At 40.2% G+C, this 136,279-nt stretch overlaps 5 protein-coding genes across 9 annotated transcripts; 3 read left to right on the forward strand and 2 right to left on the reverse strand.

Annotated features, from left to right (window-relative positions):
• Positions 1–9,534: 9,534 nt before the first annotated feature.
• On the reverse strand, positions 9,535–36,504 carry radil2a (Ras association and DIL domains 2a). The gene is made up of 16 exons (XM_071466365.1): positions 35,790–36,504; positions 34,548–34,886; positions 33,994–34,229; positions 31,146–31,474; positions 27,732–28,427; positions 27,474–27,511; positions 26,366–26,535; positions 26,161–26,273; positions 22,836–23,055; positions 22,350–22,522; positions 18,832–18,976; positions 16,611–16,792; positions 16,111–16,489; positions 12,023–12,153; positions 11,567–11,706; positions 9,535–11,486 (listed from the first exon to the last, which is right to left on the reverse strand). Exons 1-16 carry the CDS (start codon positions 35,915–35,917, stop codon positions 11,396–11,398), a joined length of 3,510 nt encoding a protein of 1,169 aa, XP_071322466.1. The 5' UTR covers positions 35,918–36,504; the 3' UTR covers positions 9,535–11,395.
• An 8,175-nt stretch (positions 36,505–44,679) lies between these two features.
• On the forward strand, positions 44,680–63,757 carry grap2a (GRB2 related adaptor protein 2a). Of its 2 annotated transcripts, none has more exons than XM_071466390.1 (8): positions 44,680–44,942; positions 53,643–53,777; positions 53,875–53,966; positions 54,406–54,525; positions 58,506–58,695; positions 59,990–60,082; positions 61,952–62,068; positions 62,997–63,757. In XM_071466390.1, exons 2-8 carry the CDS (start codon positions 53,700–53,702, stop codon positions 63,174–63,176), a joined length of 870 nt encoding a protein of 289 aa, XP_071322491.1. In that variant the 5' UTR covers positions 44,680–44,942; positions 53,643–53,699; the 3' UTR covers positions 63,177–63,757. The 2 variants fall into 2 exon arrangements, with proteins under 2 accessions (XP_071322491.1, XP_071322499.1); XM_071466398.1 differs by having other exon boundaries at positions 44,720–44,942; positions 61,952–62,014.
• Positions 63,758–65,063: 1,306 nt separating this feature from the next.
• On the forward strand, positions 65,064–79,106 carry fam83fa (family with sequence similarity 83 member Fa). Its single transcript, XM_071466377.1, has 6 exons — positions 65,064–65,215; positions 65,725–66,371; positions 72,458–72,625; positions 74,211–74,332; positions 76,998–77,797; positions 78,007–79,106. Exons 1-6 carry the CDS (start codon positions 65,194–65,196, stop codon positions 78,054–78,056), a joined length of 1,809 nt encoding a protein of 602 aa, XP_071322478.1. The 5' UTR covers positions 65,064–65,193; the 3' UTR covers positions 78,057–79,106.
• A 1,915-nt stretch (positions 79,107–81,021) lies between these two features.
• On the reverse strand, positions 81,022–90,331 carry LOC139611606 (cytohesin-4-like). 2 transcript variants are annotated; one of them, XM_071466413.1, is made up of 13 exons: positions 90,185–90,331; positions 89,482–89,564; positions 89,164–89,216; positions 86,792–86,858; positions 85,468–85,586; positions 84,897–84,977; positions 84,622–84,734; positions 84,211–84,359; positions 83,799–83,910; positions 83,628–83,704; positions 83,430–83,501; positions 83,068–83,216; positions 81,022–82,297 (listed from the first exon to the last, which is right to left on the reverse strand). In XM_071466413.1, exons 1-13 carry the CDS (start codon positions 90,222–90,224, stop codon positions 82,219–82,221), a joined length of 1,194 nt encoding a protein of 397 aa, XP_071322514.1. In that variant the 5' UTR covers positions 90,225–90,331; the 3' UTR covers positions 81,022–82,218. The 2 variants fall into 2 exon arrangements, with proteins under 2 accessions (XP_071322514.1, XP_071322523.1); XM_071466422.1 differs by lacking the exons at positions 89,164–89,216; positions 89,482–89,564; positions 90,185–90,331 and adding an exon at positions 87,085–87,212 and having other exon boundaries at positions 82,076–82,297.
• Positions 90,332–110,292: 19,961 nt separating this feature from the next.
• Positions 110,293–128,966, forward strand: LOC139611615 (somatostatin receptor type 5-like). 3 transcript variants are annotated; one of them, XM_071466434.1, is made up of 2 exons: positions 110,293–110,425; positions 126,602–128,966. In XM_071466434.1, exon 2 carries the CDS (start codon positions 126,663–126,665, stop codon positions 128,088–128,090), a length of 1,428 nt encoding a protein of 475 aa, XP_071322535.1. In that variant the 5' UTR covers positions 110,293–110,425; positions 126,602–126,662; the 3' UTR covers positions 128,091–128,966. The 3 variants fall into 3 exon arrangements, with proteins under 3 accessions (XP_071322535.1, XP_071322543.1, XP_071322552.1); XM_071466442.1 differs by having other exon boundaries at positions 110,294–110,425; positions 126,599–128,966; XM_071466451.1 differs by lacking the exon at positions 110,293–110,425 and adding an exon at positions 120,117–121,631 and having other exon boundaries at positions 126,599–128,966.
• The last annotated feature ends 7,313 nt before the right edge of the window (positions 128,967–136,279 follow it).

A 136,279-nucleotide genomic window follows, 5' to 3' on the forward strand; every position in this document is an offset into this window, starting at 1 on the left:
AGTCCCATATGGTCTTATAATACGTCCATGATGTGGACAGTTTACAGACAGACTGTCCAACTTCCGCTCTGTCTTTCACACCAAAAACGAACCGTTCCAGTTGTTTAAGACCAGACACTTTACTGTTTTCACACCTGGCCAAAGGAACCGAGCCAGGGTTTGATTTAACCGGACTAAAAAGCGCAGGTGTGAAGGCGCCTGTAGTGTCCATGTTATTACCAACCACAGTATTTTCTCTTGTGAGAGGAGCAAGTGGCAGGATTTTGGTTTCAAGGTCCATAATTTAGTGAAATGTATGTATGTAAGTATAAATGCACCAATAAAGGATAAATAAAAACATTTTGATACAGTTACTTATTAAAGTGTTATTATTTATGTGTATGTGCAGTGCAGGTGTAAAAGTGTCAGAAAGTCTAAGATAAGGAAAAAGGTGTCAGTGCATTTACTGCTGCGCGGCTGCAGCTGTGGCCCCCACAAAATCCATTTCATATTCTGTAAGAAAAAATATGTAACTGTCACTATTCAGGTTTTTTTATCCTGCATGTGTAAAAATGAGGCTGGCTCTCAGTCAGACACATCAACTCCTGTAACATTTTCACATGCATTAACATGCAGGTGTATCAGATCACCTCTCCCCACAGGTGATCTGGCCGTGAAAGGCAGGTTGGTTGAGGATAGAGATAATACCTCAGTCCCAGTCAGACTCTGATGTCAGCGCAGTAGACTCTGTACAGTCGTGTATTCAGTGCTCTGGGGTCTGTACTGGAGTCGGACCTGCTCTCTGTGGGTCTGCGGGGAGGTTGTAGCCTCCCACTTGGTCCCTCTCGGCCTCCCCGGCCAGCAGCAGGTCGCAGGGGCTCATCCTCCCATCAAACTCTCCCCCGTCGTCAGAGTCTGTTGCAAGGTGAATCTCTTCTTCCCAGTCCTGCTATCTGGTTAATTAAAAGGTTAAAAAAACAAGATTTCACACATTTACATTTAACAAAAACAGAATCACTAAAAGCACTTGTGTCAAATTGATCGTGTCCTGAAAGCCCCACCAGAGGGCAGCGTTATCATGACTATTGGACTCATCGTCTTTACAACTTCAAACACCTTTCACTGACCTGTCAGCTGACACTGAGTCCTGTATCAGAGGCTCTGGCCGCTATAATCACAGGCTAGAAAACATACGTAAGACCTTTGTAGAGAAATGTAAGAATATTAGATACATTTATTTTGAGGAAACTGATTTCAGATGTTCTGCACTACACTTAATATATTTGACATCTGTAGCTACTTTACAAATTCAGATTTTTCATATAAAACATATAATAAATAATCCTGAAAATCATTTAGAAGAAATTTTCAACCATACTTTGGTTCCAACTTCACCGATCTGAGACTTTACTCTGTTTTACACCATTTTAAATCGAATATCTTTGGTTAAAACACATTTTAACACATTTTTGGTATTTTCTTTGCTTTTATAGACGAAATATTTAATAATAAAAATAAATGTGAAAATAATTGTTAAAGTTGGCGACAGTACTAAATGAACTACCCAGCAGTTTTTAAAATACTCATAATTAACTCCACCTTTGCAACATTAGTTTTACAGTGCATTTATGTTTGATACGTAAAGTACATTTGCTGATAATACTAGCACTACTACATACTTTGACCTAACATGTTCAGTTCACTCCATTACTCATCATGGAGTCTGTTAACACTGTGGTAATGTTACTTGCACCACTTTTCACTGCGGTGATGTAAAGCTTTTTAAGAACCTAAAAATATACAGAATGACTCATCAATGAACACGAGTGACTGTAAGAAACTAATCTTGATTTCCGTGCTGTGACTGCACACTTCAGCACTCACAGTGAATAAGAGACGCCATGAAGCGACAGCCCACTCCTCAACCCCCACCCTGCTCCCCACCCTGCTCCCCACCCTGCTCCCCACATTCCACAGCACACCTGTGCTCCTCCGTCTGAAGAGGAGCGGTTGGTAAAACCTGAGACTGACTTTGAAGTGATCTGTCTGTTGTAGAGGCATGAATATGCATAAGACTACAGGAGTTTTATAACAGCGAAGATGAAAAAGCTCGTCACATTTTATGAGCTCCTTTTCTTTCTGGGGTGAAGGTAAATACTGCAGATTGACTCAGGAACAGTTTTGTCAGGTAAAACCTTTGTGGTCAGATGTGGAAGAACACGGACAGATTACACTGGGGAACACAATCTTTGTTGAGTTCGGTCTGACAGCTGTTTTTAACTAATTTTTGGGTGCGGAATCCAAAACTGATCTCAGTTTTTCCCTATCACGTCAAGTTTTTGAACTATAGGATCCCCGTTTTCTTAAAACATATGAAAAATACTGTACTAAGATGGAATAGTTACAAGCTTTGAAAACTAAAAAAACAGCATAAAACGAAATAGAACTAAAACGGTATGCCCATGGTTACAAGGTTAAGAGAAAAGCCAGCACGAATCCTCTTAATTCCTACTATGCTAGCTTTCTGTTTGCAGATATTGATGGTACTGACCTATGGGGAGCTGCACACACCTCTCACCGCACTGTCTCATTGTGACGGCACAAACAAGTCGCCAGGTCGGTGCTGATGAGTCCAATCGTAATCAGCTGGCAAGTCTCACTACAGCTGATCAGTGGAACTTATCTGGAGGGTGAGCTGTGGAGAAAAAACTGGACGTGCTAGAAAAAAACTGACTGCAATTTTGGAATCAGCTGCCAATTTTAGTTTTAATCAGCATAAAAATCTAACTCAACAGAAAACAGTGTTATGGGTAAAAGGTAAAAGGACGCCCATCTGAAATTCCATGAAAAGCTGAATCCATCCAATCAGATCCAGATCCAGATCCAGATCCAGACCGTCCTTTCTTTCACAGTTCTGCCCCCAGATCAGAGTTATATATATATATATATATATATATATATATATATATATATATATATATTGTGTTTTATCTTGTTATAGTCACTTATTGTCTCTTCGTTGTCATTTTGTGTCTTTGTAGCTGAAAAAACACACAAACAATATGTGTATAAGTACAGTTTTTACTTCACTGGAGTATTTCCATTTCCTGTTACTTTATACTTTTATATTTTTACGTCCATTATATTAACTTGAAAAGTGCAAACACTGCGAAGGTTTGTCGACGTGTAGACGATGAAAGCGTTTAGATTAGAGTTTAAGGCTTCCAGGCAGGATAAAAGCAATTCTTTATTCTTTTATTCATTTCTCTTCCTACAGCTCCAACTTATTTATTCTGCAACTGGACTGAACTTTTAAATAAAAGCGTCTCTGTTTCCACTGTGGTATTTCTACTTTCACTTCTTTCAGTAAACCTCGGCTCAGACTCAGAGGCATCCTGACTGGCTTCCCTCCAAATCAGTCTTTCCTCGTACACCTTCGTCTCCAGATGGGATTTCCTGTGTGGCGCTGAAGGAGGGGCTGGATCTCAGGAGCCTCCCCAGCTCCCGGCCCCCTGACTGGGATAAACCGGACCCTTACTTAACCCGGACTGAGGAAGCCAGCAGTGAGCTCACTCGCCCTCATCGTGTTTAACTGGTCGCTGCCTTTGTTTCCTGCCTTCATTGTTTAAGATGAGCAGGAAGGATGAGCCATCGTGAAACCATCGTGGCCGTTATTTCTTCCCGTCACTGTTGCTGTAATGTGGAGGCTGCTGGGTTTAGCAGGATTAATCACTCAGCTGATTCCTAAATCAGGGTGTCAGTAGATCCTTACGTATTTGTGGTGTATGTCCAGTCATAGATGAACAAATATCAAGATTAGTAACAAAATACACTTCAAATCTACTGTACAATACACGGCTTCATCCTTGGACCATGTTTCAGTGACTCCCAACCACAGGGGTCACTTCTGCAGATTCTTGGGGCTGCATGGAAATGTTGTGAAGTAGCTGTTTGAAAAAAGTAGAAATTAAAAGTAGAAACTAAGATTTGAATTTAGAAAAAAGTCCACATTTTGAATCAGCTGTAACTTGCACAACAAGAGTGCAAGGAAACTATACAGCAAGTGAGCAGAACAGTTGAAAAAGCTAAAAAAAAATATGTATAAATGGTTTAAATAGATAAAAGCAATTTATAAAGCATTGAAACAGCTAATAATAAATAAAAATAATGAATTGGTAAGATGGCTAAAAGTCCTGGATAAACAGTTTGATAGGTAAAAAGTAGTTAGCTAAAAGTAAAACAGTTGAAATAGTTAGAAGTCAAAAGAAGCTAATGGATAAACAATCTAGCTAAAGCTAACAGATAAATGGTTGAAATAGTTAGCTAAAAGTAGCTAACAGATAAACTGTTTAGCTAAAGCTAACAGATAAATGGTTGAAATAGTTAGCTAAAAGTAGCTAACAGATAAACTGTTTAGCTAAAGCTAACAGATAAATGGTTGAAATAGTTAGCTAAAAGTAGCTAACAGATAAACTGTTTAGCTAAAGCTAACAGATAAATGGTGAATAAAAGTATGGACAAATAGTTGAAACAAAAAATATGTTAAAATATATATTTATATAGCTAGCTAAAGCAAACAGAAACAGTTGAAATAGTAAAGTAATGGATAAGTTCTTGAGATAGTTTGCTAAAAATAGCAAACAGATAAACGGTTGAAACAATTAGCGAAAAGTAACGGTTGAATTAGACCTTTAAAACTGATTAGAGATGAAACTGTTCACTTGATAAACAGCTGAGGTAGTTAGCTGAAAGTAGCTCATGAATAAACAGTTAAAATAGTTAGCTTAAAGTTGCTTATAAACAGCTGTAAAAGTAAGCTAGGATAAACAGTTAGCTAAATGTAATGGATAAATAGTTAAAACAATTAGCTAAAAGTCTAATAATAATGGTTGAAATGGATCGATAGCTTCAGATAATTAATAGATAATAGAATAATAAAAGTGGTGCTGATGAAAGTCTGTGGATTAATGTTTAATTCTGAAAAGAAAAGGTTGCAAACTGCTTTTCTCGTTTTTAGTCTCAAAGTTTACATGAGACCAGTTAGTTATAAACTGTTTGTGAACGTGTTTCCTGTTTAAAGGTTAAACTAACCTCACATATAACTAAGACTGTGTAAATTTGACAGTAAATCACCTGTTCTTCCACAGTAAAAACTGAGTTATCGACCTCGTTCTGTAAACGCAGAGCTGCTCCTCGTACTGGACGAGACGACATGTCAGCCCACGAGAAAAGCAAGAGAAGAGAAATAAAGTAAGAGTCTAAGACAGAGAAACAGACATCAGATGACTTGTTTCATGTTATTAAACTGAAATAAGACAAAAAAGATTAAAAAAACGTGTCCATAGGATTATGACAAGTGCAGATTGTCCATATAATCTCTATGAGACATGTCTCCATGGAGAGAACCTGTGAGGCGTTCAGGTCCAGGCAGGAGTTTGAGCGTTGAGGTGATTCAGTGGTTTTCGCAGCAGCAGCAGGTCGATCAGCGTCTCAGCCTCAGACCTGAAGGAGTTCGAGTTTGTTAATCCACCTTCTCTCTGCACCGTCGTCCCCACATCTGTGGGAAATGTCCCCCCGAACTCCTTCTTGCTCTCTTCTAAACAATTATGTTATTTTCTGGCATTATACTCCAGAGATCTGTGGGAGCTCTTAAACTGCCCTGTCATTCTCAGCTCCTTTGAATGTCAGATAAAGAGATTCTTGAAGGAAAAGATTGCACAGAGATAAGTGAGTCAGCATTAACCGAAGTATCCTGAAGTATTTGTGGAGGCTACTGTGAATCAGACGTTTGATAATAGGAGCAGTGGCTCATTTCCTTTCATCCCCTCACAGATCAGAGCAGCTGGCTCTGGGAAACTGGACCAGGACAATGTCCCTTTTGTCGGTCAAGCTTCAGACTCACACAGTGAAGTGTACATGTGCACTGACGGACGTGTGAGGGGCTCAGACCTGCAGGTTCATACCGCAGCTCGGGAGGCGCAGGCTGTGATTCACCGACTGGGAGTCATCTCTTTTCAAAGAAGCACCGTGTGTGGTGCAAAGTTGTTCAGTTTGTCCGGGTATTTTCAAACTACACTGGAAAGAGTGTGGTTAAATGAAGTTCCTCCTTAACCGTAGAATATTTTATATACATGTACTTCTCCCAAAAAACATCATACAAAATCATAATATCAATGAACATCAGTATCTTTGTATCAGTTCAGACGCCACAGAACACGAGCTCCTCAGAAGATATTTTTTCTCCTCTACATTATTTCATTTATGAACTGGACGTATTTCATCCTGCAGAGACACAAACTCAAAACAGATCATAACATTTGAGACACAAAGAGGCCACCGTACATCCGGCACGCTTTCTTTCAAACCAGCTTTTCATTCTTCTACAAATCCTCAAGAGAAAATGAAAATCTCCACAGTTCTGCCTCTGTCAGTTTATCTAAAAATTGTTAACAAAACATTTCTTTGCAAAATAATGAATCATAATTAGTTTTAAAAGTTTTCTCATGACGGTTTTATCAGTGAATTTTTGACAACGGCTTTCCAAAAACTGAATCTTTCACGCTGCCAGCAAAAGGTTTGTAAATGTTCCCTTTAACGTGTTTTGTTAATGTTTCAGACGAGGAGTTAAACGTTGTTTTAAAGTCGTTCCTGCGTCCCGGAGACTCGTCAGATTTAGGCAGGATGTGTACGAGCTGGTTGCAGGTCTGATGAACCTGGACGCCGTCTGTCTGCAGTTTCAGCTCCACATGCTGAGCAGCTGAAAACCACCAATATGATCATTTACCAAGACTTAAACAGACAAGTACAGAGATTAAGGTGAAAACTATTTACTTTGAGTGTATTTATTAATGAACTGTAGGGATTTTTGTCGTCAGAGGTCCAACCTGAAATATCAGACGTCTTCAGCTCATGATCAGCTGTTAAACCCCGACAAAGACAGACTGAGATCAAGATTTCCCAGCTTCTACTTTTACATTTACTCCGATACCAGACAGTTTTAAGGTGCTTGTATTTGAATATTGTGGTGAACTAATTGCATTTAAAGCTGCAATGATTGATGCGTCACTATAAACAATCTAATGTGGTGCATTTGCTCAAGTGGAGGATCTGAATGCGTCCTCCGCCCCTGCTACACACACACATAAAGTCACAAATCACTCACTGGTATTTAGAGTAAATGGAAGGAGCAGCAGCTTGTTTCAACATCATGTAAAATAAAACAAAGCCACAGAGTCAGACGGACGTTAAATGTGTCCCAAAGGAAAACAGCTTCAGCAGCCTCCGTGTTGACGTCCAGCCACAAACTGCAGCGACCAAACCTCCGTGTCTGAGGTCAAGCAGCCGGTTATTTCTGACCCTCAGTCATCAGCAGTAAATCACACCGTGACTCACCTCCCCTCAGGTCCCCAAGATTAGAGTAGACTCAACAGCTCTGCAAACAGAGGAGGCCTCGCTGAGACCTTCAGACAGGTGCCGCTGCTGTCATTGTTTTTTTTTTGAGTGTGTGTGTGTGTTTATTTATGCAGGAGCTGCCACACATGATGCTGTGTTTTTGCTGGCGTCAACATCACAAAGGAAGAGACTCAACAAACACACTTAAATGAGCTGATCCTGTAAGTGATGGATGTGTGAGGACAAATGAACAGAACATGCAGAGGGGCCCAGGTGCTCCCAGTCTGCTCAGGTGGTGGCTCCGCCCACTAATTACCTGTACCTGCAGGAGACAAGGAAACAAGGTGCAACATAATGAAACAAAAACAAAAAAAAAAAGAAAAGTTGTATTGATCAAAGCAAAATGCAACAAAGTACAATGGAAACTGGCTTCGTGGATAAATCATTAATCACCAACTAGAGGATGTAAATGTGCTTTGTTTGCATTTTTCTTTTTGGTTTTCTAAACAGTAAAATTTGTTTTACATTTCGAGGGACATCTGGCTCAGGTTTCAGAAAACTAAAATAAACTGGGCCAGTTAGAGACAACTTGAGGAAAACAAACACTTTGCAGTCCAGACTCGTCCTGTTAAATCAAATACCACATTTGTCGACCTTGATCAGTCACAGACTCTTTCTTCAGTCGGGCGCTTGAAGTGGTCATAAGAATAATTCAAAAATTCTTTTTGAGCTCCATCGTGACGTCCGTGGTCTGTTTGACAGATGATTCGGTCCCGAGTCTCTGCTGCAAAGACATCGTCAGACACTTTTTCCTTTTTTTTCATCAGTGGCTGTAAAACATGAGGCATCGCAAATTCATATAAAAGATATTTTAATTAAAATGGATGAGCTCATTGAATTTGACAGAAAATCATATTATATTTTCATGAATCAAGATTTACAAAGAAGAAGCCAAACGTCTTCATCTAGAGCAAAAATTCTTGCTATCTATTGTATGTTTTATTAAATGCACTGGAAAAAAACATGAAACCCCAAATAATTTCCAGATAAAAATCAGTAATTTTCTGTGCAGTTTATTTGATTTGTGAAATGTTGTGTTTATGCAAAGTGATTGATTTATTTTCTGAAGTGCTGTTTTGTTTTGCACTTCAGGGCCACCGTAGATTCCCAATGTTAAACAGCACAGACTTGACTTCACTGAGTAACTATTAATGTGAACAATGTGAAGTGAATTCAAGGTGCAGACACGAGAAATATGTCAGGCTCTATAAAACATGTCGGTTTGTACCTATAATTACACAAATACTCCACTCTTATTTCCAAGCAGCAATATGAATACCACCTTAACAATATAAATACCACCTTAAAACCCACGAACATAAATCTGAATGTGTGTGAGCTAAAATCTGATTTTAACTAATTTTAACAAAGTCCACAATTTTTTAGGTTTTTTTGCACTTGTTGAATTACAAACATTATATCCTCAGAGGTTCTTCATGACTCAGAGCCAGGAGACATAAATTAACGGAAGGTTTCTTCATGTCTCTGATGGGAAACGCTCTCAGACCAGGGTTCGGCCTGGTCAGCAGCTCTGTGGCTGGTCAATAAATAACTTATATCTGAATCAATCATCACAAAAATGACAGCTGGATGAGTAAATATGTATAATCATCCCTAATGTGAGGAGCAGTTCAGACCTGAGCATTAAAATCTGCTGTGTCAACATAAAGTTGAACAACAAAGTTTGGTTTTAACAGAATATTTATGTCAGAGCAGCTGGGAGCTTCACACTCAGCGCCCTGGGGCCTGTTTCCACTTTAATTACACTTAGGGATATAATTTCAGCCAGTGTTCAAATCTTTATTCCAGCATGAAGCCGTGTTTTTAGCTGTGGCCTCGGGGGCCACAGAGGCTGAACTGTGCTGTGCTGGAGTCAGTGGAAAGTGCTTGGCTGGTGGAAACCACAGAGCAGCTATAAACAGTGGCCGGTGGCGGCCGCTAAAGCGTGCCATGCAGCCGACACACCCAGCAGCTCCTCCGCTGCTCCACCCAGACGAGCACTCAGCTGGAGCTCACGGCCAAACCTGCTGCTGCTTCGATTGTTGACAGACACACAGAGCAGGAGAAGATTCACACGTCAGGACACAACAACTAAACTAAAGGTTTCAAAGTGAAAATAGTTTTTATTCAATAGGTTCAAAAATACTGCACAATATAAATATTAAAAAAAACTGAATACTTTTTGTGTTTCAATATACTTGAACTTTAACACTGTTTACATGTGGGATAAAAAGAAAATATAAAGGAATAATATCAATATAACTATTGTACATATGTGTGTGTAGATGAGTGTAAATGTCAACATTATGACAGACTGTCTCTTTGTCTCTTTATCTCTTTCATTTCTGAAGCTTCAACTTTTCAGAGACTAAGATACAAACTCATGACAAAGTCGTTTTATTTCTATGGAAGAATATTTTTGGCGTAATTGTCCAGTTGCTTTCAGTGAACACAACCCTGACAGATCTTCTTCTATTTACACATCAAGCAGTTACAGAGCAACGTGTTCGCTCTCTTTCAGCTCTGTGTTTGGTCTCCACCAGCTCCTCAGGGAAACATCTGACTGTGGACTGAAGCTTGGATACTGCAGTTGTGTGTCAGTTACACAATGAGCTGAGACTCACTATAAAGCCTCATAAAGCTGCAGTTTCATCAGCACGAGTGACCTCGTTCACATACATTTACTCATTTATCACAATAAAAATATCGACTATAGCCTCTTTAAATTTAAGGCTCTAATCATTCAGCTTTCAAATGTGAAAGCATGAAAAATCACAGAGAGAACAGATTAAATTTGTTCATTCAACTGTCTAAAGATTCCTGTTGAACCTTCTGCTGAAACACAACAATACGTTTCATGTTTGGTGTTTCATGCTCTAAAGGCCACAATAAAAACATCCGTCTGCTACAATGCAAAGAAAATCATACTAACTTACATCCAGTCTCATTTTTTTTCTGAAATCTCCCAGTACAATGTAATATTCCTGTTTTTTCCTTGCATAGTTTCCCTTGTGTGGAAATGTGTAAAAGAATATTAATGTTATTATTACAGCAGCATATTTTCTATTGGAAACAGATGAAACTGTGTCACCCTGAAGCCTGATGACAGATTTACTCTATAAAGTCAATAATAAAGCCTCATTCAGACTGGATTTATTTCTCTTGGGGGGTATCTGCCATACGTCTTGCATCCCCCCTGGGAGGCTTTTGTCTTTCTCTTTCATCGTTGTCCTGCTGAATGTCTGTGTCCATTACAGACCATATCATGTCATTTCCTGATGGTTTAAAAATTAATTTAACAGTGAATATTTTATTCCCCACCCCCCCCACCCACAATATTAACCTTGTCCAGATGAGGCTCACAGGCTCATGACTGGGTGAGATGATGTTTTTTTTAAAAAAATATTCTTTCACAGTTTTCAATATAGCCCTAAAAGCCATAATTCAAAAATGAATTTCAAAATAAATCCAGTCGATCCCAGACATGAATGATCCTGCAGCAGCTCTTCAGACAGAAGACTTTGTTCTCAAACAGATGTCGGCTGCAAACAGCCACAGACAGCAGCTATTTTCTTCTCCACCAGACCTGCACTGGTTTATGAGAGCAGAGCGCAGTTTGTTTTTAGCAGGAAAGAAGCTGGGGCAGCAAAATGAGCTTTTAAAAACTCCTCTTCTGCCAGCAACAACCCCATAGTCTGTTTGGTGTGAGTGAAACGAGTCAGTCCTGCTGCTTTGGTTGATTGTCTCCATGCTTTTTACACACACACACACATACACACACACACACACAGCTCTATCTCACGGTGAGAATGAGATAAAAAGCAGGGAGTGTGTTTTCCTTTGGTCGGGGAATCCGTCCTGTGAGAAATACTGACTCTGGATGCAGCAGGAAGGACGAAGCTCACGTCCTCCAGTGTTCCCAGTGGCACTTGATCGTTCGCTGGTGTTTTTTCCTCCTTCAGCATTAAGTCGAACCTTTGCTGCTTGTTTTTGAGTCGATCTTGGCGACGAGCAGCCTGAGCGAGTCTCCCGATGATCGGATCAGTTCTCTACCACTGAGATGAAAACACAAAGAAGTGTGAACACACAGCAGCACAGAGAGCAGATAAAATCACATAGTTTATTAAAAACTTACGTGTTATACTCCATTCCAACCAGGCTGATGCCGTTAACAGCCAGGATGCGATCGCCTGTTCTCAGTTTCTGACACTGAGCAGCAGGAGAGTCTGGAACCACTGACTTCACATAAATCCCGCTCATCCTCAGCGGTGTTTTCTATGTGAAGAGAAAACAGGGAAATGACAGATTATCGTCAGCTGTGCAGGCATCACTGTGGCTTCTTCCAGCCAACAGCTGTGCAGTGATAACGCTGTGAGACGTGGTCTTCGCTCTGCTTAAAGCTTAAAGTCGCGTATCTCAGTTCAAACTGCTTCGTGTTTGGATTAAACTGTGTGAAAACATGAGACTCCTGTAGCTGCTGATCTGAGACAATCCACATGAGCTGAAACTTCACTGTGATTAAATCAGTGTAACAGCAGAGAGAGCACTGAGCAGGTGGATGATGGGTAATATCAGGAAGAAGACGCCGTACCGTTCCATCTACGAGCGCCAGCCCCAGACCATGAGGTCCTCGGTGAAGCTCCACTGTGAACACCTCCTCCCTCTCTTCTTCTTCTTCTTCTTCTTCCACATGTTCGGTCTTCCTCTCAGCACTTCCACTGGCTACACAAACACAAAGAGACACAAAATCAGGACACAACAAAGTGGTGTTAAGTAAACTGTGTGTACAGACTGAAGAGGATTAAAAGTCAGTGAGATACATAAAGATTCTTAAGTTTTAACTTCTGTGTCAGTTCGGAGCAAAAAGCCATTTATTCCTTCAGGTACGAGTTTAGTTCTTATTCTACATTTTTAACACTAACCTCTAAAAATGTAAAATAAGAACGACACTCGTACCTGAAGGAATAAAGAGAAGGAACCAGTTTCTGACTAATCAGACTTTTTTTGTAAGTTTTATACATAATGACCCAGAACAGTGTTTTTCTATGGACCACTGTAGAGACACAGCGACTCTCAGAACTCAAATACATGTATGTAAACATTTGGTTTCTCTGAGTGTTTACCTGAAATCTGCTGTGTTTTTATTGGATCACTCAGAAAACATTCAGCCAATCAGAAGAGAGGCTCAGAGCATGTGTTTAAATTAAATAAATCACCTGCTGAGCTGAGTCCAGACCAGACTGAGACCAGGTCTGGAGGTTACTGTGTTGTAACAGGGACTTCCAGGGACACTAGCATTCCCAAACAACCTGTTCCCACCCTTGCAGCTCCTGCTCCCCTGCTCCTCCCCACCCCCACTTCCCTCCGCCTTTTCCCAACATGCAGCCTGTCTGCCCCCCACGCAGGACCTGACCCGAACAATGCCGCCCCCGATTAAGATTCCACGCACCAAACCAACTGTAAATTCCCATGACGGATCGGCCACTGCTCTTTTCTCTCCTGACATCACCACCTCTCTGTAACTTTTGGGGCCAGATTAAAGGATTACCAAACTTTGAAAATAACATTAGCTGTTAGCCAAAACCACAGAGGTACACGTACTGCAGGCCTGTGTGACAGAGTTCCCATCAGGGGGTAAAACTCCAGGACTCTCCTGAACCAGTTCCATGACATAAACATTACCTTCAGTACAGATTAGGATTAATTTGGTTTCAATTACAGCTGTAAAGTTGTGTATAACTATCTTAACATGACAATTTAAAGCATTTGAGATATTGTCTTTGTTCACATCAAACTCCCAGTTACATTTTAAACCTGGTGAATTAATGACTAGTTGGGACCACTGGAAATAAAATAAATGAACCAGATAGTTACACCTCTACATAATATGCACAGATAGAGAAAGTATTAAACTACTGAATATACAGCCCATCAGCACAGATATACAGAGATAGAGCCAGATGGCTTTGTTTCAGTGTAATCCTCAAAACCTTTCAGCAAATTACTTTTGATAAAAGCATTAAGAGAGAAAACACAAAGCAACAAGTGACCAATGAGAGTAAAGATATCTGATTAAGATCAACAAAATCCTTTAGATTAACCCCCTCCGCCCCCGTAACTGCACACAAACCCCCTGGGGGGTCTGTTGGGGAGCACATTAACACAGGTTGAACCTCTTAACACACAAATTCAATCACATGTGATGAAAAGTGGTTTTGAAGGTTGAAGGTCTGAGCTCAGCGTCTGGACCAACCAGAGGCTCCACAGACAGCCGACCCTGAGAAACTCGTAGTGAAGCACCCAGGCTCAAGTTCAAGCAAATTCAAACTGAACTTAATTAATTAATTAAGAATGAATTTAAACTAATTTGAACACAATCCTGGCTCCATATCTTAACATAAATGTTTCTGTTTCACCAGTGAACCGTCTTTTTATGACCGAGTGTGGAGAAGGGTCAGACAGTCAGACGAGGTTGTACAGTCGATGCTGCTCTGCACAGTAAAGCAGCGCTATTCACAAAGTCATTACGCTTTGTTGGTAATTTAAAACCCAAAACACTTGGTTTGTTCACTAATGTCCTTCACTTTTATTTATGAGTTCAGTTCATGAGTTCAGAGTGTCCCAATGGTTAGGGCCCATAACATATGGGCATACAGGTTCCTGGTTCAACTACTGACCGGTCACACTCTTTGCTGCATCTCTTTCCTGTTTCTCTCCACTTTCCTGATCAAATAAAGAAATAAAACGTGCCCAAAAAATAACTTTAAAAAACCTTTTTAATCTCTAAAAATGATCCTTCTCATGAAATGTGGCCTAGAACTGTGACTTTTATTTGTGTTTATTACCAACAAGAGCAACCTGAAGCTCAGAGACAAAAAACGAAAAGAAATTAAGTTTAAAAAAAAAAAAGGATAAATAAATGTCCTTGGTTAGAAATGCTTCAGTCAGTGAAACCACAGAAATTGACTGAAACATCTCCTGACAGTAACGTCCCTCAAACTCAAGCACAAACTTGTTTGCATTATTAAAAGTTTTTTGTCTAATTTCCGGTGTTGATCTTTTTTGTCTCACAGACACACACTTCCTGTCCGGGGAAACGCTTCCAGAGGCCTGAAGCTTAGACACTCTTTGTCCAGAAATGATGGAAAAATGGAAAATTGTGCAAAAAAGCTGCAGTTTAATTTGAGCGTGTATATGACTTTAAAATTAAAGTAGTCTAACACTGATTCCCTCTGACTCTTACAGATGACCTAATGACGGAGACGTCCAAAAACAATAGGGGTGGGAGAGGAAACACTCCTTCCTCTGCACAGCGAACCCACCCTTCACGGCCTTCCACTTGAAATTCCTGACCTCCAGAGTCAGTAAAAGATGAAGCACTCCACCTCTTTTAAGTCTGGGCACCTTTATGTGGACCTGGAACCTCCAGCGACAAATATGCGGCAGGTCCACAGGGTCAAGTCACTAAATACTTTCCTTAATAGATTCAGTCAGTCAGAGGAGGGAAATGAGGGTCTGGGAGGAACGAGCGCCGGTGACCTCATTCCAAGACGTTAGAGCAGAGGAGGAGGTTTGAGCCGAAGCAACAGAGCTGTGTGTTATTGGAATCAAAACCTGCTGTGTGCATGTGAAGCCATGAATGGGCTTTTTCAGACGCTGTCAGTTTGTCATCATGTGTGGTGGCTGAGTGGTTTGCTCTTTGCTTCAGGGTTTCTTTACAAACACTCTTACTCCCAATTATCATCTGTTGTTCCCAGGTTTTAGTTAATGTCTGTCAGCTGTTAGTGGGGGCACTTTAAAAGACTTCTGAAGCTTAACTATTTAAAAATGAGTAAAGATCCTCTGATAAAAATCAAGTGTTTCAGTCTTGAACTGCAGTGAACCAATGACAGTCTCATAAAAACTGATTCAGGCAGTCAGGGATTCATACGTCATCTAACCTGAGGAACCAACCCTGTCAACTTGTGGGGATGAGTGGGCGGGGCTAAATACACCTGAAACCTTGTCAGTACAGAGAGCCAGAGTTAGCATTAGCACAACCGCTAACACTGTGTCAGCCACTGCCAGTTACAATTTAACAAACAACATAAACAAATAAAAGATGGTAATTACGCTAACCGTTCTGATCTGTCTGCTAGTCTCTGATTCTGGTCTCAGGCTCCTCATCTGAGTCTGGGTCTGACTGAGGCTCCAACATGAGGCTGAGTCTCTATGATGTTTCCTCCTCTAACCATCTTCATACTCTCTGCTCTCTCACCTGGACACCTGGAGCCAGCAGGTGGTGGGCGGGGCACCAGGAGTGGCAATTTTGATCTGTCAGTTGATCCCCCACTTCTGCCCAGATTGAAATATGCCAACAACTGTTGGATGGTTTGTCATATTATTTGCTACAGATGGTCACAGTCTCTAAAGAATAAGTTCTGGTTTGTACCTTGTGTATTTACATGTGTGTTCTTTAGTGGGTCCCAGAGAAAAGCAGCAAATCCTCACATTTAAGAGGCTGTTTTCAACATGTCTCTCAAAAGAGTTGATCGCATTTGAAAAATGTCTTACACGATTTTCCAATTATCAGAACTAAGAACTACAAGCCCAGTGGGGTCCAAAATTCTGAGACCATGTCTATAAATCTAAATGTCTGTGTGGATCTTCTGCTTTTGTCTGATGTTTGCCTTTAGCTACCTTTCTTTTGCTGGCGGGCTCCCTCCTGCAGATCGGCCTCCAGCTCAGCCAGCTCCATACCCTGGGGGGTGTTGGGTGGCGTGAGCAGGCAGGACGGGTCCAGGGCCAGGCTCTTGTGGTAGCCCATGTCGGCCTGTCCTGGGAGAGCGTTCTGCAGCTCCAGGCTCTTCAACTTCTGGGTCAGGACTGCCTCACAGCTGCTCAGGTCCCCGTGAGATCCTCGGGCCTGAGCGGGCTCCGCAGGGGCAGTCGAGTCCAGGTCTGCCTCAGGGGAGGGGCAGGTAACCGGGTCAGAGACCACCTGATGGGCAGGATCCTGGAAGACTCTGACGGAGGGTGAGGGCGCAGACTGGCTGTCTGTGGTCGTCCCATTGAGAGCCTGAGTGTGGGGAATATAACGCCAATCAATAACAGATGTAGAAACATCAAAGTGTCTCGTTTCTTGACTGCTGCCGGCTTCTCGTTATCTTGTTGAGCTCTGGGGTCAGAGAGCTTGTTACCTGTTCCTCCACATCCGGTCTAGCTCCAGTTTCCCTGCAGGGGAGCTGGCGAATGAACTCCTGCAGATGATTGAGCTGCTCGAACAGAGCTGGCTCCACGATGGGTTGACCTAGCTCCAGGTGAAACGTGCTGCTGGGCAGGATGAGCGGCGGGTGGCTGTCGAAGCTCTCCAGGATGTCACCTGCAGGAAGAGAGATAGGCCTGCATGTTATCGTCCATCACAAATGACCCAACCTTCCCTACAGGTTTCTAATGAAATTCAATCCCCAGGTAAAGCTGCTGTATTTGGGTAACACCTAATTAAGAGCTGTAAATAAAAAGTGCAGGACTGTTGCTGGATCAGTTGCTGGTATTCTTTCACAGCAGGGTGCCATCAACCTTAAGTGAAGAGGTGAAGTGAAGCCGATTGGTCGAGACATGCAGGACTAGATTACTCTGGAGGACTTGTCACTAAGCTGCTTAAATTTGTAACCTTATATTTGTCTCTGTGTTTCAGCCCTCCCTCCAGACTAAAAACCTCAAAACTTAACTTTTTCTAAACAGCCTCCAGCGTCTATAAACTTAAAACGCCGGCTGGTTTTTATAATGTAAGTGAGAGTTTGTGGCTCTGATTCATGGAGTTATTTCTGAACAGCGATTACATTGTTATTTCATACTTGTTCAGCAAAATATATCGTGAATTCAGCAGCATTAAAACACTGTATATGTGACCACAGAGATGGATGGAGGTGTAACGGGCTGAAACCATGAAGTAATGATTTGGACAGCTGCCACCTTTGCCAGATGTTGGCTGGCTTTGATGTTTGCCAGTGAAAAGAGGCTGAAGAAGAGATTTAGCTGTTTTCACTGTGGACTTTACAAAAACAACCTGAAAACACAAGTGTGGACACATGACTCAGATGGCAGTTTGTGTTAGTGTAATTCTCATCACAGTTAAAACACAAGGTTTTTCTTTCAGATTTAACTGAAAAAAATGCACAGATGTTTTTCAAAAGGAGTAAATTTGTTTCAAGTGGTTACAAACAAAAGTATGAAATCACTTTAAACAATATTAAAATGAAAGTGTAAATCTTTATAATGAAATGTTTCATTATTCTTACAGTATTTCAGTCATTTGAATTTTTAAAATTTCATTACAGAAATCTTTATTTTAAAGGTCTGAAACAACCGAGAATGTAAAGTAAAATAAGTTGACAGAAAGCAGAAGCACATTAGATTATTTATCATATAGATGTCGTACTATGATATGATGATGAGAGCCTCTCTTTTATTTAATGAAATTATTATACTTGTTGCATTCTCTGTTATTTATCATGACGTGATGTGTGCAGTCAAGCATGCCGACAGTCGAGTTAGAACATGTGAAGCTGCACAATAGTCTGTCCCTGCTGAAAGAGGAGTCTGGTTACAGCAGTTTACAGTAAACACGGCAAAAGCACAGCTCAGAAAACACTGCCGGTAACAGAGAAAAAGGGAAGAAGGTAGTTTCATAATCTCATGTTTAAATGACTCTGTTTTTTAACTTTAATCAGGGTTCCCACATCTTCTTAAACATCAAATTTAAGGACAGTACCCTCAAATCAAGGACTCTACACAGCACTGACCAAGGTTGTTGTTACAACATTAACATACATACAGATGCTCAAAGAGTTGCTGCTTTTCTTTGTCGCACAAAACAGTAAATGAAACATCTTTGGGTTTTTACTGTTTGTTGTATAAATCCAACATCTGAAGATGCTGCTTTGAAATAAGGTGATTGGCATCCTGGGACTATTATTTAATAGTTGATTAGTAGATCAGTCAAGAAAATGAATGGCCAATTAATTGATGATGAAAACAATCCTTAGTTGCAGCCCAAGTGCAGATACTGCCAGATGGTCTGTTACTCACTGATTGATCGGCCAATTACCTTATCGATCAATTGATAAATCATCTGCTCTATGAAATGTCAAAATATAGAAAGAAAGTCTCCATCACAGTCCAACATCACATCTTTTAAATGCTTGGTTTGTTCAGAACTGAAGTGGCTCCTTGGAACAGTTGTAAATTACACAAAAGTCCAAAACCCAAAATATTACATTTACAATGATATATGAGAAGGAAAATCTCCTTAGTTTCCTCTGAGTTATTGACATTTTTTTGGGGCAAATGACTAAAACTATTAATTAATTATTAGAATATCTGATTAATCAGCTGTAAAATGGTCTGTCTATTCCTCACCTGTCCTGATGGCGTCCTGAGCATCATCCGGTGATGGGGTCCACCCAGTGGGACAGGCTTTACCAGAGTTATACTCCCTCAGCATGTGGTGGAGCTGAGCAGGGTTCAGGGCAGCGAACTCAGTCCTGAGGGACGTCCAGGACGCCTGAACCAACAAGACAGCAAAGAAAACACAAATTACGCCAAAACCCTTCATGAACATAAAATGCAGGATTGTAAAACTGATGCACTGATGTTTTCTTTCAAGGAAGAGCCACTAAAGCACTCTGTGAGAATGACAGGGGAGAAACCAACATGTTTGTTTCCATATAAGGAAAAAGTCATTGCTACTCTCTCATTTGCATTCAAAGCATTTTATACCGATTATATGACCTAGTAAAAAGTCTTTGTCCCTGTCACCACTGGGGCCAGATGTGGGAACAAAGGCTCTTGGGAAAATATTTCAGTCTGAATCTAAACAGTAGCTTTTCTTCAAAGCCTGATCCTGTGTTTATTCTGCACTCCACATAAAAGCAGAGTGCTGCTTCTGAACTTTAACTTTAATTCACACCTCGTCCTCTTTCTTTGCATCGTGAGAAATGTAAACTGTGCATTTTCTCTCCTCTCAGCCTCTCAGGTTGCTGTGAAAGTCCTTATCATCAAATATGATTATTTCCTCACAGCAGTGACTTGAGAAGGACAATATTTGATCCTTTAATGATTGCGGAAAAGTACCTCAAGGACGAGGAAACAGGTGAGTCATGGTCATGTGATTATTAAAAGACAAACATTACAAACATTACCCAGTTCATTCAGTCTGTTTCCAGTTGAATTGGTGGAAGTAAGACTTTGCCCAGACACGCCGGTGCCACAACAAAACCATAAGTTAAATGTTGTTGAGTCCCTGCCCTTCTCTTCTAACACACACCCCACACTCAGCTCAGCAGAGGGTGAAGTTTAAATGCTGCTTATAAACAGCAGAAACTTTAAATGTCTCTTTTTGTTATGTCTGAGTGTTGATGTTTGGAGGCTGCATTTTCCTAAAATAACTCCTCAGATGTTGTGTTCTCTTTAACTGCTGGCAAAACAAGCCACGCCACATCCCTCTGGTGTAATTTACAACTGTTCCAAGGAGCCACTTCAGTTCTCAAGAGCCCAGAAAGCTACAGATGGAAAACTAAAAATCTGTGGAGGGTGTGTGCTCCGCCGCTGCAGCCACAAAGTGACCTCTTTGTGCCAGGGAAGAGATACATAAAACCACCAGCTTCCTAGCAACCGTCCAGCCCCACGAACAGATGAGACACAGCCGTCGACAGCTGTGCTGTGGGTGGGCTGGTGCTGTGTAATGCCCCCCGAGATGTCTCACACTGGAAACACGACTAAGAGTCATACACTGAAAACAGGTGTCAACCTTAGAGCGTGAAACTCAGCCTCATACCTGACCCAGTTCCTCCAAATATAGTACGTACTGCTACATGAAGACCAGCTGCAGTTTGAAATGGGTCAAAACTAGTTAGCAAGTGAGCAGAGAAGCTTGAATAGTCAACTACAAAAAAAAGGACAGATGGTTGAAAATGTAGTAAAAATTAATGGATAAAAAGTTGAAAGAGTTGGCTAAAACTAAAAGATAACAGTTCTGATGTACAGTAATAAATATCCAGTAATGAAGAAGCAGCTGAAATAGTTTGTTACAAGTAGGGCTGGGTATCGAGCTTCAATACTTTTATGGACCAACCGCATTGATGTAATACCATAGACAATCAAGACCTGCTTGGACCAAGATCTATTCGTGCTGGTGATTAGCTGTTGATTTACACAAACACATTTGAGTTTGAAAAGTGTGTAAAGAGGCCGAGCTTCAAAATAATACTAAAGTAAAACTAACTGTACTGTAATGAGCATTGTAATTTTTAAATTTGATAAAATCGTTTGATAGAATCATTAAGAATCTGTATTAAAGTCAAGGTATCAGTATCAATACTGATATTAAAATGATTTTTAACAAGTCACCACATGAGATTGCTAAAAGTATGGCAAAAAAGTTATATACAAATAAAAGATAAATAGTTGTAGTAAACTAATGCTGGTATAAGTTGTGGATGAATTGCTATATGTTGTTTATATGAAACAATGTGTAAATAACGTGTGAGTGCAGATGGAAGGAAACCAAAGCTCTGTTCTACATTATCATAGATGTTTAAAGACGTCTCTGGAAGCACGAGAAGCCTGAAGTATAAATAAAGCACCAGATCACCTGTCCACCCATATTAAATACAACTGTCTTCCTGTCCTCCTTCCTGTGGTTCACGGTTCTCAATGATCCCTCACTGAGTTGTGAGCCATGTCAACATGCTGTTTCAATAAATACGTCACATTAAGCAGCAGTGAAACCCAAGAGGAAAAGGCTTCCGCTGCATTTGCCTTGTAAAAGGATTAAGATTTACAGACGAGCTTTGATCTGAATCTGAACTGAAGGTTTTACTGTATTTAAGATACATGGATCGATTTGGAGTTACGTAAAGTACATCTAAGAGGTTCTTGCTATTTATAGCACGTTATACTATATATAACTACTTCACCACAAAAACATCCAGCAGCTTCCACGTCATCTTTCCAGCTGCCATAAACATGTGAATCAGGGAAAAGGTTTGTATGACCTTTGTTCTTCAGGCGTCATACCTGGGTAGTTTTATGTGTTAGTGTCTCTTTATGACTCTGAATACCTGAGTGTTCAGTAACCGGCCAGGTGAGAGCTCAGCTTCCTTCTGCGGTGCAAAGTGTAAACAAGATTTGAATAGGTAACTAAGAAAGGAGGGATTAAGTGTTAAGTTGGCACAGTGAAGATTAATCACAAGTGAAAGCAAACGTAAACCTGTTGTTCTAGTGATGTACAGAGTGTTTGATGTTATTCCTGAACATACAGAGGGTATGAAAGGCTTTAAGATGCCTTTACTCTAATGTATTTCTGTCTCTGATTATTAACATGCCATTAATGTTTCCACTTGGCTTATATGAGCATAAATAGGATTTAAACTGATAATATATTACTTACATACTCTGGCTAACAGGATATTCTCAGGCCTGAATGACTCTGATAAGTTATGGTCAAACCCTCATTAGCAGCATGACATCATGATGTGATCATTTTAGTGTATTTACTCACTCTGTCCTCAATGAGTGTTGTACTATGGAAGCTTAAGTGCACCTGTTCTCAGTGTTGTCATAACCATAAACTGATAACGTGCTTCCACACATTTGTCAGATTTTATCGCCTTATCAGTCAGACTTTGTTTAGCAACAATAAGAAGCTAATGAAAACAGCAGGAGTTACATTACTGCTGTGGAAAAGGTAAAGTGAAGTTCAGATTTCCCAAAGATAGAAAGTTTTGCACCTAATACATAAACATAAGAAATGAATGTTGCAGTGAAACCTTTGAGACAATGAAACATTCATGCTCGTGCAAACATGACTTGACTCGTGAGGCTGCGCCTGCCTGTGGTTAAGACAAACAGGGAAGGAGAAGCGGATGTCCTCTGACCTGCAGGAGGGTTTCTTTGGGTGTGGCCAGCAGATTGACAGCAGCAGAAAGCTTCTGGAAGAATTCAGTGGCCAGATCGCCCAGTCCAATGTTCTGGACCCAGTCCATCAGCAGGTCCAGGTTGGCCCGGATCTGAACACCTCGGGACCACTGGTAGAACCCAGCGACAGATCCTGAACAACAAAGTGGTCTTAGATTAGTCTCAAATTAGAAAATTGTGTTGCATGACGTCAATGTGCAACCAAAGGCTCGACCAACGTTAGATAATAAAGTAATTAGCCTTGGATACATTGGAGCACTTAAATGTTGCCATACTAGAGGCTGTTGGTCCTCCAGGCTTAAATATCTTTACATCTACTGGATCGATGGTCATGAAATTTTGAACAGCATGGAAATCCATTGTACTAACTGTTGAGATATTTCGGTGCAGATTAACAGATAAACAAAATATAAGACAGGTGTCTTGATACAGGAAGCTGAGCTTACCTCTCTCCATCAGGGAATTGAACAGCGATGCATTGATGAAGAAGAACAGGTAGGCACACAGCTGTAATGAGATGTCCGGATGCACCTGGAAAGCCGTGAGGAGCTTCAGCGCCTCCTTCAGCACCTCCAGGATGCCGCTGAGTCCGTCAGGCACTCGCAGCTGACCGCTCTCTGAGAACGGGTTCCCGTCCAGCAGACTGGGCAGTGCTGAATACATACTCTGTGGACATAGATGGGGACATTTTACGTTAAACTGGATTTTACAGGAAAGAAAATCCACCATCTCCACTGCTCATGGACCATGAGAATCGAGCAGTGATGAAGCTTAGTGTTGCCAAACACACAACATAATGACATAATGATTCAGACATTGACTGAGTCGACAGGAAACTTTGCAGGAGAGCTTGTGTTTTGCACCACAAAGAGCAGCTCTAAGAAGATGAATAATGGCAACTACAGTTACACTGCAGAGTCTTTATAGAAGCTAAACACTGTACATAAATACATAAAATGATTGCGGCACAGTTTAGTTTCACACAGAGAATTAGAATAAAGGATCCTGGTACCTTAAACAGTTACAGTGTTAATATTAGGAATAACTGGGTGTGTGCTCAAAATAGGCAGCTTAAAAAATGCTGACTATAGCATCTTAAAAGGGTAAGTGCTTGACAAAGAATCTATATGAAATAGAGGAACAATACAGTTCTGCTAACACTGCAGAACCGGCTTGTAAGCTGTTTGATTGAACACCACCTCCCTGACAGATCTGGCTCTTATCTCGACTCCTTCTTCTGGCACAGTTCTGCCATTGTCTCACATGCATGACATCATCCTGATCGGGGCACATACACACAAACACACTCTCCCTCACACACCATGACTAAGATAATGACCTCAGACAAGCTGAAAGAGGTCATAAAGATGACAATAACCCTGCATGCCTGAGGCAGACGGTCAGCTGATAGTTTCCAGCGAGACTCAGCAGATCTACAGGTGCTGCTGTTCCTTGTTATCATAGAGACAGCAGATGTCAGAGGAGTTTTATAGACAGAAACACAGCATCTGTGTCATATTCTAACTTTAAAAAAACTTGGCCAGAAAAAGGAGAAGTGGAAAAATGGTATGTGTGCATTACCATCATTCAGTCATGTTTCACAGGAGGTTAACAGAAAGACCTTCTACTTCCTCCCCCCTGTTGGGTGTTTCTCTGGTGACAGTTTGTCTTCCTCTGCAGGAAACAGACTGCTGCCCATAGCTGCTAATCCTTCTCCTGTGTTTCTATCTAACACAAAGACAGTTACCAGCAAACATATGCGTATATACTACACTCTCTGTGATTACCAGGATGTGTTACTGCTGTAACAGAGCTGGAGCTGAATGATTTACAAGCTTTGGAAGTGAGAAATAAACATCATGTCTCAAACCGCCATATAAAAAAGAAACCCTTAATTACACTGAAGAGCACATACTGTGCAGTGAAATAGATTTTTTTGCTCTGCATGAGCTATTTTGCAGCACAAGCAATAAAAATATGAGTATTCAAAACAAGAGCACAGGCTGTTCCTGCTTCCTTCCCTCACTGTGCAGGGTGGTGGTGTTTCCACAGTCTCTGCTGTTTTGTCTGTGCTGTGACGTCAGCTTTTAATGAGCCACGTTAACATGGGAAAGCTGCATAAATCTAGCCTGGGAGCCTGGGAGTGTCCTGTTGGGCTGTAAAACAACTTCACTGGTGTCATTCACATGTGTCACAAAGCAAACCCAGACACACTAAACTGAAGTTCTGTGAAGTCTAGATCAAACGTGCAGGTCCAGATGTAAGATTAATATAAACTGTATTTGCAACAAAGATCAGTGTCAGTGAAGATTGATTATTCTTTCTATTCTTTTCTCCTGTGTTGTACCTCAAGGCTCCATCTTAGGTCCTTTTTTATTTTTAGTATATAAGCTTCAGCTAAGGTTAGTTTGGACTCCACCAAAGATTGTCTGAGTAAGAAAATCTATCACTCCATAAAATCCCTCAATAACCAATCGCAGATATTGACCAATTAATCAGTAATCACTAGTTTGTATCTTCTTAGCTCATTTTTAAAATTGGAGCTACAGGTTGTGGAAATTAGCAGCTAGCTTAGCTTAAAACCTGCAGAATTTTTGGGCTCCAAGCTGATCACAGATCTAAACTGTATCTTCATGTTATTGTTATTTATAACTTTTATTACTCGCAAATGTTGAAAGCTCAATAAGACTCTCAGGAAGATTCAGTTTGATACTAAATTGGGATTTGATGAAATATCCGTTGGAAATCTGGAGTTTTACATCTTTTCATTACTTCAGGTCTTAACTACCACAACTCTCTGTACGTGGGAGTCAGTCTTACCTAACTCGGCTGAAACAAAATTAGTCGGTTTAAAAACATTAAAATGTAATGATTCCATCATCTGTGCTGAATTTCAATTTTGTATTATTCAACAAACCAGCCAAGCCTTGAAAGAAAAGATTGTCTGTGTTTATATTCCAGTCGGTGGAAAAGACACCGTGCTCACTATCTCACGGGCTTTTCCTGACTGAGACTCTGTGTTTCCATTCTCTTATTGTGTTTTCAGTCTGGAAAACACTCCAGGAAAACAGAACGTCGTGGTTATACAGTCCAGTTTCCTGGTTCACATGTGACCGATACTCAGATTTTACAGGTCAAAGGGTGTGAAACACGTTGATGTCATTACATGAAAGTATGTGTGGACATGTATCTTCTTGGCCTGGATAAAGGATGACCATGATTACAAGACGACCTCCCCTTGTGTTGAGAGAAAGACCTTCTGAGGATTGGAAACTTTTACACTCATCCTGTTGGAAAGTTTCCCTTAGATATGATTAATCCAAGGACACACTCTCTCCTGTTTGGCTCGTGAAGTGGTCAAAATACTTCTCTCTGACGTTAACATTTGTCAGTTCTCTAGGACAGTTATAATTCTTGACTGTTTGACAGATTTTCTTCTTGATTCATTACTTTTTTCACTCCTCATTAATTTATTTCCTCTGTTGCAGTAAAAACACGTCACACCAGCCTTCAGAAACTCCTACAGACTGACCAGACTAACGGAACACTTGAAGTGCAGACTGACTCTGAAAGACTCACTATAAATGGACAGAAAACACTCATGAGCAACATTAAGGCTACAAACAACACATTTTATCCAACACTTGCTGTAAAAGAATGTGCTCCATTTAAAAAGAATCTGATGTTCTGAACACTAAACTGTCTTGTCCTCGAACATAAGACGACCCACATTTTCTTATATCTGGTTTATATGAATGTGTGGCAGCCAACCTTTGTCAGGTAGTAGACAGACTGCTGAAAGGTGAACATGATGACCTCCTCCAGGACTGTCATGGCTTCCTCACAGGCTGTCCGCGTGGACAACATGTCAGAGTCCAACAGACCTGACAAAACATATAAACAAGTCTTAATAACAGACACACACACACACACACTGCAGGTGCAACAGCTGTGAGTATGATGATCTAACCCCCACCTTCGTCCTCCTGGTCCTGCCTCCAGGGCAGCAGCTGAGGGACGTCGTGCTGGATGAAATGCAGCAGTTCAATGGAGTTGGCCATCCACAGCACCAGTGGCCGCAGACCCGGGATCAGCTCCTTCATGCTGAGCAGCTGAAGATGATCGGGCTGTCCCTCACTAGAGCTCCTGGTGTAAGAAAGATGAGAGATCAGTGCTGAAATATGTTCACAAAGGTTTGACCGAACACTGAATAAACCATTTGAGCAACTTTCCAAAACTTAAGTAGCCAGAGTTACTGCAGATACTTTTCCTGCTACAAGTCAAAATGTCTGCTGTGAAAACCAACTACTCTCCTGCTGCAATGATTAGTTGATAAATCAATTAGTCAATTGACTGAAAGTTAATCAACAAGTTTAACAAGTTTCAACAGCAATAATTTGCTGTATCCATTTTCTCATTGTGAGATTGTCCTCATTGGTATTTAGTTTAGAGCTGAAACAATTTAGATGATAGACAGAAAATTAATCGGCAATTAATTGTTGATGTTGATAATCAATAAATCATTTTTCAAATGTATTTTTTAAGCAAACCGCCACAACATTTGCAGGTGGCAGCTTCTAAAAAGGCAGGATTTGATGTTTTTCTCTTATTCTCATATTCTTTCATGTATGAGAGCAAACTGAATGTCTTTGCGTTTAATGAAACAAGCTATCAACAGAGATCATTGGTAGCTCAATCAAAAAAAATAATCATTTTTAGTTGCAGCTTTAGGGTTATTTTGTTCCACCAGTCAAACTGTTAAGGTCTAAACATTTTTATGTCTAAATGGCGACACAAAAGCTTTCAGTTCCTGTTATATTACAACAGATATTGACGCACACATTCAACCTGCTGAGAAAGACAAAATGTACAGCAAGCAGCACAGTGATCATGTGAAATCTCTGCTTCTACTTTTTAAGAGGGGAAATATTTATGAAACCTTACTGTAAATCACACTCTAATTCCTCCTTTATCCAAACAGTAAATCTCAAGGTGTCAGGTGTCATATATCATTGCAGGCAGTGGCCGCTCATTGTCATGTATTTCTGGGGCACTGTGAAAACACTTCAAATTTGTCTACTCACGTTTCTGGCTGGATCGCTGCAAGTTCCTTTGTCTTCTCCTGAGAAGGAGAACACATGAGAAAATATCCATTTCATACAAACATTACCAGCAAACATCAACCATATATTCAACCCTGATGACAGATTTGATTACTTTTACATTCTTAGTCACACTCAGGAGAATACTGAGCTGATAACACACAGATAAACACTTGATATTCACTTGCACAAAAGGTCAATTATCTGATGGCAGAAGAAAGAGCAGAGACTCGTCCTTACCCACATGATGAGCTGGATCTGGCTGGCTATCCGGAGCAGCAGCTGTCTGAAGTGTGTCAGCTCAAATGAGGAGGCTGAGTGCTGGATACAGAGGCTCAGCAGGAAAGCAGGTGTCAGCTTTGGTTCATTCCCGCTCGGGTCCAACATGTGCAAAATCTCCTGCAGGATTCTTTCCTCTTGCTCCAGTTCATAGCTTAGCAAAGCCTCTGTGCCTTCCAGGTCCCTCCAACGAGGAGGTGCAGGCTTCCTCTGGAGCCTTTTCATGGCGAAAGAGGAACCACATGATAAACAAGAGGATGACACTTTTGTATCAGAGTCTGGGCAGAGTCTGGTCATCCAAGGAGGCGTCTGTGAGGATCCTGATGTGCTGGTAGGATCCTTAAACATGAACAGGTAGTGTTTCCCCAAACCCACCAAGTCCCCAGGGTTCAGCTCCACCTCCTCTTTAAGGAGAAAACCATTTCTGGTCACAGGAGCCCCGTGGAGGGGCTTCAGCATCGTCAGTGTCTTTTTGTGCTCCCCTGTGGAGCTTTGGTTGTGAGAGTCCAAGCGTCTGACACAGCAGTGTTGAGGCAACACGTCAGGAGCAAAGAGAAGGATGTCGACCTTTAACCTCTCCTCATCCTCCCCGTTACAGTGCTCCCTGCAGCAGCCAAAGATGGTGGTTGTCCCACTCATCAGGTAGATGACGAAGTCCTGAAAAAATATTGTTCTTAATGAATAATATTCTGATAAAAAATTAGAGCTGCAACTAATAATTACTGGGTAAGGGTTAGGGCCTACTCATTATTTTCTCAAATTAGTCGATTAATCATTTGGTCTTAAAAAAATTACCAAAAAAAACAGTGATTAATGCCCATCACAATATCCTACAGCACCAGGTGATGCCAGTAAATGTCTTGTTTTGTCCTACCAGCACATCAAAACCTAAAAACATCAAATTTACAAAGAAAGAAGCTGAAGAAGAAGCTGGAAACAACTAATTTTCTGGCATTCTGCTTGAAAAATAACTTGAGCAATTAATTGATTATCAAAATAGTTACTTTGTTAGATCTACAAAGTGCCAGAGAACGGTGAAAAATGCCTCTCACAACTTCCTATTTTCCACCTTTCAATGTTTAATTTTGATCGATCAATACTCAAAACCTTTAAGATATTCAGTTTGTGAGCACATCAGAGAAACAGTGACTCCTCAAACTGAGAAGCTGGAACAAAGTAATAATAACTTAAATGATTAATCATTTAGTCTATAAAACGTCAGACAATACTAAAGAAATGTCTGTCATAATTTCCAGAGCTTAAGTGTTTTATCCCCAGCCACAGTCCAAAAGAGAGACATTTATTTTAATTCAAGAAAAGAAAAGCAACAAATTCCCACACTGGAGTAACAAATTTCGCTGTTACTGACTGGAAAATAGCATCGATGATCAAAACAGTTGCACGGGAATTTTCTAGACAGTCACAGACAGTCAATGTGTAGGACGAGACATTCTGGAAGCGAGCCAGCAGTGTGCGTGTGAACATCAGCAGGATCAGCTGGTGGTGAGTACAGCCTGCACAGGCAGCGTGAGGCAAGACAGGAATGGAAGGGCTTAATGGTGAGATGTCGCTGATGTCCGTGACCTCAGGGTCACCGCAGTAAGACTATTAGTCAGGAGATGATACCGTATCAACTGTGCCGGTCAGAGCCAAGCAGCCTGAGAGGCCTGTGCTAAGTCAGACAACAGCAGATGTAATGTGAGGACAGTGTTACTACACTTATCTCCAACGTACAACCACGGGTTAGAGAAATCTCATAACAGGCTCGTGGATATTGTTTAATACTTAAGCAAAAGCCCACTTCCACTTTATTACACTTGTCTAATATTACAGAAGTCTGCCACTGAGTCGACTTTTATGATGCCTGTAATGTTGAGTCTTTGTTGACACTGTCAGAGGGGTGTTATTTGGACTGAATATTTTAGCGCTTAGGTTGTAACTAGGGAAGGTGTTGTACTGGACTGCATTATACCCAGAGGTCTTTTAATATTCTGTGTCCTCATGTAATTAGAAATAAACTAATGATTAATTAAGAAAATAATGGGCAGATTAATTTATAAGAGAAATAAGCATTAGTTGCATCCCCAGTTTTATTTTACCCCATCAGTCAATCTGTGATATCACAGTCTCTAAAACAAACTTTTAAGGTCTAAATAGATGAAAGTTTTAATTTCCCTTTTAAATGACCACTGAAAAACCATGGACACACCTCGTTCCTTTGCTTACGCTCTGGGTTGACCTATTGTTACAGAGCAAGATTATGCCTGCTGTGGTGCTACCAGTATCCTGCACAGTCAGCAATCTACATGAACAACATTGCGAGAAAGCACTTCCTGTTCCTGGGAACGGGCCGGGCCAAAGCCACTGGCCGACTCACAGGTTTTACTGTGAAAAACAAGCTGCGCAAACAAGTGATTCAAACTGCATCTCACATCAACAGGAACGTGCGTTGGAGGTGATATTTTTGAGATGATGTTTTAAATGAGGCATAGTTTAAAATCCCAGTGTGTAGATTACAGCACAGCAGTTAAAATGCCTCACCCCCCCACCCCAACCCCAACACAGCTGACTGTGTTGATACAGTACACTCTAAGAATAGCTTCTGTGTAGTTTATCCTCCTCTACAGTTTGTCTTTAATCAGGGTTATCTCTTTTTCAAGCAGGTTTCCTTCTGACTGAATGGTGAACAGCCTGTTCCTTGTCCTTTCATTGGGACATGATGACAGACATCTCATCCTGTGCGGCAGTCAGCGTCGAGTAAGAGTTCATTCTTTTTCCCTTTTGGGGCTGTGCAGGACTGAGACGTCCTGTAGTCCACTTCACAACCCAGTCTGAGTCCATTCGGAGAAATCCAAAGTGAGGCTCTGAGGGTCTGCCTGTTATAACACAGGCAACCACTCTCACTCTTACACTGTAAGCCTGTGTTTGCCTGCGCCTGCCTTCACACTGCCAGGAGACTCTCAAGTATCTTATGAGGTCTTCAATGAAGTCATTACAACAGCTGTTTGAAGTCTGCTCTCCACTTTACACCAAGAATCTAATCTAGGATAATTTAGAGGGACCATATATTTCATTTCAATCTTTACTTTGCGACTTATATTAATTACTACATTAATTATTAGAAAAAAATCCTATTTAAAAAAATCTTAGTGAACCATGTCAGTAAATTGTTTTAAAGTTTCCTCAGTACTGTTGATGTGCAATAACACAGAAGGATGTAATGAATTCTGGTGCTTTTTAGAGACATTTTTCTAAATTATAATGTGATTACAGTGATGTCGTTATCATTTTCTAGTAATAACTACTTATTAATACCTTATTATACTTTTACTTAAGACTTTTACATAAGTATTTTACCCCTCCTCTGTCTCTTACCTGTCTGTGGCTGTAGCCCTGCAGCAGGAGGAAGTACGGGAAGTCAAAGGGTGGATGAATGGAGTACTGGGTGGTGTTGTCGTCACTGCTCTCCGTCTCCTCCTTCTCCATGCCAAGTCGCAGCACCTCCTTGTCAGCCTCAGCCTCGGGATCCTCTCTGAGCGCGCTCTGTTGGGCCCGGCTGGCCTCCTTCCCCATCGCAGACAGATCCATCTCGCTCAAACTCCTCCAGATCCCGAGTCCGTCCACATCCTCTCCGCTGCCGTCCACAAACAGAGAGGTCACTCTGGAGCGGCTCTTCTGCAGCTTACGGGCCTGAGCATTGATGCCTGGATTGACAAGAAGACAGTTTGTTATCACCATGTCATAACTGAGTGGTGTCTATTACAAATCCATACTGTACATGCCACCATTTATAATATGGAAAATTAACTACTGCATGTACAGAATCTAGACCAATGGTTTTCAAACTGAGGCACACCCCAGAGGGGCAGAGCTAAAGAAGGACAGATGCATACAGATGTTCTAAAAATTACAGTAAGTTTATTACTGCAGTTTGCAGCCTGTTTATCAGTACAGTGTGTAGTTTGACCAGCAGCAGTGGCTGTGACACACAGCTCAGTGAGGTGATAAAGGCACTTAGAAATACTCTCTGAGGATATCATTATCCCCAAATAAACACCCATTAATCCACTTACAAAACAGAGAGAAAGAAGCTCCTTCACACTGCAGAACTTGCCTGAGAATAATCATGTTTTTAAGTTTTTATCAGTATCACAGTAATCCAGTGTCATCTTCCACATTATAGGAACTGCAGTTCCAAATTTTAGAATATTATTCCACAAATTGAAGCAAGACAATAAATAGGAGTGACAAAATCATTAAGATTGTATTTTTTACATGTTGCACTTTCAATATTTTTTACCTTATTAATAAACATAATTAGCATAGTTTTCTCTCTGTTGAAGACCTGTGCACGTAAAGCCAAAACTCCTGTTTTAGGGTTGTGGTCACAATGTTTAGCTACAGAAAAGAAAACAAAGCAAAGAGAAAACCACACCAGAAAAAAGGGCACTTAAGGCCAAAGACAAAATACAAAATAAAGATTTCTGTTGATTCCCAGTTTTTAATTGAGGGTGAGATCATGTATTTTTAAGTAAAACATGTCTAGCTAAATGCATAACCAAAAAATTTACAATGACCAAAATCCCCCCCCAAAATCACTCTGGTGAATCTAAAGTGACTCCAACATAACAGTTCACTCCACTGGCACCAACTCAAATTAAACAGAACCAGAGGAAAGAGAGGAAATGTGCGGGGAAAGTGAGATGTGGCCACCTCTATCTGATACCAACAGCCACCCTGTCGGCCTGACGTAACACAAACACTATTCAGCTCATTTGGAGCCTCTAAGTACCGTGGAATGTCCACGGAGCCCGGCTTCACACCCGCAGCTCTGCCGCTCTTATCAGCTGTGGAAATGGGTGTTTTCCACATTGTTCAGCACCAGTGTGACACACCGGGCTCGATGCCTAAAAAACCCATGGAAGTAAAGGGCAGGAGGAGGGTGGACCAAGGCATTTGAAGACTGATATTTTCAGTCTGTAGTCGACGATTAATGATATTCTTTAAATCTGACCATTCTTACGTGTTTTATTTTTAAGTTGTCGAAGCTCATCTTAGAATTTCATTCCTCTGATGGTGGGGAAATGAGAAGATCAGTATCACTCTACATGTAAGTTTTTGCTCTTGCTACATAGCCAACATTAGCATTAAAAGCTGAAAGAAAAAGCTGAAGAAATGCTGTGAGTTCAGCATCAAACTTCATTCCTTTACTTGCCAACAGCTGTCTCCAGAGGTGGAAAACAACCCTCTTATTTTGTTTCTGTATTGCTTCTTTTCTTCTGTCGAAGAAGCCATGCACCATCTCGCCATTTTCCAATACCGAGTCACTGTCATGTCTGCTTCTTTGTCATTTAAAAAATATATATTATTTTATTTATTCAAAATATATGTAATAAAGAAAATTTCAAGAAAAAGCAGTCTTCTTATAAACTATGACAACATGAATGACATTAACTTTAACAAGAGAAATTCAAAATATTGATTGAAGGTTGAAGATACTGATTGACTGGTGTGATGCAAACATCTGTTTAAACATACAGGTGTAAAATGTGCAACAGAACTTGTATTTTAATGCCATTGTTTTCACACAGCTGCAATCCGGAGGAAGCTCCGATACATCAGCAGAACCAAGAACAATATTTACTAAAAGCCAGTATCAGCATAGCGGTAGATTGGTCTAATGCAGAGGAGGACCACAACAAACTTGTGCCAAAGTCAACAGGGCTGCTCACTCCCCAGTGTGCAGGAAGTGAGCTCTGACAGAAAGAATAACACAACAGAGAGGGTCCACTTTCTGGCAGCTACAGGCTCAGTGGGAAGAGCCGCCCGGTGCCTTGATGCTTCACAGGGCCATGATGGGCCCTTGCAATAAAACAAAGATAAGAGTGGGGCCACGCTGACCTCCTCTATCCCTCAGTGTAGCTTTTGTTCCCTGCTGACCTCTCTCACATGCCTGCCATCTCCCCTGTTCTAGCTGGTGATAAGCTGGACAATGAAGTCTGATAGCCTGCAATAAGAGACAAGGATAAAGGCTCCCCAAGCCACCACAACAGAGGCCGAGTGATTGATTACCCAGGCGTGCGGATGTTAGGGTCGCTGACTTGTATCTACGTTACTGAAAATGGTCAGATGTGTGCTTTTAAAGGAGAGAGGGTCCCTGAAGAAGACCATTCCAAGGGACGAAGGCTGGACCTAAAGTGTGAAGGTGTTAGCAGACATGTACCTGCAGTGACTGTGTCTCTGTCCTTTAAACTTTGCTCTTCGACACTTGCTCTCAGCTGGATTTCAAAACGCCTGGAGAAGCCTTCCTTGGGTTTCCAAAGCGACTGCAGCATCAGGGGCTTCTCGTTGTCTCCAACCACCCGAAAACACTCCCTCTTCCACTGGTTATCTCCACCCATCTGGCCGATCACGTCACAGAGCACGTAGTCATTGGGGTCCTCTTTTTCCAGACAGTACCTGAACAACAAAAGTAGAAATTCAGTAAGGAGTATTATGGGTGGGTTAATGGACAGTAAATGCTTATTTGGGGCAGGATAACTGTTATAATATAATACTTCCACCTCCAAGTTTTCATACTGTTTACTGAAATAGTTCAACAACTACAGGATGGATCACCATGAAAATCTGTATAGACATTAATATTTAAAGTTGTTTGCATGGTTCAGGAGATTTGAGACCCAGTTCACATCTGTTCAGGTTCAACTGATCCTCAGAAGAGTTTGACAGCACCATCTGCAATCTAAAAAACATCAGTTCAACAATGACAGCTCTCACCTCTCCAAGGCCTCCTTCACCAGTTCTTTAGCACTGGACTGAGTGGTGGCCAGCACGCTCTTGTAGTTGGTCCCCTGACAGATGTCGCTGCCGAAGATCTTCAGGATGCCGGGGACAGACATTTGGCTGGATAGCTCGGCCGGGTCGTCTGCAGCCTGGAGGTCTCCAGCCAGGCTCCTGCTGCCCTGCGGTTGGCCCCGACGTCCACTGTCCCGCAGGTTGGGGCTGTGGTTGAAAACAGTCGAAAGCCTGTTGTTGTGGCGGCGGATTTTGCTCTTGGCTGGCTGCCGGACACCCACGCTCTCTGTGGAGCGCACAGTGGTGTCCGAGTTGTTGGACCTGAGAGGGAACAGAGCAGAGGATAATGGAAACTGTCAGGTTGCAAACTTTAAATGTACACATGAAATAATCAGCAATCCTGCACATGCACTATGTGTGTTGCATCCGTTCATCCAGACGAGTCATACTCATAAAATAGTGAAGTAATCTGATGATAAGTAATAGTGAATTAATCTACGACTTCTAATATGATCAGCATAAAGAATCACAGCCAGCTGCAGACACAGAAATCACTTTCTCTCCAATAATATCTATGTTATGTATAATGATTCTTTCCTATAATTTTGTAAAACATCTCATGTGATTTTTGTACAATTTAAAATATGAAAGTCATAACAAATGTCATCATGAATACATAACTAAGCGGCTGACTCTTATTGAACTTTACCCTTTTTAGCATCTATAAAATGTTTTTTTAAATACATCATAAAGTTGTTTATTACAGAAGCTATAATTCTTTACGTAAATCACTCTTAAGTTGATCCTTGGGCAAAACAAGGCCTGCAACAATTATTTTCTTTTTATTAATCGTTTTGCACATGAAATTTCAGGAAATCGTGGAAAGCTCCTGGTATAATTACCACAGCTCAAGATGGTGGATTCAAATGTCTAAAATCCAAATATATTCAGTTTATCATATGTGACAAACACAGCATCAAATCCTCACACTGAGAAGCTGAAACTAAAACATGTTCAGTCCTAAAAATGACTGAAACAATCAGTAAATTAGTATTTTCTGTCACTTCACTGATTAATCGACTCCTGGTTGCAGCTCTGCTTTACAGGCAGCCCATCAGATTTTATAAGATCATCACGATTTTATTACAAAATTTAACATTAACAATCTTACACCTGTAACAGTGGTTATATTTACTGGATGCAGGGGTTGAAATACAGACTTACTGGACAGATCCATTGCTGGGTTTCCTTCCCAGTTTGGCCAGTCGCCTCTTCGGGGAGCGGATCAGTAAACCCACAGGGAAGTTCAAGGCTTGTTTATTTACGTGGCTGCTTCTCTCCTCAGAAATCATTATTGTTTTTAATTTCACATAAACACAATCAAACTGTTAAAACGAGATTAGCAGAAAATAGCATTCTTCGCCGTTAGCTAGTTTTTAGTTCGGTGATGACAACTTTTCCGACAGTAGTCCACCTCCACCTCCAGAGAAAAACCCTCAAAAAAATCACAAAACAGTGCGTAAATGCTCCCACGGTGTTTTTATATCCATTAACACAAAGGGTGTGGAGGTTATTTAAGATGTTTCGAGAGCTTGAGATGAACCAACTTCACGTTACATCCCCACCGCAGTCAACGGTCCGTCGGTTAAAACTCCCGCATCAGTTTTCCCGGGGATAAAATCCAGACTGAAATGAATTCGCGGTGGAGAAGGAAGAAAAAGAGACATGTCCACACACCGCAGGTCCGTTCCTGGCTGGAAGACGAGAGAAAACAACATCCAGCTCCATGACTGAGGCGAAAAACGGAAAGCAGACGGGGTTAGATCCGTTACCTCAGCCGGGCAGCGCGCAGCGGGCAGCGGGCTGAATGAAGGGAACCGGTCCCGCTCCACGGCTACTACGGCTGACGTCACCCAGCTGCATGCGCGTGACGTCAGAGAAGGGGCGGGGCAACTAACACGCACATAAGACACAGGAGCCAGGGCCGGGCCAAGACTTTCTGGGGCCCCTTTCTGGGGCCCCTGGAGCAGTGGTTCCCAACCTCTTTCTTAAGGGACCCATATTTTTACCATTGTAAACTTTGGTGACCCCCCCCCACCTACAAAATAAAATAAAATAAGGAACATCATAACTTCTTTTACATGAAATACTTTATTATATTCCAGTAATTTGATAACAGCATGTTTGATGTGTCTGCTGGTGACAACAAGCTCTCTTCGTCTGATGAAAAACTCTTTGGGTTTACCCACTGTCTCCGGATGTTTAGTTGTCTGGTGTCGCTTCAGCTTGCAGGGCTTCAAACTTTCATTTGCCAGTTTCTCACGGCAAAATATACATTCAGCTCTAATTTTATCCATCGCTTCTATGAAGCCAAACTCAGTATAACTTTCTTGGTAGCCCCTCTCTTTCTTTTTGACATTTTCCGCAGTCTCCTCTACCTGACGCTTCGCCATTTCTCCCTTAGCTCCGTTTACGTTGCTAGGCAACGGCTGCAGCACGAGAGGCGTTCACGTCGCACACGCTCTGTTCCTCGTGATATATATAACTTGTTTGTTTATCTATTTAAATACACGAATAAATGTTTAATGTGGCCCTTGAATTTAGTTGATTTTGTCACATATATGAATTAAATGCTTACTCATTTATTTAACATTTTAATTATATAAAAATTATTAAAACCCTTAAAATCAAGAGGGCTGAGCGACCCCCCCCTGGATCTTTGGCGCCCCCCTTGGGGGGTCGGGCCCCCCAGGTTGGGAACCACTGCCCTAGAGCATCAGCCTTAAAAATTAAAACTTAAAATTAACCCTGTAATGCCTGACCCCAGAAATTCCTGTTTTCTTGAATCTGGAACCTTTATTTGGCCCTTTCACAAAATTTGAAAAAAAAAATTACAAAAAATTATTATACAGGTTTTTCCAAATTTTATACACGATTTTACTACATACTAAAATGCAAAAAATATGAATTATTATTATTATAACTTGCTTCAACAGATTAAGTGTTCATGTTAGAATATTACTAAAAATTTCACTGGAAAATTTTCTTGACCTTGATCCAGTGAGTTGGGAACTATCTGAAGGTGGCCAACTTGGATTGTCCCATGTGCTGTGTTCGAATTGTTGTAGTGATAAAGGATCCACCAGGGGCTGGAAGACAAGTATCAGATTGGATACAAGAGGGTTTTGAGTGAAGTTTTTACCATGAGGTGATGCAATAGGTCTCAGAAATGCTTGTATCAAATTTGATGCATTTGGCATTATAGGGTTAAAAGAAAAAAATGCAGTATATATTTTACTTTTTTTTTTTTTTTTTTGCCACATTCCCTCTTAAATTGTCTTACGTAACCAATGGCTGTACATAAAGATGGACGACACGTCTCCACTTCCTGCACCCCCTTGACCCAATCACAACTGTCAGTCATGGTACTCCCATTTCATATATTAATAGATAATTAAAACCAAACTCATCAGTAAAATTAATGCTTGAAGATACATCAGTGTGATAATAAGAACTACTTAAAATTCATTTCGCATCTTTGATTTTTTTTTTGTTTGGCCTATGTCCCATCTGCTAACATGCAGGTTGCAGGGTTTATGACCTGTACTGCAGCCAGCCACCAGGGGTCGATCAAGGTGTTTTGGCTTTACTTTTAGGGAGATGTGATGTCATCCACCTTTATATAAAGTCATGGTTCATAATACAGAAACACAGAACCCTCCCAGATAATGTAATAAACCTATAGGTTTATGCTTTGTCTTAATTATTGTTTTTGCTCTTTATTAAATACGGGCCATGCACATAAAACAGTAATTGTAAAATGAAAAGAGAGGATAGTTTCCAGGTACACAGAGAGCAATAACCAGTAAAACCATTCATTTACATGCAACAGCATTATGTAGTCTCTCTATCACACTAACAATTACACAGACAAATTTACAAGCACATATCAACATATAAATATCAGCATATTCATCTGGTACAACTATAAAATTACAATTCATCACAATTAAAAATCTAAATCACAGTTAAATTAATGTTGACCAATCAAGTTTTTCAAAATTTAAATGGTTGTATTTGGGCATTATGTTACACCGATGGTGATTTAATGATTAACTGTCAAAAACCTTTGTAGCTTTTTTTAAGAGAATCACTTTTGGTTTCAGTCTTACTGGCCTGGGACCGGCAGGATATTAAATATGTCTATATGTCTTTTGTCTTTTCTGTGTCTTTGAAAAGTCAAATTGTATTAGTGCCAAAATATTTCAGCTCATTAACATTTTTGATTATTTGTCCATTAACACTCAGCTGTGGATACAGGGTTTGTTTTTGTAACTACAGAACACATCATTACAGTTTTCAGGTTAAGACCCGAATCACTCAGCAGCTGGAACTTCCTTTCTGAGAAATAATGATCCGTCTGTTGTTTTGACCTTGGCTACTGTTGCTATGGAGACGACACCAGTCAGAGGTGTGAATCAGAGTGGTGGGGAATTCAACAGGCTTCGTCATTGCAGTTGTTAACAAAATGTGGCGCCATGGCCGCTGAATTCTATCAAAACGAATTCAGAATTAGAAATTTAACATATAATTATTATCAGTGAATTGCACCACAAACACAAATAGGTAGCAGACATGGCAACAACAACAGCAACAGTATGGTCATTTAGCCATAAATGAAACAAGCCACTGCTCATCCCATGTGGATCACCCATCAATGACATTTTAAGTCTCATAGTGAAACAGAAAACATACATTTGCCCACATCAACATAAGCTGCTATCTTTAAAGGCATGACATCTGCCTTTGGATAAAATACCCCCAGTTTCACAGATTTGTTTTATTCTTTAAAGAGATAAAATACTCAAAGACAAAATACACTAGGAAAGAAATGACAACATGCAGGGCTGCATCTCCACCCCACCTACTTAAGTTAGATTTTGAATGTAGGGCTTTTAGTTACACCAGAGTATTTTTACATTTTTTAATGTGTGCTGTAAACATTCTGAATACTGTATAACATTTAGCTCAATTTTGGTCTCCACCAACTCTAGCAGGACACAGAAGGACATTAAGTCAAGACTGGGGAAAGCATCCAGGTTGCATCCAAGTCTAGAGGTCATGAGGTCAAGAGGTCATGAGGTCAAGTCCATGCTAATGTATGATTCTGAAAGCTGGCAGAAAACCAAAAGTGATATGAAAAAGATTGAGGTTCCACAATAAATACCTGAGATGGCTATGTGGCACGTTGTAGCCTAACAATATTATAACTTCGGTATTTTACAGAAAATACAAAAGCAAGAAAAGAGTATTATTCCTTTGAGCTGAGACGGACTCCTACTGTGACAAATGAGCCAAACTCTTAGCTTGGGAAGAGGCTCAACATGTTGTGGATGTGGAAGGACAGAGGGGGGTCATGTATCAAAGGAAGAAGAGTAACTCTGAAGCATTTACTGCTAAATGATTCTTTTTCTTCAGTGTGGCTATCTTTGTCTATGTGATGTTCAGGCCTGGAGAGATCATTTACAGTCGGACGATGAGACTGACCTAGACACTAATGTTTAGTAAAACCAAAACTAGGAGCTAAAAGAGCCTAAACAGCCCAAAAGTGCAGACTTGGTGAATATTGCCCGTGGGTTTGTCACTAGAAACAGTTCTTTCACAACACATGCAGACATGCAATTTAATGGTAACGTAAACAATTCTGCTTAAGCTCCCTGTTTAGCCATAACATTTAAGGTTAAAACACCTGAGGCTGCATGTCACAGTCATCTACTGTCTTCTTGACCTTTGCTGGAGAATAGGTGAGAAGGCACTGTGAAGTCACATGAGAAATCCTGGTGATTACTGGATCTCCAAAATAAAACAGAAAAGAAAAACAAAACAAGAAAAAAAATCCTCTTTCATTTCATGAAAGTATTTGGGTCTACAACTGCTTTAACTTTAACCCGGGAGGTAATGTTTTCAGTCATAGTTTTAAGCAGGATGTCACAATGTCACATATGGAAAGTTATACCATGGCTCAAATAAAAATTTAGGGTTCACTTTAAAGGACTTGTTTATATAGTAAAATATTAAAAGATAATAATAAGCCTTGAGGTTTCAGTCCCTTAACTGAGGTGGATATGTGCAGATGTGCATAAAATGCTCCATCTAGTGGCAGTAATCTTACATTACCACATGAGCAGCACATTACATTCACGGGAACATTGTTTAGAATGTATGAGGCACAGTAACAGTTGAGTAGCAGTGGATATGAAATGCTAATAGTTTTACTGGCAGCTATCATGTTAATAATGTACTGAAGTACAGGACTATGCTAATGTTGATTATTACAGATTAAAATGTCATTTGTCACAGTTTATTGAACCATCACCTGTCAGAGGTGGGAAGTAACAAAGTAGTCAAGAAGACACATGACTTTATATACATATTTTCTAATATATCAAAGGGATAGACTGGCCACCTGTCCAGGATGTACCCCACCTCTCGGCTCCCGCCCCCGACCACCCTAAAAGAAATGCAGTACAGCCAATGGATGGAGAGATATAAAACGCTAACTGTTGGCCACCACCAACATCTGCAGTACTTCTGCAATACTGCAAATTCAAGTCTACACACACACACACACACACATACACACACGGTTGTGTAGTTTTTTGTGGTATTGAGTAACAGGGTGAGAGGCGGATGTGAGTGAGCTCCACCTGCAGCTGCTGTGCACAGCGCGTGGTTTGGAGATGGCAAGATTCAGGTCAGACACACATCACGACACTGTTCTGCAAACGGCCTGTTTCTGCTGTTTGACTCTGACTCTCTGTGTTCAGCTCAGTATCCATCCAGTGTAGTTAGTTATCTGTACTGTTTTCCCTGCGTGTAGGAATGAACAGAAAACTAAATGAGGTTTGGTTTGGCTTGGTTTTAAACAACCTGACACACAAATGTTCATCTGAAACAAACAGAAAATACAGATTTAATCAAACATGAAACATGGACACGCAGAAAAACATGATGTAAATCACTTATTTCTGGAGTTGTCTTCTTTTCCTGTGTGTCCATGTTATGTCATGTCCCTTTCCTTTCATAAATTCAATTGTCATTAGTGCCCTTGTGTTATTAAGTTTGTTCAATACCTGAGAAAATATACATTTTGTTTTGCAAGATCATCTTTGTAATTAAATACAATCACCAACAAACTAGTGACAACACGCATTAAAATACCTTTAAAATATTAGAATACATAGATTAACATGCCTGTTGTCATCTTTTATTAACACAATGTCATTGACATCATTGTGTTACTGAGTTAAGCAAAAGCATAAAAATCCACCACACATTTTTCATCAGGACGTAAAAGCATTTTTGTGTATTTATAGGATGAAAATAGCATGAGGCCAGATATATGGGACATACTTTTATACTTTAGATGTTTTTGAAGTCATTATTGGCTACACCTTATTATTCAAATTCATTGATTAAGTTTTAAAATTAAAAAAGTTATATTTTTACATGAAATTAAGCAGTTTGTTCCAACACAAACCAAAAAAAACATGAATTATGGATTCATAAAAAAAAACAGATGAGCTTTATTTGTTATTCATAACTTAACATGCTTGTTTTCCCATGATGCTATAAACTGCCACAGTATTAACAAAAAGCAATTTGTCACCAACATTGATTGACATGTTGCATTTACATGTTGATTATTGCTGAGTGGAGCAATATTGATTGACACTAAATAGCATTTCCATGAAACAATCAAACACCCAAGGTAATTTGATTTTCTGTCACGTACAATCACGCTCCATCAAGATAATGGTCATTGACTGGTGGCAAAATGTCAACGCTGCCATGTGTTATGATAAAACTGCAAACTGCATGACGTGAATATATGATCGCAATACAGAGTGTTTAAACGTGCGATAAACACTCTCAACACTGTCTGTTTAGGAAGGAATTTTACAACTTGCTTATAACAGCACCACTTATCTTGCACACTACACCCCCTTGCCCAAGTGTTTTGAGATCATATAATTGCCTGCACCATGTAAGAATAATATCAACTGATATATTAAATGTATTAAAATGTTTTAGAATTCTACTTTGTATGACTGCTTACTATTTCCTAAAGGATGCTGTTGTGAAATTGGGCTTTTCCAAGTATTTATACAACCTCTGGTCTGAGACTGAATGAATGGTAAAACTGTGAAGACTTTAAAAGCAGTCTGTGCTTGATTATCAGAAAACAATAATATTCTTTAACAGGAATAGAAAAGGGAAGGGTGAACTTTTTTGCCTTTTTTCCTACACACAGCGGCACATCTTTACTTCCCTGCTGGTATCTTCACGACAGCCTCTCTACATTCAGAGACAACTGAGACACAGATGTTCATCTTCCTCCTCTACAACCTTAATAAACCTGCAACACCACAATATGATGAATGAACATACTGGACCTTTGGACGCTTTATTCTTGTCAGTATTAAATACACTCTCTAATGCTAAAGCAAGTTTCAAATCTCGATGGGCTGATTTTAATAGAGAGATATATAGAGATAGAGATAGTAGACCTGAATGCTAAAGAAGAGAATATTTTGCAGTCAAACGTATGTAAAAAATATTTTTATGGTCCTTTAAAGACTGAAATAGATATGTGAAGTTTGCAAATTAAAGGGTGTTTAAACTTAAGTTTACCATCTGTTCCCTCTTGGATAAAAGAGGGAGCAGATGTATAGATCACAGTACAAAGCTGAACCAATAGTTTTGTTTGTATCAGAATCATCAGAATGCTAAAATTAGACAGGTTTCATACAGTATGTAGGTTAACTTCTCACTCAATCAAAACAATAACAATAGACGGCGTTGGGTGACATCATGAAATAGCGTGGCAACATGGGAGTTGTTGTCTTCACCACCATTGCTGTAAGCTTCTACCAGTTTTAAATTTCTGCAGTGTCAGTCGCTCTGGAGGTTTTTACCGGGAGCTGAATTATCTGCAGAGGTCTCCTCCTCTCCACAATAAACACACCCAGTGATTATAACCATTAAAAACAATGAAGCAGCTTCACATGTGTTTCACCGACATGGATACCGACACAGGACATCAGGGGAGTATAGGCTGCTAATCTAACTAACTGACTGCTAATTTATGAACCAGATGTTGCAGAGTTTTTGTTTTTGTTTTGTTTTTTTAAGCGGCAGCCAAATTATCTGTTGATGTGTCCTCCCCTCCGTACCAAACGGACAAAGGGATTAAAACCAGTAAAAACACAGATTAAAGCAATTTCACTCTAAAAATCAGTGATTTCCCGACACTTCCCGGCGGACACAACATCTCAGAATGGCTAGAAACTGAGACTCCTTACCTTCGTTTCGTTGATATTGATAAACTAGACTTCAGGATGTTTTTACAGCAGACCAATGTAGCCGGTAGGTTTTTTTTTTTACCGGCAGTCGATCAGCAGAGGTGTCCCCCTTTTCATAACAAACGGACCAAGGGATTTAAAGAAACAGCTAATTAAGCAGTTTCCCCTCAGAAATCAGATTCATAGACGCTCTTCCATGGACACAGGGCATCTCAGAGTTGATGCATGGACATCGATGAGTGGATGGGACCTAAGCTGCCATTTGCCTGGCTATTTTTCTCTAAACTTAAATCCAGACATCCAATGACTAAGATCCTTTATCCAGTTAAATATATTGTTGGAAATGACCAAGGTGGTTTAAAAGAGAATAAAAGTCAGTTTCTGCTTCTGTCAAGCAACCACAAAACTTTTTCTTCTTTTAAATCTTTATTGAAAAACATTCAGGGGAATCATGACACTGACACATGCATAGGTGTGTGCATAGGGAGGTAATGACATCAGTGCCAGGTAACCAAATGTAAGGAACCTTTACCATGATTGAAATCACTATTTCTCTGGTCTGGGTATTTCTGGAAACAGTTGGGATAATGTAAGTACATAACTCAAAAAATATATATCATAGCTATAAAAGAGCAATAAAGAGAGTAAATGTTAAACTAATCCTTTAACTATTCAGAAACGTGTACAAGACGATGCAACGACTTGCTTTAGTTTTATTTTGAAATACGGACGGAAGTGACATTTCTGAGTTTGCTGACTTTGTTTAAAGAGAGGCGGTTCTCTTCAGGCAACAACATCAGAGCAGAGATTCTGTCTTCGCACATCCTCCGTCCTCATGCGCCTTCGTCCAGTTGACTCAGCAGCAAAACAATATCCAGCCTCAACCCGGACTTTTATTTGTTTGTGCAAACGTTTCTGGACTCACAAATATGCTGCTGCGCTCACACCGCGGAGGGAGAAGAGGCCAGCCTTAGAATAAACTTCACACAAGCTCATCGTGAGGAGAGGAGAGGTAAGCTGAAGACCGTTTTCATGTCAGGAAACCTTATAGAAATCACACACCAAGCTTCATTGTGAAAATGAACTGTTTTAGTAACGACTCAGCTCTCTTCCTCTTTCTCTTTCCATCTATTTCTCACTTCTCCATTCTGCTCATGCTACAGATTTACTGTAATTTATTCCAATATGTGTAATTCTTAAAAATTGAATTAAATTCTTATGAAAGTCTCTGCTGCCAGCAACACATCTAATATGTTAATCTGGCTGTTTGAATGAATTATAACTGCTTGATTTAACCTGTGATTAAGCAGTGATATCTTAGTCATACTCAAATACAGGTAAAGACACGTCAAATCTTCATTTCTGAAACAGATTTTTTGTTGTGTCTATGTTTTATTTACTGGATCTTACTATTTAATTTGTCTTGTTTATCTCTAAGTTGCATGTTTTCACAGCCTTACTTTAGGGAAGTGGCCTTAAAGGCTGTTGTTGGTATGAGAAAGAGAGGGTTGACAGAAGTCATAACTGCTAAAAATAATTTCACAGTTTGATTAGTTCAGAGCATATGTGTATATATTATAATTTTAGTGAGCTGATATCCCTCTACATGTCTGTCACCCGAGAGGTCAGACAACAGGGAGGAGGCCAGTGGCCTGTTTGATCCCTGATGCCACAGTGTGTGCACGACCTCATGTCAAGACATTCACCGCTGCAAACATGGTACACACCCTTCTGCACCCTGTGGTCAAAGAAAACATCGAGTGTCAGCTGGTGAACGAGAGCACTGAGGCGTGAGATGACTGTCATGTTTCACAGGCTGAAATCGGAGAGTGTGTTGAGTGTGCTGGTGTTTTTGCTTGAAAAGTGATTAAAAATAGAAAATAGTTGCCAATTAATTATCTGTTAATTGACTAACTGATTAAGTGACTAATTATTGCAGCTCCAGTCACAATAATCGTTTCATGTGGTGTTAAATACTGAATCTGACCAGTGGAATGTAAATAAGTACATCCAAGTAGTGTACTGGACATATTCTGCTTAAAATTAACTTACTTTGTACTTCTACTCCACTGCAGTTCAGAGGGAAATATTACACTTTTTTCTGCACTGCCTTTATTTGAATGATAGTTACCTTTCAGATTAAGATTTTACATTATAAAACATATAATAAACTATATTAAACATTTTTGGCTTGTGACATATTACAAATAAACAGCAGTGGCTGAACTTAAGGTATTAAAAGTAAAAGGGATCATTTTGCAGAATAGTTCTTTTCAGAGTGTAAAGTTGTGGAGCCCCTACGTTCTGTAAATGTAATGTTTTTGTTTTAGATGCATTAAAAAAAAAGAGTAATATAAAAAAATATAGATTTTTTTTTAAAGGAAAAAAACCCATAATATCCTGTTAGCATTCATGATTCTTTACAAAACTGTCCTTAGCGTAGCTTGACCGTGAGCAGGTCTAATCATCCACATGACTGAAAACACCTGTGTGGATATGCAGGGCCTTTAATCTTTAATAGCATAAAGTAGGAGTACTAAAGTGAAGTAGTCCCTCAGAATTGAACCGTGCTCGTGTAAATGTACTTACAGTATATACACTCCACCATTGGCTGTCAGAGATGAGCCACGAGGTCACAACAGCAGCTTCATGTGGACTTCATCTGACCCAGTGGTAGAGTAACTATGTACATTTACCCAAGTACTTTGAGGAGCTTGTACTTTACATGAGTATTTCCATTACATGCCACTTCATATGTCCAAACCTCTACATTTCAGAGGTAAATATTGCTCTTTTAACTCCACCACATTTATCTGACAGCTGTAGTTACTTTTCTGGTGAAATCTTACATCGATAATAAAACTTTATAATAAGCCTGTAAAGTACTAGTCAAAGCTGAAATGATTAGTAGATCAACCAGCTTGTCAAATGTCAAATTTTCTGCTTTTCTTTGCCAAATATCAATATCTGTTAAATATCTTTAGGTCGGACAAAACAATTTGACATCATCACCTTCGGCCCTGAGAAACTACAATCACATTTTTTGACATTTCATGAACCAAATGAAAATAATCATTAGTTGTAGCCGTACAGCTTGTTAGCAGGTCCACCGCAGAGACATTTCCCTTCTAAACTTCAAACGGGGGTTTCATTTAAATAACTGTTTTAGGCCCAAAGAGGTAAAATTATCCAATATTTCATTTATTAAATAGGACATTCTTGTGTGAAATGTTGAGATTTGTGTATGAGAACTTTTCATTCTTTTAAAGTAATCAACTCATGACCCCTCAGATTCATCTCGTGACCCTTTGGAGGGGCCGTACCCCTAGGGTGGGAACCACTGGACTAAACTAACTGTATTTAGAGTAGTTCAGACTCGCTTCACCTCGAGCAGCTACAATGTTAAAATGCTGCTTACACAGTGATGACAAGTACTTTTACTGCTTATACTTTAACTACATTTAGCTAATAATACTTGTACTTGCATTTAAATGCAGGACTTTTACCTATAATATAGTATTTTACATTGTTGTATTGCCACTTGTACTTACATGAAGGATGAGTACCTCTCTCACCACTGCTCTGGTCCTCCAGCAGTTTGCCAGGGATAACTGAGGCAGTGTGACTCCTGAGTTTTAAACTGTGTTTGCTTTGCCTAATCTCAGATGACACCTGACCAGCCGTCTGCTCTACCTGTTACACCTGTTAAAACTACATATAATAGTGGTGGAAAGTAACTAAGTACATTTATTCAAGTGAGGTGTTTAAGTATTTACATTTTATCATGCGTTATACGTCTACTTCCTCAACTTCTGGTAAAAACAGGTCTCAGAAGTGGGGAAGTGTTCCAGCAAAAAGGATCAAATACACAGTTTGAGCGGCTTCTGCATGGTCGTGTGCACAGTCTGTTTATGATGCAGTTGCTAAATGTGAAACCCCCTGTAGTTAAGACAGAGCAGATGCAGCCCTGCAAGCAACACTTCTTACAACTGAAACTATTAATTGCAGTTGGTTGTTATCACCATTGAAGAAATACTGCATGCTGATATTAACTTCCTCAATATAACCCTCAGACTGGGTCCCCAAATAATATCTTCAAAATCTTTTCAATACACTTAGCCAAAAAGCTAATCTAAGATCTCTGGGTTTTAGACTGTTGGTCATAAACAGAAGACATTTGCAGATATTTTAGACCAGAAAAAGTAACATAAATAGAGAAAATAACTTTTTGTAAATAGCTTCTCAAATGTGAATATTCTGCTCCTTTTCTTTTATTTTTGATAATACCAAATTGGATTTTTTGAGGGTTCAGACTGTTGATCATACAAAAGAAGACATTTGACTATTTTCAGACATTTTCAGAGTAAATCAATAATGAAAATACTTGTTAGTTGCACTCACATGTAACACATGCTATTTGTCTGCAAATTAAATAAATAACGTTTCAAATATGAGTCAAACAGCATGACGGTGAGGCTTTGATGTAGGCTCCAAACTCAGGAAACCAGCTACATTGTGGTGCTGAGACGCTGACCAGCTTGCTGTCAGCGCTGCTGTGGTTATGTCCTATACTGTCACAAAACCCAATAAGGTTTTTTTTCCAATTGCAAATTACAAAAATCCATTGAAGACACTTGACATTTAGGTATTTATTGATTTTTTTAAAAGAAAGGTTGCAAACTTCTTGTCATTTCGGGGATACAGACATTACTACATATCACAAGACATAATTTGGGATTTTAAAAAAATAATTAAAGGTCCTTATAGTTAAACTTTCCTGGTGTTTTATTTGATGATGAAGATTTGCTATTCATAAGAAGATACATTTGTGATTTTAGATGCCAGAAACCACCTCTATATAGTTTTACATCTTCTCTCTCATGCTTCTCTGTGAAGGTCTAGTAAGAACAGGGTGTTTTGTGTTGGTCTTTGAGCCTCCTTTTCTGATTGGTTGACTGCTTTCTGAGTGGTGCACGATCAGGCCATCCTCAGGTAACGGATTGTAGCCTACAGCTGTAACTTGGAGCAGGATGGACAAATTCAGACTGAAATGTTGCAGCATTTCAGAAAAGATCAACTTTATCCACAGTTCTCTAATATTACTGTCCCTGTGAAGGCTCTGCAATGATATACAGTTAAGGTCAAAATTATTAGCCCCCAATGAATTATGGAACATTTCCCTAAAATTCTGCCCAATGTTTGCATCATTCATAAAACTGTGCATAGTCAAACATTCATCAATGTTTAGGCCTCTATTTGGAACATTTGGGAATATAAAATAAATCTTCAGGTTTGCTTTATACCAAATGTAGTGAAAATTGAGGGCGTCAAAATTATTAGCCCCCATGTGATTTTATGCTTTCAAACCACACCTGAGCAAACAATCAGCACTGAACTCTACTGAAGGGACTCCAGTGAACAGGGCTAGTGGCATTTCAACACTTGATTGAGAGGGATTAGTCCTGGTAAGAAGTAAGAAATCATTTAATCATGCCAAAAGGTAAAGAAATCAGTCTGGAACTCAGAAAGGAGATAGTTGATGCTCATCTCAAGGGAGAAGGGTATTCTGCCATCTCCAAGCGTTTTGCAGTGTCTAGAACAGCTGTGCGCTGCATCATTGCAAAGTCTGTTAGAAACAAACCTGGGCGTGGTCGAAAGTGAAAGATTTCCAAAACTTTGGAGAGGAAAATTGTAAAAGACGTCAACAAGAATCCCCAGATCTAAGCTGATAGTTGCTGAATTGGCCTCTTCTGGACTTGATGTTTTAAGGAAGACTGCTGTTCTTCATCAGGGTTCTTCATCATGGTGGGCTTCGAGGTTGTCGACCCAGAAAAACTCCATTGCTCACACAAGCCAGACTGAAGTTTGCCCATGAACATTTGAAGCATGGGGATGAGTTTTGGAAGTCTGTCCTTTGGTCTGATGAGACTAAACTTGAGCTGTTTGGGAACATGGATGCTGCTTTTGTTTGGCGAAGGAGGGGAGAGGCCTTCAACCCTAAAACCACAGTCCCACAGTAAACATGGAGGTGGGAGCATAATGCTGTGGGGCTGTTTTGCTGCCTCAGGTACAGGGAACCTTGTTCGGGTGAATGGGATCATGAAAAAAGAAGATTATGTTGACATTTTGAAGAATTATGTAAAGAAATCTGCTGCCTCTCTTGCTTTAGGTCGCCGCTGGATCTTCCAGCAAGACAATGACCTGGTCCAAACCTTTTTGAAGGACAACAAAATCAAGGTCCTTGGCTAAGATCTCTCATGAGACATTTGCCAACCTAGTTAAGAACAACCATAAGAGGTTGTTGTCAGTCACTAGTCAAAAAGGTTATACTGTTGACTATTAATTGTCAGAGGGCTAATAATTTTGGCCTTGTCATTTTTGTTTTTTCTTGTTTCAATTCAGCACATCAGTAAAATGTCTTAATCAAGCTTCGTGGAGATTTTGTCATCGTTCTTTTGGAAGCAATTAAACTATAAACACTTTTGGTGATGGTCATTTCCATGGAAAGGTTAAAGGTTTTGTTTGATTTTATGAAGTGTATTGGCTTCCTGAAAAATGTTTTCTTTACATTTTTCTTTTCACTTATGGAAACACCACTTGGTGGACGGTGGGTCCGGGTGGGCTGGGCTTGGTGCATGGCTTAGGCCGGAGAGTTACAGCAGTCCTGTTTTAAGGTATAGTTTCTGAACACAGGCTTTATGTATTTCTCTGTGGATTGAGCGCTTTCATAATATTTATATAGCACCTAGACCTGCTACATAATCCAAAAAGACATCTACAATACGGAACCTTCCAGTATACACAAATAATTTGCACAGACAGAAGAAAACACAATGAAAAGAAACACTTTGTCTCAACAACCTTTTAATCTACAGAGAGTAGGCTCATGGGATGCCGTCTGTACCTTTGCATTTAGCATTAGCTGAATGGAATGTTAACTATTTTTTGAAGCTCCGTCTCCGAATAAACATAAAGTAAGAGTCTATGGATTGCTGAGCCAAACCAAACCACCCACAACTGCCGTTACTGTGACTAAGAGTGGTTTTATTAATGTGGTGGAAACTATCTGGCTCGTCACTGTCCATGAATGCCTGCTTTTCCACTTGTGGGACTTATCATGTAAGCTATGAGCTGGTGTAAGACCTTGTGACATCAATCATTAAGTGTTGACTTTAGCAGAGGAGGTGTGGGTTAGATATTAAAGATCAGATAAGATTTAAAAAAATCCCTTATCAGCTTGGTGTACTAAAATTGTCCTTGATTTCCCCTTTATTTATTTCCCCTCTAGTCAGCCGTTGAGACTGGAATAAAATGAGTCCGTGAAGGTTCAATGAGAAGGAGGGAGTTTCTTACATCTGTGAAAGTGCACAGACAAACTGCGTCTCTTAATTTTTAATCCTTAGAACTCAATTCAACTTTTACATCAAGACAGGGAGAAATGTGTGTTGAATAAGTGACGGAAAAGGACAAAACCACTGAATCACTCTTTATTTACAAAGTTTTGATCCTACACCATTTAGTTAATTTGTGTCTTTCACGATCAGTTTGTGAACTGAGCTTTGTATTAATTATTACATGACTAATAGATCAAAAGTGACCCAGTAATATTGCAGTGAGCTTACTCTACTCTCCTCTTACATGATTAAGTGGTTTAATTCAGCCTACCATCCTTTTTTGCCTGATGTGCTCTTCATGTTCCTAATTTGTCCATTTAATTCATTTCATGACATTTAACAAGTTAATTGTTGAGGTCAGTTTGGTAAAGCTTGTATCCACAGTGGCTTCTACTACTTACAGTAGCAGAACTTGGGTGGTTAAACCACAATTGTCTATCTTAACTTTTAGCTAACTATTACTATTTATCCTAACTTTTAGTAACTATTTCAACCATTTATCCTTAGGTAACTATTTCAAGTGTTTATCCTAACTTTAAGCTACTTTGACTGTTTTTCAAGGCTCTTAATTAATGTCTTTTACAAACCATTGCAAACGTTTCTCCATTATTTTTTAAAAATATTTCATTTGAACTGTTCATTTATTGTTTTTAGCTAGTGACCTTTTCTTCTTTTAATTGTAATTTCTGTTTTTCCAAATTAGCTGTACTCTTCAGTTTTTTTATGTACCTCCCTGGCAACTGCAAAATACCACTGGTTGGAAATCACAGGTTTAATTTAAAAAGATGAAACTGAATTGAGGTACAACTGAGGTATGTTAATGAGGTCTGTCTTCCACCTTCAAAAAGTCAAAATCAACACATTACAGGAATGTGTAAGAACAGATGTGTGCATAGATTAAACAATAATGAATCTTTATATTACAGGATGTTTGTTGGCCCCATGGGGCAAAGGGATTATACTGGGTATTTTACATCTCCTGGTATACTTGAGTTCAAAGATAAAAGTTGTAATCTTGCAGCTGCAATAGTGAAGCGAAGATTTCAGTTTTTTCAAGATAAGTCACCACATCCTTCACTCTGTAACCATAGAGGGAAGCTCTATTCACATCTGTGGGAAAATAACCAAAAGTAACACCCAAGATACACTAACTGCTATCATTTGACTGACTAATTCGTTCTAATTCGACATGTGATCCACGTTTTAGAGGTTTAACTCACTAACCCAACCCAGCTGGGCGAGCCAGATGGCCACCCACCCTGACTCTGGTTCTGCTCAAGGTTTCTGCCTCTTAAAAGGAGGTTTTTCCTTGCCACTGTTGCCAAGTGCTTGCTCTCGATGGGAACTGTTGGGTCTCAGTAAATAATAATATAAAGCGAAGGTCTCGATCTCCACTATTTGAAAAGTGCCCTCAGATAACTTCTGTTGTGAATTGGCACTGTATATATAAAACTGACTTGACTAAATGACGTGTTGACCTCTGTATTATCGCCCTGTGCATCTCTAGGTTTAACAGTAACAAATAGAGAAGTGGCTTATGTGTCTCTTCCTAATTTAAAAATAGACAACCAGCATTTTTTTTCCAGTTCCTTTACTCCCCATGTCATTTCCATGTCCTTCATTCATGTCGAGGGCTTCCAACCGAATAGTTGAGTCACATGACACCACATACTGTATAATTACCAGGAACTGAAGTTATAATGGTAGACTGGAGTAACGTACTTTATTGGTGTGTGTCATGTTTATATGCTATTTTATCTTGTTCCCTTTTGTTGTGTCCCCTTAAAATCAAACAGATGTCTGTAAAATTAAAACTATTAAGTCAGAAATGTTTCAAATCACCTACAATATGTTATAAAAAATCCCTTTCAGGAATACATTTAGTCATGGGCGGGTGTATTTTGTTAACTGTTACTCAGATTTAAATGAGTCAGTGCACTCCTTGATAAAGTTATCCTTTTAATGTTCCTTAAACTGACAGTTTCATTGCTTTTAGGCTGCAAACACTTTTTACACATCAAAGACATTTGTCAAAAGGTTATCATATCATCATGTCAGTTGTAAAGTACCCCCTGGCCAGTTTTGACATGTTATGACTTCCTAAAGATACATTTGTGACCCTCCCCAAACCACAGCTGGTAAATATCGTTCTACAACTGTCTGATGCCTCAGACAGAGAAGTGTCTCTGCTCCAACAGATCAGATTTTTGTCTCACATGCACTTTGAAGCGCCATGGAGGTTGAGCTGTTTGCAATGGAAATTATAACTTAACCATGTTAACCTTGTGCTTCCTATATTTTTCTTTCTATCTGCATAGAAACACTTGTCTTTTCTACGTTCTCCGTAAACCTTTCTGACACTTCAGCTGGTGCCGATGGAAGCCAGAGGGAAGTATGATTTTTCTGCGTCAGCAGACGACGAGCTCAGCTTCAGAAAGGGTGATATACTGAAGGTCAGTGTATGTAGATTAAAAGATGATATTTTCTCTTTGGCTTCAGAATATTTCATTACCATTGTGTAACATCCTGTTGGTTTCTTTCCCTGATCAGATTTTAAGCTCACAAGATGATTGGTATAAGGCAGAGATGAACGGACAGGAAGGATTCGTACCACAAAACTACCTTGACATGCAGACTCCAAGGTAAGAGACAGTCACACTAATCAACAAACTGTGGACCTGGACCTGGATTTGATACTGTTTTTGGGATGATTCTTGAATGCAGTTGATTCCACACTCAACTTTGTCAAAATATATGTCACTGAAAACATTTTGATGTTTGACTTTTTTGATTCTACCTTTGCAAACCATTTTAACCAATATCACAGTGACAACAGTTGCACATTTTGCAACAAACTGCAATACAAATTACTTTTAAAAGGTGAAAAAAAAACTAATTTTCCAATTTTTTGTCTGACTTGACAATGCAGAGAGACCAGGATCAGGACTGAAATCTTTCACAGGAAGATTTGTGTCATTTTTGGTCCAAAAATGCTGTACTTTTACTATGGAACTCTGGCTTTAGACCAGTGTGTGGGAGGTTTACGTGAGATAAGCATGAGCGTCATGTTTGTGCTTCCAGATGGTTTCAGGAGAACGCCAGTCGCAGCGCTGCAGAGGAGATCCTGAGGCACAAAGATGTTGGAGACTTTGTGATTCGAGGCTCCCAGAGCTCACCGGGAGACTTCTCCATCTCTGTGAGGTGAGTAAAAGAGTGTCTCGAAAACCCTTTTATGTCTTTGATTTTGGGGCAAAAAACAATGCTAATGCTTTGCCGGTATTGTCTTAATCTTGTTCACCATCTTAGTTTAGCATGTCAGCAATAAAATGTCAGCTCACAGTCAGTCAAACTGACAGACCTGATTTCAGACAGATATGTTACCGAATTCAAAGACTTGAACATCTGAATTATTTAGAGCATTATTGCTAATGTAGTTTTTGATTTGGTGGTTTCAGTCATTGAGTTTCCATTAACCTTCTTAATGTGCAATTTGAAATTGCAAACTTAAAAACTGGTAACAGAAACGTGACTTTTGAACTCTCAAATGTCAGAAAACAATTTATACATTCGCATGAGGTAGTTTCTCAGACTATTCAACAAAGCAAAAATGGAAACACTTTTTTCATTCAAGTCGTGGCGCCAGTTCCAGCAGAGAGGTAGACTGCTGGAAATTGCAAGAGGAGAAAACCCAGCTGTATTCGCTAAATATAACTCCATTCACAACTGTGTTTTGTCGACTTGTCAAAAAAAACCCCTCTTATTTTGCGCAAAACTGCAGTGAAAACCCAGCTAGTGTGATTGCAATCTAACAAAAGAGAGTTAGGGTTAACCCTAAAGTCAACCTTACGAGGACACCTCAGTGATTGTCTGGTTTTTGCGACTTATGGTCAATCACTTCCTTCATGGGGTTCATGGGGTTAGGGTTCCTTTTAACATGTGCATTGATGTGTGCTAATCACATCAGTTTACATGTAAAAAGTAAACGCTGACTCATCATCTCGTCGTTTTTTAGCTCGTCTTGCGCTGCTGAAAACTTTGCAAGACTTCACTCATTTACAACCAGGAGGCAGCTGCAGCAGTGGTGGTAAACAGCAGCATATGTGGTCGTCTTCCTCTTCACATAAGGTGACACTTATCTTTAAGTGTCTGCACTCATTTAGACCACCAGGTAAAAACTGTACAGTTTAGTGCTGTAGCATGTTCACATCACAGGTTTAAATACTCCCTTTACCAAATGTTAAGCATAGAGGTTGAAATATTCTGCTCAGGGGCTGTGTGGCAGCCAGCGACACAGGAAACACTGCACAGACTTCTGAATTTGAGTGTCCCGTAGTCAGTCAGGAAAGTGAAAGCGAAAGGTGGCTGGTTTCTGCAACAGGACAATGATTCAAAGCAGACCTAAAAATCAGACCTCAGAATCTGAATGAACTAGGGCTTTTGAAAGAGCCCTCACAGTCCATCATATCTGAAGATTTGTGGGTAGATCTTAAGACAGTCAAAAAATATCTCAGCGCTTGAGGTGATCTGCGGGAAGAGGCTGAAAATCCATCAGTCAAGAACAGAAAGGCTCAACAAGTGTTTGCAAGCTGTGATCTCTGCCACAGCTTACTAAGTTCTGGTTTAGTAAGGCGCCCAAACGTCTTATACACAAAGCAAGTGGTTGACCATGAGTCAGTGGTGATCAAAAACCAGACACAGATCACTCAGGTGTCCTTGTAAAAATATGTCAGTGTCCACATAGACAACCTTCTTTGCTGGAAAACACACTTTGAGAAGCTGTGCAAAAAAGTCTGCAGAGACTTTACTAACTGTACATTCAGATGGAAAGTGGCAGGACGAAAGAATGCGCTCTGGCTGCTCTGCCAAGGACGCTGTCGAAGCTCGTAGGCGCTCTGATGGAGATGAGGGTTGAAAGCAAACGGACATGCCAGCAGGTGTCTTTGTTCCAACTGGTGGGGTTGAACTTAACCACATGAAATCTTTTTAATTAGCGACGTCAACGTTACCGACTGATTTGCATCAACTTGTCAGCTGCAGCCCCCTCCCTCCTGTTCTCTAGAGCGGAGCGACTCTACATTCTGATTGGAACTGCATTTGTAGCTCGTTGCCAGAAAGTTGCCTGGACTTCAGCTTTTTCTGATGCCCACCAACAGCTATGCCGCCAAACGCCACTAAGAGACGCTGTCAGATAGTAAATGAATGACCTCTGGTCACTTTGATGTTCTCACTCCAACTTAACAGTGCAACTGAAAAGCAGGTCTGACAGTATGCACACAATGGTTATGAGGGTAATATGGAAGAAAGGATACCATCCCCTTCAGAGCCTGTACGAACAGGCCTGTCTTGCCATCTTCTCTGAGTACGAATTTCTGTCATCAGGAAAAAGTCTCAGGGGCCAACGTGGAAATCAGATCTCTTGAAGCTTTCGTTTGTTCAGCCTCCATCAAGCTGCTGGACTCTAACTTTAATTCCCAATGCAACAGAGCAATGAGCAACACCTACACAAGCACTTCAGCAGTTTAATTCTGAGCATCGTGTTGTCAATGTCAAATGTAGTCTAATGTGTCTTTTATGTTTCTATGATATTTTATGTTTTATGTGCCACAAACACAAATGTCCTCTGAGTGACAATGATGTATTTTAAATTTAAGGGAGGCATTTTACTTTTTTCTGTTTCATGAACACGTTTACACCTCGTAGTCTTGTTATCTTGTACTTTCAGAGCCGAATATAAGACTGAGACTATTATTTTTTCAATTAATACCAACATCCAGATTTTCACTTTATCATGTGATGAAAAAGCACCAAATCTTAATATAGCTAATATTTTAAAATAGTTATTTAATCATAACCAAAATAGTTGCTTAATCTGCCAATCAACTAATGGATTAATTTACTGCTTTACTGTATTTAACTATATTATGAGTTTATTTTACTTATTTTACTCATTATTTGCTGTTTGTTTTGTTTTGCAGTTTTAATTACAAAACATATAGTCAGTTAAATAAAACATGATGTAATGCAGTATATAACAGTATATAAAATACTGTAGTTAAAATTTGCACCACTATGACCAGCTACATTAAAATGCTCCTGACATATTAGTTCCTCTACTACTGGTGCTTTCAGGGCATTTTGTATGATATTGCCGAGTTTATAGTGTACATACATAAAAGACAGAGGAGGAACATTATTATGAACAGTATAAATTATATCCAAACATCACAGTAAATCTGGATTCATTAAGGACCCTGGTAGGTGCTGAGGACCCCTGTTATCTCCATCAGGATGGGAGTTTTTGCTTTCTAGTAAACTGAGGTTGTAGTTTTCTGCATTGACCAGCAGAGGACAATCCAGCTGAGGAGACAGTCCTGGAATCCAGGAATGAAGGAAACAGTTGTTCACTAGTTGCTCAGTTAAAATATGGTGGAGCAGGTGGAGGCTTTCAAATACCTGGGCACTGAAATAGCTGAGCAAAGTGACTGTGAGTTTGAATTTGAGGAAGGACATTTTAGCACCTGTCTACAAGTCACTCAGTGAGTCGATCCTCAACTTTCTCAGTGTTCACAATCAAATCAAAACTTTCTCAGATCATCAGCCATGCAAGTAAAATAACAGGAACTACCCAGTCATCACTATCAGATCTCTACACCCAGGCACAAAAACAAATGATGAACAAGTTATGAGAAAGTTGGTACTCTTAACACTTGGACATATTTGCACAGTGCAAAGTGGAAGGTCTTTTGAGCCTGATGCTCAACAAGTAGAGAGTTTCTTCAGGAAATTATTGTCTGAATGGAGCAGATCAGCAGCATGTGGACACACAGACCCACAAATCTGCAGCAAAAGTTACCTGGTCTCGGCTTTTAACACCAATCCAATGCTATTTCAATCATAATTCTACAGAATACAGAGTTATAACCAACCTGTCTGATGGGTGTAGTGTTGAATGGGGTTATTCTGTAGCAGCCTGGTGTCAGCTGCATTTAATTTAATCAAAGTAAACATAGTACTTTAAACTAATACATAACAAGATATACATATATATATAAATACAGAAATTTACATCATGTTCTCTACATCGTTTTTCTCTGTGTGAGGTTTCACTCCTTTAATTATGACATTGTGATATTTCATCTAATGAAGTTTTTCTGATTCTGATTCTTCATCTTTTCCCTCAGACATGAGAGTGACGTTCAGCACTTCAAAGTGTTGAAGGACAACAAAGGCCAGTACTTCCTTTGGTCTGAGAAGTTCACCTCCCTAAACAAACTGGTGGAGTTCTACAAGAACACCTCCATCTCTAAGACCAGGGAGATCTACCTCAACGACGGCAGCTCGCCAAGTAGGAGTCCCTCCGTGGCCCAGTCGGTACGAGACTTTTCTGCTGTCTGTGAATTTGATTTGTTGCTTAACAGCACATAAGCTTCACCAAAAGACCAAACCACAAGAAGTTGTTTGATGGTTTGTTAAAAATGTACAGTATCTGCTTATTTCGTTGATCAGCGATTTGTTCAGAAATCTTATGCCTCTTTAAAATGTGTAGAATTAGAAATAGAAAACATTTATGTGTTGCTAAGATACTAAGAAGAACTGATGCAGTCTTTGTAGTCATCAACAAGCCTGTTTACAGATTTTAGAAAATAAAATCATAAATCTAGGCCTGCATTTCAATATTTTTTTTTATTATTCATTAATCCATTATTATCTCAATTACTCAATTTACTATTTATCCCAGCATATATCTAAGCATCAAATGTCTTCTTGTGTCCAACGAAAAGTCCAAAGATATATAGTTTATTGTTATAGAAAACAAAGAAAACCAAAAAATGTTCACAATTTTGAAGCTGGAACCAGTGAATTTTTTGTATTTATGCTTAAAAAAACTACAGAAATTTAACATTTTATCACAATAAAGGGACACTTTTACATGAAGAGGAACTTACATAACTAAAATGGTTAAATATATTGATATGAATATGAATCAGAATGGGAGATCGAAGTCAAACCTCATTCAAAATGTAAAGATGTTGTTCTTTTAGATCTAAATTATTTTATTGCTGAAGCAGATAATGTCAAAACCTCTTTAGGTGTAAGGAGTGTTTCATATTTTAGAATACGCACTATTATCTGCATGTCACAACTACAGATCATGTCTATAATGTTTGTCGTGTCCATGTTTCACTTTTATGCACAACACCTATTTTGCAGAATCCAAATATATGTAGTTTACTGTCACATCATACTAAAGAAAACCAAAAAATATTCACATTTCAGAAACTGGAACCAGGAAAGTTTTGACATTTATGCTGAAAATGACGAATGACCGATCAAAATTGTTGCAGATAATTTTTCTGTGGATTCATCAATCAGCTAATCATTGTCCTTTTAAGTGAAGAAGAATTTAAATTAGGGTGTGTATAAGTCCATTTCCCAAAATGCAGGAGTATACCATTAAATCATTTGCTTGTGTTTAGGTGAATGTTTTGTAATTGTGTTAAGTTATTTAAGTCCCCTGGTTTGTAGACATGAAAAACATTTGATTCATGAGCATATAAATAGAAACGACAGTTGTCTTGTAAGTTATTCTACTGTAGTTCCTGAGGCACCTGTTTTGATATCAGAGCGCGATGTTATCTACTTCCTGTTTGTTTCCGTCCCACAGGTGAAGAGGGGAAGTTTGCCTGAACAACATCAATCAACTGCAGCGATTGCTTCTACACCACGCAGAGCTTCAGACCAGCCTCACAGCCAGCTGGTACACTCTTCTTCATATAACCTACAAGATTCCCGTCATTTGTTGGTCTGACGTTCCTCCTCTGCTCTGTCAGATCAAGGACCTCCTCATAGAAACCACCCACCATGTTCCTAATTTGTTCGTCTTAACTTGAAACTGATGATATGAGTGTTTACGTCGATTGGTTTTGCAGTCCTAGTGCGAACACTTGGAGTGGCAGAAGCTGAAGGCTTCAACCATTTAGTGATAACTTTTAGCTATTTCAACCATCCCTCAATTACTTTTAACTAGAGGTCTATCTGTTATTTTAGCTAACTATTTAACCATGACTTTTAGCTACTGTAACTATTTCTGCTGTTAATTCATTATTTTTAAGTGTTTCAACCATCCATTTATCCTATATGTCAGTTTTGCTATTGCTACATAGACAACGTTAGCATTAACAGCTGTTAACTTACTGGTCCAGAGGAAACGTTGTGAGTTCAGTATCAAACTTCATTCCTTTACTTGACAAAACCTGTCTCCATCGGTGGAAAGCAACGCCAATGTTGTCTTTGACAATGTTTTGCGTCTGTTTCTATCACTTATTTTCTTCTATTGAAGTTATCATGCTAACCAGCTAGCATCAGCCCAGCCGGTCTGTCTCATCACGGTCGAATAGCGAGTCACTGTCGGTCTGCCCTGAAGACGTAGCACTTAACTAAGCCGACTATTTCAACTGTTTATCTATTACTTTTAACTATGTACTAACTATTACTTTTAGCTAACCATTTAATAACTATTACTTCAGCTAACTATGTACTAACTATTACTTTTAGCTAACCATTTAATAACTATTACTTTAGCTAACTATGTAATAACTATTACTTTTAGCTAACCATTTAATAACTATTACTTTAGCTAACTATGTACTAACTATTACTTTTAGCTAACCATTTAATAACTATTACTTCAGCTAACTATTTAATAACTATTACTTTTAGCTAACCATTTAATAACTATTACTTTACCTAACTATGTAATAACTATTACTTTTAATTAACCATTTAATAACTATTACTTTAGCTAACTATGTAATAACTATAACTTTTAGCTGACCATTTAATAACTACTACTTTAGCTAACTATTTTAACTGTTTACTTTTTGCTAACTATTTAATAACCATTACTTTTAGCTAACTATGTAATAACTATAACTTTTAGCTAACCATTTAATAACCATTACTTTTAGCTAACTATTTTAACTGTTTACTTTTTGCTAACTATGTAATAACCATTACTTTTAGCTAACTATTTAATAACCATTACTTTTAGCTAACTATTTAATAACCATTACTTTTAGCTAACTATTTTAACTGTTTACTTTTTGCTAACTATTTAATAACCATTACTTTTAGCTAACTATTTAATAACCATTACTTTTAGCTAACCATTTAATAACCATAACTTTTAGCTAACCATTTAATAACTATTACTTTTAGCTAACTATTTTAACTGTTTACTTTTAGCTAACTATTTAATAACCATTACTTTTAGCTAACTATGTAATAACCATTACTTTTAGCTAACCAATTACTAAATATTACTTTTAGCTAACTAATTATTTTAACAGTTTATCCATTACTTTACTGTACTTATCCATTACACCATAACCTTTTCACTCACTGACTAACTAGTCTTCACACACTCTAAAACACAACATGCAGCGTTGAGGTGTTCAAACAGACTCAATATGTGAATTTCACAATATCTGTTGATGAGCTCCTCCACAATCCTGTGGCAGCTGCAGAAGTAACGCCTGGGCACACCTTAGCAATCACTGTTGTGTACCATTCTACATTTACAATCAGTTTTAGTTAACAGGCAGTGAAGTGTTTCCTTCTTTTCCAGGCTAAGAGACCGGGTTTTGAGGAGCGCGCTCACACCATCGGTTACACAGGAAGAAACAGCCCTGTGAGTTCTGCTTATCCTCCCCGGCGCACGTCTGAAACCATGCCTCTGCCTCAGGTCAGCCTGCTCTCTCTACTGCGCTGCTGAGCATGAAAATAGACCTGCAACTGTGTAAAAAAAAAAAAAAAAAAGACTGTGAAAAAATAATATGATAAGATTCATATAAGACTGAGAAAACATCAAATCCTCTCATTTGAAACTGGAACCAGCAGTTTACTCCTGGTGACTGACTTGACTGATTTATCGATTATAAAACTTCATAACTGATTAATTTTCTGTCAGTTGACACATTTCATCATTAAGCAGTAGTCCCGATTTTTGGAAGATCTGGGGGCATTTTAGTTCCTCAAATTCATTAATTCATGCTTTATTCCGCTTCCTTGTTTTTTCCTCTAATTAATACATTACACTTTGAAATGAGCAAAAATAGAATAATATGATATAGACTATACATTGTGCTAATATGTTCTGTACATGATAGTACATTTATTAACACACTTCAGATTAGTCAGGTGGATATTACATTGAATATAAAGTATGTTTAATACCTGAACATTTACATAATGTATGTGGTAACAGTAAACACAGACATTAATCAAAAAGTTATCAACAGATGAATCCAAATTATAACAGATGTGATGGATCCTGTAGTTAATAACTGTCCAGATGAGCAGTACATATGTTTTGATCGTGGACTGATGCAGATATATACACGTCTTCTTTTTGGATCCCTGATAAAAGCACGTTGTTACACTCTGCATAAGCAAATTAGGCAAATTGAGAGCATGTTTTAGTATTTTAAGGGCACACATTAATTTAATTTAATAATTACAGGGACAAATGAAATAAATTAATGATTATTGATGAGTAATTTGAGGCAGTTATTAGTAATTTGAGGATATTTTTATCTATTAAAATGTTTAAATCATTTTAAGTGATGGTAAACAGTGTCGGGTATTGATCAGTGTTTGGTTTCCCTCCACAGAGGCCGTCTTTGGTGCAGGTGAGGGCGCTGTATGATTTCACCGCAGAAGAAGACGACGAACTCGGTTTCTGCGCCGGAGATGTCATCGAAGTGCTGGATCGCTCCGACGCCTCGTGGTGGAAAGGGAGGCTGCGGGGGAAAAGCGGGCTGTTTCCTGCCAACTACACATTACAGCAGTGAGAAAACACCCCAGGCGACGCACTTACTATGCCCACACACATTCACAGACTCGCTCTGCAAGTGCGGCGGCCCCGAATGTGTCTTTTTGAACATAAACACTGAGCAGTCAGTGACTCATCTAATCTCTGCACCGCATGTTGTCACTTAATCAACCTGCCGGGGCCCAAAGGACTGTGAGTCAGTTAACGTTTTCACATGTACTCTGTCACTCAGCGCGGTGCCCGTCCAGGTTTTATTGGACATGCTTTGTCTCATTTATTCACAAAGGATCAGAGACACGTCCTGAAACCTGTCACACGTTTGACTGGCACTCAGGGACCGCTGCAGATCTCACTGAGGAATGTTTTATCATCTGTATTAGGTCGTGTCTGACAGCAGGTATTTAGCTGCAAAATGCTCTTTGGCCAGTCTGCTGATGAATCGACTGTTTGTGCTCATGCTGTAAGTGTAGTCATATTTTATACCACAAAAAAAGTTTTGTATGAAAAAGTGAAAAAAATCTAAATGCTTCACATAAACATGTAACTCCCTCAACGCTCACTGACATGGAAATAAAATGATTTTTATCTTTGAAGTTTAAATCTAGTGCTAATTCTGAATGATGAGGTCTTTCTGCTTTTATCCTCCTTCATCATATTTGTGTTTCCTACAAACTATAGTAGATTATTTTATTATGACATTTCTATGGAAGCCTGATATTAATTAATCATGGGATTTCTCAAGTGCAGGCAAGAACTGTGCAAGAATTGTTCACAGAACTCCCCGGTTGCACAAAGGCAGTTAAAATAAAAGCAGAAGTAAGGGGAGGTGGCCTTCAAAATAAAAGCTGCACTAATTTGGAGCACGCTTTAGTTGACACAGTCACAGAAACCACAAATAATGGTGAATTTGTCATCGAGTCATAAAGTAAAACATTTACTTATTGATTGTTACGTAAAAACTGATGAAATTTCTCTGCACACAGCTCAACCCAAAAAACCCCCCAAAAACCCTGCTCGCTGTCTCACTTACTGCCGACATATTTATTGTTTTACGACAGTAACGATTTATCGTTCACATCCCTTATTTTTCAGCTCATTTCCCAGAAGCTTTTCTCATAATTAATTGGTGTTTGGCTGGTAATTAGTCACATATTTCCAAGAAAGGTCTTACACAACTTGGTACTTATTTTAAGGAAATCCTATGGTTATTAAGTACCTGCTTGTTATATTGAGTTTTTAAGAAAACAATAATTATGTTGCAGTTAGGTGAAAATAGTTCAAAAACAGACGTCAGTGTCTGTCAGTCAGTTTCCGAGAAGAACTAATCTTTCTCGTTTCCTAGAAAGAAAATCCTTTCCATTGACGTACTGTCACCTCTGAGACAGAAACAACAAAACCTGAACATTAAAGACGTCAATAAAGTAAACGTCAATGCAAACCAGCTGTAGTGGATTGCATTAGACTGTGTAGTTGTACCTGATGAAGTGGTGAAGTGTTGTTACTGTACATAGTTGATGCTGTAGATAAATTATCCATCAGGACAAAGAGAGTGAAACCTTTGCCTTTTCTACTTGTTTTGATGACATGAAGTTTTAAAGAAGACATAAACTCCTTCTTGACCTAATTACGTGGATTTACCGAGTATTTTTTCAGGGACTTCCTGTGTCTGTGGTGTTCTGCAGAAAGGTTCATTGTCCTTTATGGCATTTTCCTGTAAGCTATAATAGTTGTTTGTGCTGTGATATCTCCATGGTGATCTCATATTTATTAACTCAAGGATTTCTGAAGTAATATTCAAATGGTGCTGTCAAACCAACATCTAGGGGGAACTCACGTGGTGCGGCGGAAGGCAGAAGGGGACAGGACAGGACCAAGAAGCTGTAAATTACATTTTAGTTCTCACACGTCCAAACAGCAACGACACGAGAACAGAAACAGAGTATTTCCTGAATGAGAGGTCGGTCGGTCCCACCTCCTCTCTCAGCCCGGCTGGACATCAGGAGGATCTGTCACAGCCACAGCACACGCCCAGGCTGATGTACGTGGACGTGACTAATGGTAAATGAGCTGTTATTACATTTTCATGTTCTTTGGAGCAGTTAGGGTTCAGTGTGGGGATGAGCCACAGCCAAGCTCTGAATATAATCTGGTTACAGGACGTTTTTAAATATTACACACAGGTTAATGTTCTCATTACCTCACCAGTGTTATTCGTCAATGACTGACTGGTTATACAGCTTGATGAGCTGTACAGTGTTTTCTACTCCACTCTCATCACAGAGATTCATGTCTAATCTCTCGCCTCTGGACCTGATCCAGCTGACCTGATGACTGTGAGCAAAACTGTCAATAAAAAGTTTAATGTTTAAGTGTATCTTGCTGTCTAGGAAGGGTCCCCAACCTAAGGGTCAGGCCCCTGCAAAGGGTCACAAGATAAATCCGAGGGGTCATAAGATGATTAAAAAGAGAAAAGAAGAAAAAACTGTTCTGATGCACAAACTTTAGTCTTTTTTTATTTTTTATTTTTACCAACTTCCAGCATTTTATTCTAAAATGTTCCACAACAGGAAGTTCTGTAATAATCTCAGGGGCTTTACGGACACGTTGGGTCCTGTGCAGTGGTGGACTCCGCCCCCTCCCTCCACCTGAGCACCTGCCGTACCTGCGCGCACAGGTAGCGCGGCGTCGCAGAGCCACGGTCCGGGGACCAGGAGCGGCTGCGGGGGGACTTGTGTCGGCCATGGCGGAGTCGCAGCTGGTTTGTCTGGACGATGAACACGTCAACGAGAAGATCCCGGAGTCCAGGCCCGAGTTCTACTACAGCGAGGAGCAGCGGGCGGCGCTGGAGCAGCTGCTGCGGAGCGGGGACGGCGCCTTCAAGACGCGGCTCCGAGAGGACAACATCAGGGACTTCCTGTCCGCCAGGGAGGTCAGGGCCGTCCGGAAAACCTTCCGTGAGTACGAGCTGGACAGCGACTCCGAGTCCGGGGAGCATGAGAAGTCCAAGGAGTCCTCCAGCGCCGACTCGGGGGTCCACTCCACCTACTGGCCCCAGATGTCGGACACCGAGGTCCCGTCTCTGGACATCGGCTGGCCGGGCAGCAGCGGGCTCTACAAGGGGGTGACCCGGGTGTCCGTGTACACCCACCCGCCCAAAGAGCCAGGGCCGCACATCAAGGAGGTGGTGAGGAGGCTGATCCAGGAGGCGCACAAGGTACCTTCAGCTGCACTGCAGGAGATGAAAGCACATATTAGTGGTGGTGCTTTCAAGTTTACACTTTTATTTGGCCAAAAGTTAAAAACCCGAATGTGCTCAGTTCACAATTTAACAGAAAAAACTGAAATCATGAGCAAATGTTTCTGCTTCAAAGATCTAAAACTATTCATCATTATCAAATTAGAAACCAATTAACTGTTGTGTGTTTAGAGACTAATTGTTGTAGCCTTTGAAGAGAAGACTGACTCAATGCCAAAAAACAAAAAACAAGAGTCCATACATTTCATTTTCATTTTCATTTTCAGCCTGTTTCCAATAATTTAGCGTCAGGGAATCACTGACATTAAGTTCTTCTGCAGCATTATTTCTTTCTTTGGCCTCCAGCTGCAGTGATTAGTCCCAACAGAAAATATTTTCATAATCAAATTGTTGATTTAAGTCAAACATTTTCTGTTTCCAGCTTCTTTTTTAAAAATGTTTTTCTTTGATGAAAAGAAAGAAACAAAACAGTTATTTTGGGGATTCGGGCTGTTGGTCAGAAAAATAATGAGACATTTGAGAACCTCACCTTGACAGGAATTTTTCATTATTTTTTGAAATTTTACTGACAAAACAGTTAATTGATGAACTGAAAATAATCAGCAAATGGCTGAAAAATAAACTCCAGAATCGCTTTATTTTTTATTCTCCGTGTGAAAATCAGCCAAAAAGAGGAAAACCTTCAATCAGACTCTCATAAAGACGACAATTTCTACTTTCTACCTTTCAGTCTGCAGTCATTTGCCATAATTGATTCATGTTTTATTCCCTGGTTCCACCATCTCATTGTTCCAAATATGAATTAATGCTGGTTTTCCTACAGTGTGGGTCAAACATTAGTCGTTATTTAAGGAAGTAATCAATGATAAAGCCCATTGTCATTAAACTTTGCAGTAAAATTCATCCAGTAGGGAATTCACCCGCTGAGATCAGGGCAGATCGACCTGAAGTCTGCAGCTTGTGTTACAGAAGCATTTTTTCACGCTGCTGCTGTGCTGGAAAATAACTGACCATGTAATAAAACTGGCCTCCTGCACTTCATGGAGAAAAAAACCAGGCCCTGACCTACTTGGCCCACATCTGAATAATAGTTGTGAAATATTTAAAATGATTGGCTACAGGTGATCATGTGACTGTGACTCACCTACGCCAGTGAAAGAGACAAAGACCCTCAGGCTGAGAGCAATTACTGTCACTCTCCATCTGTCCTGAGTGTGGATTCAGGTAGTTAATGACATTTTAAATTTACGCTGTCAGGTAACAAGGATTTATTTTAATTATTTAAATCCAAAGAAAATACTCAGTGAAGTATAGATGTTATCACGGATTATTAGACATTGAGTCTCTGGGCACAGACTTGTAAAAGTCTTAATGTTCTTAATGAGAGCTGACATACAACAGCACAATTTATTCACAATTTCACTCATTTTTAAAGCAAAAACATCAAACATTTGCTTCTTCCAGCTTTTAAAGTGTGAATATTTTCTGCTTTTCCTTAGAGCTGCAACAATAATTATAATCATATCTAATAATCACTTTTTTGACATTTATAAAAAAAGATTTGCTGCTTCCACCCTCAAAAACATAACTACATGATGCTTTTCTTTGTCATATATGATCATATATGATTATTGGTTTTTGAACCAAACAAGATTTATGTTATAAATTATAATGTTTTTCACATATTCTGACATTTTATAGACGAAACTATGAATCTTAGTTGTAGTCTTTCTTTTCCAAATGATAGTAAACTATGCATGTCTTTGGTTTTCAGCTGAAACAATGAATTTAAAAATGTTATTTTATAAAAATGTGATGAACAAATTGTTTTACACACGAAAACGTATCAGTGGATTGAGAAATAAATTATGAGATTAATCAGTCAGGACGTTATGAAGTGAAGTTAGTTGCAGCTCATGTAGACATCAACTTGACTATAAACAAAACACTATTGAGTGGATGTCATTAACAACAGTGGGACACAGTTTTGCTTATATTTGTCATATTGTGATATATATTGATATTGACAGTTGTTCTGTTGATTTAAACCCAGATAACTGCAGGGACTCAGCTACGGCGCATCTGTCATGACAAGTTGCAACGAGTTAATCCAGTTATCGTTGCTGTAAATGTGGTAGTGAAAATAAAAGTGGCAGTTCAGTTTCCATTATCACAGTCCGCTGCACTGAACCTTTTAGCCTAGATGGACACAGTATTAAAAACACCTGCAGAGCTCAGTACACCTCAACAACACCACAAACCACATCCTCCAAAATGATTATGCAGTTGAATCAGCTGCTCCTGAAACAGCTTCAACAAAAGCTGAACGTGAGGGAGGGTTTATTACAGCACTGCTGTAGAGTCTTTGTTCACATAAAATCAATCAGATCTTCTAGAGGATTGATATGTGAAACTGCACCTGGTTGCAAAGGCAATAGTGAAATGTCTTTTCTGTTATTTATGTGCTGTACAGTAGACTGCAGTAAAATCACACACAGGTGAAGCGCAGGTACAGAAATATCCCCGGGCACGTTTAGGCATCTCTCACCCATAAAAACCAAAAGAGAATCAGAATTTGCACATGCAGAGTTTTCCATGGAAGGGCTCACCAAGCCCACGGCACCAGCAACACAGTTTAAAGACGAAGGGAGAGTCGTGTGCAGGTTTTAACAAGCTGAGTCATACGTGGCGCAGACGTTAAAGGTCGAGCTGCTGTAAATGTCGGCTGCACATCAGGACTTGCAGCAGAAGGATAAAGACTCGCTCAGCCTCCCCCACGATCCTGCAGCCAAACCTCTACTTCGTTTCTCTCTCACCCACTCAGATTCCCACCGCTCCCTCTGATTGGTTGACCTGCAAGGTATGCGCAAAAAAAAAAAAAAAAAAAGCTAAAGCTAAAGAGCCAGATGTTTGGCAGAGAGAGTTTGTTCGAACTGGCACAAAAGCACCAAAAACCATCTCAGTGTAGTTTTACATCTCCTCTCTCAGGCTTCTCTCTGGAGCTCTAGTAACAACAGGTCAGTGAGCCAATCAGAAGAGAGGATCTGAGCCTGTCTGTGGTGACTGCTTTGTTGTGACATCACAAAGTTCCAGAAGTCCAGACGGCTGGTTTTAAGGCTCAGTGTCTGAATACAGGCTGTGTGCATTTCTCTCTGGACTGAGGCTTTGATACTTTCACAGGATTAATATAGAACCTAGACCTGCTTTATAATCACAAACACAGGGACATCTACCTTCAGACTGTGTGGAGCTTTAACTTTACTGCCGCGCAGCGTTGGACTCTCACTGAGGCGGCTGAGGTTGTTGCGTAGGTGAAGCTCTTCTTGTGTGTGAAACTGTTTTAGAAGAAATTGCTGTTTCAGTCTGGATGGAAAACTGAACGGACAAAAAAGATGCTCATAGATACAAGATTTGAAATGGATGAACTGTGATTTTGGGGCTGGTCGATCAGAGCTCCTATGGGTGAATAACTGAACATACTTCAGAAGACAAGTTTATTACAGTGGCCCACTCAGGGCCTTGACAGTTTAATTAGCTGCTCACAAGCTGTGATCAAACCCATCATCTGCTCCTGAAAGCCCAACAAGTACTTCAACACTTGTGCATTTCAGGAGTATAAATTGTCTCTCTTATTCCTACAGAAAAGTAAACACACGTTCAGGTGTGAGGCAGATATTGACTCTATAAGAGATCATTACCTCAGATCAAGCGATGGAGCCCAGCTGTGTAATTTATGTCATGATGAGCTGTGGATTGAGCAGAAATGGTTTCGAGCCGAGTGGAGAATTAATATGTTTCTGGTTCAACTGCATTCAAGAGTGAGAGCTTTTAAATCCACATGCAGTCTTAGAGTCTCATAATTACAATGAAATAAAGCAGTTTTCCAGTAGAGTGAGATGATCATGTTTTTATTTTCTGAAACAAGGCAGAATGAAGCAGGGAACTACAGCAGCATCAGAACAGGTACAATGAATAGTTGCGTAAAAAAAGAAGAGCAAAAGCCGTCTCTCTTCTGATTGGCTGACCGTTTTCTGAGTGATCCAATGAAAATATAGCAGATTTTAGGTAAACATTCAGAGAAACCGAATCCTACATGGTTGCATGGTGGGTCCAGGTGGGCGGGGCTTGGGACATTGACTGCTTTGTTGTGACATCACAAAATCACAGAAATCCTGACGGCTGGTTTTAAGGCTCAGTGTCTGAATACAGGCTGTGTGCATTTCTCTTTGATACTTTCACAGTATTAATATAGAACCTAGACCTGCTTTATAATCACAAACACATGGACATCTACCTTTAGACTGTGTGGAGCTTTAAAACTGAAGTATAAAACTACAAGGGCTGTTTTTACCCTTAAGTTTATGTACAAATTAAACCAGATATAATATGTTAATTTGTGAACTTTAGAGCTGCAGGTCAGCTGTTTACTTTTTATGATCCGTGTAATTTCAACTTGTATGGATTTGCTGTCACATGTGAAACTCTGCCTCTCTGCCAGGAGAACTTGTGGCTCAGGCCCAAACATGTAGGACCACAGCTGCAACAAGGAAATGGAAAAATCCTCACATGATCATTTTAAACTGCGCCCAAGATGTAAAAACCCAGTGTGGCCGTAAAACGCTGAACAAAGTCATCAAGTGTTTAAAGAAGACAGACAGTCGTAAATGTGGACTGAAAACAGGAATACTGTGGACTGATACGTGTCCTGTACTGAATGTGCTGGGCCCTGAACACAGTCACTGCCGGTTAATTAATGAAGAGCTGCATGTTAATTGCAGCTGTTGTGGAACTGTGGTAAAACTGCCTGGATTGACCTTTTATTTAATCACCTGGAAAAACAAGTTCCAGTGAAGAAACAACGGTTACTTCCTCTCTGAGTGACGTGCTCACAGTTTGTGTGTCTTTGTGTTCGCTGACAGTGGGAGTGGTGAAAAAGTTTTATTCGTCCTAATGTTGCAGTAGGTGTGTTTGTGTACCAGCTGCTCAGAGAGGTGAATCTGAACTCAATCACCCAGAAATCTTGAGATGTGACATCATCAGTGACACGCTCACAGCTCAGTGATCTTCACCAGGAAAACAAACGAGTGAGAGTCTGAATGAGCCTGGTTTCATTTACACGTTCTGGTGTTTCTGCTACTTCTACACATATTTGTAGTATAGTACTCTGTTATAGGATTGTAGTATTTGCAGTATGAAGTAAGTACTTCATACTGCGAACTAGCAAAAATGCTTATAATTAAGAAAAAATGCCCAATGTGAGTGTTACACTATAATATGTTAGAGTATCTGATTATTACTGATGCATTAGTGTATAAGTAGCATCTTACAGTTATAGTTGGTTGAGGCGCTACATATTTAGATTTTAGTTAAGAATTATATACATATTTATCTACATCGAGTCAGTTGTAAAAATGTTCTTTCTTTGTGCATTCACATAGTTAAAAACAATAATAGGATATAACAGATATAATGTCCATATTTCCATTTCTTTTCAATGATATGTGAATTTAGATTCAAGAACTCAGGGATAAACTGATTAATTCTGTGGATTCACAATTTAGTCAATACAAACCACAACATTTAAATTACACTTTACTTATAATTTATGCAAAAAACTTTGATGATGGCCTTAAAACACAGTAAATTACATTACAAAACAACACTTTTTCATGAACAGTTTACTGCTGGATTATGTCAAAAATAATTGGAAATGCTGTTTGTAACTTCACTAATAAAAAAATCAACAGGCTTGTTGTGGCTTGTTGTCGGCTGTAACACAACAGTAAAAAGAAACAAATACTATCTAACGACTGACTCGAAGGGCAAACGGATGAAATGAAAGTCCTGACGTTTCAGTGAAGTGTAATAAACTTCATGTGACGGGGCTGTGGGCGGACAGTCATCCAGTTTCATAAGATCATCGTTACAGTGGGCGTTAAATCTTCATCTGTTAGGTAACTTCAGCTGTTAGTGCAGTACAGTATTTCTCTTTGTGTAAGTATCACGAAGTATCCCCCCCCCCCCCCCCCCCCTGTGTTTCCCAGGTGGTGGCCATAGTCATGGACCTCCTCACGGACCTGCAGATCCTCCAGGACCTGCTGGATGTCTCTTCACGGCGCGGGGTGGCTGTGTACGCTGTGCTGGAGGCCAAGGGAGTGCCCCACTTCCTGGATATGTGCACTCGGCTGCAGATTAACGCGGTGCATCTGCGGGTGAGGACTGAGCTCAGGCCTGACAGAGCGCCGCAGAGGGAGGAGGCTCGCTCACACAATACACAAAGAGAATATTAACATGGGAAGTTTGAAGCGCCTCAGTGGGTCACGGCAGGGACTGTTCAGGAAAGAGACAACATGAGCACAGATGTGTTTGATCTGGTCAACCTGGTAAAACCTGACAGTAACTGACCTAATTCAGTAGCTCTGTTATATAAATAAATAGCTGCCACTTTCTGATAAGCACCGTTATAAAGGCTGTAATTAATGAATGGTTAATAAATTATTTACTAATACTATTTAGACAAGTTATAAGCCATTAATAAGAAAAAACCTTTGGGTTTCCAAGTTGTGGAAAATCCTAGTTAGCTCTTTAAAGCTCCACACAGTCTAAAGGTAGATGTCCATGTGTTTGTGATTATAAAGCAGGTCTAGGTTCTATATTAATACTGTGAAAGTATCAAAGCCTCAGTCCACAGAGAAATGCACACAGCCTGTATTCAGACACTGATCCTCACTCACTGCTCTCAGCCGTGCATCGAGCCCCGCCCACCTGGATCCTTGCAGGATTTGGTTTCTCTGAGTGTTTACCTGAAATATGCTATATTTTATTATTGGATCACTCAGAAGAGTCAGCCAATCAGAAGAGAGGTTTAGAGCCTCTCTTCTGATTGGGAAGCCTGAGAGAGATGTAAAACTACACTGAGATGGTTTTTGGTTCTTAGAACCACAAATATATCTTTTTATGGTAATCAACACAGGATGAGAGTAAAATCTGGACCAGGTCAACTTCGTGTCTGTGGTGTTTGCAGCTGCCTGTGTACACGTCTGTAATCAAGTGTAACCAAGGTCTTAAAAATGCCGTCTCCTCAGTCAACTTAACACCACGACTCAGGTAACGTCGACAGCTCACATCGTTATCTCGTTACATCATCATCATCTTACTTTTATGATTTAACATTTAATACGAGCTGCAGAACCTGAGGAATGACAGTAAGTGCTGGTGTAGATCAGAGCGAACAGCAGTGCACTGAGCCAGACTGTCATCCTATCTCCTCTGGGACACAATACCCAGCCTTATCTGCTCCTCGCAGAGTTTTGTAGCTGAGGTCTGGTTGAGCTGGAGCACTGGAGTACCTGGCTCCAGTGGCGTCAGTTGATAAGGCTGTGAAAGGCCTTTTCAGAGCACTGGGCTCTGTTACTCTTACTTCTCACAAATGAACATTCATAGATTCTGAGAACGGATCCAAAGACTGTAACTCGATGCTGCACCTCTACAGCAGAGGAGAGCCTCCTCCCAGGGTGTCCACTCAGTGTTAACGTCTCCTTTTATTCCTGTTTCTCTTCCCTTTAAGTAAACACATGCAGCTCAAGGGTTTGGGTTTCACCCTTTATTTCTTGGGAAAGTTGACTTTATGTGGCAAGGTGTGACAGCGCAGTTTGACTTGGCGTCACCGTAAATCAACCAGTCGTGCATGATGTATCAAGGCACCTTTGATAGCTGCGGCTGAGTGCATTTACTCAGTTCTACCTGTGTAATTCTAAGCCAGGTGAAGTGTGTAATTAAGCGGGTGTTTCTTTACAGAGTCTCCGTGTGCGGATGGTGAGAGGTGCAGGGCTGGCCCTGTCCTTTGGAAAACTGCCCGGCTCCTTATGCTCCAAGTACATGCTGGTGGACGGAGAGAAAGTCATGTTCGGGTCGTACAGGTGAGCTCTGAATATCCAGCAGTGCCTGAACTCTCTTAAACAATTCAGCCAGTCACAGCTGAGACAGGAGTGACTGGACTTTTTAAAGCTCCCACCCAGTCTAGAGGTAGATGTCCCTGTGTTTGTGATTATAAAGCAGGTCTAGGTTCTATATTAATACTGTGAAAGTATCAAAGCCTCAGTCCACAGAGAAATGCACACAGCCTGTATTCAGAAACTGAGCCTTAAAACCAGCCGTCAGGACTTCTGTGACTTTGTGATGTCACAATAAAGCAGTCACCGCCCTAAGCCATGCCCCAAAACCCGCCCACCTGGACCCACCATCCAACCATGTAAGATTTAATGATTTTAGTGTTTACCTGAAATCTGCTATATATTTATTGGATCATTCAGAAAACAGTCAGCCAATCAGAAGAGAGGCTCAGATCCTCTCCTCTGATTGGCTGAATGACCTGTAGTTACTAGAGCTCCAGAGAGAAGCCTGAGAGAGGAGATGTAAAACTACACTGAGATGGTTTTTGGTTCTTAAAACCACAGATATATCTTCTGATGGAGATCAACACTTCAGAGAAAACACAGGAAAACTGTAAAATATGGGAATTTAAAGGGATTTTAACACCACATAGAATTTTGTTTATTAGCTGTTCCACATTACAGGTCAAAGTAAAATATAAAACAATATTTTTAATAAGCACCAACTGAAAGCATTTATTGGTATTTATATACATTTCTGTAGTTCAGAACCTTCCACCAGTATAATATATAATTCCTGATAATGTTCCCGATTATTCATCAGGAAACACAACAGAGACCTGGACTGACTCTGAAAGCAGCAGCTACAGCAGAATAGAAAATCAGCCAAGCACACTAAGTGACTTTGTGAAGCATATTGAACTTGTTGAATGACTGGAAATCTTTCTGAAGCACTTTTCTCTACATTAACTGTTGGGCCTGCTCATAAATCATTTGTTATAGATCAACCTGTCGTCCGTCTGATTGAGGCAGAAGCGTAAAACCTGTGTGAGATTATTATGCAGACGCAAAGTTTTTTTAAGTGCTTATTTGAAGTGATTAACGAGGTTCAGAGAGATAATTACAACACCTCCGTCTGTTAACCCTTACACTCCCATCGCAGGTGTGGAGAGACAGACGTTAGTGCTGTTGTTGTAAACATGAACTGTGACAACGGTGACATGTCATATTTAAAATACAGTGAGGAAAACAAATGAAATGTACAATATTTAAACAAATTAACAGAAGATATAGTTTTACCATATGAAATCCATTACAAGGTGGTTATTGTTACATTATTAAGAGTCAGTAATACGCCTTTATTTACTATTTATAAACAGTCTATTAACATTTATGTGCAGTTGTAAGCAACTCTATCTCCTCCTGTTGTCACCTTGAAGTGGAGGCTGCAGTCTAAACAGATAATAAATGATAATAGAGTAAAACACAGTGGTAATAATATAAAATATGTCCTTCTAGGTGACAAACACTCAAAATATCCTCACATCTGCTCATGACTGAATTTATCAAATGTCTGTGTCTCCACTGACTCTTTTAAAAAAGAAATCATCTGATTTCAATGTTTTGGATACCAAATACAGAGTTAAGCTGTTGTGACTCACCTGTCCACACGTCATCTGTCTCACCTGTCAGTGAGTCCCCTGGTCAACCACATTCGTGACCACAAAGCAGGTTTCACTTTGCCCTATGAACAGTCGTGAAACATTAAAGTCAAAACTGGAATGACTGATTCAGACCAAGTGAAATGAGCACAGTCGTGTTTTGACTCTGATCTTCGTTATGACTCAAGTTTACATCTCTTCCTGCTTCTGAGGGCTGCTACATGAAAAGAGCTTTAAATGTCTGCACACTGACACGGCTGTGGTCACCAGTGACAGTGATCCTCCCGAAACAAAGGTTGCAGTTTGAAGCATAAAGACATTTTTAAAAGAATAGTTCAAAATGTTGGGAAATCTGCTCATTTCTTCTTGCTGTGGTTAAATGAGAAGGTTGATTCCACTCATAATATGAAGCAGGTGGTTAGCTTAGCTTAGCATAAAGATACCTTTCAGGCATCAGTACAGCAAGAGTCAGGCCAGCAGCTCCACTTTGACTTTTCCACATATGATGCTAACCTAGTGGGGGTGGGTGGTGGGTCCCAGGGAGATGGAGAGGGGGAGGAGGAGGGGCACACAGCCTGGGCGCTCATGTGCTTGAGAGACAAAAGAGGCGTTAGAATAATGCGGTAATTTCAGGAATTTGACAATAATGTCGTCGGCAGGACAACCCAGGCTTTACTGTGGATACACTGGGTATGAGTGATTCACTGAGACTGACAGGAGCCGCACTTAGTGATGCCACAGTTAACGTGGGCACAGCTGGTGACGCAAAGCGAAAATCCTCTGTAGACCAGACTGTCTCGTTTTGGTCCAGCCTTTGCGGTTGATGTTCGTAGACCGCATCCTTTAAAGGATGCAACCTCTGAATTTGGGACACAGCTACAGTCTGAGTGTGGGATCTGTCCCCTAATCCAACTCGGCAAGAAAGCGAGTTAGCACATTTAGCAAAACGTCAAGCTATACTTTTTATTTCCTTTTATTTTAACGTGCGTTGAACTTTATGGTTGGGTTTACTCTCTGCTCTCTACCTGCAGCTTCACCTGGAGTTCGTCTCGGATGGACAGGAACACGATCACGGTGATGTCGGGACAGATCGTGGACTTCTTCGACAACGACTTCAGGGAGCTGTACGCCGTGTCTGAGCAGGTCGACCTCTACAGGGAATTCAACATCACCAAGCCGCCTATCGCTACGCCCATCAGGAAGCCAAAGGTGGAGCAAATCTTACCTCCGCCTGTCTCCACGTCTCGCTTTCAAGTATCAGTCGGGGACTCCAAACAGATCGACCTGAAGGTGCCTGCTCATAAATACCACAATCCTAAGTACTCTCTGGTTTTTGGGAACAGCATGGGCCTCACAGGTTCCCTACAGGACCTGTCAGGTACCAGGGACTCGCTGGTCGGTGGGCTGAACCAGAGGTACGGCCTGCAGTCCAGCTTGATTCATGCCAGCAGGAACGGCAGGGAAAAGGTGGACAGGGTCCCGCCACAGAGTCCCGGTTCACCTGCAGAGGAGGAGGATGAGGATGGAAAGGGAGGCTCAAAGAAGAACCAGTCGCCTGGAGCGAAGAAACAGCGCAGCTCCTTCAGGCACTTTCTCAAAGGCAGAGGAGCCAATCAGAGCACAGAGACTATAGAGGAAGGTGTGGTCACTCCTCAGAGCCCGACCCCGACCTCCAAAGTGTCAGAGATCAACGGCGTTGCAGGAGGTGAGCTGGAGGACTCGTTTGAGATCATTGAGAAACCAGGTCCGCTGAAATCCAAAACCAAGAAGCCGTCAAAGGTCATTCAGAGGAGCATGTCTCTGCAGACCATCAACGCAGGAGACGAAGACGGTACGTGATCAGATATCTGTCACCTTTTCTTTGTTTCACTGTGGTCCGTATCAGGACTGCAGCTACCGATCATTTTGTTATTACATTCATCTAAAGAGTATCTTCTTATTGTTCTATTAATTCTTTGATCAGAAAACTGTGGAAATGGGTTCCAACTGTAGAAGAGTAAAATATGGACCTTAAATGTATTTGTCTCTTTGTTTGAACAGGATTTAAAAGCCGGCGGCGGCACCAGAAGAAGAACTGCATCCAGTCATGAGATCAAAAACAAAGAGTCTGTCGTCAGGACGATAAAGAGCAGCTGGAGGATCTGATGGTTAAACATTGTGTAACAGCTGAGTCAGTGCGGGACCTCACTGAAACCAGGTCATGTCAGGCGCCGTCTCCGGCCTGTTGTACTGCTGCAGTCTGGGTGAAAGTCCTTTGCTGGTGCATCATGGGAATCAGCACCAAATCAACCAATCATGTGAGGAAGAACTCCAAACTATCTCACCTTGCAGCCAAAGGGCTGATGGGAGATTTTCATTGCCATTATTTAGTTTTTTTTATGTTTTTTGTATTAAATTATTCTACAGTTAAAGTGTTGTTTTTAAGTTTTACACTTGCATGCTTGAACCTAAACACCATAAGAGCAGCTGCGGCACGACCCAGGTGGTGTGGGCGGATTACGTCACACCTGTGGTTGCTATGGAGACAGGAAAAGTAATCAGCTGTGCTGTTGTGCCTGGGTTTCGGTTTACTGGGACCCTTGGTAACAGAGTTAGTGTTCAGAGTGGGTTGTACAGGCTGTGAATAATGTAGAGTGTCGACACGGCCCTGCTTCATCAGAGGAGGTTGTTTCGCTGCACGAGGACTTGTGTGTTTTGCACTTTGGCCTTTTGTTTTCATCCAGGTGAAACTGGAAGAAATTAAAATGTGAATCCTTCAGAACCACTTGATCCACGAATAATCACTATTTTGTAGCAGAAATGGAATTTAATAAAAAGAAAACGTTTTTTATTTGATAATAAATAAAAGTGTTTTGCGTGATTAAATGTCAAGTAAATTCAAGTGTAAATAAATATGTGGGTTCTTCAGCAAGTCAAGCATCTTATGAAAAGGTTCATTTAACAGATTAATTTTGTGATGCTCAGTCAAACTGCTCCTGGTCTGTTGATGACCTAAAGGAGTAAAGGTCTGATGTAGAGATCCACTTGCAAGTTTTCCAGTGTCGTTGGACCAGAGAGGTTTGAGTAAGAGTCATCATTAACAGGGTCTGGAATTAGAAATGATTAAAGACCCTCCAATAAGAATCAAGTGTTTCACCTCGTTAACGTCCACATGATGTTTTTATATAATAAAGACATGATGAGTGAAATAATCAGTCAGCACCATGACTGACTGTTTCCACCTTGAACTGCAGTGAACCAATGACAGTCTCATAAAAACTGATTCAGACAGTCAGGGATTCATACGTCAAATAACCTGAGGAACCAACCCTGTCAACTTGTAGGGATGGGGGGCGGAGCTAAATACACCTGAAACCTTGTCAGTACAGAGAGCCAGAGTTAGCATGAGCACAACCCCTAACACTGTGTCAGCCACTAACAAGCTAACAAACAACATAAACTAATAAAAGATGCTAACTACGCTAACGGTTCTGATCCGTCTGCTAGTCTCTGATTCTGGTCTCAACAGACTCCTCATCTGAGTCTGGGTCTGACTGAGGCTCCAACATGAGGCTGAGTCTCTCTGATGTTTCCTCCTCTAACATCTTCATCCTCTGCTCTCTCACCTGGACACCTGGAGCCAGCAGGTGGTGGGCGGGGCCAAGGCTGAGGAGTTCTCACTGAGGACGTCAGAGAAGATGAGCTTCAGACCAGTTTTTGATTTTTGTCTTTTTAACTTTATATGTGGGAAAACCACAAATAAATGTTGTAAAATGACAATATTGTCACTGTGTGTATAAATAGATGAATAGATTAACTCACTGACCAGTTAGTTTTTTTTTAACTCACATTTCTCTGAACAGTTTTCACTTCTGCAAAAGATGCAGCTCTGTGCACACACACACATCTGTGCCAGAGCCTGGTTCACAGTCAGTTTTCGGATGGTTCAGTTCTGGCTCTGTGACCCTGGGGTTGTAGTTCATGTCCCTGATCTCTTCACCTCTTCCTGGTTACTCGGTTCTGCCAGACCTGGTCCTGGTGCTTCCACACTTCCTCCATTTCCCATTTACTGAATCCACTGTTCTCCTGGGAACACTCAGAGCTTTAGAACTGGTTTTATAGCCTTATTCTGATTTGTTCTTCATCACAGTTTTATCCCAGAATTGTGGCTCTGTAGACTCTGTCCAATCATTTCAGTTTGCAGCAAACAGGAAGCAGCTGACCACAGTTTGGAGTCACAACAAAGGGTCTGAATACTTTTGTCAGTGATAGCTTTTAGTTTCTGATGTTTCGTAAATTTTTAAACATGTTTTCACTTTGTCATTGTGGGTTAATGTGTGAGGGTCATTTTATCCATTTAAAATTAAAGCTACAGCACAAAATGCAGGAGTGTGAAAACTTTCTGAAGCCACTGCAAACAAGCAAAAGGAATATATATCTGATTCTGCATGGCCTGTAATAAACAAACTACAAAATGATTCCTTATTTGCAGTAATGACACTTTGTCATTTCCTCCTCAGTCAAACATGCAGGTCCAGTTTATGGTGACTGGGAGGTAGAACTAATAGGAAGAAAGGAAATATGTGATTATTATTTTTACTCAAACAGCAGTGACGACTGCAGGACATCAAACAACGGAGAGGTACAGCAACGTCAACACAACAGGTGATGTCCCGTCCTCTGCAGACGCCTGAGGAAGTTTGTTTTCCACAGGTGAGTCAACACACTCACACCTTCGCCTGTTTGAGGAGGACGCCGAGGGAAAAATATTATGTCAAAAAGCAAATGTTCTTGTGTGTGTGTACCAGCTTCCAGGAAACCACATCTCTGTATCTCAGCATCAAACACACACACACACACACACAAACAGGAACTTCACAGGAAAAGATTGAATTCTTTATGTGATAATTACAGAGCTGAGAATAACATGATAACACAGAGTCGTATTAATGTGATTAATGTGACACAGTGAGTCACAGTGAAGGTAAATATTTGAACGTGAACTTCCTGGTGAAAGAAGTGACGTGTGGTGATGATGCAGCGCCATCTGCTGGACAAACACTCACAGAAACAGAGTCAGAATAAACCAGTTTATTATACAGGATAGTTTGATCTTCTCATCAGCATAAAGTCATTAATTTACACAGAAAATAATTAAAAATTGCTAAAAATACGCTCAAAAATATATCTAAATAAAATATACTGTACAATTTCTACTTAGTCATAAGTTAATTTAAGAACTTGACAATATTTTTTTAGCTTTTTCTATTTACATCAATTTAATAAAGCTCTGTTCTGAAACTGTGATTGATGTTTTAAAGAAGATAAGGACTGGATTTATATTTTATCTACTTGAAAAGCTCTGGGTCTGTGCGGTGAACCCTCCACAAATCCCTCATGAAACAACCCAGAGCAGGTTTAACAAAGTGCTACATACTCCGCTCCAACTGATCCAATCAGCAAGATCTCAGCTTTAATCTCTGTGTGAACAGCTGATCTGGGTTAGAAACGTCAGCTGCTGTTTCTACCTCCAAACAGCTACAGCCATGGACGGACCCCCCCCCAAAGCCTCCTACTGCAAGACAGCATTTGTGTGTCTTTGTGGTCGTTTTGTATCAGTTCTATCTAGTTTTGTGTGTCTGTGGTCATTTTGTGGTCGTTTTGCATCACTTTGTGACCATTTTCTGTTATTCTGTGGTCGTTTTGCGTCTCTTTGTAGTTGTTTTGTGATCACTTTGAGTCTCTCTGATTATTTTGAGTCATTTTTCTTGTCATTTTCAGTTTATTTATGGCTTTTGTAGTTTCATGTCTCTCTTTTTTTGCACCTATTCGTCATCATTTTGTGTTTGTTTTGACTTGTTTGCATCTCTTTGTTGTCATTTGACTGTCCAGCAAGAAGTCACTTCATACAGAGGCCCGGCCGGAGGGGGGGGTGGGGGCCCATGCCTGCACCTGTCCCCAGGTTCAGTAGTCCATCCATGACACTAACAGTAGGGAAGGTGGAGTGGGTTCTGCCGCTGCAGCAGATGTGTGTCAGCCCCTGACGTTGGAGCATTAGTGCGTTTGCAGTTTGCAGAAGTAAAGTGAAGACTTTACACTTCAAGCCACAAAAAGTCCACCACAGCGCCACTTCCCAATTTATACATTTCTGTGAAATGCTGAAGTTTTGTTTTTCCTGAACAAACTCTGCCACAGAAGCACAGGATGATTAATCCATAAATATCCGGTGGCCACACTCTGATGCTGTTTCCACTGATGTCTGGAGTTTTGGTCCTAGGAGGAAGTGTTGCTGATGACCTTCCTCTTCCGCAGAGACACCAAGTCATAGAAAGGGTCCTTGGTGATGCTCGCCCTGAGACAGAAGATTGAGACGTTCGAAAGTGAAAGAACAGTCGTAGCAGCTTTTTCATTGTTGCCTGCTCATACAGTCATTGTTCCTGCTATTTTCATTATTGATTCATTTGTTGGGTTCTTCTTTGATTATTAAATCATTGGCTGAGTCTATAAAAATGTCAGAAAATACTGAAAAATTCCCGTCACAGTTTCACCTCTTTAAATTCCTTGATTTCAACCTGCAGATGTTTGATATCTCTGACTCCAGATGTTCATGCACAAAACCCAAGGTAACATCTGGATTAAACTATAATTAATATAATTTAATTATGATTAAAATAGCTCCTGATCAACTAATCATTATCGGTAACTCCACTAAGATTCATACTATATCTCCGACATCCACTCAAACCAGGATCCCTCACCAGCCTCCCACCGACAAACACAAACACAGCTGTATTCTGTATTTCTTTATAAAACAGAACCATGTATACACACGCCTTTATAATTCTGATGAAAAGAATGCGTCTGCATATTTCTGGTTTTGAGCAGACACTTAGTTTTAGTCATGAATCTACACAGAGTTTTGTGGATGTTACTGGTTCCAGCCAGAACACTGTCCAGCACAAAACCTCCTTTATGAATGAGCTGCGGTTTTAGATTTGACTGTAGCTCTCCTGATCATCTTAACTCTTTATGTTCCTGTGTTCCAGCTTCAGCCTTGACAAGCACTGACTGTCTGAGGCACATGTCCTCCCACATGCTCCCCGCAGCATCAGCAGCTCTCACCTGATGGCGTCGATCCAGCTGTCCCGTTCTTCTGCAGTGGCTGCGCTGAGCTTATAGGACTGGTGTTTACCCTGCACCACTCGCCCTTTGTTCTCCGTTTTGCAGGCCTTGATCTTTTGTCCTTTAGGGTTATATAACTCCAGACAGTACTGTTCAAACACACACATGTGGCACCATCACTTCATATGCTTTCTGTTTGTTTTTAATAGTCCTCTAAAGCCCTGTGACTCACTGTTTTCACCACTTGTGTTAGAAAACTAGCAGCTTCTGTGTGATTCATGAAGATTTGTTGCAGCATAAAATGTGTGTGGAGGCTCAACACTCCTTCACACACTTCACAGCAAAAGTAAATAACACTCTACCGATTTGCTTGTGTCTTGCAGCTCCCTGACGCACAGGTTCTCCAGAGGAATAATCCCGATCGGATCTTTATCCTGGAGGAGGAGACAGAGATTATACAGACAGATTCCACCTTTTAACCACAGGAAGGATGTTTGACATTTGCATGTTTTGTTGTCAGAGATGTTTCCTTAGCAGCAGAGACGGAGACTGATACTCACTGTGGTGTATTCAAAGTAGTACAGGCAGCTGTCTGTCAAAATAAACCACCTCCTCTTCCAGGTTTTAACGCGGCCACCTTGAACAAAGACAAATAACAATTTACAGAGATGTTTTAATCTCACCTGAAATCCTACAGGCTACTCAGTGTGGTGCAGACATAATCATCTCACCCATTTTAAGGAGCCAGCCCTCTCTGTCTGGATTAAAAAACGTCAGTGTGAGGTCGTTCCCATCATCCTCTGGGATTTTAAACGGCTCGCTGCGGATGCTCGTGTAAAGTTTCTGAAAACAATTCAAAGCAGAAGAGAATATCAGTTTCAACATCCAATGTAGACTGGAGCTTTTTCAAAGTATGATTGTCCTGATTAAGACTGAAGAGGAAGAAGCCTTTGGTTCAGTAAACACAAAAATACCCTCATGGAGAAGCCTTTAATTGTCATTTGTAGCAGAAAAAGTGGCAAAAATAAATGAACTCATTATAAAAAAAAATGTCTCAAAAAGAGCAGAAAATGAAAACTGAGAAACTTGGAGATAATTGAACAATAGAAGAACAAAACATCAGCACGACGTCGAGCAGCTGACCGTGAGCAGCTCGGTGGGCAGGTCTTTCCCGTTGTTGATGCCACTGTTCATGGAGAAGAATCGCTGCAGGCTGGGTTTGTCTTTCACGTTGGGGTTGTGGAGACTCGTGTTGAGCATGATGATGGCGAAAGACAGGATGTAGCAGGTGTCTATCACACACACACACAGGGAAGACAGAAAACCACAGTGTTTCCTCCGGCTCTGTGTCATTTTCACTTCTTCACCTGCATAAATTGCACCCATTAAAAATAACAGGTCTGTATCAGTGCTGCCTGAGAAAAACGCTTCTGTTGAACAATGTGAAAGATGAAAAGCTACCGTGAAAGGAATCAAAATTGATTCTTCTCTCCGGCAGATAATTCAGCTCCTGTCATCATCAATCAGGTGAGATGAAAACTCCAGTGTTCCTACCTGTGGACTGGAAGACCCCTGGGTTACAGTCACAGTAACGAGTTGCAAATGCCTCCATCATCCTGTCAATCTTCTGAGCCTCTCCTGGGAGACGAAAGCTCCACAGAAACTGCCTGTAAGAAAAAAAAGAGGTGTAAGAAAAACACACACGAGGGATGACTTCTACATCATAAAAAAAAAAAAAAAAAAAAACACGACTAAAGGCAAAACTGCTGCAACATTTCATGCAGACTTTCACACTCGCTAAAATGCAGAAGTTATTTTGTGATGCTAACCTCAGCGCCTGCACCAGATTCAGGTCTGAGAATTCATGCAGGCCCACGAAGGCTTTCAGTATCTCCAGATGCATTTCCTCCCTGTGTGAAAAGAAGACAGGAAATAATAATAATCTGGACATCGGCACCAAAACCCATTTATAATTAAAACTGGAGAGAAGAAGTTTGAATAAAGACTCAGCAACCAAATGTTTGTACTCAGGGTTTTGCACTTTCTGCAGATTTGCACTACAACAGTGTGAAAATGCTCCATTATAGGTAAAAGTCCTGCAATGAAAATGTTATTTAAGTAAAGAATTAACGTGTGTGCAGCATTTTAATGTTGTAGTTACTGAAGTTGGAGCTAATTTTAACTACTTTGTTAATTGCTTGGTGGTTTAATCCTCAACAATTTGCCACACACTGGTATGTTTTTTCAGCTGTCAGACAGATGTAGGGCTCCAAAAGTAAATAAGCTTAAGTATAAAGTAGCATAAAATGAAAATAAGTAAAGAACAAACACATGAACATTGTACTGTAGTTCTTAACTCCAGTAGAAGTGCTCAGTGTTGCTACATGCACAGTGTTGTACCTCTCGCCCAGAAAATTTCCAATGGCGGTCTTGTTCAGTCCCTCCTCTTTGTAAAGAAACTCTGCCACCGACTCTGCTCGCCATTCCAGCAGGTCGTTGTCAACCAGGTAATGGACGCCCTGCAGGAAGTCCAGATTGTATTAACAGTATTTGGAAACCAGAGGCATGCAAATCAGCTGAGTTAAGTCGAATGGTTGTTCATTAAAAGAATCTAAGTTTTTGATCAGAGGTTTTATTTGCGTGTCAGTGTAGAGGGCAGGAAATAAGTAAATAATTCATGTTGAATTGTGTTTAAATTCTTATCAGTGCTGCAAACTCGTAACCAGTCATATCACGCATTGAGAAAGTTTTCTTTTTCTCCTTTAGAGCCACTGCTGCCATTAATCACCAGAGCAGAGGATGAGAGAGGCTGAATGAACATTTCTTTATCTCTTAATCTCAGTGAGTGTTGAAAACTTCAAAATATGACCTTTTATTCTGAGAGCGTACTCCTGCTAAGTGCTTCTTCAAATCAATTCCACTTAAAGAGACCCTTAACCCCAAGAAGTCTTAAAGCTTCTTGCTCGCCCACTCGCACACATCCTCAGGCCTGAGCGCAGACCGTTCGCAGGCTGAGGGACGCAGACAGGAAGGATAGAAAAAGATGGAGGTCGCTGTGGTAAAGTGGCGCTTCTGCCCCACTTCAGGGAACGGGATGTGGTTTTTCTCGCTATTGCTCATCCTCTGTGCCTGTGCACTGTTTGCACTTCTGCATATTACACACACACCGCTCAGTTCAACACACATCAGCTGTGTGCAGAGTTATCTTTGCTGTCATCTTGCTCTCGACCTTCAGATGGAGCGAAGCTGAAGTGAGTGAAAGTGTAATACCACCTACTGTCCCTTTAACTGTGGTCTCAGGTGAACCAGAATAACACAGTGTTTCTCCATGAACTGTAGAATTAAATGGCTCGTAACCAGTCACAACTACAGTGTCACGCACTTTGATAGACCTCTGTGAAAGTTCTGTTTACTCTGTCTGCATTGGGAGATCAGATAAAAGGGTTTGGTCTGATGGTCAAGTGAGGCTGTGAACACACGATTCAACGTGAAACACAGGTTGTACTGAGCTGTTGTAAAACATCAAATGACGAAAAGCGGTTAAGGCAAAACTTTCCGACCACTAAAAGCTTTTAGATGCTGCAACAACACGTTAGACCTTCGGAGCAAGAAATCAGTCAAATCTATGATCATTACATTGTCTTTTCGTGTTTATAAACACAAATGCATGTGTGTGTGTGTGTGTGTGTGTGTGTGTGTGTGTGTGTGTGTATTAAAAACTCACCATTTTGGGGTCCATGTTGAATTTCTTTTTCCCACGTAAGAATCTTCTGTTCCTCACAACCTTTTTACTGCAACAATAGGCAAAGAAAAATGTCAACATTTTTCATTATAAACATGAAGACTTTTTACAAATAATCTATGAATATATTAATAATAATTATTATTATAATAATATAAATGTTATATTAAGTTTTGTCTATTGTGAAATTAGTATTCTTTACAATTAGGAAGTGTAAAACTGAAATTATTTGTTTTTCTGACTTGATAAAGATGACTTCATTTATGATTAATCACCTATTAAATAGTCATCAATTAACTTTCCGTTAATCCTGAAATGAACCAAAATGAAAAGTTGATTTTCTGAATGATTAAGGATCAAGTGGTGGGTGTTGGAGGTTTGGGGGTTTGGTAGGGTGGAGGCTGCATTACTGAGAAACTGAGGTTATCATGCCAGTAAAAAGTTCAGCAGAATGAAGTGTCATATCATTATCACTTTCTGAAAGCAGCGACAAATGTCACAGGAAGTCCAAATATGAAGGCAGCAGCATGCACACGTTACCAGAAATGTCGCAACACCATTTTGCCTAAATGTGTTCTGTCACAGAGCTCAGTAAATGTGACCAGACCTTCTCCACCATGAGCCTAGGGCGTTTAACAGTTTAAATACTAACATTAAAGTAACAGTCAAACTACTTACCTGAGGTTATATACTAAATAGTTAGCTCTAAGTAATATCACAGTTGAAACCAGTTGAAACTATATATAGTCTCCGCCTTATTGGAGTGGTCAAGATCCGCTGGTTAACAAATACAATAATACTTAAGTACAGAATTGTAATGTAGATTGTTATAATTCAATTTACAATACAATACAGTAACATAGCAAATTAGATCTGCTCACACCATTTGAATTTTGAGTCTTGATTTCTGCATCTGCTTACTTGACCACTCCAATATGTCAAATCCCTGAAAACCATTAGCTATAAATTATGTTTAGCAGTTGAAATAGTTAGCTAAAAGCTTTGTATTAAAAGTAGTTGGCTAAAAGTGTTGACAGTGGAAATAGTTAGCTAAAGTAACATATTAATGGTAGTTAGCTAAAAGTATTAGCAGTTGAAATAGTTAGCTAAAAGCAATATATTAACAGTAGTTAGCTAAAAATGTTGACAGTGGAAATAGTTAGCTAAAAGCTTTGTATTAACAGTAGTTAGCTAAAAGTGTTGACAGTGGAAATAGTTAGCTAAAGTAACATATTAACAGTAGTTAGCTAAAAGTATTAACAGTTGAAATAGTTAGCTAAAAGCTTTGTATTAACAGTAGTTAGCTAAAAGTGTTGACAGTGGAAATAGTTCGCTAACAGTAAGATATTAATGGTAGTTAGCTAAAAGTATTAGCAGTTGAAATAGTTAGCTAAAACCAATAGATTAACAGTAGTTGGCTAAAAGTGTTGACAGTGGAAATAGTTAGCTAAAGTAACATATTAATGGTAGTTAGCTAAAAGTATTAACAGTTGAAATAGTTAGCTAAAAGCTTTGTATTAAGAGTAGTTAGCTAAAAGTATTAGCGGTTGAAATAGTTAGCTAAAAGCTATGTGTTAAGAGTAGTTAGCTAAAAAATAATGTATTGACAATAGTTAGCTAAAAGTAGGTCTCTAACAGTTTAAATGGTTAGCTAATAGTATTAACAGTTGAACTAGTTAGCTAAAAGTATTAACAGTTGAACTAGTTAGCTAAAAGTATTTACAGTTGAACTAGTTAGCTAAAAGTATTTACAGTTGAAATAGTTAGCTAAAAGTAATTTATCAACAGTAGTTAGCTGAAAGTATAAACAGTTTAAATATAAGTTAGCTAAGCTAAGAGTAATGTAGCAGTTTTTGTTTTTTAAACAATGAGCTAAAAGAAATGTATTAACACATTGCAACAGATTGGTAGAAATAGTTAGCTCTAAGTAAGCAATGGCTTAACAGTTGGATTTTAGCTAAAATTAGTCTAATGGATCAACAACTGAAATGGATAATTAAATGACTAAGTGGTTGAAATAAATGGCAGTGGAGCTACTCATCTGACAGGTCCACAGGTTGTATGAATAAAGGTAAAGCACCGCTGCTGTATATGAAGCATTTTCAAGCAAAATGGTTCAAAACATCAATATTAACGGTTTCAGTCACAGTTTCCATGACACAAAGCAAAAAAAGTGCAGAGGCTGCACGCAAAGGAAAATTTTTCTGAAAGAATTGCAACAGAGCAGATTGCATGAGTTTGTCAGATTGAGCATTAAGTGGTGTGGGACTCCACTGCATCACAGTGTCACTTAAGTAAGAGACAGAGGCTGCTGACTCACAGAAGAGCTGCAGTAAAAAAATCCTCATACTCACTCCTGCTCCTTCATTTCAGGGCTGTGGATTTCTGGCATCTCCAGCCTCAGCTTCTGTGGGAAGAAGTTGAGAATGAGAGCAGAGACGGTTTGTTATTACGTCACAGACACCCGTACACTCAATCGTCGGCTGTATGACCATGGCCATTTGTGTTATGTGCTGTTATGAAATAACCTTCATATCTCTATTAAAGGTTGATGAATGAAATGTAATGTGTGCTGTGATAAACTCTGTTGTGGCTGGCAGGAGAGGCAGCGGGGAGAAGAATAATGATGGATTTTAATGTAAGACCTTGGAGAGATGCATTCACTGCAGTACCTGGATGTCGTCCAGCAGCTCAAACTTGTGAATCTTGATGGTTTTACTCGGCCTCCTCTCTGCTGGAGTCAGTGTCGGTGGAACTGTGAAGCAACAATAAGCATCAACACTGGAGCAGTCACAGTTCAGGATGGTGACATTTATTTGATGAAGCAGTCAGTAGACATTTAAGCGTTGTGGAGTGTCGTAACAATCTCGCTCTCACAGACCAGAATGTATCACAACTTCATCCTTCACTGGTTAGAGAAGTGGTCAATGAATGAGAGGAAGAAAAATGGCTGGAAATGGCTGATCTCCTACTCCTTTCATTCGATTTATAGTGCAGTTAAAGGACAAATCGTCTTAATTTGTGGGTGGTTTTATCCAGGCTGAATATTTGCAGCATAATAATAGTGAAATTTAGATTTTGTTGTTGGTTATTTAGGTTTCAAATGATACAAAAGTTGAACTGGCAAATTTTTGTTAGTTGTAGTGAAATGAAAAATTATTTACGAGAAGATGTTTTTGTCAACATCACTGAATAGTGTGCAATACACAAAATCTAACTTAGCAGCATTTTATGTTAAAATAAACCAGACAAATGAGGTGACAAAAAATACTCAACATCGTCCCACAACAAACTTTGTATTTGTATTTGATAAGCACCTCTCTATAATAATGTATAAATATGATAACAATGATGATAATAACAATAAAAGTGTACCTTTCCCCCAGAGGAAGCTGTCTTTTCTGCGTATGGCCATATTGTTGATGTTGCAGAGCGACTGAACGGCTGCACAGGAAGCAGAGTGTCAGAGTGAAAAAATGGGCCGTCGCTGCCATTGTCAGAGCTGTGACACCGAAGAGACTCCAAGTTCACCCAACAGCCGCTCTTACAACATCTCAGATGACGTGCATAGCAAAATGTTGACATGTGTGTGAGGATATTTCCTCATGAAACAGAAATCTCATTCATGACCTGCACTGCTACAACTATTATTACACCACATTACACCTATTATTACTAATACTAGTTCTGAAATAGCCACAGCTGCTACTCACGTCAAACATCACCAAGTACCTCACAAAAAACATTAAACAAAGAAATAAACAATAAACCTGCACAGAAAAAGGAAACATAAAGAAGCCATACTAACATTACTGCACTGCTTAAGGTGCAGTGGTTTGGTAATTTGGTTTTTACATTAATGGTGCAGTACACAAGATACATAAAATAGACTTGGTACTAGTGGTGGAAGATGAGCTCAGATCATTTACATAAGTAAAAGTATCAATCTTCAGCTTAAAAATAAGTAAAAGTCCTATTTTTGAAGTATAATCAGCAAAATGTACTTAAAGTATCAAAAGTAAGTATTTGTTATGCAGAATGGTGCCTATAACAAAGCATTATACTTTATAACCATATGTTTTGTGTGCAAATATCTTAATTTGTACTGTAACTAGTGACTATAAAAGTCAAATAAATAAAGTGGAGCTCATAAGATCAGTATTTCGCTGTAGTGACGTAGAAGCATCTCATTAAGACAGTAAGTGTCCTCAGGTCCACCACTGAATATTACAGATGTTTTACATGTAAGCAGCTTTTTCATATTGTTAGTAGTTGAGGTGGAGACAGTTATAGTTATAGCATCATATTTTACAAACTGATCATATGTTTGCGTTCAGTACAATCTTATTACAGAAAGTAACCGAACGTACAAAGTACAATACTTGGCTTTGAAGTAGTGGGGAAGTGTAATGTGTAAAAATGGAAATACTATTATAGTAAAGTACAAGTACCTTAAAATTTGCACTTGAGTGAATGTACTTGTCACAGCTGCCTGATACTGTAACATCATTACATTATAAACCTTTTTTTTTTTTTTTTAAAGTGTTGTCAGACGCTTCCTCTTCAGCAGGAAGGAAACAAAACCAGAACAGGGCTCCTTTCATTTCTAAATATGAGGCCCCACCTAGTGGGGCTTTAAATTTCCTAACGCCTCAGACAATGTTGATATTAACTCTTTGAAAACAAATGATATTGTTGTTGCAGCATGAGGCACAGTTACCTGAGAGGAAAAGACTGGTTACATTCAATATCTTTGTCACTGTCAACTCTGCCCTGACCCCAAATGTTCCTGCTGAAGATGTAAAAAACATCTGCTCATTAATATGAAATAATTTCACCCAGTGTGCCAAAAAAAAAAATCAACTTTGGTTGGAAAAGATGTATTTTTACACATTTTTGACGATTCAAGCCATCAAATATGTGTGTGGGGGTTAGTTTCTGTGAGATAAGTCAGATATATTTTAAACTTCATGAGTCAGTGTATTTTAAAACAGATTTGCACTTTCAGCAGGATGTGAGTACATTGTGTTACATAACTGAAACAAAGGTCACTTACTGTAAATATAAATAGTGTTTCTTGGTTTCAGTTCACAATTCACTGAAGAAGGAAACGTTTGCTTATAAGTGACCTCTTCATTTTCGTATTCACAGATGAAGGTATTAGTGCTAATTAAACTACACGTAAGCTGTTAAGAGCACTGACTGTTCATTTATGACTGTGTTGTGAAATATACATTTACCTCTTAACATGCATAATTTCAGTAGCGTCTCTAGGTGTTTCCAATAACCTGCTTAACGTGCAATTGGACATTGTGAACTTTAACTGAATTTTAACAAAACTCTCAAATGTCACAAAAAAAATGTATACACTCGCATGAGGTGGTTTTTCAGACTGTTCAATAGAAATACAAAGCAGACATAACAAAGCAATATTTCACAGGAGTGAAATGAAAACACTCCTTTCACATTGAAGTCATGGCACCTGGCGCATGAGGCCCCAGAGAGCCAGCTCCAACCGAGAGGCAGGCTGCTGGAAATCTGTCGTCAGATTTAATTGGAGCGATATCGCAAGAGGAGAAAGCCCGGCTTTATTCACATAACATCGCTCAAGGGAAACACAGACAACTTCTATTTTGTACAAAGCTGCTATGGAAACCCGGCTACTGTATGTATGGAAGCATTTATCTTGCCCACAAAGTAGAAACGGTATTTGAGTTGGAGTAGTTCAGAACAACAGCGTCTAAGTTAGTGGAGGAAAATCATCTCTAACTTGCTTCTGTGTTTCTGCAGCACAGAACGGGATAAAATGAGACTCTAAACTATTTCAGTCCAGACATGAATAGACAAGCGAGCACAAATAAGTGACTGACAATGCATTCTCTGCTTGACTGTTCTCAGTTCAGCCTTATCAAATTAGGCCTGTTCCTCCTGCTGCCAATCATCCGGAGTATTTATTATTATACGAAGTAATCTTCCAGCTGCAGCCTTTCTTGTCTGAGATGCTTTGAGCCTCCTGGAATGGTGCCTATCATTATGTTGTTGTCCATAATGAGGAATACATTGTTCACACAGTTTTATATATAGGTTGTATATAGATATAGATTATGAGGAGACAGGCTTGATATAACATAGACCACACATTAATTATTGAATAGGGCTACTGGGTACAGGTCTAGGGGGTCAAGGGGTCACAGGGGCCGTCTGTATAAGAGAATCAAACAACCACAAAAGACTCAACAGCAAAGACACATAAATGACAGAAGACAAGGAAGACAAATCAACCAAAGACATGCAACCAGACTGCAAATACCACTAAGAGATACAAAACGAGCAAGAAGACATGTAAAACAACCATAAAGACACACAAATGAACTGCAAAGAGACAAAGCTAAACCAAACAGATGCAAAAAGACAATGAGACAAAAGTCTACCAGAGACTCCAAACTGACTGTAAAGACACAAAAGAAATATTAGAAGTATTATAAAGATACAAGAAGTGTTCAAAAAGAGATGTGAAATAACCAAAGATACACAAACTGACCGCAATGAGCATTAGGGCGGGACTACCTTGTGATTGACAGACTGCACCTCACCTGCCTGCCTATCAGGATAGAGGACAGAGCAGGTCAGATCCACCCCTCACTCCTCCTCAGCTCCACCTTCTCGTCCCGATATGGTTTCTTCTGGTTTCAAAAAACCAAGATGGCGGCGGCCAAATGACAAACTCGAGGCTTCAAAACAGCAGTTCACAAACCATGGGTGTCGTCACAGTGGGTTGCCACTTAAATTAAAAGTTCAAATTTTGATAAAACTATGTCTTTGCTTATCAATACTATGGCTGTTTCATCACTTGAGTGTTTTTTGGGAGTAAAACAGAGAGAATCTTGCACTGGATCAATCACGGATAAAAACGAGCGGCAAAATCAGATGCTAATTCATACTGTATCTAGTGCTGCGTCATCACGACCACGCCCACTTAGGAGACAGGAAGTGTACACCTTTTCATACCTTTGGCGCTTCCTGTAGTGCCTTATCTTCTGTATGGAGTATCTATGGTAACGCCCCGCTTCATTTGTCACCTGTCACTGATTTCCCCTGCGCATGCGTCAGCGTCGCAGTTCCCCTGAATGTTTTCAATTTAATTAAAAAAAAAAAAGTCGCGGCTGTTGCAAGAAGCTGAAAATTGACTTTTATCTTGTTTAAATCCACATTTTAAGATACAATTTTTACACCTTGGTGGATTTCAACTATATATTTTATATAAAGTTTTAAATTTATTGGCAGTTAAGGTCCCATCCACTCATGGAAGTCCACAGAGACATGCCTACCAGTGAAACGGGACAGAGAAGGGGAATGACCTGCAGCAGAGAGTCCCGGCCGGGATGTACCTGCCTGGTGGAGCAGCGGCTACGGGGTGTGTCACCTGAACACGTCTGCTTCATAAATTACCAAAGAAACTACGGTAAGCAGTCCGCCGAGAAATCACTGACTTTTACAGTGACACAGCTTTATTTAGTATTTCTACCTGTTTTAATCCCTTTGTCCGTTTGTGATGGAGGGGAACACACCCCTGCGGATAATTCGGCTGCCGGTTAAAAACTCCCGAACGTCTGGTTCATAAATTAACAGATTAGCAGTTTCAGCTCCTAACTCTTCCCTTCAGTTCCGTGTCCGCCGTACAGCGCCGGTGAATCACTGATTTTTAAAGTGGCACAGCTTTATTTATTGTTTCTACTGGTTTTAATCCACTGATCCGTTTGAGACGGAGAGGAGGACACCTCTGTGGGTAATTCGGCTGCAGGTAAAAGCCTCTTGGACGGTTCATATATTAGCGGTTAGTTAGATTTGCAGTCTAAACCCCCCTGATGTCCCGTGTCTGCCGTACAGCGTCGGCGAAACACTGACTTTAAATGTGAAGCTGCTTTCAGTGTTTTTAACGGTTATAACCACCGGGTGTGTTTATTGTGGAGAGGAAGAGACTTCTGCAGATAATTCAGCTCCCGGTAAAAACCTCCTGAATGACTGACATTGAAGAATTTAAAACCGGGAGAAGCTTACGGTGGTAAAGTTGGTGGTGAAGACAACAACTCCCATGATTCCACAATATTTCATGACGTCACCCAACGCTGTCTTTTGTTATTGTTTTGATTGAGTGGCCCCTAGCGGCACATGTCTGTCCTTTGGTTCGCTGTCTAATACTCTGTCCAGGACCTCAGCCTGCACATGAAGCTGTCCTGACTGCGGTGGGAGAAACTTGAAACTCTCAGAATGATTAGTTTGCTGCTCTGCTCTCCATGAGACTTGCGTCGGTCAAAGCAGATGTAATTGCCTCCAAAGTGGTCTTCAGCAGCTGTTGTATTGACAGTCCCACACAGCAACAGCAAATCATAAGGAATAAACATTAAATCTGAGCCTGCTGCAGAAATTGCAGGTGCACAAAGTGAGACAGAGAAGAGGGAAGATTGTCCTTCATATTGGTAATTACTGAGGTGCCATCCATCCCAATTTGCGCCATTTAGAATCTCTCCGCTTGCACAAACAAGTGCACTAAGTGTTTTGATCTCTCATTAGGCTCCAACAATAGCAAACTGCCTCCCCTTTCTTCCCCCCACATGCCAACGCCTGACACATTTTCTCCTGTGAAACTTCAGCCTGCAGCACTCCTTGCATTCAAGGAACAGGTGTTTTACTCAGTTGCCATAGTAACCCAATATTCATAATGCAAATGCTTCTTTGTCAGATTAGAGACCTTCAGGTACCAAATGCAGATCTATTTACAGCAGGGGAACGTAGGCAGTGTGCAGAGGTGACAGGATTCATGTGTAAGTGGGTCTTGTCGTGCCTACGTGGCGTAGTCTTTCACTGTTGGAGAGAACAGTCACACAAAAACATGCCACAAGGGTGTTTCATCAGTGGGTCCAGAGACCTTCACTGTGACTCTCCAATTTCTAACATTTGTGCAGCTGGTCCTCCCTCTACAGACCTCGCTGCTGTATCTCCATGTTGTTCTTTTTCAATGTTACAAATTAAATAAAAAAGTAGTCCCAGTATGCTGGGAGGGGGGCTAGAGGGATTAGAGGTCTTCACAAAACAGACCCGAACCCAATCAGAGGATAGTTAGACCTGATCCACAACGTGGTCGACCCAAACACACTCTAACAGAGAGCGAGCGCAGACACCGGCAGCGTCATGATGTGCTATTCATTCATTCATCAGCTGACAAGCCCTCCAGCAGAGATGGCGTTCAGTCCATTCTGGTCCAGACTGAAATATCTCAACAACTAAAAGGTAGATCATCATGAAATCTGAACATTCATGGCTCCCAGATCATAAACCCTCATGAGGTCGGTGATTCTCAGTTTTCCATCTGTGCGTCATGAGGTTGTCATGTCTGTGAAGATGACGACTGAATGGATTTCCATTACACGTCATTCTTTCTTTCTTTATTGACCCAGGACTATAGTTACATGGCGGAGTACAAATAAAAAATACAATACAATCAGAACAGAACAAAACAATAGCACCTGGTAGGAGTAAATAAATTACATAAAGGCAGCCACCAAATGTATTTTAATATGTATACTGATTCTGGAGTAATTCAACCTGAAGCTACAAAAACCCGTCTGTACATTTGGTTTTTAGACACTTACTTTAACAGCTTAAAGTCTTGTTTGAACTCTTCACTCATGTCACAAGCTGACATGCTTTTGAGATCACTTTGTTCATACATTAAGACAAACTTCAAACAAAGCTGCAGTGAACTCACATACTGATTAGTGTGTTGGAGAGTAACAACACAGAGAAGTCTTGAAGGTCCCATCCAGTCTACAGTTAGATGTCCATGTGTTTGTGATTATAAAGCAGGTCTAGGTTCTATATTAATACTGTGAAAGTATCAAAGCCTCAGTCCACAGAGAAATGCACACAGCCTGTATTCAGAAACTGAGCCTTAAAACCAGCCGTCAGGACTTCTGGAACTTTGTGATGTCACAACAAAACAATCACCGCCCTCAGCCATGCTCCCAAGCCCCGCCCACCTGGACCCACCATCCAACCTTGCAGGATTTGGTTTCTCTGAGTGTTTACCTGAAATCTGCTGTATTATTATTGGATCACTCAGAAAACAGTCAGCCAATCACTGGCCTGTTGTTACCAGAGCTCCAGAGAGAAGCCTGAGAGAGGAGATGTAAAACTACACTGAGATGGTTTTTGGTTCTTAAAACCACAAATATATCTTCTGATGGAGATCAACACTTCAGATGAAACACAGGAGAAGTTACAATATGAGCCTTTAAGCCTTTAAATCTAATGTAAAGCAGGATTTAACACAGGAGCTTCTTGTCAACTATAATCAGAGACCTCAGAACTTTTATCTGACTTCATACATGTCATTACTGTTATTTCAAAGGTAGGATCTCTTTCTAATACACGTCTCTGAGCAGCCTGCAGAGAGAAGTCATATAAGGTGAACGTAGGTGAATGGTTTGCTGATAGCTTGAGTTAGCCTGCTGATTGGTTGAGGTGATCCCTGGTTACCTGCTGATGGGAATGCCACAGCTGCAACAACAGCAGCTGGCTCCCAGGGGAGTGCTTGTGTTTGCCTCACAGGGCTCAGTGTGATCAGCACCATGTGTAAACGCTGTTGAGAGGAAGAAAATTGTCCTTAAAAAATGCTCCTTTCATGTGTTAGGATTAATTGCATAGTGATGTATGGTTGTTGCCAAAGCACTTTAAAAGCGCTCCATGTTGTGAATATTGCTACATTTTGAAGCATCATTTTGAAACTGAATTTCTAAAAGTATGTAACTGAAATAGCTGTAATTGTATAGTAATTATGGTAATTCAAAGCCCCCAGAAGGTACGGAAACGAGCAGGAGCAGCACTGACGCAGCATCTGGCGAATCACTTAATGGTTTCTAAAGAGACATTATGGACATACCACTTGCTGCTCACTCCCTCCCATGGCAGAGGAAGCGTGGTTGGTGCTGAGGCTGTGCAGACAAGCTGCAGCCCCTGAGACCGACTCTGACACACCAGGCCAACAGTGAGCCAACTTTGGGCCATCACTGAGCCATTAGTGAGCCTCTGCGGTTAATCATCAATCACTGTGGACTCCAGTCAGCCCTAATTAGTGACATTCATCAACCATTCAACATCTCAAATGACGTACTTACATATTCACACTTGCTATTTTGAGTTCAAAAGTGCATTCACATTGACAGGTATGGCACAGTGCTGTTTTCACAGGAAGTTAAAGCACTAAAATATTCTAATGAAGTGCACATGTAAATGGATATTGGATTGTTTCAGCAGGCGTCTTTTAAAAGTGTCCCTTGTCCACAGCAGCACATCGCTCTGCTGGTGTGTGCTCCATCTACTGCAGGTAACACGGTGACTGTGTATGACTGCCTCACACAACGCCACATCAAATAACCTGAACTATCACTTTAAAACCTTACGTTTTTATTTTTAAAAAGTACATGTTGTCACGGTTGCTACATGACAGGAGCGTCGCTGTGTGGCGCAGCGGTAAGGGCGGGAACAGCTGGTGATGCAAAGCGAAAATCCTCCATAAGCCAGACTGTCTCGTTTCAGTTTGTCTTTGCTGTCTATGACGTCTATGAAGGGCCACACTTTTGAAGACCGCGTTCTCTATGTTATGCTATCTGACTTCCTGGGTATTGTATGTTGTAATGTCTTAATTTCCATATGTTATGTGACTTTCTGGGTCTGGTACATTCAATTAGGGGCCCTAGGTCTAAAGGACATAGGAGATGAGCGCTTCTTTGTCTTAGGAAATGAGGTCCATTTAGATATGGACCATATATCTTGTCTCAGCTTCATGACACCAACCTATATAAGCGGGTAGTTAGAGCTGTTATTGAGAGGAGATTCATATTGGCTTGATGCTCATTGTCTCATTGACACCTCCTCTTACTAATTGTTGAGATATTTCAGTCTGGTCCAATTAATTAATATCTTGACCACAGTTTCGTCTTAGTCCGTCCGTCTTCAGTCTGCAAAATGGTGATGATTCTGTTGCCCAAACCTCGTGATACCTTATGTAAACAATAACTCTTACCTACAAAACAGTCAGACAAGTTTTTGGTAGTAAAATAAAAACTTCATGAGTGTTTTTTTTTTTACTTCAAAGTGTCAAACAAAATAACCATTTACCTTTTGAGACAGTCATGGACACATCATCTGAAAAAGCAGCGTTCTGACTCACTGCTGTTCATTCATCAGCTCCTTAAAGACAGATGAACCCTAAACAATGATGTGAATGCTGATCAGCAGAGGCTTTCATTGACTCAAGGTTTCACGGCACTCGGGAATAAACTTCACACATTTGTGCTTGCTGGATTTCATGATGCAACTTCTGTTCTGTAAGAGGCTTTAAAACAAACTCTCCAGAGGGGAGTTTTGATGCTCCTCAGTTATGACGGTTTGCTGAATCATTAAGTTTTATTTGTGCAGCGTTTCAGTGGCTGAGAAGTAATAAACTAAGCCTAGATCATCAGGATAGGTTCAGATCCAAACGAGGACTCTGATTCTGTTGAATTCTTGTCCTAAAAGTCATTAAAGGTGGCGGACCACATGTGCTGCCATTGCTTGGGTCTCACTTAAACCACAGTGCACTTTTCTGTGTTTTTTAAACTGTGTATTTAAGTGTAATTTTCTCAACCATGATGAGGAGCATGCAACCCTTTCACTTGAGTCACAGTATGATTCACCGCTTGACAATAATGATAAAAATTTCTCTTCTTGGTCTTTGAACAGTGATAATGTGTTCTGTGTCCTTCACCTTGCTCAATTTGACAATATCACAGAAACGCATGTAAGACAGTTTACCTAAGATTTAAGGGACAGTCCATTGATTTTTGTTGCGTAAAGTCTTCTGTGACCTTCTGAGTCTGAAGTCTTCTGAAAGTTTCTGAAAAAAAACCCTGATCCCGTCTCTTTAACTGTGGACGTGGGGTTTGACGGACATTAGAAATTTAGGCTCCAGTATTTGAGTGTCTTGACCCACACTGGACTAGAAGTCAGTCATAGATCAACCTCTCCTACACTGACTTTTTTTTTAATCTCTTCCAAATCCTGCAAACTGACTGAATTTTGTGATCTGAGGATTTCGATCAAGCAACATAATTTTTCTACCTCCTCTCACATTATTTTTCTGCAAATTGTTGACAGGAAACAGCAGCAGTCTGTCTTTCAGGTGTCGTAGTTCAGCCTCTATTCAAGAGAGACCTGTAGCTCTCTGTACATGTGGACGTGACTGGGTTCAAATTCATTTCAATAATAAAACGCTGAGTGCTCTGCAGAGTCCTAATGATACAACACTGGCTGAGTGAAAGATTGGAGGAGCGCCATCCAAGTTCAGCAAGTTCAACACACACTCGCTCTCTGGTCTCATCTCTCTCACACATGCACACACATCAAAGCCGTAACACACTTATACATCATTAGGTTTATGCATTTGTTTTCTGTTCGCCACAACCGTCACTGTGCTTTTGCTCCAAAGATAAGAGAGAAGAGAACAAGGACCCTTGAGTGTGTAGATCAACTATCAAAGTGCCGCAGCTCTGAGTGAAAACGCAGCCTTTCTAATAGTCTGAAAATGACACAGTACATGCTCAGGGTCAGGATGTGACGACTGTGCTGGTTTAAATTTGTACATCACCCGCTGCTCCGGCTGTTTCCTTGGAGTTATGGTTGTGATGAACATATATGTTCAATATAAGACTCACCAGTGACACGGAGACAGTTAAAGTTAAAGGACTAATACCACAGTGTGGAAGTATAATACAGTTATAGATTATATCATTATATTATTATTATCAGTGACTGATCGAGGTGGAGCAACTGTTTTATGTAGCAACTGATAATATTTTCATTATGGATTGAATTATTTTTAGCTGGACCACAACAGTGGGGTCAGATCTATAATTGTTGATGTTGCTGATTGACTGACTGACTGAGTGAGTGAGTGATCATAATTTCACCATTGGTCAGCTGAATGTCACATGACTGAGTTGGAGTTTTCCCATTGACCATTACTCTTTGAAAATGAATTGGTCCATACAGTTTCTGTTCGGGGGCGTTTACAGTCTGAAATGTTGACAAAATAGGCTCAGTTCGGTTCGCTGAGACCACCGCTCGAGGTGCTCCAGGTTTACTTCGCCATTTACAATTGTATTTAAATCCTGCTGTAAACAGATCATGCTGGTAATGGCAGCGTCCACTGTGAGCACAGAGAGTAGGAGAGAAGTAAACAGATTAAGGGCTGAAACTGGCCGACACTAGGCTGAATAAAAATAGTATAGTAGGTTTTGACCTAGTTGTTTTTTCAATCATTCTTTCGGTTTGTAGAAATTCAGGAAATGCTGAGAAGTGCTGTCACAATTATCCAGAGCCCTAAATGCTTGTTATTTCCAATAATAGTCCAAACCTGAAAAAGATTCCAAAATAAATTAAAAGAGAGGCTCTGAGTCTCTTTTCTGATTGGCTGACTGTTTTCTGATTGGTCAAATTGAGATATAGCAGATTTCAAGTAAACACAATTCAAATCCTGCAAGGTTGGATGCTGGGTCCAGGTGGGCTGGGCTGAGAACAGTGAGTGCTTCATTGTGACATCACAAAGCTCCAGAAATCCTGACGGCTGGTTTTAAGGCTCAGTTTCTGAATACAGGCTGTGTGCATTTCTCTGTGGACTGAGGCTTTGATACTTTCACAGTATTAATATAGAACCTAGACCTGCTTTATAATCACAAACACATGGACATCTACCTCTAGACTGGATGGAGCTTTAATTTATATTATGCACCCACTTCACTTCACTTATAGGTCAGTGAAGCGTAATTATTCCATCTTTTGCATTGCTAATCCAGTCATGACAACCAGCAGCACAACAGCAGGACCAGAGAAAGAAGAACATGTCCCTTGACACTTTACTCAATACGAGTGATAGTCCAGGTCGAGATAAAGGTGACGCAATCCCTCAAGGTGCCGCGTGAATGAGAAACAAACACACAATCATCTCTGCATCAAAGGGAGAGCTCATTTCAGCCACAACTGGACATAATTAATGCACACGCCCGGCTGTAAACACACTCCAAGACTCGACAAAAAGGGTTCGGGTCCACAGAGAGTTTCACGCTGCTTCACTGCTGGCAGCAAATGAGAACGTTTCCATATCAGAGCAAAACATGCAACCAAATACAGAGCATCTCATTTATAAAGTGATTCACAGGCTCATTTGTTAAGAAACTGAAGAGAGAGCCACTGCTGCTTGCTCTTGCAGGAATGTTTCAATTATTTAGTCAGTGGTTAACTTTTAATGAGTTTACACATGTGGAAATACTGATTAACGGGGGTCCATAAAAACAACCTATCACAGGGGGAAATATAACATATAAAAATGTAGTGAAGCGCGTTATGGAGCGTGTATATTCGCTTTCATGCTCTGAATCAACAGATACAAAAGACACACACAGATGTGAAGATAAATACAGAGATTCAATTAGCACATACAGAATTACTGCTATTTACCATTAGTGTTTTGACATTTTGAACCTGGTGAGATGTCAAAGAGCAAAAGGTTCTGTCTCAAAAGGACTAACAGGAATTAGGTGAAACCCAGAAGCGGTGCGGTGAAGGTGACAGTCTGAAAAGAGAGCACTTATCTAATCGGAGTAGCAGCTGGTTCCCGTCAAAGGGGATAAAGGGAGCATGGGAGACTGTGCCACTTTTTTATTTAGAGGAGCAAGTGATAAGCTCTCAACATAAGCAGCCGCCACACCTCAATACACAAACACACAGGATGCAGCTTCAGGTTTATTTTCTTGTGATAGAGAGAAGCAGGAGCTGCGAGCCGTGATGTGACTGACAGACTAGTCCTCAGATCACTAACAGGCGGACCGCGGTCCAGATCAGAACCCAGACACCGTCCTGGACCTGTAAATGATTGAGAATTATTACAGCACATCACGGCACTGGTCACATGATGCAGCTCAGCCAATCGTGAGTGAAATACACACACAGGAGAGACGAGATGAGAGATGACAGTCGGAGAGGAAAGTCAGGGATGGGAAAGAAAGGGTTCAATAGTGAAGATGTGTTGAGACTGTTAAGACGTGAAATAAACAAAAAACAGAGGCTGCAAGTTTGATTTTATTGAACTAATATTCAGCTCTTTATTTTGAGATGCACCCGTTGCTTGAGAAATTTAGTCTAACTGGACTGAAACATGTTCACAATGATGCTAACATATTACCATCATCGTGTTAGCATGCTAACATTTTCTGATTAGCACCAGAAGTTATAAACCAAAGTTTGGAGAATGTGTGTTTTCATTAAAACGAACAAACAAAGTGAAGCTCGTGGTGGAGCCAGAGGAAACATCAGGACATCGTACGTTTCTCTAGCACCTTTCACAGCAATCCCTCCAGTGGTGGTTGAGATATTTCGCTTGTGGCGGCTTCTCTGCAGTCAACAGTGACGTACGGTGGTTTAACAGCTCCTCAATATGTGCTATGATGCAAACGTCTTTGATTAATGCTACAGGAAACATTGAACTTGATTGACTGATTTTCCTGTTGGCTCTGTGGTCACAGCTGTGAAGTGGAACCATCTGTTTTCATGATGGTGATTATTTTAAACCTGCACAGAATAAGATGGATGTACAATCAATCCCAATCAATCAGAGTCGAGCCCCCGCTGAGACACTTCAGACTCAGCGGTTTGGCCAAATGAAATGTTTATGTGAGGTCTGATTGGTTCCTTATTCAGAGATTCAGAGATTTAACATTGAAAAATAGATATATCATTATAGTCACATCAATCCATTGTGAGCGGACACGCACTCCTCTGTTCTCCTTTAATGTTGTTAGGAGGTCTACTTTTTTATTCCAGGGCTCTACGGCTCTTCATGCCGTCCTTCAGTCCAGCCTCGTCTAAAAAAGTCAGTTTTATCTTCCTCTCCTGAATCGTATCCAAATATTCGAGTGGACAACACAAACAAAGGAGCAGAGGAAAATTTGAAAACGAAGCATTCAGATGGTTCTAGGAATATCTAAAGGAGGAACAATGTGTTAATGGAATTTCTTTAATAATACACCTCCATGTTCTGCTAATAAAAGGCTAAAACCTGAGAACAGAATTAGATTATATTGCAGTTGTGTCTGTTACGCCCCCCACGCTCTGTGCATCCAACATGACAGGAAACAGAGGGCAGGTAGAGAGACAGACAGACAGTAAAAACTTAATGGATTTTTTGGACGGATGCAGCTGGATTTCTCTCGGTGTGTTTGACAGAGACAGCGAGCGTGGGTCAGAGAGGGGCTGAACGAATCAACGCTCAGTGACAATGAAATCAGACATTTGAAATAGAAAATAAATATGTGGTAGGTTATTGTCAATCTTGTGGCTGCCACATGAGAAATACATGCACACATGTAGCCGCTGACGGTCAGTCTCCTGTTTTGCAGAACCTTCATTGTCAAGTGGTCTCTGAGCAAACTACCAAACAAAAATTAATTATGCAAACCCTGGTTTCTGTCTTTCCTCTAAATTAACACCTGTCACCTGCAGCAAACAGAGCAGCCCCGAACTAAACAAAAATATTACCTGATGCATCATGTGGCTACAGTACGAGTATGTGAGGCTGTGGTGCAGATGTGCGTGCACATGTCCCTGTACCCACCAATATGTTATTGTTTTCCAGTCAGTATAAAAATCAATAAGTAGAAGAGAAGAAGAAGAGGAAAGCAAAAGGAGAAAAAATTATCTGCAACCGGAGAATAAGGTCAGGATTTCAGTGCTATTTGGATGTCTTTGTGTTTTTTATCTCTGTCCTTGTGTTTCTGAAGAATCATATAAATGTTAATAAGTTGGTACCTTTGATATGCACACAGTCACATGGGCCCTTACAGACATGGTGACATTTATGTCACGTGGACGTAAATGATAGCCTGAGTCTGGCGCATATATTTCCACATCTGGGTAAATCCTGGAAAATTTTCTGTGTGTGTGCCAGAACTGGTCCAGATGTGGAAGTAGCATCTGTCAATCATGCCATATATGGACCAGACTTAGGCCGTGGATCTGGGTGTATACCGGGCCAGAAGATACGCAAGCATGTGGCCCAGGTATAGACTGGATTTAGCTTCATATCTGGGAAGGTGAAACAAAAAAGTGAAAGAAAATCTATTGTAAAGATTAATATACAAGAAGGACAAGGATACATACAACAAGGATAGATAGAGTCCTAGTCAACTGGCCCAACCAGGTAAAATCTTACTTTTCAGCTTGGACGCAGCAGCAGTTATTATATCTGTGCTACGCTCTCTGTACATTATAATGTAGCGCTCATGTGTGGAGTGGGTGCGGTACTGAGCCTCGGGGAATGGACTCCTACAGCGTCTGAGAGGTCAGGCACAGCGCCCACGTCCTTCCTGCCTGCCGTCATCGTTACAAATATCATCGCTGTGAATCGCAGACTGAGAAAAGTCAATGAAACTGTGAAATTAAAACATCCTCTGACTGTCTTTTCAGGAGTCAGAGCTTTTGTTTCCACCTCGGGTTCGTTACCAGATGTAATGCTTACGTAATTAAATTGTCATGCTATAAAAAACAAACATTAGCATACTTGTTGTACGTGGGAGATCAGCGGGTTGAGCAGGACTCACATGAGACCAGCGAGCATCCCCGCGACAAAAAAAGCATCATGTCTCAGAGCAGAAGAGACTCTGTGACTTTTAGCTATTTAACCGTTTGTTATAGCTCTGCAGGACTTTGATGAGTCAGTCGTGAATGATGAGGTGTGGGCGGACGCAGCGCCGAGACAAAAAAAGGGATCCTGTTAATGAGATCCCTGTTAGCTGAGCTAATGGGCTTCAAGGCCTCAGAAATCTTTGGACAGCTTGTTAATCTTTTACAAAAACTTTCAAACAGAAGCAAAAGCAAAAGGTTTAATGGTTTACTGCTTCACAGTGGTTTGAACTTCCACATTGATGAGTAACTGTTTTACTTTTCTCCACTTCATCTATCTGACAGCTTCTTTGACAAGTTAGTTTTTCAGACCAATATTTAATATTAGAAGACATTTGATTAGTTTATAAAGTACAATGTGCTGTTGAAGATTAAACGAGTGCTACCCAACATTTGTGGCTTGTGACTAAAAAGCTGTTTCCAGTTGGGGTCACTTGAAATGTATCATTTCAGACGTCTGAGTTGTTAACAGTTCCACCAAAGAGACATTTTCTCTCTAAACTTCTCAGATTGTTTCATTTAAATAACTGTTTGAAGCACAAAGGGATCAAATTATTAGAGAAAAACAAATTTGTACGTCAGAACTTTTGATCCCTCCACTCACATTAATGGCCGCGGTAGAAACTTCATCATGATATTCATATCAAAATCGCCTCTTCATCCCTTACCCCATCTAAGGTTGCAAGAAACCCGGGTGTCATGTTTGATGACCAGTTATCCTGCTCCTCTGACCATGTTGCATCCGTCTCTCGGTCCTGCCGCTTTGCTTGATACAACATCAAGAAAATCAGGCCTTACCTGACTCGCCACCCAGCTCTTGGTCCAGGTCGTGGTTATCTCTCGCCTCAACAACTGCAGTGCTCCTCTGGCGGATTTTCCTCTGGGCTCAGTGAAACCCTTGCAGATGGTCCAGAACGCGGCAGCCCGCCTGGTCTTCAATCCTGGTCTGCACCCATCAACTTGAACTCAATCATTCAGCCTCATCCTCCTTATCGGCCGTCGCGTTCCTCCAGGGAAAGTCGTCTGGCATTGCCATCCCTGCACACAAGGGAACACTCCAGACTGTTCTCAATCTGGACTGAGATCGAGGTCAATCTGGACATCCAAGAGAGACTCAGAGCCTCTCTTCTGACTGACCTGTTGTTACCAGAGCTCCAGAGAGAAGCCTGAGAGAGGAGATGTAAAACTACACTGAGATGGTTTTTGGTTCTTAAAACCACAGATATATCTTCTGATGGAGATCAACACTTTAGATAAAACTCAGGAGAAGTTAAAATACATTACAATTAAATTGTTACTGGTACTTTTACACAAGAAAAGGATCTGAGTACTTCCTCCTCCACCCGATTTGATCGGGCAGATAGAGGAAACAAACTAAAGAGAGTTCTTCAGTGTAAAGGTCGACCTCAGTTCAACCTACTGAGGTCTGCTTGAACAGGACATCGAAACCCCATCAGCTTCAGGACGGTGTACCCAGACCTCTGACCTCTCTATGGGGTAACAATCAATCAACGTAACAATCAATCAATAAATCAATCAAAACTGAAAGATGCAGAATTAGCTTGTGTATACAGTATTTATGGTGAAGTCTGAGACCACTTCTGGACCTGTGTACTTTGTGTAATACTGGCACAGACTCAGTGACTCATTTGATGTTGGATGTTTGAATTTTCCTGTTCCAGTTTCCTTCAGGAGAGAAATAACACAGGAGATGAGGTGGTCATTTGTTTAATAAAGTGGAGGTGGAATCCATTTTTTCCATTTGGGCATTTGATGGATTTCTCCCTCCAGTCGAAGGACGAAATCCACCAACTGAAAACTGAAGTCCCTTCACTTTCACGTGTAGGGAAATATAAACCATAATGATGCTGCTGGTGTGGTCCATTCATTTTAAGAGTAAATAAAACCATCCTGGTTTTGTTCATGCTGACTCACTGTATGAAATTTACCTGACTTGACAAGTCAAAGTGTGAAAAAGATCAATTTACTAGTGCTGTTAATCAATTAAAAAAAACAATAATTAATTAATCACCAGTATTTTCCTGTATTATTTGGAGGAAATAAGACAAATACCTCTGTGGTGCTGAATTGCAACACTACACAATTCTAATAGAGTTATGTAGTAGTGTGTATTTCTTGTGAGATGCGGAATGAATGTTAATATGATGGACGACACACACACACAGAGACTGTTGCAGCAGCAGATGGACTGATCATCCCTGTTGTCATGGCCATTTGAACCACAGCGAAGGCCTCCTTTGTCGCCTCGGAGGCAGAATAATGCCCCTCGCGGCAGAGAATGATCAGTTTGAGAAAGAACGGGAGAAGTGATAATGGTGCATCACACAACAATCCATTGATCTGTTGCAGCACTCTTACTGGATCCATACATCTGAAAGAGACATGTTGAGGACACATCTACTTTACGAGACCCATGACAGCAGTGAGCCAGAGCTATGGCAACGAAGCTGCAGTCTCAGTGTATGAGGGGCTGTAAAATACCCCCCCGACATGAAGATTAAAACATCTGTTATAAAACATTTGTCACCAGCGCTAAAGACACTTTAACCCAGAGGTTCAGCGATCTCAAGAACATTTGATGCACAGTTGATATTTTATTGCATTTTTTAAATTGCTTTTTCAAGAACCAAATTTTTAAAAATCAGTCAAGACAACACAGAGTAGAAATATTGCATGAGAACATAAGGTAACAACAGTCTGACGTTATTGGATTTTGGAGGCTTATCCTCACGGCAGCTTGTACAGAAACCTTTATTATTGGTTCCTCTGTCTGTCAGAACTATATCAGCAGAAACACCGGCTCACTGATACAGGAGATGTTTCTCTGAGAGGTTTCAACCGGCTAGTGTGAAATCTCCCTTAGCTTTCAAATATCTTCGCCTACACACAAGCAACAATCATATAAATGATCTATGAAAAGAACATAACAGATTTATCAGGGTAGTTTCATTAAACTGTTTTGCTATAAAAATAAATCACTGTTTTATTGAAAAGGAAGCACTTTAAAATCTTTCCTGGATTCTGCAGTTGGAGCTGTGTGCAGGCACCTCCACTGACAGTGAGGGAGTTTCCTGCATCACTGGCCTCTGACTTAGATGAATCCACCTCAGGCCAGGAGCACAAAACCAGCAGGAAACTGTAAAGCAAGGCCTGACTACACCCTGTACATATACAGGCTCAAAGGGTCCAAATTATTTTGAACTTGTTGATGTTCACAAACAATTCCAGTGTTTTCAGTTGTAAATCAACCTCTGTAAACCTGTAAAATAAATGATATAATAATAAAATAATGAGAGATTCAGGTTACGTGAAGAAATAGTTTATGTGTAGAAGAGATTTGTATTTTTAAAAAAGAAAAGGGAAGAAAGCGTGAATAAAATCTGTGAACAAAATGATCTGAGGTTACAAAAAGACACTGTAAAGGAGGAAAGAGCTTCTGTGTGCAGATACAAGGAGAAAACTGTGTAAAACTGAGTGCTCAAAGTTCCCACACTGTATGACATTGAAGTTACAAGTACAATTGACCCTGGCTGAGTCTGAAATCACTCACTACTCCCTCTAGTCCACTAAATAGTGAGTTTGCCATTTTGTAGTGCTGTCCGCATGTGTAATCTTGCACAGTGGTGCAGTGGTCAGTGCTGTCACCTCACAGCAGGAAGGTCATGGGTTTGAACCCCGGGGCCCTGGGGCCTTTCTGTGTGGAGTTTGCACGTCCTCCCCGTGTCTGAGTGGGTTCCCTCCGTGTACGCCCTCGCCCTCGCCCATAGTCAGTCAGCTGGGATCGGCTCCAGCCCCCCCGTCACCCTGTACAGATAAGTGGTATAGATAATGGATGGATGAATTATAATATATATAGTGGACTCATAATTTCCCACAGTGCATTGTGAAATGTAGCCAACAATATATAGGTTACCATCACTGCACTCGCACTGAAAGAAAGGAAAAGGGTGAGGAGCAGTAGCACTTTGTACTCCTCTACATGGATAGTGAGTAGGAGACACAACCCCTGTTCTTACACCTGAATCTGATTGGACAATGACAGTCCAATCACAACCCAATCAGTGGGCAGGTGGTTCAATACTCTCAGAGCCTCTCCTCTGATTGGCTGTTTTCTGAGTGATCCAATGAAAATATAGCAAGTAAACACTCAGAAACCAAATCCTGCAGGGTTGGATGGTGGGTCCAGGTGGGCGGGGCTTGGGGCGTGGCTGAGGGCGGTGACTGCTTTGTTGTGACATCACAAAGTCCCAGAAGTCCTGTCGGCTGGTTTTAAGGCTCAGTTTCTGAATACAGGCTGTGTGCATTTCTCTGTGGACTGAGGCTTTGATACTTTCACAGTATTAATATAGAACCTAGACCTGCTTTATAATCACAAACACATGCACATCTACCTTCAGACTGTGTGGAGCTTTAAAACTTTTTCCTCTGGGTGAGGTAAAAGTTGGGGCCACCTCTGGTAAATCATTGAAATTAGCCCAAATTACAGTTTTTAAAAAGAAAATTACAAAAGCAGTTTTGAATCCATGTGTGTGAATGTTACTGCTGACACCAACAGACACACACACAGACACACACACAGACCACAGGATTTTGACACCTCCTACTTGACTGTGTGGAGCTGTTACCTAGTTACAGGCAGGAGACCTGAGCCGCAGCTCCAGCGCAGAGCAGCTCCGGGAGCAGGAGGGAGACGAGCGGCTACGCACTGGTCCACGGCCGAGGATCAACACTAAAACACATCCTGACGGGGAATAGACCAAGAGCTCTTCTCGCGTTATTTCACCAATTCATCCAAAATCAGCGGACGAGAGTCGCAGTGTTCAGGTAAGTTGGAGGAGTGAAGCTGCGTCCGCGGCTCTCAGTCATGTTAGAGGAGAACCAGCTGCGTTAACCTGAGAGAGAGTCCTCTGCTTCATCACCACAGGACCAACAGTGGGAACAGCTCCTCCGTGGTCTGTGGTCCTGCCAGGGGCGGGTGTAGAAACTTAAGACCTGGGGTGTGGGCAGGAGGGGGGGCTGGGGGGGGGGGGCACTTTGTAAAATGTGTTCAGACTCATTTACATTTGATTCCCAGAAATAAACTGGAGGCTACGTTATTTATTCGGTGCAGTAAACACATGTTCGGTCGTTTTGAGTCTTTGTGGAGATTTTGCGTCTGTTTTTGTCGTCTTGCAGCTCTGCAGTCTTGAGTCCCTTTGTGGTTGTGTGTCTTTTCAGTCATTTTGCAACTTCTCTCTTCTCTCATGTTCATCATCTTGCATCAATTTGTGCCTCTTTTTATTGTTTTGTGTCTGTTTGTGGTCATTTTATTTCTCTTTGTGGTTTTCTTGTGTTTTTTCATTTTTATTTTTAGCTCTATGTTGTCATTTTGCATCTCATTTTAGTCATTTTGTGTGTCTGTGAGTTTTTTGCGTGTGTTTGTTGTCATTCTTTATCTCTTTGTATTAGTTTTGTTTCTCATTTTAGCTAATTTGTGTCTGTGGGTATTCAGCATCTTTGTGTGGTCATTTTGCATCAGTTTTAGTCAGTCTGCATCTTGTTTGCATTGTGCTGTGTCGTTTTGAAGTCATTTTAAAGTCCTTTTACATATTTGTTTTCATTTTTCATCTCTTTGCAGTCATTTTGCATTAGTTTTAGTCAGCATACATCTGTAAGTGGTTGTGTTGTGTCTCTTCTTAGTCATGGTTTGTCTCCTTTTAGTTGTTTTGTGTCTCTTTGTGGCCTTTTTTCATCTCCTTGGCATTAATAGCATGAATCTGCATTAATAAATTATTTATCACAGTCACCAAAAATAAAAGTCATAGCTACAATTTATAAACCCGTTAGTGGCAGACTGGCTTTTTTCACTTCAATATAAAGCAGATTAGTCTCTAAATAAACCCTCTAATGAAACTAAGTCATAGATAGACAGACAGACAGACAGACAGATTCCAGAGGGAAATAGCAGATTAAAGTGGTTTTAAAAGCTAATGTAGAATTGATACTCCCTTGATAAGAACCTTAATGCATCATGAAAAGGAAAAAGAAATTCACATCTGAGGTTTTGATCCTGTCTGTTTTTCATAAAGCTCATATCTAAAGGAACATGTGCTTCATTGAGAGACAAATTAATACATATTTCCATATAAGCTAATGTCACCTCACTGTCAAACATAATTAAGAAATTGGCACAGTAACCTAATCTGTGTGTGTGTGTGTTTGTGGGCATGCATACAGGGAGTGTGTGTGTGGGCATGCATATATTACAATAAATTGAGACATTAAATAAGTATTTATAGTAAAATGCATGCGGAGGATTTCTAATGAGCAGAAGAGGATTTAGTATCTTTTTCTTTTCTTTTTGCAGCAACTATATTTTATCATTATTTTCCAGCAAAAAAAGAAAATGTATTGACATGGCCAACATAATAATTGTAAAGTGAACAAACTTATAATGACACATGTAATGGGTAGATATGCACATACATGTCGCCTTAGTCTCATCCCCACTTCCATGTACACTTAGTTTAGGGTTGAGGCTAACAACATTTTTCATGATCAATTAACCTGATAATTATTTTATTGATTAATCGATTAATTGTCTGGTCTGTAAAACATCTGAAAAGAGTAAAAAATACCTTTCACAATATTCTATAGTTGAATAAATGACTTGTTTTCCCTGATCAATAATACAAAACCCAAGAATATTAAAATGTTCTTAATGTAAGACCAAGAAAAGCAGTGAAATTTCAAAGTTTTTAGCATTTTTAGCATTTGCTGATTAATTTTCTTGCAGCGCTCTCTGGTTCTTCTCTTCTGATGCTGTGATGAACATGTTGTGTAAGACCAAACACAGTCAGAGCCTCTCTGCTGATTGGCTGATTGTATTCTGAGTGATCCAATAAAAATATAGCAGATTTCAGGTAAACACTCAGAGAAACCAGATCCTGCAAGGTTGGATGGTGGGTCCAGGTGGGCGGGGCTTGGGGCACGGCTGAGAGCAGTGACTGTTTTGTTGTGACATCACAAAGTTCCAGAAGTCCTGACGGCTGGTTTTAAGGCTCAGTGTCTGAATACAGGCTGTGTGCATTTCTCTGTGGACTGAGGCTTTGATACTTTCACAGTATTAATATAGAACCTGGACCTGTTTTATAATCAGAAACACATGGACATCTGCCTTTAGACTGGAGGGAGCTTTAAACTGATGTTAGACATTTATGGTCTTAATGGGCAAAATGAAAAGTTGCACAGTGAAAAATGAATTTCAGCCACATTTTGGGAAAATAAACCTAAATATGTATGTTAAGGCAAAATTAGTATTATTATAACCCACAGCTTCGTCTCAATAAGTATTCATCTTTGTTTTTACCTAGAACGCTGTGACCAGTTTAGTTAAAATGAATTCATTCACACATGGACTGTGTGGCACTGTGACTGGTTCTGAGAATTTTATCCAGATTTTTTTTTTTTTTTTACAGTCGCTTCAGTTTTTAAGATAAAACACATTCTTGGGGTTTTTTTTTTTTTGGAAAGAAAATGTCCCCACTGTGTTAACTCACTGTGTGAGCGTGATTACCAGCTGACACAATTTGTTCTGTTCAGTTCAGAGGAGCAAAACAACATCACAGCTTCTCTATGTGAAACCACGTCTGCTGCGTTTTTACACTGCACTTTAGTTTTGTTATGCATTTGACATCAAGAAGACAAAAAAAACCCCAAAAAACAGGAAATGAAAGCAAAATATTCAAATATGATTCAGTGCATGATCCTGGAAGTAGAAATTATGATGCATTCACACACTAATAGCAGCATTACGCCATCATCTGTCCATCAACACACACACTCACAGTCACCACAGGTGGGAGGTTAATCATCACGTCCTACAGTATAATTTCAGAATAAATTGCCTTCTACCAGGTCAAAAAGACAGAATCAGGGAAATCTCATAGTCTCATAGTGAAAGTAAACTATGAGGCTCCTTCAGTGTCATTTGTGTGACTGTGGATCAGTCCAAGGCTGAATCTCTTTCGCACTCCGACCGTGGAGCCAGTCCTGGTCTGTATCTACTGAGATGGAGAAACCCAGGAGCTGCTAAAGGCTCCAGCTGGTTTTCTTCTGCTCCATGTGTCAGTGACTTGATGCTGCTAAAGGTTACACAGGCTAATGGTTGTGGCTGAAGCGTTTTTTGTTCTGTAACTTTATTCAGTTGACCTTCTTGTTGCGTTCAGTGGAGGCTTTAACTGGGCTTTGTGACACCTTGCTGACTGAGAATGTGACGGGAGGCCGGAGATGTGGCCAAGGAAACATTTGTTTTGGTCTGAGAGGCGTGGTTTGGTCTGTAGAGCGACATCTAGTGCAGCGACGATCAACTACAGAAGCTTTAAGGAGCATGAAAGGAGAAAATGTTCGGCTTCATCACTTAAAACAACTGAAACTCTCATTTGATTATTTAAATAGTCGTCTATTAATTCTCCTTTGATGATCGAATCAATTAATCCTTACATCTCTGAAAGCTATAAACGTGAGGAGGGAGGCAGCTGGCCTGTTGGCTCAATTATTACATTTTAAATTAGATTAAACTTTCTTTGATAAAATTATTACATGTCTGTTACTAAGACGAACACACCTCGTCTCTGTCTGTTCATGTTGCAGCCTTTAATCTGAGGCTTTCAATTTCAGACTTGAAGATTGCTTTCATAACCTTTAGGCACTTATTCAGAAAAGAGATTGACATCTTAAATTGGCTTCACATTAACGTACAGAGATGCTTCTCTGAAAGAGGCTTTTCTCTTGTAAATGTGGCTGCAAAAAACCGAACGGTGAAGCAGGTGCACAGGTCTTTTCTTGCTCTGATATTTTCTCCCTCATGTAGAGGTAGGGGACAAAAAAGGTCAGCAAAGCTTAAAACTAAAGCCAGACCTTGATTCACTGGGTTCATTAAGTCTCTGTGACTCACCGAGCCCCGAGCAGAAGCCTTCATCACTCCTCTTCAGCCTCAGAGAGCCGCCGCACCCTCAGGGCGACAGGCCTCCTGCTGAGTCTGGAGGAGAGGGGGTTAAAAAGATTAATGACGTTGTCGTTAAATATTCATTGATCCACACGTCGGTTTATTCAAGGACCTGCTGATTCATCGTGAATAATGGCTGCAGCAGATTCAGGGGCAGCTGTGATCCTCTGCAGCAGCGAGCCCACACACAAACCGCACAAAGTTTCTTCTCCTGTTTGGACCAGTTTTCCTCACACTGATGTAGAATGATGAAAAAATGCACGTTGTTATGGGAACAGCTGATGAGGAAACAACTGCAACAATTAATCAATTAGTCGATTGGTGGAAAATTCACCAGCAACTATATTGTGTTGTTGCACGTGATGTGTTTTTGTGTGGTGTGTGTGTGTGGTCTTTTGAGTGCAGTATTTATACACAGTTATATTTACAGTACTGAGCCTGAGTATAGGTAAACTCCCCCCCCCCCCGTCAGGTGTTTTCCACCAAAAGTTCCTCCAGCACTTTGTGATTTTGTGATTTGTGTTTCCAAAGCAACCAAAGTCACGAAGGTCACCTGTCACATCATCGTTTATTATATAATAATAATTAAGCAGCAAAAATATTCAAAAAACAAAAAACAAAAACAGAATTTTATTGAAAATCAACAAAGAAAATAACTTTTGAGTGCAGGGTTCGGTCTTAACAATAGTTGAGAGATGTTCTTGACTGAGATGAAAAGATCGATACCACTCAGGTCCATTAGTGTTTCTCTCACTGCTGATTTTCTGAAAGTAACTTCTTTGGAATTGGAGAAAAAAGAAATGGTGCTAAACATGTCTGGAACGACTTTCTCTGAAGTGGAGCTCATGAGGTTTTTCTGTTGATCCTGGACGGTGCCGCTGCTGTGCGGTTAATGAAGAGTGAAATGTACTGACAAGGTTGTGTGATTTGTACATCACCGCACACCAGTGATGTACACCGCTCCTTCTGAATGTAGCACAGTGGAAACTTTTGGGGACTTCATCTGCAACATCAATAGAAACCTTTAAAGGAGCAATTTGACACTAAATACTCGTTATGTGTCCACACCGGCGACGTTAGTGACGCCGGCAGCATCCTGTCCGTCCGTTATATCTCAGTGATACCTTGAGGAAACTTCTTCAGATTTGGCACAAACATTTAGTGTGTTAGTGTCGTGTGGCGCATTTGTGTTGTTGCTATGGTTACCTCCAGGTTAATCCATCTTTGACACAGATTCAAACTTTAATTAACCTGCTGGTTCACATAATGTTTGAAGTGTACTGAGAAACGAAGTGAAGGACACCAGACAGCTATTCTCCCCCATGAGCGTGAATATTAGGAAAAACACTGAGCATCTTCTAGACAATTCAATACAGCTTCAAGGCTAACGTAAAAGCTGCCTCTTATTCAAGTGGTAAACAACTTGTTTATTCTACGTTTGATTATAACCATCATTCTTAGTTGTAAACTATAATAACAACTTTCCAGTCTCCTGCACTCACATCTGCTCCTGAACATTCACTCTCAGCTTTCAAGAGGAGAAAATACAAAAGAACACTAAGCAAATATACTATTCAAACAGCTCTGCCAGTGTCCTTAACCATGACTTTGACCTGCATTCTCACTGCAGAGTCCTGTCAGCACTGAGCACTCACTCAGTCCAGAGAGACTGGCTCTGTGAAGCAGGAGCACGTTTTGACCTGTCTTGTCACAGACGGTGTCCACTCTGCCTTTTCTGCGTCACAGCAAATATAAAACCATGATAAAGAGTGTGAAGCAAAGGCGTCACTTCCACATGTTCCCGTCACTTTTTAAAAACCTAGTTCTGTCCAACCTAAGTTTTTACAATATCACTTTTGTTCACTCTCTCAACAGAGTCTTCTTCTTACTGCACGGCCAACATTAATCAGATGAGAGAGAGAGAGAAGAGTTTTTACACTGAGAGTGTTCCCTCTCTTTTAGCTCTGTTTTTGGTCTCCACCACCTCCTGAGGGAAATATCTGGCTCTTTAGCTGCTAAATTCTTTTCAATGTAAAAGTTTCCATCCAAATGTAGCTCAAGTTTTAACTAAAAAAAAAAAAAAAAAATCAGCACAAAAAAAAATGCAAACGAATCTGAATGAATGAATTAGCAGTTGGTTCTTCGTACTAAACAGCTGGTGTTGTCAACAGTCAAACCACACAAAAGAAACTCATGTTGGAAACTTGATGGAAATATGACATTTCTGCACTAATTTGATGTTTTCGTCTCTTCATGAAGCGTCAGTGGGTGATCTTCATCATCATGTATTTGATTTTGTTTTATTTTGTTTTATTGTTACATGACTGTTTTACCTCAGCCAAGTGTGACAATGTTTTTTTCTCTTTTCCTTGAATTTCCAACATTTCCACTCAGATTTCTTTTATGCACAAATTAATATTGGTGCATGGACGTGCACTGTATCAGAGCAGTGAGGGTCAGAACAGTAGAGCTGTGGTTGAAAAATGCAAAATCTGAACCTGAAAAGAAACGTTTAATTAAAGTTGTCAAGTTAATGTAGTGCAGTAAATACAAAATAACAATATCTCCCTCTGAAATGTAGTGGATTATAGGTATAAAAGATAATACCCAAGTAAAGCACTAGCCCAGATTACAGTGACTAAATGTGCTTTGTTTCGTTTCTCACTCCTGACACCAAACCTGTGCTTTCTGCATAAACTCTGTGCACCTGAATGCATCTGTTGCATCAAGTCAGGATGACAAAGCTCCTCCCTGAAATACCCTGAACCTTTCAAGCTCTGCGGCTGTCACAGGCTCTGACCTTTGTGATGGATGCTCAGCTCGGCTCAGCGGTGCAGCAGAGCTCGACAGCTAAGATGTTGGCATTTCAGCTCCTGCAGTGATATACACAGATACACAGATACACACAGCCCCTCCCCTGCCTTTATATCTCATCAGCAACATCAGTTTGTTGTTGACTGGTGTTGTGGTGTTATATGAATCCTGTGCTGACAGAGTTTCCCTTTGTGGGAACCAGTCAGTATTTTAGTGTAGTTATCAGCATTTATAGCAGTTTATAACACTATATTGTTGTCTAGAGATTGTCAACAATTACAACTTCTCCTATAAAGACATATTTTATTATTACACCTCATCTGTTTAATTATTATCAGTTTAATCAGATTGTATTTATTTGCATAGGTTCAAATCAAACAAATGACATACAAGTAACAATGAAAATAAATGTCCAGGGAGAGGGAAGGAAAAAACCCAGTGGGCTTATTGATTAATTCTTCAAAACAAATTCACATACAAATAAAAGAAGCAATTAAGAAAAGATATTAAAGTACTCTTTAAATATGCTTTTAGGGAAGAGGAAATATGAACCAATATAATACCAATAATTGAAATAAAATAATAAATAAATAAAAATAATAATAAATAATAATTGAAAATTGATTTTTTTTACACATCTGCATCCAATTATAATTGTTAACTAACAAATACATTGATAAACACGTTTACAAAATACATCAGAGTATGATGTCAACCATTTAAGAGGTTATATCCTGCTCATGTGCAGCACTTATCAGTGTTAAAAAGGGAGAGTTAACATTTCATTCATGTTGCAAAGAAATCTAATATGCTCAAAGTGGTCAACATTAAAAAGAAAACACAAGCAAAACTGCAGAAAGAGGTGTAGTTTAAAGAAAAAGGTGCAGGAACAACCTGACACTGCAGCTGTGTGAATACACTGCTGAAAAAATTAACCAGTAAATGTACAAGTTTAAGTGAAGTTTAAATATTTTGTTTGTCTTTTTACACGTTCATTTACATTCTACTCATCTGTTTTCATTCTGTTAAGTGAAAACACTGAGGAAACTGTGTTTATGAATCTCAGAGACGCTTCTGTCTGCTCTAAAGATTAGATGGCTTCAGATAAATGGCTTCTACTCCAACGCTCATGTTTATTGAGTTTTCTGACACATAAACCCGGGGAAATAAGATTACTCACATCAGACTCTACCGTTCAAATCCGAGTGCTGACAGAATATAAATACAATAGTGTTTGAAAATGACAGATGAGGAAATAAGTCAGGATAGACCTTTTCAGTTTAAATATTGAGTGACTGATATTGGACTTGTTGACTCATTAGTCTCAACAGTTTTAAGACCAACGCTGGCTGTTGGCCTAAAATTATAAAGGCAGCAGATCAGAAATCACTGAAATTAGTTTTTTGGAAGCCACCAATTAAACTTACTTTGCATTTAGGTATGAAACTTTGTTTTGTATATGACCCCAAAACACATATTTGTGTAAAAGAAAAAGCCCTTTTGATACAACATGGGTGATAATATGCAATTTACGTTTTGTTATAGTGGAGGAGTGCATTTTTTAAATTAATAAATAATGTCTCAGAAAACAGTTTATTCCTAACTTTTATTAAGCTCATTAATATCTTTGTTATATATCATACAACTCTAAATAGAGGATAAAAGAATTGCCACTATATAAATGTTGTATAAATGTTGGATTTTTAGGGGAATTTTAGATAATTATAGTAAATGTGTCATTATCAGAAACACTATGTATTGTAATACATAGAAAAACAGTATAACAAAATGCTCAATGCATATTGTACCATAGTATAATAACTTGTTTATATATTTTTTATCTGCTTTGCTGATCACTTCTATATAGAAAAAACAATTCTTCACATATTCAATGACCTTTATCACCAGGACACAATAGAATGGCTTACCGCCATGGTGTTTGCATAATTAATTATTAAAGTACAACAGAGAACACAATGTGAAAAAAATGTTCTTCCCCCTCATAGTTGTTAATAATTAAGTAGTTAGTAATTTGTGTCTCGGTCACTTCCAAGAAACCAGATAAACCCGTCACACCCTGGTGTGTCGGATAAGGCAGCTTTCACCTTCAGCAGCTCTGATAGCTGCAGCCACATGACGCCACGTCTGGGCAAGAAGCTGCTGCTGGTCACAGTTTGTTTGATTAGTCCTGCATTGTAGCTACAATGTACCTACATTGTACCAAAGTAGCACCTTCTCTGACAACAGTCCTTTAAATAGCCAAAGGTGTAACACAAGGTTCTGTACTTGCTCCAGTGTTGTTTAAAATTATTACTTCAACACAAACTTAAAAATGTCAATTTTTATGCAGATGATACAGTTTTCTATGCACATGTCTCTGAGGATTAGAGTCTGCCCCAGTGTTCTTAAGATCAATTCTTCTTTGCCTCAAACCTGCACTAGATGCTGATGTTGTATCGTCATAATTCATGATTCTATCCTTCATCTTCCAGCCATCCACACACTGAAATTTAAATCTGGCATAAATCTGAAGTTAAAACTTTGTTTCTTACATCAGAATAAGACATTTATCTTGCTGACAGCAAACCATTGTCCAGTCGACCTTGGTGTCTGTATTTATAGTATATATACAACCTAACACGTGTCCACACTGCCAACCCTATCTTTATATATTCAGCCTGCCTTTTAATAAAGGACGTCAATAACAGAATGTTTGATTTCATATAACCTTCCAAAAAGTGACCAGAAAGAAGTCACATGACCCTCGTTCAGAGCAAGAGAGAGAGAGAGAGAGAGAGAGAGAACCATAGAACTACTGCCCTTCACCCAATAGTTAAAATGGTTTTTAAAAAATCATATTTGAACTTTTTTTTAGATAGACAATAGATAAAAATAGCAACATTAGTGGTCTGGTGGTTTGCGTGAACAGGCTGGCCTGGGATGGAGTCAAATTCCCGTCCTGAATGATCGTTTCTGTTTTCCACTGGTCCTCGAAGAGTCCAGACCAACCACTGAACATCGGATATCGAAAGATTCAAATATTGATCATGTAATTTAAGCCTGAGTGTCAAAGTAAGTAAATGTTTCATTTATTAAACAGGATTCATAATGGTCTTATTAAGTCTTAAATGTAACTAATTAAAAACCTGTAGAGACCCTGTGTGTGTCCCATTCTTTCTCAGTGGCAGCCTCTGGTTTCAGAGCCCACAGCTGCAGAGAGCCATTGATCACTCTGATTGGAGGGATTCAGAAGTGAGATTATGTGGCTGTGTCGCTGATTGTCCTGCACAGCAACACACCGCCTCAGCTCATTTAAAGAAAAGAAAAAGACAGATGAGGAGATGTTTGGATCCCAGGATGTCTCGCTCCTGTGTGACACTGGCAGCAGTTCGCAACCTCAATTTACAAACTGAATGGATTTTCTTCCTTCAGAGACATTTAAAAGGGCTGATGCTCTCAGGGTGGCTGGTGGGATGATTAATGAGGCAGAATGAAATGTGACAAATACAATGCAGATATTAGAAAGACTTCAAGGGTTTTGAGATGAGCGACGTGGACAGAAAGCTTGATGAATTCAATTCTCTGAGGCATCACATCAAATGTGATGTCACAGCGTCACAACAGTCAGGGTCTGGCATTGCAGGAAATCTATTGTAAGATGAAGCTGCTAATCTCTGAAGTTAATATTTGTTTTTCTGCTTTTTACTAGAGCTGCAATAATTATCATTTAATTGTGTTTTCTCAATAAATCAGGTTATTGTTTTATGTGTGAAATGTCAAAAAGAAGTTGTTTTCCAATTGCTTATTTTGTCCGACCAACAGCTCAAAACCCAAATATGATCAGTTCATATCTATATGACAGAGAAAAGCAGCTGCTTTGTTCTGTCATTTTAACAGCAGACAAACCCTGTAGAGGCAACTTCAACAAACCGCCTACTGACGTAGTTACACTATGAGTGGGAGGGAGATTAGAAAGATTATGCATCTTGGAGACATAGATGCATTCACACCTTTTCATCGTTTTGCTAGAAATGAGACTCAGACCTCCTGTAGCGGGTTGAGCAGTCAGATTTTAAAACATCTTGAATGCTTCTGGGATTCATTTACACTTAGCTTCTTCGATGGGCGATTTGCAGCTGATTGTGAAGCAGCTGGGATGAGTCATCACCTCCAAGTCTGAGGCCGTGGTTCTCTGCCAGGAAACTGTGGATTCCTCTGTTCGGGTTGGAAGTGAGTTTCTGCCTAAAGTTTTAGTATCTCAGCACCATGTCCACAGGTGGATCAATGCAGTGTCAGCAGCAATGCAGGGGTTGATCTGAACCGTTGTGGTACAGAGGGAGCTGAGCAGAAAGGTAAAACTTTTGATTTACCTGTCGATCTCAGTTCGACAGGAGTGGAGATGCTGCTCCTTCCTGGAGCAGAGGTGGTTGAAGAGGTGGTTCAGGCATCTGATCAGGATCCCTGCTGGGCGCCTTCCATTGGAGACCCCGGGGTAGACTTCTAACACTCTGGAGAGACTATATTATTATTATTTCCTTTATTTTACCAGGAAGTTCCATTGAGATTAAAAAAAAAATCTCTTTTTCAAGAGAGAGACCTGGCCAGGATAGCAGCCATCAATTTGAGCTTGAAGTACATGTCTCATTTATCACTATGGTGCCCCTAAAGTTATGAAGAATATATATCTCAGCTGGCCTGGGAATGGATGGATGGATGGATGGATGGAAGGATGGATGGATGGATGGATGGACGGATGGTTGGATTTTTTTGGTGTCTGATCAGCCCAAGATGCATGAAGTGCCTCAGTGTAAATGGAGTCAGTCTGTGAACAGAGAGACGTCTCTAACGACGAAAACTGACATTTTATATCAAGACCGAATGAATATGGAGGTAAAGCAGTTCTGCAATATTAAAAAGGTTTATCTTCATACTTGGATGTTGATAATCATCCACAGCCAGAGCTGTTATATCCTGACAGGAAGGGAGACAAGAGGGACATAGCATGGTGACTCACAGCACCTAATGATGGGAGAAAATTATATTTCAACCACTAATAAATGCAAAGGAGTATCACAAATAATGTTTAATGGTAGTTTTATAGATTATAGCTGTGATAGAAAGAGATACTTCTCCTGATTGCTGTTGCCCTCCAGTCAATAAGTGCTCTTTCATCACAGCTCAGTGTACTAGGAGTCCGTCAACAACATGAGGCTGAGGCAGAGCTGCTGTTGACATTATTTTATCGTATAGCGTGGTCATCTTCTCCTGGAAAACACTTTCACTCGAGAAGAGAAGAGAAACGTTCTGGTTTTTCTGCCATTTATTTGCTTCTGTTTGATTTATGACACAGATCTCCGGCTTTTCTCTTTGTCTGGTTTCCATGGTGCTGGTAATTGGCAAATGCAATGTGAAACGTCCGTAATCACTAGAAATTGAAGATATTGAAAAATGATGAATGTGGCAATGTGCTGAAATCTACTCGTATCTCATAAAGAAAAACGACATTGTTGGTTTTTCTTCTTTTGCTGTTTCAGGTTGGTTTTTTTGTTCCTCTTTGTGTGTCTTTTGAATTGAACTCCAGGAAGGCAGAGAAACTGAATGCCTTTTTTGATAGACTGTGCAGCTGTCGTCATTGAGGTGACAATAACCTTTCATTCAGTTTGTTTGATGAACTCTTGCAATGAGCTCAGAGCACATCTGTGCTGTTCCCACTGTTGATTTCCTCAAAGCAACATCAGACATTTTTCAAGGCCTATTTTAAAGGAGTAGATGCTCAATATTTTTCTGACAAAACTTTCTTTTGAGATGGTGCTTGTGATGTTTTTGTTAAAATGAGGTTGAATACTATATAGTACAGCTGTGAAGTTAATGAAGAGTGAAATGAAGCGACAAGCTTTATCTTTATGGTTGTGTAATTTGCATCACTGTGCACGTCAAACATACTGTTACTATGTGTAATAGATATTTCTCCACAGTTTTAATGTAGCACCCTGGAAATGTTTGTTAAAATGACTCCATCTGCACCACGAGTGGAAAAAATGCAAAGGAACAGTTTGGGAAATACACTTAGTGCAGTTAGATAAGAGGATGGGAACCACCATCAGGAAACACACTGGACAAAACACATTACACAAAGAGAACACAGCAAAAAACGGAAAACATGAAACATACACTTTTTTACTGAAAATTGTGAGCTTTAGAGGTGCTGAGGGTGGATTGTGTTGCCTTCACAGGGAGGCTAGCTGTTTCCCACTGTTTCCATTCTTTAAGCTATGCTAAGCTAACTTGAACGAAGATCACACATCACATGACAGTTTCTTACAAATGAATGTGTTGATTCCACAACTTTTTATGTAAAAGTCCTAAAAGAGATACATAACATAACAGAACATAACCTACAAATATAAAACCACCATCCTTCATATACTATTACTAGAAACAGGGACGACAATGTTCCATTGGTTTCATTGAGTTACCCTGTGGGCTTTTTTTTTTTTTTTTTTGCCTATATTTTTTTAGATTTTGAACTAACCCATGTGACCTTGGATGCACAGACAAGTATCACTGGATTATTCTGATGCTGAAAAAAAAATGTAAAAACCTGATGATTCTCAGGCAAGGTCTGGAGTTGTAAGGGATGCCTTTTTACTGCCTTTTCCCCATGATTTATAAATGGATTTATGGACCTTTATTTATCCAGAGAAAGTGTAAGTCACACTGAACGTAAAAATGTGTGTATCACATCTGTCCAAATCACTTATTACCTGCTCAATTAAAGAAGAAGTACCCCAGTGGGATGGAAAATGCACCTGTCTGCTATCACTCCTAACTAAGACTCCACCAGCAACTTGCTCAGTCACAGCGTTGCTTTGAGCTAAACAACAACATGCTCAGATTGACAGAGCTAACATTTGCTAATGACATTCCCATCAGCTGATGGAGGTAAAGTCATGAGGAATCATCCTGTGGGGACCATGAGTGTCTGCACCACATCACATGACAATCCATCCATTGTAATCTACTGCTCATGGCTAAAATTAACCTGAAGAAAGGCTCATTCGTTTGCTTCTCCTTTATTTCTGCACAGCAGTGACTATGAATGTGTGGCTGAGTGCACCAGCTGTTGCTTCAGTACAGATGTTTGCTGAATGTGAGTCTCTCCTACACACAGCCTCACCTCCCTGTGTGTTCCCAGTCCATGTTAACCAGAGTGCTGCTGGGTTTCTGATGAAATGTCAATTACCAGCATCGCCCATGTGTGGGAACACACTCTGTTTAATTTGTCTGCCTTATCAATACAGGACCAAATATAGCTGCTGTGGTCTAATCAATCTACCTGCAAACATCCCTCCTCACTCCAGCTTTAATTGTTTCCTGTCTGACTCGTCATCTCATACCCACCTCGATTCTATTTGCTGTTCATCGTCTTATCTGTGTCCTGTGTTTTTTCTTTGTGCCACCACTCGTCCTCTGAGTGTTATCTCTGCAGCTCCCTCTGTTTTTCATTGTAAACATGTTGATGCTCGACAGCATCACACATTGCAGCATTTTACAAAAGTGCTTTGGCTCATTTCTCATTTCCTTTTGCAATACCACCAAATGCTGATTTTAATGCTTATCACAACTGTATATATTATACACACGTTTTCTTCTCTTCCGAACATCATTACCCTCAAGAGCAGGACTGCAGCATTTACCTTTGAAATGTTTGGGGGAAAGGGGAATGCATGGAGGGGAAAGGAAAAATAAATGTAATTTCTTCTCCATTTGATTGTTATCAAAATTCTGCGGAGTACTGAGTGTATTTCCATCAGGGACGTGGCCACATACAGGCTGTTCCACTTCACCGGTGAAGGTTATTGGGACTGTATGGAGTCTGAATGAAAAACCTGCAGAGATGACTCAGCTGCTGAGAACCTTTATTTCACCTATATATCTATTTACAGTTAATATTCTCCTAATAACATCAGCCAAAATACAAATTTATGTATCAATTATCTGTAAAAGGTTACAAAGATTAAAAAAAACATGAGGTTACTTTTATAGATAAAAGTAACAAACATATAATGGGCATTAAATCAACACACCACAACTTTTAGCTATATGTACCTAATAAAACTGCCTGTGTGCAGATATAAATATAAATTTATTGTTGACTTATGAAAGGAAAAGAAGTAAAAACATTAAAACTACATCAGACTCTAGACTACATCATCTGGATTTATAGTCAATCATATAATCAATTAAGTTACATTTGATTGCATATGATTGATTGGCTGAACAATATACAAAAAAATCATATCGCAATTATTTTGGCAGATATTGTGATTATGATATGAGTCACAATTTCAGTTGGATAATAATTTTTGTATTTTTCACTGAAAAAAAAATGTAACACTGATGATGATGTGATTTGTTTTTTAGGTCTGTACCGAACAGACATGCTGATTTACATCTGGAGAACATGAGTGGAGCATCACATTTTAAATTCTGACCTCTGCAGAAAGTGTGTTTTTTTTTCTTTTGGCTGTTTGTATAATGTTGTCGAAATAACTGTTGTGCGTTCTGTGTTGATGAAGAACTTACTGTTGGACAGATTTGACTTTAAAATGCATCAGTTCAACTGTAAAAATACATTGTCATGATGCTCTGATAAACTGAGTGCTACGTGGAACATGAAGAGAAAATTTGGATGTTTTTGGGTTGTTGTTTTTTTTGTGTGGGTGTTTTGTGCAAATTAGACAAAGACAAAGCAGATATAAGGATAAAAATGTCCATGAAATTTCTTAAAATGATTCTATAATTATGAATGAAGGGGAGGAAGTACCCTGCTTTTGTATGTTATTGATTTTGAGCACTTTATTTTTAGTGGTAGTTGTTTCAACTTAACATCTTGGTTGGTGTGTGTCTTTGGAGAAATTTTAAATAACTTACAATTAAGAAAATCTTTCATATGGAAACATTTTAAAACTCAATGTCTTGTGCTCGTGTGTCATTTTAGTGGGATTTGTCCTTGACGACTAGAAAGGACCAAAATGTCTCTTAAATAAAAGCATATCAGTGAAAACTACTGAGAACACAGGCACCTTGAATCTTTTTATTCCCATTTTTCATCTCTTTTCATTTCATTCTCCTCAGAGATGAAGAAAGGTAGAAACATGTGAACGCTCAGTTGGTAACTGATTTCTTTCTTCCAGCAGAGCAGATGGGCGGGAGCTGAGACGGCAGACGGACAAAGCGTCAGGAAACAGCACATCGAAGATGACGGATGAGATGTGGGAGAACAGCAGCTTCGCCAGCCCCTCACCCGGACTCCCCCTGTTTCTGCTCATGTTCAACAACAGCGATCTGAACGAGACGCTGCTGAACTCCACCAACTCCACCGGCCCAGATGTCTCCTCAGGTCCCAGCGTGGCGGGCGTCCTCATCCCACTCATTTACATCATTGTGTGTATCATTGGCCTGGGAGGAAACACTTTGGTGATTCACATTGTGCTGCACTACTCGAAGATAGAGTCGGTCACCAACATCTACATCCTGAACTTAGCCATCGCCGACGAGCTCTTCATGCTCGGCCTGCCGTTCCTGGCGGTGCAGAACACCCTGCAGTCGTGGCCCTTTGGCTCCTTCATGTGCCGCCTGGTCATGACCGTCGACTCCATCAACCAGTTCACCAGCATCTTCTGTCTGACGGTGATGAGCATCGACCGCTACCTCGCTGTAGTTCACCCCATTCGGTCTTCAAAGTGGCGGCGCCCTCAAGTGGCCAAAGTGGTGAATGGCACCGTGTGGGCGCTGTCGTTTCTTGTTGTTCTGCCCGTGGTCATCTTCGCCAACATCCAGAAGGCAGGAGGCACCTGTAACATCGCCTGGCCTCAGCCGGCTAACATCTGGAGGGCGGCCTTCATCATCTACACCTCTACTGTTGGATTCTTCTGCCCTCTCCTCATCATCTGCCTCTGTTACCTGCTCATCGTTTTCAAGATCCGCAGCTCGGGTAAAAAAGTCCACGCCACCTCCACCAAGCGCAGGAAGTCGGAGCGGAAAGTGACGCGCATGGTTGTGATTGTTGTTGCCGTGTTTGTCTTCTGCTGGCTGCCCTTCTACGCCCTCAACATCATCAACCTGCTGGTGTCCCTGCCGCCGGAGTACCAGGGCCTTTACTATTTTGTCGTAGTGCTCGGCTACGCCAACAGCTGCGCCAACCCCATCGTCTACGGCTTCCTGTCAGACAACTTCAAGAGGGGTTTCCGGAAAGCGCTTTGCCGCTCCACAAGGAAGGTGGAGAACCACGAGCCTATGGAGCGCCAGCAGCAGCAAGAGGAAGGGAGGAGGGCGCTCATGCCCAGGGAGAGCCTGAGACGGGCAATCAGGGACGAAGAGGACGACGATGAGGAGGACGTGTCAGAAATGACTGAGATCTACAGAATCGCCCAGAACGGAAACAGCAGCTTCCAGCCACAGAGCTCGCAGCCGCTGTTCTCCGAGAAAGGAGCAACTCCAGGAGCAACGGAGCTGTCGTCCCCAGACAAGAAGGAAAAAGCTGGGGACACAAAAGGGAAAGATCCAGTCAACGGGTCCATGCTGACTGTCCCATTGCTTCTCAATGGAGCCAAAAATGGAAGCATCAAAACTCTGCCAGAGGAAAACCTGGAACAGAGCACATCCTTGGAGATAAGTTATTTATAGTAAACAATGGACTTGAAGCTTCTGTTACTTGAGGCGAACTCAGTATTAGATCACAGGGTGGCCTGTCTCCGATCCACAACACAGAGCTGTTTGTAATAAAGCAAACAGCCCATTAAAAAAAACCCAGACAGGGTTTAGAATTGATTTTTTTGATCAATGGACTCAAGGGAGTCAGTAAAGATTTACCATCATACAGAATGTATGAGTGTTTATAATGTTTATAATGTGTATATATGCATGACTGAATGTACAAATTTGTGCCTTTATTTACTGTTATCACCTTTTATTCATAATGTGACATCATTTTCTCAGAATTTACTGTATTTAAGCTTAAATCACTTCACATTAGTGAAAGAGAACATCGACAACATGTCTATTCCTTTATTGTAGATAGAAACCCCAACAATACCTCTATCTAGAAATTCTGTTTATATAAGACTTATTTGTGTTTGCCATGATATTTGACGGAAATGTCAGCCTTTAGGCAACAAAATCACTTTGGTTAAAGTTCAGTTAAATGTGAATAAACATGTCCTGTGAGAGCCTGAACAAAACCAGTAGAAAACAAATGAAGATGTTAACATTTTGCGACTTTGCAGGCACGTTCACTCATTATGAGGGCAGTATTGTATTTACTGTTGCACATTAAAAGTGTATGAACACATTTTCTAAGACAGGTGGTTCCCATCAGATGTTCTCGTTGATCATTACCAAACATAATATATGAATATTAGCTTATGTATATAGCTTACGGTCAGGCCCTGACTTTAGGTGTTGTTAGAAGTTAATCTGAGCTTTGTTGTAGCTGAAATTGTGACTTTGTGAAGGAGTTAATTTTTAAGTAGTGCGCAATAAAGTTGCACTATGGACAGAAAACTGTGTTTTATTGCACATTTGATGATAAAACCAACATGTGCTGCCTGATGCCTCCTCATCAGGATGGATGTGGAATGGCGTTTTTTTGTTTCACTTTATTGTACAAAAAAATAAAAAATAAAAAAAAATCACAGTATTCCTGTGCTGTAGTGTAGTTTTTAAAAGAGCAAGTTTTTGCTGTTGCTAATTAGCCAACGTTAGCGTTAACAGCTGTTTGCTCACCGGTCTCGAAGAAACGTGAGTTCAGCACAAACTTTATTCCTTTACTCCCCAGTAGTGGAAAGTATTATTCCTGTTTTGCTTCCATTGCTATCACTTCTTTTTTCTACTGAAGTTAGCATGCTAACCAGTTAGCTCCGGCCCGGTTGGACCATCATGTGACTTTCCAGTAGAGTCACTGTAACATCCAGTGTCTTGTAAATGCAACCACAGCTGAAGCTCTTGCCAAGACTGGTAAGTAAACAGCTGTTAATGCTAACGTTAGCTTTATAGCAATAGCAACACTTACAAAAAGCTCCTTTAATCAGGAAAACGTTGATTAAACAGGTAATTCTGGAGGATCTTGAGCTTAAATGTGATAAAGCTTCTACAACACTGGCTAATATTAAAGGTTGGTCATTTACTATTTCTTTATCAGAATGAAAACTACGCATGAGTGATTTACTATTTCAGGAATGTGACTTATCAAGTAAAACACACTTGGACGATAAATTGCGCAGTGGCTTTGTGGTGGTGTGCAAATATATTACTGAGTGTTTCCAGTGACAAACAGAACGTAATGAAACTGACACATATTCCTGAAACGATAACACGTACAGTTCTTATTTTCTTCATCAGACACATTCAAGGACTCCTCCACATCCTTGCACTGGTGGTTAAGACAACAGCTGCTCGACATGATGATAAACATGCACATCTGACAGCAAGACTTACACATGAATGTCTGAATGAACTGCTGGCAGTCTACTTGCATTGTGGGTAATGTAGTCTCCAGGTTTTGACAAGGAAGGAGAATGTGTGGGATTTAAAAAAAAGACAATATCTCTTCGGTCCTTTTAAAAAAAAACAATTCATATTGAGTATGATGCTAAATCAGTGGAGTACTCTTTTTAAATTGAGAGCAATGAGAAATAAAAGACATCCTAACACCACACAGCAGTGCTTCTCCAACAGTTTCTGCACTATCCCCCTTAAAAATTCAACTGAGCTAAATTAAATTTTATTCTCTGTTTTGTTGCTCTCACGTCTTGTGTCTCTTGTGTCTGTTTTATGTCTTTATGTGTTGGATGTGAACAGAAATCAGGTAGAAAAATGGTCACACAGAAGAAATTCCAGCACTCAGTGGATTTCTAGATTGTCTTAATTTATTAATTAATTTATGAAGTCATTATTATTACATGATTGCAAATCAGCGAGTGAACGACGTGTCTCGCAGTGCGGCTTCCTCATCAGATGATCTACTCATCCTGTGTGTGTGCTGCAAGTTTTACTGCATTGTTGTTATTATTGAGTCTTCTCTGTGTCATTGATGCAACTTGATGAAACACAGGACGGCGCCTTGGATCCATTTTCTTTTCTTTGGTCAAGGGAGATGAGTAATGACGAGTAGTTTCTCATACCAGAGGGGTTGTTAACTAGTGGAACAAGATGTAGAGTGTGACCTCATGTCTGGACCAGCCTCTGTTCCTCTGGCTTCTGCAACTCTCGTTGAGCTTTTCTTTGATTGGTCTTTCTGAAAAACAAAGTGTGTTCCTGGGGTGTACTTTCCATAATCTGAGACAAATCACCGTCTACAACAGCAGCCGATGTAAGAAACTGAAACATCCATGATTTAAACAAAGTTTGACAACAATTTCTGAGCTTGTCCGTATCCATAAACCACAAATGCCCTTTTCCAGAGTCATCTTCTAACTTTAAAATTGTCATTAAAACCCTCTACAGCGTTCAGTCCTCGCTGCCCTGCCGTCATGTCTGAACTAACAGGAACCCCTCGACTCACTTATGGACATTTACATCAACATCAAAATCACAATTTCTACTGGGAAATTTGAGATTGAGCCGTGTAGAAAAAGTGCAGAGGTGTTACGAAAGTCACACATCACACACAAAACTTTAACATGTGATTTTGATAGATATATTTTTGTGCTGTTTTAAATAAGCACAGTATATTTAATATTCATTTAACGTTATCACTGTGTTCAAATTACACTGATTATATGATTTTTTTTTTAATAGCTACGTGATGTGCTGTTGAGAAAAACTGTTCAAGGCTGGATTTTTGTTGTACATGTTAATGGGATTTTGAATGAGGTTTCCTGGATCCACTGAGACTCTGCTCTTTGTTTGTGTTGATTTAACAGCAGCTCACAGTTACATGAAGTCGGGGCTGGAGAGAGATGCTTCCTGTCAAAGGGCTCAGTAGATTTATGACTGACTGCAGGGGCTAATGATCAAAATGTTATTTAACGTGAACGCTGGGCTTCCACCCAACATTTGGCCCATTTTATCTTCTGTACAGTACCTGAGTAAATGTGCTTTCTCCTCATCTCCCCGTCATTCATCAAAAACTCACCTTCCTGTCGTTCATTCACGAGTGCTAACACACCACACACACACACACACTGATATCTGCTTGTTATATTTAGCTGGTTGTAAATACAGTCAAACGATGCCTCTGCTCGATATTACTGTGTTGCTGCTTCTCTCGGCTGGTCCTCAGCCCACACGCCCACGCACACCCTTCTGCTGAAGATCCACTGAGGAGCATAAAAACGTCATTAAAGGAACATTAAAGGGAGATTTGCCTGGATGATACTTTATTTGCCAGGCCCCTGGGGCTTGCAGTTTGATGAGAGTTGAGATTTGTTCAGGGCGAGTAGAGCTCGGTTTGTTTGCTTCTCTGTTTACTAGTATTTTTGTGTGTGTGTGTGTGTGTGTGTGTGTGTGTGTGTGTGTGTGTGTTCAGTTATAAATATTGCCAGTCTGAGCTGCCTGTGTGATCCCTGGCTCCCTGCAGTGATAACCCACCTGTGCTTACTGTACATGGGGAGGTGGTAGTCAGTTGATGGGTCTGCTGGTGGCATCACTATGACTCAGAGTGATTCTCTGCCTACAGGCTCTCTCCCACATGCAATATGGACAAGACTCAAGTTAACTCTAACAGCCTATTATTCACTTTTTTGGCAGGAGCAGATATAGAAACCCAGAGCAAACACTGTCATCAGCTCAAGAGGATGAACACAGGGTCCACACATGAGCCTAATAAATGTTAATGCTTCCCTTTTGGAGGTCTCAGCTGACTCTGCTGCAGTCTCAACACATTTAAAACGAGCATGCACACAGAGCAGCGGTAGTGTAGTGTATGAATAGCTGTAAAACTATCCCACAGGTGATGCTACCTGAGTGGGAGTCTTGTGGTGTTGTGTTGCTGCTGGTTTAAGGAATAAACTGTCATCATAGTGTCTGCAGCAGAGGATACACTGTAAAACTGTTAAACTGTAAAACATCACGTTTTCAACCTGTTCTCACGAAACTGTCTGAGGTCAATGCAAAGCATCAGGGGAAAATGTGCAACATAATTCTGCTTAATGTTGGTTGGTGTAGATTTTGTGTATTATACACACTGGATTGTTGTTGTTTGTTTTGTTCTGGTTTTTTAAACAGTGCTGCTGCAGTTTCAATATTTTATGCCATGATGACAAATCAGTGAATGTATAAAGGTTTGAGAGAAGTATGGAGAAATAAAAGATTTTATTTCTGTGAAACCTTCAGTGAGTTTTGTCGTGTCTTGTTCTACATTTTGGGAAATACACTAATAGTTTGAAAGTTAAGCCACAGCTGACAGCTGATTAGCTTAGCTTAGCATAAACACTGGAAACCAGGGGGAACAGCTAGCTCTTTCCAAAAGGACCGAAGTCAGCCCAGATCACTAATGTAGTTAGTTATACTAACTCAGCTTGTTTAATGCACACATATAACTTGTCATTATAATGACAGCAGTAGAAGAAATGACTGCAGCTTCATGTTGACCTCACAGATCAGGTCCCAGTCTTCTCATCTTACTCTCAGCAGGAAGGAGGTGAAATGTATAATTATTACTTTATCAAATTCATTATTTGACATTACAGCAGTGGTTCCCAACTTTTCCAACTCAAAGCAACACTTCTCAAAAACACTGATATTTCTCCTCAGAGCACTTTTTATTTTAATGATAAAGACCAAACATTCAGGACTGAACTGAAAGCCCAGAGAGAGATCACTTGTTGATTCTCCATCTGTTTCTTGACTTGATTTCCCTTTAACTCTTCCTGTTGCTAAGCAGCTATTCAGTTTGATTCTCCAGTTTTTGTCATGGATGTAATTTTTTAACACAAAATCAGACTGAGAAAGAAAAAAGTATAAGTCAATGTGGTCCAGCCGGAGACAACGTAAAGTTCCCATAATTGGCTGGTGACAGACCTTAATAAGAGATTTACAACATTTAAAAATATTATTAAAAACTTTGTTTATATTTTTTATTATTTTTTATAATTATCATTTTTGACCAAAATTGTATGGTTTCACAAATGATTTGTCGGCACACTTGGAATACCGTCGCGGCCCACCAGTGGACCCCAGCCCACAGGTTGGGAACCACAGCATTACTGCTGCAGAGCTGCTGCAGCAAACTGAATCAAACATGAAGCAACTGAACGAAAATGGTTTTGGGCTCTGAACACTGACACATCTTCCATCATGACTCTCCATCAAACTCAAATGCAGCTGATCCCCCCCCACCGATCCCCCCGATCCCCCCCCCCCCCCCCCCCCCACTCCCTCCAGTCTCCAGTTATTTATAGAGGTACAACAGCAATCAGGGCTGCGTCTGATTGAACACAGGTGTTGGCAATTTTCCCCCGATGCCTAATTAACTTTCGGATACACGTGTTAAAGAGACACAAAGCCTAAAGAAAACTGCAGTGAGACACATAAATAACCATTTATATTAAATAAATAAACGCTTTTAATAGCATTATGAAAGCATAAAACTGTTATCTGTGAAAATATCCTGGATTTTAGTAACACTTAAACAGAAGAAGTACATCAAGCTTGAATGTTGTGAGCTTAGTTAGACACCACTGAACCAATCCTGCCTGGACAGAATCTATAGTCTATAGTGGTAACCATGAAAGGCTCAGACCCAGCACATCATAAAAGATCAAGTTATTTTAGGACAATGGTTTTCAACTCCTGGTATATTTCTTGTCTCACTGCTGTCTGGAGAAAATCTTGCTTCAAATGTTATAAGTACAGGTCCCATAATTCTGTTCCCATAAATGTTGCAGTGGAATCATTAATAACTGAACTGAACCATTTTTATTCATCATTTGATGCTTGATGTTCGTCTTTAATAAACTTATTAGTGGTGACGGTGTGTGGGAGTTCAGCACTTCTTTTCCAGATGACTTCACCCTCCTACGTGTCTGGGAATTAGGTGTGTGTCACGATAACTAGCATATACAAGAAATAAGGCTTTGCAAGGAAACAATTATGTAATTCGTGCCGTAAGAACTGTTTTAACCAGAAGCACAAAATATGAAATACCATAAAGAGGCTGATAAGTTGACTTTCAAAACATGTTGACAGTTTGAAAATGTGCAACGTTTGGGGCGGCTGTGGTTCAGGAGGTTGGTGGTTCGATCCCCAGCTCCTTTAGTCAGCTTGTTGAAGTGTCCTTGAGCAAAGTACTGAACCCCATATTGTAATTAGTCCTATCAGACATTTCACTCAAAACCACAAACGTCAATGGAAAATCATGGAGACCAAGAACATCTGCACAAACTTTCACGGCAATCGATCCAACGGTTGCTGAGATATTTCAGTCTGGACCAAAGTGGTGGAGCCGTTGACTAAAGGTCATCGCCATCTATAGAGTAACGCTGCCAACATGGCTTCTGACAAAATGAAAACAAATGAGTAATAATAAGTAAAATATATCAAAACTGTGCTACATTAATCTTGCAACTATTTACTTGTGCACATTCAAGTCAGTGACAATGCAACCAACATTTGGTCCAGTCGACAGAAATAATCAGTCACAGCCTTATCCCCATTAAGATACATAATGAATATGACTTATGCAGACACTGAGTTTACCATCTGCTGTCAGTGCTGCTCCAAAAGTCCCTGCAGGATGACAGTGGGCATGTTTGATATGACTCACATCCAAGCTGCCAGGTCGTGATGCAACATGGATGCATACCGTGCAGAGATTATAGCTGTTATGTAGAGTTGAGGATTTAAAGTTTGCTATTCCTCAGGGGATAGTTGATAAATTGGCGTGTAGGTCAGTGCAGATGGTGAAAAGAACAGATGTGCAAACATGGAAGCATCATTTATCCGCTGACTGATCCCTGGTCAGCAGGCACAACTGCTGTTGGTGAATCCTATGAGGAATATTTCCTCTGTATGTAATCAACATCCATCACACAGATGGACACCTTCATGGTTGTAAAGCCTTTACAGTGCATGAATAACATGTTAATTGGATCCAGGGATTAGTTCAGAAAACACACTGGAGGCTTGATGAGTGACGGGAGAGAGGATCATCTCCTTGAGCTCAATGAGATGCTCAGTTATCATTCTGGAAATGTACACAGGTGACGTGTGTCTGATCTACACTTCTAAAGCTCTTTTGACAGCAATGTGACTCTGTGCATGTGAGTGGGGCACTGGTATATACACTAATGACCTGTTTAACATAGAAGGTGCATTGAAATTCACTTATAACGAATCAAGCTTGAAATATGTTTTTTAATCCCCTGATTTTGCATGTCCTGTGTAAAATAAGCAGAGGGGGGAAAAAAGAAAACATGAAAACAGCAAACACATTTAAAGTACATTCAGAAAACAATTATTTAGCTAAAGGCTGCACATTTTGTGCACACTTTGCACTCTAGCTGCTCAAACCAGGCCAACAGTGCACATGCATCCATGTTTATCAGTTAGATTAGGGAGCCACACCCTAATAACCTCCCACCCCATTACAAAAACTGGCCTGTATTATTATCTGAAGATCAGAAAAATTCTTTACAGAAAAGAGTTGAAAAGTTGTAAGGTTTAATGATCAATAAGCAGCCTCTCTCTCTCTGCTTTTACCTCCATTTAGCCTTGACAAAATGTGTGTATTCCTGCCATCCAGTGGTCACAGTGAGTAATCACAACTGCTCCTGTCTGAACACTTCTGGTTAAAAGGATAACAGCAGTGTTTGCTCATGTAGACGCCCATGACAAATTGTTTTGTGGGTTGTTTTTTTTTTTTCAGAACCATTTTT

The sequence above is a fragment of the Trachinotus anak genome, unplaced genomic scaffold (genome assembly GCF_046630095.1).
Source record: "Trachinotus anak isolate AG129_WGS33_773 ecotype Australia unplaced genomic scaffold, CSIRO_AGI_Tana_v1 ptg000003l, whole genome shotgun sequence".
Lineage (NCBI taxonomy): Eukaryota > Metazoa > Chordata > Actinopteri > Carangiformes > Carangidae > Trachinotus > Trachinotus anak.

Bases quoted from the DNA above. Each gene is read 5' to 3' on its own strand.
- fam83fa (XM_071466377.1), top strand. From the start codon at position 65,194: ATGTACGTGGACGTGACTAATG. The intron at 65,216-65,724 runs GTAAATGAGCTG...GTTCCACAACAG, and splicing joins GTACGTGGACGTGACTAATG to GAAGTTCTGTAATAATCTCA. The intron at 66,372-72,457 runs GTACCTTCAGCT...TGTGTTTCCCAG, and splicing joins TGATCCAGGAGGCGCACAAG to GTGGTGGCCATAGTCATGGA.
- grap2a (XM_071466390.1), top strand. From the start codon at position 53,700: ATGGAAGCCAGAGGGAAGTATGATTTTTCTGCGTCAGCAGACGACGAG. The intron at 54,526-58,505 runs GTGAGTAAAAGA...CTTTTCCCTCAG, and splicing joins GACTTCTCCATCTCTGTGAG to ACATGAGAGTGACGTTCAGC. The intron at 58,696-59,989 runs GTACGAGACTTT...TCCGTCCCACAG, and splicing joins GTCCCTCCGTGGCCCAGTCG to GTGAAGAGGGGAAGTTTGCC.
- LOC139611606 (XM_071466413.1), bottom strand. From the start codon at position 90,224: ATGGCCATACGCAGAAAAGACAGCTTCCTCTGGGGGAAAG. The intron at 86,859-89,163 runs GTGAGTATGAGG...CTATTGTTGCAG, and splicing joins CCTGAAATGAAGGAGCAGGA to TAAAAAGGTTGTGAGGAACA. The intron at 83,911-84,210 runs GTCAGCTGCTCG...AATTGTTTTCAG, and splicing joins TGCCCACCGAGCTGCTCACG to AAACTTTACACGAGCATCCG.
- radil2a (XM_071466365.1), bottom strand. From the start codon at position 35,917: ATGATTTCTGAGGAGAGAAGCAGCCACGTAAATAAACAAGCCTTGAAC. The intron at 18,977-22,349 runs GTCAGAGGACAT...TTGTTGGTTCAG, and splicing joins CCAAAGAAACCCTCCTGCAG to GCGTCCTGGACGTCCCTCAG. The intron at 16,490-16,610 runs GTAACAAGCTCT...CCCCACACTCAG, and splicing joins GACCGGATGTGGAGGAACAG to GCTCTCAATGGGACGACCAC.
- LOC139611615 (XM_071466434.1), top strand. From the start codon at position 126,663: ATGACGGATGAGATGTGGGAGAACAGCAGCTTCGCCAGCCCCTCACCC.